The sequence below is a fragment of the Peromyscus leucopus genome, chromosome 8b, assembly GCF_004664715.2.
Source record: "Peromyscus leucopus breed LL Stock chromosome 8b, UCI_PerLeu_2.1, whole genome shotgun sequence".
NCBI lineage: Eukaryota > Metazoa > Chordata > Mammalia > Rodentia > Cricetidae > Peromyscus > Peromyscus leucopus.
The window spans coordinates 13,779,737-13,923,915 of record NC_051086.1 but is presented as its reverse complement, the minus strand read 5'-3'; positions in this window follow the sequence as shown (position 1 = coordinate 13,923,915).

The window sequence follows — 144,179 nt, the reverse complement described above, 5'->3', positions numbered from 1 at the left end:
GCAGACAGAGAGTACAATATATAAATGTAAGCCCCATCAGTGCAGGTCTGATGGTTTCTGATTTAAATAGTTTTTATTAAATATGAAATGTCCAAATTACCCAATCATTGTCTCCTGTAAGATAAACACAGCTTTCCCAGACCTTCCTTCAGAGCCTTATCTCAGCGCTGCAGGATGTCAGTTGATAATGTTGCCTTCATGTTAGACAAGCAGACAAAATAATTTGATTGTACTGCTTGCCATGTTGTTCTAAGCTGTTCTTTAAGAACTAAAAGCACTTTGTTTCTGGTGGCATGACAAAGCCCATTACTTTCATTTTTTTTTGAACTCCTTAAAAAGCTTCAACATCAATAAGATTGCTGTTGGAGCTCACTGGTATAATGTGTCTAGTATTGTCGTCTATCCAGCCAGCGGTAGACATGAAATAAAAGTTAAGATGGTAGGAAAAATGTTTACCATGCTGCAAAAACAGAGACAAATTACAACTAATTACTTTTTAGACTGACAATTACTGACATGAATGTTTAAAGTCAAGTTTTTAAATAAATTATTCACAATCCTATAACTCTATATTTAAACATGAGGTGATAACTTTTTTGCTGTCTGAATATATGTTTGCAGTGATCACACACAAAGGAGAAAGTAAAATGTATAATCTTTACTACTGTTGTCTGTGAATAATAGTCAAGTACTTTCATTTTAAGTAATGAATGATATGATATTTGTGAGAAAGGAACACATGACATGTAAATAGAGGCATTTTTGTCTGAAACAGGAGAATAAATTGAGTGAGTGGGTGTTTCAGAAAAAAGATAAGCAATAAAGAATAATAGACCATTGCATAAATTGATTTAGAATCAAAGTTTAGGAGCAGTGAGTTTCTGCTATGTGGCCATATGTAATTAATACTTTCTAATTTTCATTTTCTGATTGTTAAGATGAAAATACAATAATGGTTACAAGCAAGAAGATTTGAGGATACAATTACATCCTAAGTCAGCAACACAACACTGATACTTGAGCAGCCTTATCCTCAGTGATACTACAGTTCTATTGAGAGAGGAGAAAATGTAATAGAATCATAGCCCACAAAAATGTTAAGTTGTGACTCTGTGAAACTATGGAGCACCCCTGCCTAACTCTTGACACAGCTCATACTGGAGACACAGTGATGTTCTTTCAAAAATTAGGAAAGCTCTCTGTAGGGACAGGCTGCTGGGAAATTGTTGGACTGAATTAGTTAACAGGGAAAGAGGGAATGTTTCAGGTAGAGGAACTTGTTTCATGAAAATTCTTTTTTAGGAGATCCCAAGGGACTCATAGGAATAATAGAAAATTCACTGAAAGTAGAGATGGAGATAGCAAAGAAAGGTAGATCCCACACAAGTCTGGACAGCATCATGAGGACTTTTGTCTATAATGTCTAGACTCTACGTGCGTTAGGAAGTGTTTAGGAGACTCCACTCCGATGCACTATGATATATCCTGGATTGACACTGTAAAACTTCAAACACCACTGGTTCTAGATTTGGTGGTTTTTCTTACCAATGCCGTGCTGGTTTTTTGTCTTTACTTTTCCCTCTGTCCCTCCATATTTTGTTTTCCTTTTTCCCCCTGCCTATCATAATGTTCAGGCTGTTATAATGCATAACAATAAGTAACAATACAAACAATTTGTGCAATGATATTGCAGGACAGTTTTTAACCATAACTATATTAGGTCAGATTTTTTAAATAGGAATGCTCTTTCAGAAGAAAAACCCATCTCACACCTCAGCATGGTAGTAATATTTTAATTAAGTTTAGAAATGTGTTATAATAAGATCAACTACATAGCAATATGCTTACATTAACTATGTAGTTGAGGATATGAAACTATGTACATATGTGCACAAGACTGTTACTTATGTTGCTCAGGCAATATATAATGTTTGAATGAACATGGATTCATGATCCTCCTGAGTCACCCTAAACATGCATATATGAATGTAAATATACATGTGTGCGTGCAGCACACACACACACACACACACACACACACACACACACACACACACACCAGTTCTTCAGAACTCCATATTAGGAATCAATAGGAGACTTAGTGTGAAAAAATATCAGGAATCTCCTGTGAGGGATGTCATATTTTAGTCACTTAAAAATTATAAGTTGGTCATATTACCCAAACCCTCTGAGACACAAAATCTTCATTGGAAAAATGAAGCTACTTGTTGAAATTGGCCCTTCAGATCGTTCCATGATAGTGCTATTAGAGACCCTTTAACTTGTGATTATAAAAAGGACTCTCAATGAACTGCTGCTGGGAGACAACCATCAAAACCCCCTCCATCTGTTCATCTGAGCACCAGTATTGTAAAAAAGCTATTGGGAAAATTTCCAATAAATTGTGTCCTTATAAACATACCTTTCCCCTCATCAGGATCTAATATGTTTTATATTAAAAACTTTCCAAAGATTATCTTATGAAATTGCTTGCATTACTTAGTTGCAGGCACCAAGAGTAGATGACTAAGTGTCCTGTTATTCTCTTTCTGTGATTATACACTTCAGATTATACACACAGGCAGTTCTTTTTAAACATCTGAATTGGTGTGCACATCTGGGTAAAAGGTGTTTTGCTTCATCTCTAAGTACTTGACTAACTTCTTGATTTGGAGGGATCAACACTGATTTCCAGTGTTTACCAGCAATTGTAGATGACTAGCAGTTAAAAAGCCATCAGCCCCGTCACATTTTTCAAAAACAGAATCTCTTCCAGATGGCCCTTCATTTGGCTAATGGACAGCCTAAGGGGATAAAAATGGCACCTGTTGTAGGAAGTCAACAGTATTAATAACAACATGAAAATCAACCATTTCCTCGATGGCAAAAGTCCAAAAATGGATTTATGAATTTCTTTCAAGACTTAATTTACAACACCATTGCATCATTCTAAAGTGTTGAGTTCCTTCAAGTATTCTACACATTTTTGCAAAGAAACAAAAAAGCAATGATAGGCAGTAGATAGTAACTCCCCCAATCCTGTACCTAGTACTGTATATTTTAAAATTAAATATTTTGAAGAACAAGACATGTTTAATCATTTGTCCTTCATTAAATGAATAGTTTTAAAAGATACTTGTCATGTCAAATGAAATTGGATATTGTCTTGTACTTTTGAAACTCTGATAGATATTGGGGAGTGAAAAATCTTCCTTTATGGAGGATGTGGTCACTGGTAGGTTGCCATGGCCTAGTGGACAGCTTGACAACTATGCACACACTGTCAGCAGTACATTGACATTGGGTTATCAAAGAAAAGGGAAGACACCAAGCTGAGGTGCATATGAAGGAGTTGGAGTGGGGAAGTGGGGATACAGATATATATTATATTTCACTGAATATATGTACACTTTTTAAAGAATGAGAAGAACACTAAACTGATATGGCCACTCTACCTCTTTTGATTCATCGTATATTGCATTACATCTTACATAATGAACCAATACAACAAAACTGTTTGCTTTTTTTCCAAGCAGGCTCTTTTTTCCCCTAACTCTAGAAAAAAATGATTTGCCTATTCTGCTTTCATGGGGCTCCATCATTAGATGTTTGTTACCTATTTCCATAATTTTGGTGATTGGAAGATTGCAGGTAAAACATAAGGGTGAGTAATCCACTGCAAGGGGATTTTACTGAAATCGTTTTGTCCATCCATCTTCAGAGATGGTTATTTATTAGATACAGTGTCTTACCCATAGAGGACAATCTGTAACCTTGATTGTATATGTATTACATCTCTGCTAATAATTCTTTTGTCTTTGTGGCACATGTATATTTAAACTGTTACACAGAGAGATGAAGCAAGGTTTCCTATCACTAATAAATAAACCCAGACTTATTAGCTTCTTTGATGCTTTTCAGTTATTGTTGTTTATTCTAGTGAATCAGTATAAGCAAGACACACTCCAGAATTTCCATATTTGATAACAGACAGGTAGGTATACCTCAAAAGTGACATCCTACATATTTCAGAGAAAGAAGTTCTGATTTTCTAGTTTGCTACTTGTGGCATTATACTATTACTTCACATAATTCTATGCTAATGAAGAAGCAAGTGTCAACAGCATGCCTACAGATCATTATCTGTGTTGGAGCCCAAGGGGCATGGTGAAACTTCAGCAGTCTCCATAGCTCAGTGAGCAGTTCACTAACATGAAGTGATGCTGCATTTCTGGTACAGGCCTCATTATGATACTGACAGCCACTCCAGCACCTTTGGTGACAAAGAAGGGGAATAATTAGCAGAGGGAGATCTCACCAACTTTCACACATTAGGCAAACTCGTAAGATCAAAAACTACTTCACATAGTCACATTATTCAATTTACTGTGAAAGAAATTGAGGCTTTGTGAATGTAATGTTCTTGTTTTGATATTTGCTTAAAATACACAAGAAAGGCTTCAGAGTCAGTTTTTAAACATGATTTTATCAAGAATTTTGCAGAAAATACAAAATTATCTTAATGAAGTAAGAATCCAAATATAGTATTGCACAGGCAAGAATGTGTCCATTTGTTAAGTCAGAAGAAAATCTTGCGTTGGAGTTTTATTTTGTTAAACTTAAAAATAGTAAATTCCAAAGTAATTGACCAAGAGACTTTGCCAAATTCCATATTGCATTCTTAGCAAATTCATTAAAAATTTTAAATAGTGATATTTAGGCCATTTCCCAAAGATCCTCATTTCTTTTGGGTTTGCATTACATAAAAATGATAAAATGAGGCAGATCCAGTCCCCTCCTCCCTACACCAAGGCTGAGCAAAGTGTCTCAGCATAGGCCCTAGGTTCCAAAAAGCCAGCTCATGTACCAAGGACAGGTCCTGGTCCCACTGCCTGAGGCACTCCTAAATAGTTCAAGCTAATAAACTGTCTCACTTATCCAGAGGGCCTGGTCCAGTTCCATGGGGGCTCCTCAGCTATTGTTTCACAGTTCATGTGTTTGCACTAGTAGGCAGGTGGATTCAGGGGGGAAAGCTGGGGGTAGGAGGAGGGAGGACAGGGGAATCCATGGCTGATGTGTAAAATTAAATTAATTATAAAATAAAAATATTTTTAAAAAATGATAAAATGTCCTGAAGGGACCTGACCCACAGACTCAAAGCTGAATAATCTCCACAATAAAGAGCATCAGCAGGATGTCCAGGAGGAGTCCTAGTTGGGGGGACCCAGTATCAAATGTGTAGTGGAGACCAAGGACCTCAAACCAGACCAATGACTCTTTGCAATGAACATTTGCAAATAGAGATGTATGGACTAAGGAATATATGGGGTGAGGCCTTCAAATTTCTCACAGAAAGGGAGCTATATTTCTTTCTTTCTCTCTCTCTTTCTTTCTTTCTTTCTCTCTATCTCCCTCCCTCCCTCCCTCCCTCTCTCTCTCTCTCTCTCTTTCCTTCTTTCTCCCTATCTATCTAATCAAGACTAATTAATGGTTATTGGATGATATTTCTAAATTTAAAAGATTTTTTTAAAAATCTTTTAAATATAATCTTGTCAGTATCAATACATAAAATCATAAAATTTGGTCAAAGCCTAATTCTATTATTCTGTTCTGTAGTTTAAAATGTGTAAGAATCAAATAGCATATGATAGTAAACATTCTGAGTATGTTATAAAATATACAGCTTAATGAGATTTCTAATTCACATTCTATTGTAAGAATTGAGTGGGATAATCCAGTTAAAGGTTTTGTGTATCATTCTGTAAGCAATAAATTCTCAATGTGTGTTAGATAGCGATTTGCATAATACACAGACATAATCAGCTATGAAAAGTTTGCCTCCATATACTATGCTAGGGTCAAATAAGTATTTATAGTTTTATTTATTTGTGTGCATGTTTATTCAGATAGTTTGGCAGAAAAGCCTCCCTTTTTATATGATGTACAGTACTTAAAGAATGATAATATGAAATGATTTTCTTTACCAATTCTTTTTATAAAGGATGTGAAAGTTGTACATATGTATGCATTACTGCATGATGTCTTGTTATACCTGTACCTTGTTATTACTGATACTAAATCAGCTTACCTGCTCTTTCAAAATGAACCTTTTTTTTTTGTGCTGAAAACACAAGGACTTCTTTATTGTACTTCTTAGTTTAATTTATTCATTTATTTTACATTCTGACAGCAGTTTCTCCTCCCTCCTCTCTGCCCAGTACCCTCCCCTCCTCTCTGCCCAGTACCCGCCCCACCTCTCCCTTTCCCTCCTTCCCCAAACCAGTCCTTCTCTGTTTCTGTTCAGAAAGGGGCATGCCTCCCATGGGTTTCAACAGAGTATGGCATATCAAGTTGAGCTAGGAATAAGCTCCTCACCTAGTATCAAGGCTTGGTAAGGCAACTTAGTATGAGAAATAGGTTCCCCAATGCCTTCCAACGAGAATCAGGGACTGGATTCCAAAGAATCACTGCCAGGAGTCCCACAAGTAGACCAAGCTATACAACTGTCACACATATGTTGAGGACATAGGTCAGTTCCATTCGGTCTCCTTAGCTGTCGGCCCAGTTGTTTGTGAGCTCCTATGAGCCCAGGTTAGTTGTCTCTGTGGGTCCCTTGTGAAGACCTTGGCCCCTCCTGCCTTGGCTTGTACAATCACTCCTCCCTCTCTTAAACAGGATCCCCTGAGCTCCACCCAGTGCTTGGCTGTGGATCTCTGCATCTGCTTCCATCAGTTACTGGACAAAGGCTCTCTGATGACAACTAGGGTAGAAGACCCCTTCTTATAGCTTCTGTGTAATATACAGGACATCAACATAGGGGGTCATCACTGTGCAACAGAACACCAGTATGTCTTACTCTTATTTAACTTCAATATCAGTGCTAATCATTCCCCAGATTTCCCATTCTTCCATCTACTATCTTCAGTTTTGGGAAATCATTTTTATAGTCCCAAACTCTGTGAGGTAAACTTGATTAGTTCCCTCATATGAATGAAAACACACGATATATTCTTTCTATTCATGATTTATTATATTTAGCGTACTGACCCTCAGTTCCACACATATTGTGGAAAAACAAATGAAATCATGTTTTTATGTAGAACATGATTTCATTGTGTGTATGTTTCATGTTTTATTTATGGGTTCATCAGTTCTGGACTGTCCCATGGGTACTGCAAGGAGTGAAACAATAAATAAGCTCTTTACAAATAACACTTGGGGATGAGATCGAGTCATTTGGTGATTTTGTTTTTGGTATTTTGAGAAATAGCCATATTGTTTTTTATAATGGCTGTACTAATTCACGTTCCTAGGCTGGTGAGACGGTATAGCAGGTAAAGGTGCTCAATGCTAAGTCTACTGACCTGTGCTTGAGCTCTGCAACCAACATAGTCGAAGGAGAGCATTGACTCATACAAGTTCTGTACTCACTTCTACACACTCACCATGACACACACACACACACACACTCACACCACACAAAACAGAGAGAGATCAATAAATGCAACAACCCCCATTTCCATCAACAGTGTATTCTTAACATTTTTTTCCCTTTCTCTATACCCTCGCCTCTCCAAATATTAAACATATGGTAGGTGCCCACTAAATAGGATATTTTCTTTTCTCCTTTTGATAGTGACTATTCTAACTGCAATAATGGTTTTGATTTACATTTTGATGGGTGATTTTATATTCTCTTATTAAACTTGAATCAACAGTTTTTGCAGAGAAAACCAAACAAGGCATATGAGCAATACTTGCTTTACAAAATGAAAAATATTACTTTTATAAAGTCATTTAAAAGATAAAAGAAGCTAAAATAATTTCTCATTGCTTGCCCTGAAAGCAGGCCCTCCACCTTGCTTGGGCAACACAGTAGAGCTGACTTTGTTGGCGGTGGCATGGGTACGCTGGCCCCAAGGGCGTGAGAGCAGGAGAACTTGCTCTTCCCCCAGTATCTGCCATGTGATGGCATGGGTAAGGGAAAGGTCTCCCCAACCCTTGGCACCTACTGTAGGTGGGTGAGCTGGCCTTGGGGATATGAAAGCAGGAGAGCTGGCCTTGGCCCTCACCAACTGCAGCACTCAGGAGAGTGGGTCTCGCACCTCACCTCGGTAACATAGTAGAGCTTGTCCTGAATGGAAGACAACTGGACCTGTCCCTGAACTAGCCAGGACAGGGCTGGAAAGCTCACCCTAGTGGTGAGGATGTGGAACAGCTGGGAAGCTGACCAACTCAGCTGCCATCCAGGCCCAAATCCAGGGCAATGAGTTGGTCCACCCAACATCCACCACATCTATGAACTGCTGGAGCATGTAAAGGAAGGGGCTTTTCCTGCAGGCCCAAAGCTACAGGATCTCCATGACACAGAGCAGCAACAGGATATCCAAGAGGAGTACCAGTAAGGGCCCAATAGTGTAGCAGAAGCCATAGACCTCAAACCAAATGAGTGACTCATTGTAAGGAACATTTGCAAGTAAAGATGTATGGACTAAAGGGTATGCTGTGTGACACACTACAGCTTCCACAATGAGATTTTCTAAATTTGAATTTAATTTTTTGGGGGAAAGGGGGCTACAATGGCATATGGCTAATACAAAGGGAGAGGGAGATGAGTGGGATTGGTATGCATGATGTGAAATCAATAGAGATTCAATAAAAAGTTCAAATATAAAAAATAACTTCTTATGGTTTTATAAGTCTGCTGCAACTTGATTTGATGTACACAGTTTTTTTTTTCTTTCTTTTTGTGTAGATATGTATGTGATCAGGTGAACATGAACATGTTTGCACATGAGCACATATATGTTCATATGTGTGGAGACCTCATGTGGACTTATATATCTTCTTCAATTGCTGCCCACTTAGTTGATTAGGCAGGGTGTACTGCTGATCCCAGAGCTCATGGACTTCTGCTAATTTAGTTAGACAGTTTGCCCATGGAATTCCCTATCTCTGCCTCATGAGTGTTGGGATTTCATGCAGTCACCATGTTTAGGCATTAGTGTTTGTTCTGGGGAAATAAAATTCTGGTTATCACACTTGTACTGAAAAAGTCTTATCCACCAAGTTATCTCTCCAGCCCACAATTATATTTCTTTAAATAATTAGGAGCTAGTGAGAGAACATCTGTGTAACAATGAAATATAAATTCTCCTAAGTGAATTAAACAACACATTAAGTTCCATCAATATCCTAGGATAATCAGTTATGAAGACCATTATGTTCACTTAACAAGATCAAATAGGGACTTCCTGAAAATATCTTCCATGGTTGCTATGAATTGCAAGTAAAATTTGTTTGCATTGTGTGTCATAATTTATCCCACAAAGAATCAATTGATAAACTGAAAAAATGATATATTTAAATTGATGAGGATATATCAACCTTTTAATACATTCTGATTTTCAAAATATGTAGTCATACAATTGAACTTAACTTTTCAAACACCTCATTTTTTTTGTATTTTTCCTAATATTGTGCTAGCCAGGGTTCTAAAGTCATAATACTTTTATCCTGCTGTGTCTTCATTCCCAAGAATTGTTCAGCAGATAATCAGCAAATATCTGCTTAAAACAAACAAAAATATAAAAACTAATCATTTTATATCACTGAGGATTTAATATTTTGAAAGCATGCAAAAATCCTGAGAATTATCTATTGAACATGTGCAGAGGAAAATGTTTGCTAGCATAGGGAATATAGACTGTTAGCTGAAAATTATATTTTGGGCTTAGTAGTTTATAATTCAGTAGGCAAACTAAACAATGAGTAAGAGTAGGCCAGGAATACATTATAGGAAGCAAAACTGGCTATAAAAACCTGGGAATGAGGAAACTTGGGTTAGTTCTGTAACATCAAGTATTATTAAATGGATTTATCAGTGACCGTGGTGATCGAAAGAGGGTTGTACAAACAGATGTGTTCTAATCAAAATTCACATAGTAACTGACAGGATGGCAGGATGGAGAAACATAAAGAGACACAAAGAAATGAAAACACACACACACACACACACACACACAGAGAGAGAGAGAGAGAGAGAGAGAGAGAGAGAGAGAGAGAGAGAGATCTCACAATTACATATTTTTCTTTAGAAAGAAATGAAGACAGAATAGAGTGTAGCAGGAGAAACTGACATGTGGTTTGTATGTGTATTTCTATGATTCTAGTTCAGTTAAATGCCTTAGTGAACACTTTGACACTATAATAGGTAATGATGGAGAGGTAGCTGAGGAATGCAGAGGTGGAAGGCTAGGTAGTTAGGATCTATTTTAACAAAGAATGAATTTTCATATTAGCACATGGGATGCTGTTGTAAAGCTCATTACAATGTTGCCAATGAGCTGATAATTTGCTGGTAAATGTGATAATTTGACCTACATTTAATTGTGGGTGATAAATCTTAAGTAGGTGATAATTTTACTTTCTGACATCAATATTTGAATTTAACATGAACTATAATTATGTATATCATCATCTGTATCTTTTAGTTTTGACATATTGCAATGTAGCATGATCTTTCCTACTATGAGTTGGGCACCAAGTAGGGACTGTCAGATGTAGACACATTCAGGGAAAGATAATCTATTATTTTAAATGCTTCACTAGTTTAAAACAATTACAATGAAATGTCAGAAGAAAAAGATGGCATTATATTTTTCTTGATAGAAGAAAATTTCAAAGCCACTAGAAAACCTGGTTTGGCTAAAAAAGTGTAATGAATATTGACCCTGAAAGCAACATGTAGGTTAAAATGTAGAATATAGACAGAAGAAGGGCAAACATGAACAGACTATCAGATGACTTAATAGACACCATTTGTTTGATGAATGGAAAGTAAAAACAAGGAGCTTAAAACTTTATAGAAAGAAATACTTGGAAATAGTATACTTTGCTCTTTGTAAGTTATGTATGGTAGATTTAACAGTCTGGTGACCCTCAAAACTGAGTTGCCAAAAACACTGTTCATTACTCATAGATCCCAGAGAAAGGCCTCCTGGGACAGCACAGTCAACAAGCTGGTGGAAGTCTCCTCAACTCTTGCAAACCAGAGCAAAAGGGAGTGTTCAATGCCTAGTCCAATTCCTAGGATTTTCCCCATAACAATATTGCATGGGTTAATGTGAAGATGAAATGTCAGGCTTATCATGGAAACTAAGCACTTATGTTCATGTATTCTAAGGCTTAGCACTAAATTAAGATGGGGAAATATTTCAGGGTAGCTCCTTATGTAGTGAAGTTAGGAAAACAAGAGGCACACTAAAACATGGTATCTAAAGATGTCAAATGATACACAGCATGCCAATAATATTCTAAGGCAGGACTAACAATGAAAAATGGGTTTCAGCCAAGCTTAACAATAAGATTGTATTATACTAATATAGATACCTCACAGGTAAAAGTAAACTTTTAAGTGAAAAGTGATAAGGAGTAATATCATCATCTGGGTCTTGGGAAGTTACTAGAGCAATGCTCACCTCTTTGACCCTAAACTCTTGAGTTGTTTGTTTGTCAGTTTAAGGACACTAAGACAACCTTTGATTGATAATCATTTTAAGGAAATAAAGTGTACCTGATAGTACTGTGTACCCTGACACTAATATCTTAGTTGTTTTAGGTATGATTAGAAAGAAGAAAAAAAGATAAAAAAAATCAAGAAAATAAGATGAACAAACAAAAAACCTCGGGGCAAGACTAATTATTATTATTAGATTGACATCACATCACACACACACACACACACACACACACACACACACACACACACACACACACACACAGTAGGGGCCTAATAGGAGAATGTGTGTGCTTGTGTTGGGTGAGGTAGAATGATGATATGCAGGATGAATGCAGTAGAACCTGTTGGCCTGGATTCTGGGTTCCATTTTAGGTCTTTTGCTCAGTTTTCTGTAGAGTGCAGTTCAGTTACTCAATGACTGCTTACTTTATGCCCATGACCGAAGGCTCCCACTCTCCGATGCACTTGCCGACTTGTGCTCCCCTCTTCCCTTTTCTTTGCCTCTGTTTGGATCTTCAACTTCTCCCTGTCTTCTAAGTTTTAATACGTAAGAAAGACCTTCAAGAAGAATTTTGAACCACTTATAACTTCAACTTCTGAAGATATGACATGTTTTTCTGGCCTCAGTGGGCAACTGCACTCGTGTCCATATTTGCAAACAGATGTACAAATGTAATTTAATATTAACATTAAAACAAGATTCAAGAATGAATATAGGAAATAGAAAATATTTTTTGTATTCATACTAATTTAAAAGAAATTTTCACAATCTAATCATTGTGTGTATTTGTGTTATATTTCTGAGACATAATGTTCAACACATTAAAAAGGATTTAATTAGTAAATATCCTTAACTTAAAATTTATGAACTTAAAAATTCAAGAATGGTGGCTGAATAAATAGCTCGACAGTCAAGCCCTCAAATTGTTCTTACACAAGACTCAAGTTTGCTTCCCAGCACCCAAGTTGGGAAGGTCATACTACAACCTATAACCCCAACTTCAAAAGATCTAACATCCACTTCTGGCCTCAGTTGACAACTGCATTTCATATACCCATATTTGCACACAGACATACACATGGAATTTAAGATAAATCTTTTTAAAAGATTCAAGAATGACCATAGAATATTAATAAGACCTTTGTGTATCTAGTGAGATGATGGTACAGTATATCTTTTCTTCCTTAACAGAGTAAATTAATTCAGTTACTTAAGAGGCAAATGCTATATCATCCTTTAATTCCTGGATTAAATTATAATACATATTTGTGTTTTATTAATTTAATATTTGGTAATACAAACATATCTTGCTATGCATATCTAATTTATCTTTTCATGTTAGTGTTTGTGTACTCATAAGCATTATAAATATAATGAAGATGAAATTTTTATATTGTTTGATATTCCAACACATGAATTAAAATTTTTAGCTGTGACATAGCCAGATTTCATATTGTATTTGGGTAGTTACCAAACTTTGTAGTTCTTTTAAGTTCATTTATGTATTTATATATAATATATTTTTACATCGATTGTATATGTTATATACCAAAAAGCTTATAGTTCATGTCACTCATTTACTTTAATCTGGGTTATAAAATTTATTCATACATACTTAAATATTTATCTCAATTATTAATTTAGAAAGTCATAGTTTAGGCTGTATGATAGGAGGTTATATCATAAATTATTCCAGCCCATTGGCCTACAACGCTCAATATATACTTTTACTAATTGCCTATATGACATATTTATAATTTAAATTTTTCACTTTTATAAGAAAAGTAAATTCATAGTTCATGTGTTTCCATTCGTTTGGCTATTTGTACCTGTGCTTTATCCAACCTTGGTTTCAACAATTCTCGCTCATATAAATCCTCCTCTTTCTCACTAATTAGACTCCCAGCGCTCCACCGGGGGGCCTAGCTGTGGATGTCTGCATCCAGATTCCTCAGTCCTTGGATGGGGTTTCTGGCCTAACTATTAGGGTGTTTGGCCATCCCATCGCCAGAGTAGGTCAGTCCCAGCTGTCTCTCGGCCATTGCCAGCAGTTTTTTGTGGGGGTATCTTTGTGGATTTCTGTGGGCCTCTTTAGCACTTTGTTTCTTCCTTTTCGCATGTGGTCTTCATTTACCATGGTCTCCTATTCCTTGTTCTCCCTCTCTGTTCTTGATCCAGGTGGGATCTCCCGCTCTCTTTCCCTCTACCCTCACGGTTCATTGCTCCCACTCATGTCCAGGCTGTTCATGTAGATCTTATCCATTTCTCCATCATTGGGTGATCCCCGTGTCTTTCTTGGGGTCCTGTTTTATAGGTAGCCTCACTGATGATGTGAGTAGCAGTCCAGTCATCCTTGTTCCACATCTAGTATCCTCCTATGAGTGAGTACATACCATATTTGTCTTTCTGAGTCTGGGTTACCTCACTCAGGATGAATGGAAACACATGAACTATGAACCAAAGTCTGAGGGGCCCCCAACTGGATCAGGACCTCTGAATAGGTGAGACAGTCAATTGGCTTTATCTGTTTGGGAGGCATCTAGGTAGTGGTACCAGGTCCTGGGCTCGCTGCATGAGATAGCTGTTTGAAACCTGGGACTTATACAGGGACGGTTGGCTCAGTCTGGGAGGAGGGGACTGGACCTGCCTGGACTGAGTCTATCAGGTCGATCTCAGTCCTCGGGGGTGGCCTTGATCTGGAGGTGATGGGAATGGGGGGTGGGCTGGGGGGAAGGGGAGGGGGGCAGGAAGGGGGAGAACAAGGGAATCTGTGGCTGTTATGTAGAACTGAATAGTATTGTAAAATAAAAGGAAAAGAAAAAGAGGAAGGCCAAAAAAATAAATAAATAAATAATGTTCTGTGTCAAGCAGAGGCCAAACACCATCACACACACACACACACACACACACACACACACACACACACACACACACACACAAGAAAAGTAAATACAATATTTCAAACAAATATCCACACACTTCTCACTTCAGTGTAAATTTCATATATTTAAAAGACAGACATATATGTAGTAAATAAAGTTTGTAATTGAAATAGTAGAGTCATTCTCTAGTACCTTGTGGAATATTGACAGTGCATTTCAAATATAAAAGTATGAAAATCCAGCATTTTGAGTGGGTAGCAGTTTGAATGAATGGAAAATCATAAACTATACATCAAGTTTATTATCACTATTCCTTCCTTCAGTCATGGCCAGCATTATTAGTAATAGAACTCTTTAGATATGTAGATATTTCCAGTATTTCTTCTGGTCACTATTAGCAGAATAAATGGAATTTTTTTTGTTTTAATAGAAAGCCAGGAAGCTACTTTTGTGATTCAACCTACTTGTGACTACTACTTTCACCTTCTATAATGCAATCACAATTTCATCACCTCTAAGATGAGATTGGCAAGATTCCCCACTAGGACTGGGTATCAGGTGACTGTAGAAGAATAAAACAGCACAACAGATGTGTACTGTGCCGATATGTAGTCACCATGTCTAAAATTTGCACAGTCTCAGCAAGGAACACCTATCTTGAAATGCTACCAGCAAATCTTTAGTAGTTCTTTGCAGTTAATGCAGAAAAAGGAAATATACTCTGAAACATATATAAAAGAGAAGAGATTTAGATGACAAGAAGTCTCCTCTAAAATCAAATTCCGAGTCAAACAATGATGATAACACAAAACAAATAAGCAGTAAGATTAAATCACATGTGCAAAGCTATAACATTATTCTATCCCCAAATGTGATAATGTCATACCCACTGCCTTCTCCTCATCCCCATGTCTTATTCCCTGTAGCCTCCCTTGTAAGGTATTATTACTGCTTCCCCATGATAGTCATATCTAGAAATTCGCAGATATTGTAATGTTTACTTGGAGTTTTAATATCATTTTCCTTATGATTTACTTATCCTGGTACAATTTTTCTAAAGCTTTTACTTCAACTATATGCTCTTCTAAAACAACTATAACATTCAGGTTAATGTAACATATACAGTCTATATACTTCAACCTGAACTACTACTTTTAATAAAATTCCAGACAAAATAGACTCACTAAAATAAGGGAGATTTAAAATTATACTTTTCATTCTGTTAATTTATCATATGGAGTAAAAATAAACTATAAGTAGGAAGTGGTAATTCTAGAAAATACCTCTGTGTCACAGTAAACTTAATTATATAGCACACCATAAAATGACAGCAATATTGGAGAGGAAAAGTAGCAATTTCAGATATGCAATAACTTTTTTACAAGGATAGAAATTATATCAAGTACATATACCTATTCAATATAATACTGTTTTCCAGTAAGAGTCAGTGGGATTCACAGTCAAGGGGAGGGAAAGATTTAACTAAGCTTAAATCTACTCACTACAGAAAAGGCTGCCTAAGAAAATGATTTCATATAAGTGTATTCATTTCTGAATTCTTAATGAGTACCTAATGTACAAATTCACATTGAGACTTTAATGTGTATGTACACATGTGACATATAACTTCAATCAAAATCACGATTGATGGATAGGTTCTTGGTTTGCAAATGGGCTTAGAAATGCTCTTACCATACCTGAGATGTGTGTGGATCACATTGAATGGGTTTATAAGGAAGGTTAAAAAAAGCAAAACAAGAATTTAGTAGACTAGAATGTGTTCTTTCTGAAACAGGTTGTAACATTTCCTTTAAAAGCTCTGAAGATTACCATTAACTTAGAATTTTAGCTCAGAAAAACTATTACTGACTTCTTACCGTCTGTGATTATTTTCTTTAAGTTAAAACACTCTACATTTCTTAGTATGTTGGAAATGAATTTTTTGCTTATTTTATGATTGGTGCTCCAGTTTTGGCTCTCTATGTAGGCCATACATTTGTTTCTAAAGGTTCGATAGGTTTTTTTTCTTACAAAACTTGGGTAGAAAGATGGCAGTAACATTATCTTTGTAGGATGATAGGAATTTTCTAAAATTGAATCTTTTTCTTCATCAGTAAAATTGGTATATTGATGCCCACTCTTTTCTGAAAGCTATACAGGAGAGAAATAATGCATAAAAATTTCCTACTTCATTACTGAGCACACACCAAGTAGATAACATGCTGAGAGCTATTTTTTATTACCTTGTCATGTATATCGTGTGGTATTCATTAGACTGGAATTTTAATTTCAGTTATAAGTTTCCTATTAACCTTTGACATGTCAAACCCTTGGGAGCACTGGATGTTATTCCCTAATTTTATCAACCATAGTCTCCAAATTCTCTTAAAAAAAGATGTATGATTTAATAGAGCCAACTCAGAAACTCAGCTCATTTAACAAATAAACTGGAAGAAACATAGTTTTAGCTACTTGGAAGCCAGAGGAAGGAGGGTAGTTTGAGTTCAGGGCTGTAAGAGTAGCCAGAATCACATAATGAGACCCCATGTCAAAAACTAATTATGAAAAAAACAAATTAAAAGAGAATTAGAGTAGTGTTCCAGGATACAGAGGAATATAGTTATGGCCTGAAAATAATTTAATTTACCAAGTAAAGATTTTGCTAAACTGAAGACAAAAAAAATGATGCATCATATACTAAAGATTTTGAAGGGAAGGGGTGTTAAGAAATTCCTTTTCTTTTTAGTCAGACTAAAGAGTTGACTGAGTGGTTAAGACACTTGGTTTTTTTGCAGAGAACCTACATTTGATTCCTACAAATATGTGACTGCTCACTCACATTGTCTGGAGCTACAATCCCCAAGCTATTGGGTGTTCTCTCTTCTGACCTCCATAGGTACTAAGCACACATATAATACACAGACACACTCACACACACACACACACACACACACACACACACACACACACACTCACTCACATACACACATTCACACACACTCATAATTAAATCAAATGAATTCCGAAGAGAGAAAGGGTTAATAATTCCTTTTTATTACTGTTAAGATGTATTGATGATGGATCCAAAGGCTGCAGAGTCCATGCTTTACCATTGAGCTATATCCTCAGCCAAGTTTTTACTTTTAATTTTGAGACAAAATACTGTCATATTATCAAAGCAGGCCTTGAACTGTGATCCTTCTGCATCAGCCTACAAAGTATTTTAGGGATGCATACCTACAAGACAAAGCATGGTTTGACTGTAAGCTTTACTAGGACAGTAAACACACATAAAGAAGTGTGTAGTGGAAAGCTCTGATGACTATAGCATCATTGATACAATGTTCCAATCAGCTGAGGCAAAACTCATATGCATACTGTTTATTAACGATGAGCATTCTTACTTGTTGTACTTCAAAACTTTAAATAAATTACCAGATAAGTAAAAATAAAAAATTCCATACTTTTCCTTTGGAATGTATCAGAATGAAATGTGAAACAAGTTTATTGGTTCATCCCTCTCAGCAAATGTGTGACAAGATTTAAATTGACAATATTAGTATTCTGTTTTCTTTCTTTCTTTTCATCATGTTCAACTGCATACTACTGTGTCTACTTTTTTCTTTTCCTTGTTTCTACCTTCCTTCCTCCCTCCTTTGTAGATGGCCATGTGTGTTTCTACATATGTATTCCATGATGGATGTTTCTTTTTTCTATTTTTTTAAGAATTTTTTTTTCATATTACATACCATCCACAGTTCCTGCTCCCTCCCCTTCTCCTACTTCCTCGACCTTCTCCTCAACTCATCCCACCCCATCCATTCCTCATAGGGGTTAAGGACTCCTTTGAGGAGTCAACAAAGGCTGGCATACCAAGTTTGGGAAGGACCAAACAACTACCCCTTGCATCAAGGCTGAGCAAGGAATCTCACCATAGGGAATGGGCTCTAAAGAGCCAGTTCATGTACCCAGGATAAATCCTGGTCTCTCTGCCAGGGACCCCACAAACAGATCAAGTCACACAACTGCAGTCTACATTCAGAGGGTCTAGTTCAGTTCCATGCAGGTTCCTCAGCTGTCAGTCGAGAGTCCTTGAGCTCACACATGCTGGGGTCTGCAGTCTCTGTGGATTTCCCCATCATGATCTTAACCTCCACCCCCTGCTCCTATAATCCCTCCTCCCTCTCTTCAACTGAACTTCAGGAGCTTGCACAGTGCTTGACTGTGGGTCTCTGCATCTGCTTCCATCAGTTACTGGACATAGGTTCTATGATGACAATAAGTGTAGTCACCAATCTGATTACCAGGGAAGACTAGTTCCAGCACCCTCTCCACTATTGCTAAGAGTCTTAGCTGGGATCATCTGTGTTGTTTCCTGGAGATTTCCCTAATATCAGCATGCTCCTTAACCCCATAAGGGTTCCCTCTGTCAAGATATCTCTTACATTTCTCTCCCTCTCCCCACTTGGCCATCATGATCGCTTGATCACTCATGTTCCCATCCCACATCCCCTCTCCCCTTCTTTCCCCCTCACAGCTTACCCAGATATAGATATCTTAACTATTTCCTCTTTCTGGGGTGATCTATGTGTGTCCCTCTTAGAGTCCTCCTTTTTACCTAGCTTCTCTGGGGTTGTGGATTGTAGCATGACTTTCTTTTGCTTTGTCTTTAATTTCCACTTATGAGTGAGTACATATTGTGTATACATTTCTGGGTCTGGGTTATGTCATTCAGGATGATTTTTTTTTCTAGTTCCACCCATTTGCCTACAAATTTGATGATGCCATTGATTTTTGCCATTGAGTAATACTTCATTGAGTAAATGCACCACATTTTCTTTATCCATTCTTTGGTTGAAGGGCATCTAGGTTTTTTCCAAGTTCTGGCTATTACAAATAATGCTGCAATGACAAAGTTGAGCAAGTGTCCTTGTGGCATTATTGAGCATCTTTTGGGTATATGCCCAAGTGCTGGGTCTTGAGGTAGGTTGATTCCTAATTTTCTGAGAAACCTCCATGCTGATTTCCAGAGTGGCTGTACAAGATTACACACCTACCAGCACTGGAGAAGTGTTCCCCTTATTCCACATCTTCTCCAACACAACCTGTCATCAGTGTTTTTGATCTGAGCCATTCTGACAGGTGTAAGATGGTATCTCAGAGTCCTTTTGATTTGCATTTCCCTGATGGCTAAGGATGTTGAGCAGTTCCTTAAATGTCTTTCTGCCATTTGAGATTCTTCTCTTGAGAATTCTCTTTTTAGACTTGTACCCCATTTTTAAATCGGATTATTTGCTATTTTGAGGTCAAGTATCTTGAGTTCTTTATATATTTTGGAGATTAGTCCTCTGACAGATGTGGGATTGGTAAAGATCTTTTCCCATTCTGTAGGCTGCTGTTTTAACTTTTTGACTGTGTCCTTTGCCTTATAGAAGCTTCTCAGTTTTAGAAAGTCCCATTTATTAATTGTGGCTATCAGTGTCTGTGCTACTAGTGTTATATTTAGGAAGTGGTCTCCTGTGCTAATGCATTCAAGGTTACTTCCCACTTTCTTTTCTGTCAGGTTCAGTGTAACTGAATTTATATTGAAGTCTTTGGTCCACTTGGACTTGAGTTTTGTGCATGATGATAAATATGGATCTTTTTGTATTCTTCTACATGTGGACATCCAGTTATTCCCTCAGCATTTGTTGAAGATGCTTTCTTTTTTCCATTGTACAATTTTGGCTTCTTTGTCAAAAACCAGGTATTCATAGGTATGTGGATTAATGTCAGGGTCTTCAGTTTGATTCCATTGATCAACATGTCTCTTTTAATGCCAATACCAAGCTGTTTTTATTATTATAGCTCTATAGTAGAGCTTGAAGTCAGGGATGGTGATGTCTCTGGAAGTTCCTTTATTGTATAGGATTGTTTTGGCCATCATGTTTTTTTTTTTTTTTTTTTTTTTTCATATGAAATTGAGTACTGTTCTATCCAGGCTTGTGAAATATTGTGTTGGAATTTTGATGGGGATTGCATTGAATATGTAGATTGCTTTTGGTAAGATTACCATTTTTACTATGTTGATTGTACCTATCCAAGAGTATCTTTGCATTTTCTGATATCTTCTTCAATTTCTTTCTTCAAAGGCTTAAAGTTCTTATCATACAGGTCTTTCATTTGTTTGGTTAGAGTTACCCCAAGATGTTTTTCGTGGCTATTGTAAAGGGTGATATTTCTCTGATTTCCTTCTCAGCCCATTTATCATTAGTATATAAGAAGGCTACTGATTTTCTCGAGTTAATCTTGTATCTTGCAACGTTATTGAAGGTATTGAAGATATATCAGTTGTAGGAGTTCCCTAGTAGAATTTTTGTGGTCATTTATGTACACTATCATATCATCTGCAAATAGCTAAAGTTTGACTTCTTCCTTTTTAATTTGTATCCCCTTGATCTCCTTTTGTTGTCTTATTGCTGTAGCTTGGACTTCACTTCAAGTACTATACTGAATAGATATGAAAGAGAGTGTCCAGCCTTGTCTTGTTCCTGATTTTAGTGGAATCTCTTTGAGTTTCTCTCAATTTAGTTTGATGTTGGCTGTTGGCTTGCTATAAAATATTGCCTTTATTATGTTTAAGTATGTCCCTTGTATCCTTGATCTATGCAAGAACTTTATGATGAAGTGATGTTGGATTTTGTCTAAGGCTTTTTCAGCACCTAATGAGATTATCATGTGTTTTTTGTTTTGTTTTGTTTTTTATGTTGAACCATCCCTGCATCCCTGAAGCCTACTTGATCATAGTGGATGATTTTTTCTGATGTGTTCTTGGGTTTGGTATTCCAGTATTTTATTGAGTATTTTTGCATCAATGTTCATGAGGGAGACTGGTCTGTAATTCTTTCTCAGTTGCATCTTTGTGTGGTTTGGGTATTAGGGTAACTATAGCCTCATAAAAAGAGTTTGGCAGGCTAGGCGGTGGTGGCACACGCCTTTAATCCCAGTACTCGGAGCCAGGCGGATCTCTGTGAGTTCGAGGCCAGCCTGGACTACCAAGTGAGTCCCAGGAAAGGCGCAAAGCTACACAGAGAAACCCTGTCTTGGAAAAAAAAAAAAGAGTTTGGCAATGTTCCTCTGTTTCTATTGTGTGGAACAATTTGAGGAGTATTGGTATTAGCTCTTTGAAATTCTGCTAGAATTCTGTGCTGAAACCACCTGTCCCTGAGCTTTTTTTTTTTCTGTTTGTTTGTGAGACTTCTAATAACTGCTTCTGTTTCCTTAGGGGTTCTAGGTCTATTTAAATTGTTTATCTGTTCTTCATTTAATTTTAGTATATAATACCTATCCAGAAAATTGTCCATTTCTTTTACATTTTCCAATTTTTGTGGAGTATAGATTTTTGAAGTATGACACAATGATTCTCTGGATTTCCTCAGTGTCTGTTAAGTTCTCCTTTTCATTTATGATTTTTTTAATTTGGATATTCTCTCTCTCTGCCTTTTGTTTTGTTTGGATAAGGGTATGTCTATCTTGTTGATTTTCTTAAAGAACCAACTCTGTTTCATTGACTCTTTGTTTTGTTCTCATTGTTTCTATTTTATTGATTTCAGCCCTCAATTTGATTATTTCCTGTCATCTACTTGTCCTGAGTGAGTTTGCTTCTTTTTGTTCTAGAGCTTTCAGGAGTACTGTTAAGTTACTAGGGTGTGATTTCTCCACTTTCTTTATGTAGGCACTTAGTGCTCTGAACTTTCCTCTTAGCACTGCTTTCATGGTATCCCACAAGTTTAGGTACATTGCACATTCGTTTTCAATGAATTCTAAGAAGTCTTTAATTCCTTTCTTTATGTCTTCTTTTACCCTGTGATGATTCATTTGAGTGCTATTCAGTTTCCATGAGTTTGTAGGCTTTCTGTAATTTGTGCTGTTGTTGAATTCTAACTTTAAGCCTTCATGATCCAATAAGATACACAGGGTTATTCTATTTTTTTTTTTGTATCTGTTGAAGTGTGCTCTGTTAACGAGCTTGTGGTCAGTTTTAGAGAATGTTCCACGAGGTGCTGAGAAGGAGGTATAGTCTTTTGTGTTTGGGTGAAATGTTCTATAGATGTCCATAGGTCCATTTGAGTCATAGCAGCTGTTAGTTCCCTTATTTCTCTGTTAAGTTTCTGTCTGGCAGACCTGTCCAGTGGTGACAGAGGGGTGTTGAAGTCTTGCACTATTAGTGTGCAGGGTTTGATGTGTGATTAAAGCTTTAGTGATATTTCTTTTACAAATAAATGTGCCCTTGTATTTGGAGGATAGATGTTCAGAATTGAGACTTTGCCTTGATAGATTTTTCCTTTGATGAATATGAAATGTCCTCCATCTCTTTTGATTAATTTTGACTGAAAGTCTATTTCGTTAGGTATTAGGATAGCAATACCAGCTTGTTTCTTAGATCCATTTGATTAGAAAGTTTTTTTTCAATGCTTTACTTTGAGGTAATGTCTGTCTTTGAAGTTGAGGTGTGTTTCTTGTATGGAGTAGAAGGATGGATCCTGTTTTTGTACCCATACTGTTAGCCTGTGTCTTTTTTAGGCGAATTGAGTCTATATATATTAAGAGGTATTAATGACCATTGATTGCTAATTTCTATTATTTTGGGTTTTGTTGTTGTTGGTTGTGTGTGTGTGTGTGTGTGTGTGTGTGTGTGTCGCTTCTTTGGGATTTGTTGTGTTTTTGTGGGTGCAGCTACCTTCCTCAGGTTGGAGTTTTCCTTCTAATAATTTCTGTAGGGCTGGATTTGTGGATATGTGTTGTTTAATCTGGTTTTGTCATGGAACATATTGTGTTCTCTGTCTATGGTGACTGAAAGCTTTACTGGATATAGTTGTCTGGGCTGGCATCCATAGTCTCTTGATGTGTACATAAAATCTGTCCAGGACGTTCTGGCTTTCAGAGTTTTCATTGAGAAGTTGGGTGTAGTTCTGATAGGTCTGCCTTTATATGTTACTTGGCCTTTTTCCTTTGCTGCTCTTAATAATCTTTCTTTATTCTGTATGTTTAGTGTTTTGATTATTATGTGGCAAGGGGACTTTTTTGATCAAGTCTATTTGGTGTTCTATAAGCTTTTTGTACCTTTAAAGGCATGCCATTCTTTAGGTGGGGAAAGTTTTCTTCTATGATTTTGTTGAATATGTTTTCTGTGCCTTTGAGCTGGAGTTCTTTTTCTTCTATCTCTACTATTCTTAGGTTTGGCCTTTTCATGGTGTCCCAGATTTCCTGCATGTTTTGTGTTAAGAATTTGCTAGATTTAACATTTTCTTTGACCAATGAATCTATTCCTTCTATCATATCTTCAACACCTGAGATCCTCTCTTCCATCTAGTGTATTCTGTTGGTTATGCTTACATCTATAGGTCTAGTTTGTGTACTCAGATTTTCCTTTTCCAGAATTTCCTCAGTTTGTGTTTTCTTTATTGCCTCTATTTCATTTTTGAAGTCTTTAACTGTTTTCTTGACCTCTTTGATTGTTTTTTCTTGGCTTTCTTTAACAGATTTATTGATTCCTTCCAATTTTTATTTGTATTTTCCTCCATTTCTTTAAGGGAATTTTTCATTTCCTCTTTAAGGGCCTCTATCGTCTTCATAAAGTTATTTTTAAGGTTGTTTTCTTCTACTTCTTCTGTGTTGGGATGTTCAGGTCTTGCTGTTGCAGAACGACTACTTTCTGGTGTTGCCATATCACTCCTTATGTTGTTGAATGTATTCTACACTGCTGTCTACCCATTTCTTCTTCCAATTTGTATAGGTGGAGCCTGTGCCTCCTGGTGTTCCTCTTCTTCCAATAAGTGTATATGGGGCCTGTGGTTCAGATGGCCACTTGTGATGCAGGGGATGTTTGGGAGCAATGTTGCTGCTGTCTGGTATCTTGGAATGCAATGGGTGTGTTAGGGGCATGGGATGTATCTCAGAGGCCTAGGTTAAGAGCTAGAGAGCTGGGCTGTCCCACTCAGAGGTCAGAGACTCACTTCTTCTTCCAAAAGGTGCCACAGGGGCCTTTGGCTCATGTAATCCCTGGTGCCATGGAAAATGGTTGGTGAGGGTGTGGGGTAGAATGCTGCTGCCTGATCTCTGGGGCTGTGATGGGTAGGGTAGGGGCACAGTATGTACCTCAGCGACCTAGAAGCTAGAGAGCTGGGCTATTGGATTTCATTTTCTCTCTCAGCTATATTTATTTCACTATTTTGGAGTGAAAAATTTATTTCCCTGGCAATATTTCTCAGTAGATAAATAGCTTGTACCCAAGCCCAGGGCTCTCAGTTTAATCCCTGAGACACACAAGTTAGAAGGAGAGAACCAACTTTTATTACTTATACTCTGTCTTATACACATGTGCTGTGGCATGTGCATGTGAACACCTCTGTCTCTGTCTCTGTCTCTGTCTATCTCTCTCTCTGTCTCTCTCTCTCTCTCAAACACACACACAAATGATATGTTTTAATAAAATCAAAAACTATAATTCTAAGTGTCTTGATTTTTCTCTTGGTAGTACTTGGTATGACAATAAAATTATATCAAGCGCTGGGCGGTGGTGGCACACGCCTTTAATCCCAGCACTCGGGAGGCAGAGCCAGGTGGATCTCTGTGAGTTCGAGGCCAGCCTGGTCTCCAAAGTGAGTTCCAGGAAAGGCGCAAAGCTACACAGAGAAACCCAGTCTTGAAAAACATATATATATATCAAGCAATAATACACACACACACACACACACACACACACACACACACACACACATATATATATATCAAGCAATAACACACACACACACACATATATATATATATATATATATACATATATATATATCAAGCAATAACTCAATGGATAACTTGAAAGTAGAGTTACTTTTCTTCCATAGGAATATGTGTACCTTTAGAAATAATTTCAACTATTCATTCATTGGCTATTTATGGCAGATATGGGGAAGCTGACAGAGAAAAGATAGCATATTCTTTGACAGTTGAAAAATGTGACAGATTATATTAAGAATGACTTTAAAATTACAATTGTCTACATGCCTTTGTCAATATGTGATATTCTTCAGGTTCATTGACTTTGTTTAAAACAACTCTGAAAACAAAGATAGTGTGGTCCACCATATAAAAAAGTGAAAATCTAAATATCAAAAATAAAGTCTGTATTTAATAATAAATACACAAACAGTAAAACCAACATTAAAAGAATAAAAGTGACTGGGATACCTCTGGAGCCAGTGAGATCAGGTCTTACACCTACCTCTGCATCCAGCTTTTCCAGCATCAAATGAACACAGCCCCTGCTAACTATACCAGCAAGAGTTACAAGGTAAAGAAAGATAAAATCCCAGACCTAGTATTTTACACATAAGTTTATTCTTTATTTTATAAAATGGAAATCCAAGTTTCAACATATGTAAGATATAAAGTGATAGGAGAAGTCAGAGATATCCTAATGATGTATTCTAAAGCATATGTTTTGTTTTCCTATTAAAGGGAAATATATATTATCAGCTGCAAAAGCTGAGAGAGAAAAAAAACATTTTGCAAGAGTTCATTATTTTTCTCCATTTGCAACCACTGTCCCTGCTCAGGTATAGCAGCACAGATGGTGTTGTGGTAAAGACACATAACACTGTCAGGAGCTATAACATATGGCACAAATCTGGCATTCTGGGTTCCCATACAGTTCAAGGTTAATGCAGAAACTTGTTGCTTCTCTGCTATTCAATTAACTTCTCTCCTCTGACTGTACACTAAAATACTGATACTTTTAATGAGATATTTGTGACCATATCTGTTTGTTTTCCTTTTATCTGTTACCTTTGATCTATCAGAAATAAAGATATTCTGAAGTACTTTAGTGCATCCTGTTTTCACAAGTGTGTTCTTAAAAGTTATCCAATTAAGAACTGAATTATACTCAAGTGAATTAGGGAAGTTGGAAACAGGATAAAGAGATAATGTGCTTGCAAAATCAAAGCTAATCTACCTTCATTTTTATATGTATAGTTTCTTATATACACATCGCTTATTTAAAGCAGAAATATGAATATAATTATGTTATCAGTAAATTATAGGTTCACATATACACACATATACATACATATGTGCATTATAAATTCATATGTGTATGCAAATATTCACTTGTGGCATTTATAAATTAAAAGTTTCTTAGCAATATAATACTCTCAAAAATAACAAGATGAGAAAATATTTCATTATATCTATAAAAGCAGTATCAGGAAATATTTGACTTACCCTAGAGCAGGGAGAAATAAGAATAAAATTTGATTCCCTCAATTCCCTCCTTTGTCTTCAAGATCTTATACATTTTATCTCTGCCTTCACTTTCAATGAGATGTTTCTTCTATAAGATGAAAACAAAGAACCATGAGTGAAATCCAAGGCACAGAACCAATTAGAGAAATTTACAATATGGTTTTGAGCACAAAATGTATTTAACATACTGTCTAGAGAATATTGATTGGTTTATTTTGCATAGAAAAACCCAATGACTTTTCTCTTTTGGATGTATACAATATACCTAAATGAAAAGACTGACTCTGATTTTTAAAATAAATATCTCTTGGATAAAGACGTTAGTCACCTTCAATAAGGTATCTTTAGGTTAAAAATTATTTAAATAGAAAGATAAATGTTTATGGAAAACCCAGTGCCTTATTCTGTTTCTGTAAAACAACTTTTAAAATACCATGGGAATAAGATAGGCTACTGGACAAACACACTGTTTCTCAAATTCAGTTTCTCAAAGGAATCAACGAACTCACCTCTGATATTTCAATGAGAACATAGTGAATATGAAATTTGTAATGACAAAACAGTCTCCAGGGATACTCCAAATAACAAGAAAGATGTGAATAAATTTAATGATCTGAAATTGAGAAGTTTCCATCAATATACCAAACAAACTTTGTGGAAGTCCTAATGTTTTACAAAAATAGTTCTTTTATAGGACACAAAACTAAAATCAATAGTATTACAAATGTCTATGACTGCCAAAAAATTTACTTAACACTAGCAATCATTAGTGAGCTATTGTATTGACAAGCACAAAGCTTTCACAGGTGATGCATTACAACTTGGGCTTAATCACATATTCAAGATATGATGCAGTTAATTATTCTCTGTGGGAGCCACTCATTTTAGAATCCATTTTCTCAAAGGCAGTATGTTCTCTCAAGGGAAACTATTTCCTCCTCACATGGGTTTGCTCTTCCAGTTTCAACTTAGAAACCCTGATAGCAAAGCTAAGCAACTTGCCTTTGTGTGTTCAGGTATGGAATTTCAAATGTGCTACATGTGTCTACTGTTGCCTGCAGAGGTCAGAAGAGATAGAATAGGGACCCCGATCTAGGGTACTCCTGGACTGGAGTTCCACCATGCATGCCACATTTATTTATTAAGATCAATCTCTGGTCACATGACTTTGCAGTTGTAGACTAGCTTGATTGATTTCTCCAATTAGATGTTAAGCTCCATGATCAAGTGAATTCTTTTTTGTGGTCGTGGCTACATTTTCTATGCTTAAAATGGTGTCCAGAACACAAATGTTGAGTAAAATATTTAAATAAGAATAGAGATCTTTTGTGCCTAAGTAGAAAGTGCTCCCTCTGGACTCTTCCATGTTATGTAACTTTCTTGTTGAAAAAACTAAACCTGAAGAAACAGTTATGAATGGGGAGGAAACACAGTTTGAAGACAGACAGAATGCTAATGTTCAATATAAGAGGCACAGTACTTTTTCTCTTAGGTGGTTTTGATGTGGTACTATAGAAGAACGGATAATTTATCTGTAGTATCAGAGGATATAACTAATTTTAATGCATATATGTAACAGAGACATGCATTCTACTCTGGTGTAAAGAAATATTGAATGATTGCATTGTCAAAAAGGAATGAAATCTTTTGGCCCATAAAGCTATTGTCATTGGTTATACAGCTTTTGAGGAATATAAAATAAAGAACTTCTGGATTGGGAAAACTGGACAATTACTTTAAGTAATTGAGTATATAATATGGTACATATATAGATTATATGGGAATAAATAAAGTATCTGAGATATGTATTTAAGATTACTGGGGTAACTGGAGTAAAGGAAACAGTGTAAATAAATTTTAGTGATTAATTGAGTTTGGGACTCTTGTTGCCCTTTGAGAAGGTATTAGACAAGATATGTAGTTATTGCAGAAAGATGCCACATTAAACGATTTTTATGAAGCCATCAGTATTTCCTAACATGAAAATTTAATTTCTGACAACCTCGAATTGTTTATATTTCAGGTTGCTGTATGGCTATCAATTTCTATTTATATGTTTAATCTGAATATATCTTAGTGAAGTTCATCTATTTGATGAGTACTTAAGTAATAATATATTAAGATATTTCTAACATTTTATGAATGTGAAATCACTTTACACAATAGTTTTTTTTTTTTATTTTGCAACGCAGGAATATTTATAAATACCCATTCCCTAAGGCCTTTGCTATTTAAACATGTAATGTAAAACATAAGACATCAGCTTAACTTTAATATGTTTGCCAAGTTAAAAGACCACATAAATATTACTAAACCATAAAGTGCAGACAAAATTCCCTATGTAGTTTACAATTATCTTTCTCATCTAATGTTTCTCTTTACATCTTCTATTCCAGCTTGCCTGAAAAGTTACCTATAGTGTCAGTGGGTTTGTTGATTATCTTCCTTTCATTTGGAATCACCTTAACTTTTGTCCTAGTCAGGTATGCCATGTTCCTTTATGTTAATCACCTACCACTGATGATGCTTCTTGTAAATTTCCATTAATAGTGATAGTCATCATTTGTCAGATCTAAATATGCCAGGTATATTTTGTACCCACTAGTTGCTAAGATCCTTGTGACATTTTTCCTAATGCTGGCACTGAGTCTTTGGGAGGTCTGTCTGCAAGGTTACTTCCACTAAAGTAAGAAAGCAGCCTTGATGATGAAATGAATGAACAAGGACTGCCTACCTGAGTACTTCTGACTTTTTCCATGTCAACCATTTTGTGATTTTTTTTTATTTTTTTTGTCTTTCACTATATACAATTTCTACTAAGCATTTTAGGGCCTGTGAGCTACGCTTTGTTGATGTGACTGGTCCAGTTTGTAATAGGATAAAGTTGTACTTTATTGTAATTCCCTCTTCAATGACTCATTCCTATGAAAAGTTACATGTGTCACTGAATCAGGTGTTAAAGATCATAATCTCCTTCTGTAACACTATACAGAGTAATCATGCTACATCAACAAAGGTTGTACAACTTTGAAAATACATAATCACACCCTATAGTTGTAGAGGGGTACCCATATTTTATCTAGTAAAATGCTTCACTTGTTTAGACAGCTGTAGTTGAAGTTTTTCTGTGTCCTGCCCAGTCCACTCCATAGCCACTCAGACCCAAGTTAAAACACAGAGGCTTATATGAATTAAAACTGCTCGGCCATTAGCTTACTACTAACTAGCTCTTACACTTAAACTCCGCCCATCTCTGTTAATCTACATGTTGCCACATTTTCCATGGCTTTACCTGTGTGCCATTACATGCTGCTCCCTTGGACAGTGGGCTGGTGTCTCCTAACTCAGCTTTTCTCTTCCCAGAATTCTCCTTGTCTGTTTATCCCACCTATACTTCTGCCAGGCTACTGGCCAATTGGTGTTTTATTAAACCAGTGTACAAAAGCATTATTCCACAGCAGACAGCCTAGGCTGCTTTTATGATAATGTCATTTCTGAATTCTCTGGGTTTGTTCTGTAATTTATATTTTTCTTTATATTGATTTTATTTAGATAGATATTTACTTCATTTATTTAGATAGATATTTACTTCATGCAACAGTAGACTTGAACATTTGTATCACTGAACGTAAGCATACTAAAAGTATGTACCACAGAAAAGAAGGCTTTATTAAAACCTGCTAAACATTATCACCAGGTATGTGTAAGGTTGCTTCATTCACTCTGTTAAAGAGGAAAAGAGCCACCAATCAGAGGTGAGTTAAAGACAGACTATCACCAAACTGGTACTTTGTCTTGATCAACATTGAAATAGCTCTGGAAACGGACTCACCTTTCTCTTGATTCCATTTATGGTGTAAGACCATTGTTCTGTACATTTTAAATTTATTTTTGGTACAATACTAATTAGGCTTTTAAAATCTGGAGTCCATGGCTGCCCTATCTCATGCATTCAAGAAATACTATTTTTATTTTTAAATGTTCTACATGTTGTGAACAATCAGCACTAAATAACAGACCATGATCAAATGAGACTGAAGTCCTTAGAGTTGCAGTTCAGTTAGAATGCCAAACCCTTAAAAGTGTTTCTTGCCTACCACTGAGCCTGTTAATATTTATAAGATTCCTGCCAAAGAAAATCACTGGAAATTTTTGGAGAGTGTTAAAGTAAATTGATAAGAAAAAGTGTAGGGGTGGGGTTATACCAAGTTTTATTCTCTAAGAAGGCAGAAGATTCTGGATCAATGACCACCTTCAGCAGAGCCAGAGCTCAGCTCAGCTCAAGATGTCACACCATTAAGCAAAGATCAGCAGTGTGTAACAATTTCTAGAAACTGAAAGGAGAGAAAGGAAATTGGACTTTTGGCAACTGGCTCACAGTAATTCAAGAAGTGGACATTCTTAAGATTTTAAGGAGAACATTGGTTAGAAATCTACTGCCGATCTATTTAATGTCAATCATATTTAATATTCATGATGAATATATTCATTAAAGTAAAATCTTTTTCCCCAGTGTAATAATTAAATATGCATATACATATCTGCATTTCAAATATATACACACATATGTGTATATTTTTATATCATTAAAAATCCTATATCCAAAACCAAATGTCAGCAAGTATCACAAGTTCCTTAAGCACTCTAATGTATGTGAATTTAATGGCAATACAAGGATATAATTAAGCATAAATCTTGGTGCATCCATAAAATCTTTCATTCTAACAAAAATATGACTTTGTCACCTTAGTTTGGTTAAAATGTTCTAAAGCATGCTGTTTAAGCTGACATATGCAAAATAAATAGGGTAATTATATTTTCTTAATTAAAATGAAGTAAGAACAATTAGAAATTCACAAGTTGCCAGAAAAAAAGAGAATTTATAGTCCTGTTTGTGAATTGTGACTTTCTTACAGAATGCAGTCCAGGGCTTCTTCTCCATGATAAACGTGTCATAGTCTTGTTTCAGGTCAATGGGAAGCCTACATAATTTGTCCTAAAGTAAAACTGCAAAATTGTCAATTTTGGAGAGGGCTAATTTGAGGAATACATCTACACACACACACACACACACACACACACACACACACACACGTTTGCATTTGAAATACATGCATATATTGCATCAATAATGAAAATTTGGTTTATTTACACCCCTTATTGTAAATAAAATTGCTATGGACATTGATATAGAAATATCTATTCAAGTCTCTCCTGTTATGTATGGATATGTATGTTTCTGTGTTTGTATATAACCTAAATATTTATAGAAAAAGTGTAATTATTGTGTCATATTGTGGTTCGGTTTAGTTTTGTGAGGCCACTATAGTCAGTTTACATTTATCCAAAGTAATCCATAGTCTTTTCCTGTATGTTTTTTTCACCCTTTAATGTTTTCTACAAGCACACACACATGCTGTCTCACACACACACATACACATGCATGCTTCCATTCCTCTTTATTCAGATTGCCTTTAGCAGGGGAGAGTCATTATGAAGCCCATTAATCTTCATTTTTCACAGCAAGATTCATTTTCTAGGAATGGAAGATGCAGAAATGGAAGCACACAGCACTTCGTCAGCAGCCAGGATTTCTGAATGTGATGCAGGGTGAAAATTAAACACCAGAGACCAGACAGCAGCTCTAATAACTCAGTAATTTCTAAATAAATAGACTGAGATTGATGGGACTGAAAACAGTTTTCTCTAACAAGGCAAAGCGTGCAGGGCAGTAATATTTGCCTCAGATACGCTCTGCATTAGGGATTAGAATTCCTGCAACTTTCTCATTTTCCCATCAGAGAATTGGCTTCTTCTATCAGTCAAATGGTAGTTAATTATAATATTTCAAGGAGCAGCTCATTAATCCATTAACTAAAAATAACCAGATATTTATGTAGGAAGATAACACATAATAAAGGATAACTCAAACAGTTCTGCCAGTGTAAACTGTCTTCTGATCTCATGAAAGTTTTAAGAGACGCTTTTATTTTAAGAATTCATACTAGTTGTTAATTTCTACCCCAAGAACTAAAGAAAAGGAGAATTTTGCAAGGCAACAATGTCAAATTACAGCCATAGGAAAAGGCTTCCTCTCTGTGTGTGTTGAATTTTGTTGGGCAGCTATGTTGACAAACAAAGGTATAATCATGGGGAAGAGAAGCTGGTGAATAAAGAGAGAAAGAATTAAAAAGCAAGACAGGATGAGAACTCCCAGAAAGCAAGTAGTAAGAAAGAAAGGAAAAACACTGAAAGAAGTGGTGATTTTATCTTTCCTATTATCAGAGCCAAAATATGCCCCTAATTTAATATTTAAAAGGATAGATAAATATGAAATGAATACAAATAAAAATGAGTATAAATATATATTTTTTCATTAAAATGTTACTATGTACAGTTAAATATTGTAGATAAAAGCCAGATGATTGAAAGGTTACTTTGTTTCTAAATATTTTGATGTTGACTAAAACATAAATGTGGTATATTTATGATGACTTAGAAAGAATGATTACATCAAACACAGCCTAAATGAAATTTTGATATGTAGAAAACTTGATTTATTCTCCTAAATACTTAATGATATGTTTATTCTTTCATGACATGCTTATTTAATGTAGATACAATTTCAATTAATTTATTTTATTTACATTTATAGAACAGTTTGTATATGTTTATAAGGAGAGATTACTTCTAAAGAAGGGACTAAACATTACCGCATAGTGATTTATAAAATTCCAAAATGGTGCCTATTTTGTCAGTGCACATTAAGGATTGGGTAGGCCATGCATTATCCTTGTTTGATGACATGATAATCTGAACTAGACATTAAGTACCACACAGTTTCTTTGGGTAGACTTTCATATACATCAGATAATGTACACTTTGTTCTGTTAGAAATACATAAAATTGGGGTTAAATTAAAGTAGAAAACATCTGACCAATAGACTAGCAAGATACAGAGCAAAATCCATAAGGAGATATTGAAACTGAATGTTCTAGAGTGAAAAGTATGTTACTCAGTGTTCCTTTCCATTTGCACAAAGAGACAAAGAAATATTCTAGAATAGGGCCCATATGCTGTTCTATTACCTCACATGCTGCAGGGAAATTGGTATTACTAAAAAAGTGAGACAACTTTTGTGACTGTAGTGTGAGCACATGAGAAGAACAGATAGGGAAGAGACTGAATGATTGGAGTGAGTAGAATACATAGAACAGAGAAGGAATGTGGACAGGCGTTCAGTTGGGATCAAAAGTAACACACTTGGTTTTTATTTGTTGTCTGAAAGAAGGGTGTTTTCATACAGAATGGTGATTCTGGGGTAATATCATCAAATTTGTTTGCAAAATAATACTAATATTGAAAACAGAAAACACAGAAAAGAAAAATGAAATGTGATATATCATTTTAGAATTGAGCTTTTCATAATCTATATAAAATTTTTTTCAGAGGGAGGAAACAAGAAAGATAGAGAGGTGAATGTTATTATCTTAAGGATACAAAGATTTGGATTAAAATCTTTTCTGAGATGCAGTCAGATCAACTCACATCATGAAATCATGCTAAGTATTTACATTGTTCTTTTAAATTATATCACAATATTATATAATATATTATATATATTATAAAAAATAATATAAATGGGGAACACATAAACATGTGCCATTGTGATATAATTTGCATAAACTATTATTTTTTCTTTTTGTTTTTTATTGAAAATAGAATATTCTTTTCACACAATATATCCAGATTATAGTTTCTATCTCTGCTCCTCCCAATTCCCCTCCACCTTCCCTCTCCTCCAAACTCACTCCCTTTCTGTCTCTCATTAGAAAAGAACAGGCTTCTAAAAGAGAAAAAACAAACATGACAAAATAAAATATAGGAAGATGAAGCAAAAAAATACATATGGAAGATGGATACCACAATCCTATAGGAGGAAAAGAGTCCCAAGAGCAGGCACAAGAGTAGAGACTCATTTGTTCTCACAGGAGTCCCATAAAAACACTAGGCTAATAAATAAAATATATGCACAGAGAACCTAGTGCAGACCTGTCTAAGCACTGCACTTGCTCTGTGAGCTCATATATACCTACTTTAGTTGATTCAGAGGGTCTTATTCTGGTGTCCTCCGTCCTCTCTGCCTCCTCTTTCAGGGAATTCTGTGAGCTCTCAGGGGAAGGATTTAATGGAGGCCTCTAATTTAGAATCTCTCTCTCTCTCTCTCTCTCTCTCTCTCTCTCTCTCTCTCTCTCTCTCTCTCTCTCTGTCTCTCTCTCTGTCTCTCTCTCTCTCTCTCTCTCTCTCTCTCTCTCTCTCTCTCTCTCTCTCTCTCTCTCTCTCTCTCCATAATGTCTGGTCATCTGCGGCCAGAAGAAGCCTCTTGGATGATGCCTGGATAAGGCTCTGATCTACAAGTATAGCAGAATAGTGTCAGGATTAATTTAATGGTTTTATTTTTCTAGACAATTAGTGTTTGGTTTTACCTCAGATGTTGCTGGAGGGCTTTTCTCCAGGTTCCCCAAGCCCCTCAGTCCCACAATCCACTTATAAAATAATCACTCAGACGCTTATATCACTTATAAACTGTATGGCCGTGGCAGGCTTCTTGCTAACTGCTCTTTTATCTTAAATTAACCCATTTCTATAAATCTATACCTTGCCACGTGGCTGGTGGCTTACCAGAGTCTCTACATGCTGCTTCTCCTGGCGGTGGCTGCAGTCTCTCTCTTCCTTCTTCCTGTTTCCCCAATTCTCTTCTCTCTTTGTCCCGCCTATACTTCCTGCCTGGTCACTTGCCATCAGTGTTTTATTTATATAGAGTGATATCCACAGCACTCAGATCCCTGGGTTATATAGTCTCTGGTTTTCATTTACCCAACCAGTGTCAGGTGTGAGTTCCTTTACATAAAGTAGACCTTAGATCTAGACATTGATTGGCTACTCCCATACTTCTGAGCCACCATTGTCTTAGCATATTTTGTAGGCAGAACAGAATGTAGATCAAAGGTTTTGTGGCTGGGTTGGTATCCAAGTCTATCTTTCAGTAGCTTACAGAGTACCCTCCCACATCAAAGGGACTAGAACATAGGGGTGAGGGCTCTGAATAGGCACCAGCTTGACTTTTCTCCATGTTTGATGAGTTGTACAGGTATTGTCCTCAGCAATGGGGTCCCTCTGTCAGTTTACAGAGACAGCCTTTGTCTTACCATTATCTTAGGTTGTTTGGGGATTCCATAGGACAACTTTGGTCAACGAACCAATTGAATATACTCTAATCCCACCACTGGAAGCCTAGCCTGGCTATAAGAGTTGTCCAGTTGAGACTGTATCTCCTTTGCTAGGACTCCTCATTAGGATCAGTTTTTTAGATTCCTGGAAGTTTTGGCTGAACTAGATTTCCACATCATCTCCCAAATCCCTCTCATTCCATCCATATCTCCCCACACTCTCTCTCCCTAACCCATCACCCTCACTATTTGATCCCTCCTTCCACTCCAATCCCTACCTCTTCCTAGCCTTCCCTTCTAGTAAGATGGAGTATCTTTTGGGTGTATGTTAAAGAATAGTATAGCTTGGTCTTGAAGTAGATACATTCTCAACATTCTGAGGAACCATATTGATTTCCATAGTGGCTATACAAGTTTGTACTCCCACCAGGAATGGAGGAACGTTCTGCTTGCTCCACATCCTCAACAACATGAGCTGTCACTTGTATTTTTGATCTTAGCCATTCTGACATTGTAAAGTGAAATATCAATGTAGTTTTGATTTTCATTTCCTTGATGGTTAAGGATTTTGAACACTTTTTTAAGTGGTTCTCAGCCATTTGAAATTTCTCTATTAAAAATTCTCTGTTCAGATCCATTCCCCATTTTTTAAAAAGAGCTATTTGATGTTTTCATATCTAGTTTCTTGAGTTCTTTACATATTTAGGATACTAGACCTCTATTAGAGTTGATAAAAAAAATCTTTTCCCTTTCTCTAGGCTGGGACTTTATCTGATTGATAGTGTCTTTTGGCTTTCAGACGCTTTTCAGTTTCATGAGGTCCCATTTAATAATTGTAGATCTTAGTACCTGCATTATCAGTGATCTATTTAAAAAATTGTCTCTTGTGCCAATGTGTTCAAGACTAATCCAGACTTTGTGTTTTATTGGGTTTAGTATATCTAGTTTTATGTTAAGGTCTTTGACTTGAGTTTTGTGCAGGGTGATTGTGTGTGTGTGTGTGTGTGTGTGTGTGTGTGTGTGTGTGTGTGTACATTATATATATATCCTTCTGCATGCCAACATCCAGGATATATATATATATATATATATATATATATATATATATATATATATGCTTAGATATTTACCCTAAGATATTATAGATCTTTTGAGGATATTGTGAAAAGCATTATTTTCCTGAATTCTTTCTCAGTCCTTTTGTCCTTTGTACATAAGAGGGCTACTTATTTTTATGTTTTGAGTTAATCTTGTATCCAGCCACATTGCTTAAAGTGTTTATCAGCTACAGGAGTTCCTTAGTGGAATTTTAAGATCACTTAATATACTATCATATTATCTATAAATATTGATACTTCAACTTCTTCCTTCCCAAACTATATCCCTTAATCTCCTTCAGTTTTCTTATTGCTATCGCTAAAACTTCAAGCATTATATAAAACAAATATGGAATTGTGTTTGCAACTTTAGTGGAAATGCTTTGAGTTTCTCTCCATTTAATTTGATGTTGGCTATAGGCTTGCTGTAAATTGCCTTTATTATGTATATCCCTTGTATCTCTCCCTAGTTTCTCCAGTTTTTTTTTTTTTTTTTTTTTTTTTGTCTTTTCGAGACAGGGTTTCTCTGTGTAGCTTTGCGCCTTTCCTGGAACTCACTTGGTAGCCCAGGATGGCCTCGAACTCACAAAGATCCGCCTGCCTCTGCCTCCCGAGTGCTGGGATTAAAGGCGTGCGCCACCACCGCCCGGCTCTCCAGTATTTTTTAATCATAAAGGAGTGTCAGATTTTGTCAAAGTTTTTCAGTATAGAGATAGTCATATTTTTTTCCTTTTGTTTATGTGGTGGATTATGTTTACTAAATTTTGTGTACCATCCCTGGACCCATGGAATGAAGCATACTTAATCATGTTAGATGATCTTTTTGATGTGATCTTGGTTTCTGTTTGCAAGTATTTCATTGAGTATTTTTTACATCTATACCCATAAGGGAAATTGGTCTGTCATTCTATTTCTTATTGAGACTTTATATGTTGAGACTTTATAAGTGAAATGGGTTAGGGGAAGGAATGTTAGAGAAGTTCTTGGTGATCCATTGGGGTTGGGGCCAGAGAATAAAGGGAGACCACAGAAGGTTTTCAGCTGTAGAGGTCAGAAGTAATTTGATCTTAGAAGCTGTAGTAAGGTGTGGATCTGCCTTCAGCTAACTTGTTGCACTGGGGAGAGATGCCCTTGAGTTATCAGGGTACTTGATGGAGTTGGGGACTCAAATACTGAAAGAGTTTGGATAGGGAGGCTAGGAGGAGATGGTCCATGGGATACCCAGGAGATGTGGGGAAGGGTGAGGGAAGGCTGCCGCTGGTATTCTGTTGCAGTGCTAGGGATGAGACCAGGAGATTGGGTTTGGGGAAAGAGAAAGTTTGGAGAAGCTCTGTGGGTGGTCTATCTGGTTCTATGGCAGGCCTAACATAAGCCTTTTTAAAGAAACCCGATATATTGTGACGATTATAGATGGTAACAAGGGTTGAATAACATTTATGTTTGGTTTGAGATTTTTTTGTTTACTTCAGATTATTTTTGCAGAAAACAATAGGATTGACTAGGCACACAGAAAATTGAAGACAATAATTATTTTTAATATTCTCAAATAAAAGCAATAATAGCATAGGAGTAAAAATACATCATGGAAGCACATTATTTCACTATTCTGGGTTATATCCTGCTTCCACTCATCTGCCAATCAATATTTCCTAACATATGCCAACTTGTGATATAGAAAAGGCAAAATATTTCTGGCATTGTGATTAGCTTTCATATAGCATCACAATCAAGTTGAACTCAAGGAAAAACTACAACAGATGGTGGTTTTTCATTAAGTTTCACTAGATATAAAGTTTGATGTATGATTGAAGGCTGTGCTTCACAGTTTGGCCTTAACTTTCTGCTATAAGAAAAGGACAGCTGAGCATTTTTATAGCATCTTAATGTGTGTGTATATATATATATATATATATATATATATATATATATATATATATATCACAGATTCCTCTGTCCTCCCACCACCAGCCCTCCCCCCCAACACACACCCAATCCCACCCTCTCCAAGGCAAGGTCTCCCATGGGGAGTCAGCAGAGCCTGGTACATTAAGTTGAGGCAGGTCCAAGCCCCTCCTCCCTGCACTAAGGCTGCACAAAGTGTCCCACCATTGGCACTAGACACCCAAAAGCCAGCTCATGCACTAGGGATAGGTCCTGGCCCCACTGTCTGGGGGCTCCCTAAACAGTTCAAGCCAAACAACTGTCTCGCTTATCCAGAGGGGCTCCTCAGCTATTGGTCCACAGTTCATGCTTTTCCACTAGTTTGTCTAGTTTCCTTTGCACTCCTTCCAAACCTGATCTTGAGGTCTGAAATCAATGAAATAGAAACAAAGAGAACAATACAAAGAATCAATAAAACAAAGAGTTGGTTCTTTGAGAAAATCATCAAGATAGACAAGCCATTATCCAAATTAACCAAAAGGCAGAGAGAAAACATCCAAATCAACAAAATCAGAAAAGAAGGGAGACAGACTATGAGGAAATCCAGAGAATCACCAGGTCATACTTCAAAAACCTTTACTCCACAAATTGGAAAATCTGAAAGAAATGAACAATTTTCTGGATAGGTACCACATACCAAAGTTAAATAAAGACCAGACAAACTATTTAAATAGACCAATAACCCCTAAGGAAATAGAAACAGTCATTAAAAGTCTCTCAACCAAAAAAAGTCCAGCACCAGATGGCTTCAGTGCAGAATTCTACCAGAATTTCAAAGAACTAATTCCAATACTCTTCAAATTGTTCCACACAATAGAAACAGAAGGAACATTACCAAATTCTTTTTATGAGGCTACCGTGACCCTGATACCCAACCCACACAAAGATGCAACAAAGAAAGAGAATTACAGACCAATCTCCCTCATGAACATTGATGCAAAAACACTCAACAAAATATTGGCAAACTGAATCCAAGAACACATTAAAAAATTATCCACCATGTTCAAGTAGGCTTCATCCCAGGGATGCAAAGATGGTTCAACATAAGAAAATCTGTCAATACAATACACCATATAAACAAACTGAAAGAAAAAAAAAACACATGATCATTTCATTAGATGCTGAAAATGCCTTTGACAAAATCCAACACCCCTTCATGATAAAAGTTCTAAAGAGATCAGGAATAAAAGAAATATATGTAAACATAATAAAGGCAATTTACAGCAAGCTGACAGCCAACATTAAATTAAAAGGAGAGAAACTCAAAGTGATTCCACTAAAATCAGAAACAAGACAAGGCTGTCCACTCTCCCCATATTTATTCGATATAGTACTTGAGGTTCTAGCTAGAGAAATTAGACAACAAAAGTAGGTCAGGGGGATACAAATTGGAAAGGAAGAAGTCAAACTTTCAATATTTGCAGATGATATGATAGTGTACATAAGCGACCCCAAAAATTCTACCAGGGAACTTCTACAGCTGATAAACTCCTTCAATAATGTGGCAGGACACAAGATTAACTGCATTTTTATATATGGAACAAAAAGGAACACTTCATCTACTTCCCCATTTTCAAAATTGTCTTCCTAAAATTTACTAGCATATACACATGTAGATAGATATATGTGTCTATAGTTACAGATCTTTTTCCTCTAGGTAAGTATTATATATTATATGATTATTTTTATCATGGGCAATAGCATTTTATTAGGAGATGTGCACCTGGAATATTTTTAGAGCTTAAACCTTAAATAAAACACCCAAATTGTTGATAGTAGCATTCACTTCACAATAAATTCATGTTTCATGATTTCTGCTCTCATAGTCAGTGAATTTCACAGTAGGAAATGTTATGATTTCTGATACCCTTCATAAATAACTTTACATTTTTCACCTAAGAAAAGTTCATGAAAACTTTACTGTAGATTATTTTGTTTTAGAATATTAATATAGTTCAGATGATCATGCATACTCATTTAAAGCAAAGATTTGCTTTAAAAATGTTATTCCTAAACTTTGCCTAATATAGTGTTATGTTTGCCATGTTATTTATTGGTCTTCTCAATTTTAATCAAAGGAATTATTGAAGAGACCCCATGAAATAATAATATATTGACTTAAAATTGTAATTATATATGACATTTTATTAGAATTCTTGCTCATCTCTTGCCTTGAATCTTTAATATACTTTTTTTAAATTAAATACTTCAAAATTTTGTGTTATTAGCTGAAGAGTCACAAGTAATTCTTATAACAGTTGTCATTGCCATTTTATTTTACATTTGTTTGTGTAAAATACATTTATTGACATTTATGTATTTATTTATTTCATGTGTATGTATGTGTGTATTCTCAAATACCACTTTTACTCATATGGACATCAGAGGACAGCTTGAAGAAGTCAGGTCTCTCCTTCCCGAATGTGGGTCCCCAGGATAAAAAACAAGTTGTTTGGTTAGGTAGCAAGCAGTACCACCCACTAAACCATCTCCTTGGCCCCGTGAAGTACTTATTATTAATAGCAGGTGGCCACTCGGAAACATGTCTTACACTCCAGACATATTTAGCACACTTATTGAGATTATTTTTAAGCTACTAAAAGCATATGTTCCCAAGAAGAAAAATCTCTATTTAATACATTCTCATTTTTATTGAAAAAAAAGCCATATATGTCTGCTAAAACCTCTGAATTTTTTATTGTTGTCAAAACCTATAGCATCTCAATTTACAAAAAATGATGGATATATGCTATCCAAAGGTAAACTATCCAGTGCTGCTGACAGCAGGAGTGATATGTATTTTTAAAGGTGCTTTTGGCAGCATGCTGGTGTGACACTCTGCTTCTGCTGTTTTCTCCCTTATGAGAAAACATTAGACTTAAAATACAAAAGCCATTGTGTTTTCTCTATAGCCAGTACCTTGATTCTGTTGTGTTGGTATAAAGAGTGTCTTTGGTTAGACAGGGTGACTTAGAGATCTCTAATAAGCAAACTTTTTATGATTCAAGGCTACAACTATCCAGTTCTTTGTATCTTCTCACCACTAAGAATAACGGTGAGTTTTTTAATTTATATAATAAAATCTTTAAAATGGATGACTACAGTCCTAGTTTATTTCTTCTGAGAAATACAAGCTGATTACCAACATCAAATCTAATCATATTATCTCATAAAGCATTGCTTGAATTTCTTGATGCGGAGGCAGATTATCGTACTTTGTCCTCTTATGTACATTACAGAGGACACAAACAACCTCACCATTATTTCTGACAGAGAGCAGAATATTAAAATGAGCCTCGATGATAGCCCAGCTTGGGTTTACAAAATTAATGAAGAACAAATGTTTGAGGTGACGTGTAAGCATGACATTCTCTCTGTGGGATGACCTTCGTTCCCCCTCAGTTAGCTAATGAGGATTTCTTTGCTCTCTTTCATGCTGAAGGACCTCAGGGCCTTGTATCCTTATTGAGTGAACACAATGTCACTTCAGCTGGCAGAAATGTTTCGTTTCTTGTCAGGAAGAAAAGTTTCCTTATGCTATGTAGAGCAAGCACAAAAGATGGGGCTGGCAATTGAGGCCAGACATTTCAATCAGCAGCTCAGCCCAGTAGAGATGTTTCACGTGCTAGAGTGGTTTAGATTACAATATTTAAACCCTGCTTTGCCTGCCTTGGAGTTTAAGATGCCTGTTATTGTAAAAGAAGGCACACTAATCTGTACTCAGAATGCTTCTCATCTGCTAAACAGTGCTGTTTACATGGGAAAAGATTTGATTTTCTGTCACAGAGTATCCAGACACAGCATAGGCATACATCTGATCCCCCAAATGCATTGACACAACCTCTGTTAAGTTAATATTCTGTAAGAATTCTTTGATCCGTACTTTTAAAAAAGGAAGAAAGAATAAGGTATGTGTATAACTTTATTAAGTGAAATACCAGAGTGTTGTTTCTGTCTCAACATTTATTTTGCAGCAAAATACTGGAGCATACGACTGTATGAGAATAGAGAATGTCAGGTCGCCAGAGAACCACTTGAATATGTTTTGGAAGATGAAATTTGCAAAAGCTGCCACTTTGACCTGTAGTAGAAATTCGTTCCACCAATTAACTTTGAGGTATAAGCCTTAGGGCGTGGTTTCTGATCACATGCATGATCGCTTAAAAGGAGGGTGGGGGCTCGCGGCCCTTTGTCTTCTTCTTGGGGTGGATTCAGAGATCTGGATCCATTCGCTCCCAGGCAGAATGGACGGTGGTTGTTCACTTGGTTCACATGGATTTCTCATAATACTGACCTTTTGCACTGAGACACACTTCAGTAGGAAATGTAACTCTTCCTTTGTGAATTTTTCATTCACCTATTAGACCTCCGCCAGAAATCGGTTTTTGCCCTGAGTTTTTCCGTCTCTCTTCATCTCAGTGGTGACCTTCATACTTCTGCCTTCAGTTTATCTATCACATAGCTCGGGGTCTACTCTTGAGACGTGAGCAATAATTTATCTTCATAGCAACAATTGTCTCCTGATCTGTTAGCTTTAGTATATTTCAGATTCTACCATTGTATTTTAAACCACTACCTATTGTTATAAATAGGGATGAGGAAAATTAATTGAATTTGTTAAAACATACACTGTAAACTATGTCTATATCTAGCCTTTACCATAGCTAGGGAGTCTAACAAAAGAAACGGAAGGTGTGCTTTCATAAAGATGTTCACAAACATTTTTAAATTTTGGTTATATTATTAAAATTATTACTTATGTTCTGTTTGAAACATGTACAAAATATATTTGCTAATGTATTTGCAGCAAGAAATTCCTATTCTCTTCATTTACTAAACTTTCATCCAACACACCCTTGTATCACATAATTGTTCTCAGCATTGAGTTCTAATAATAATTAAACAGAGCTTACATTCTAGTGTGGAGACTAGACCATGGGAAAATAAAAATTCTGCATTTTTTATGAAATGGAAATTTTTGCTAAAATAAATTTGACATAAAAATGGATGTGTCTTGTGAGAAATTATGGGATAAGAAAGATAGAGTAGATAGCTACTAAGGGAATGCTATTTTTGAGAGAAGTCTGAGGACAAGCTTTAAGGATACCTTGGGTCAAAGTACATTATCCAGATAAACAACAAGTATAGAAACCATGAACAAGAAGCCGTGAACTTTTGGGGTGTGGAGCAAGAGGCATGGGTTGGCGAGGAGAATATTGTTAAGTGTGAAAATAGCAAGGGAAAGCGGGAGATGAGAAACAGAAGGGAAATGGACAGGGAAAGGGGATCCATGGGACTGGGAGGAAGCACATGGAGACAGGAACCCTCTAGAGGGATAGCTGGATGAGTTTTGTGCATCACTCAATAGTCTCTTGCTCATACAGTGCAGATGCTTAAAGGTGAGAATAGAAAAGCCAACTAGATAACCCAAGCCATCTCTGTAGTGGGCAGCTGGGTAGACAAGGGGATAGTAAGCACTCCAATTATTTAGAAGGCAAAAGGAAAGGAACTATGTCCAGTTGTATTTATTACCCAATGTCATGATATAAATTATACACAGTGAACATCATGTGATGTTTCCATAACTGTTTATACAAGGAAATCTTTATTCAAACAAAAGTGAAAATTAGAATTTTATAAATCAAATATTTACAAGTCCCATATGGTGTCCATCTTTCTATGACTGATTTATTTGCTTTAAAATCATACCCTCTAATTTGTTTTTGTTGTTATAAATATCTTGGTTTTCGCTTTTATTCTTTTTTTCATTGTTTAATAGTATTATATATTTATAACATATTTTCCTCCATTTTCAAGAAAATGTTGACTCAGTATTTTGATTCTCTCTCTGTCTCTTTCTCTGTCTCTCTCTCTGTGTCTCTGTCTCTCTCTTCCTCTCTGTGTCTCTCTGTGTCTCTCTCTTTTCCTCTGTCTCTCTCTCTCTGCTTCTCTCTCTCTCTCTCTCTCTCTCTCTCTCTCTCTCTCTCTCTCTCTCTCTCTCTGGTGTGTGTGTGTGTGTGTGTGTGTGTGTGTACTAGTGTTTGTAAGGGATGTGTATGTTTGTTCATATGCATGTGCATTTAGGGTACAAACCTGTTCTCAGACACACATTCATTAGTGTCAGTGCAGAGCCTGGAGTTCATCTGTAGCTGTCTTTCATTCCTAAAGACCCATATACCTCGTTTTTGGAGACTGTACTCACATTGGGGACTTGTTCCTCACTGATTAGATTTTGCTGGCTTGTCTGTGAGCTTGAGATCTGCCCATTTCTGCCTCTCCAGCACTGAGATTACAAGTATGTGCTGCCAAACCAAGCTATTGATTGAACTGAAGTCTTGCTGAGGACTGAACTGAAGTCCTAGGGTGTACTAGTGTAATAAAAACCATGATTCTATTTTTGCATATGCAGTTTGGTATTGAAAACTGGATAAATCCAAAATGGTTTAATAATTAAACCATTAACACCCCCTATTTTGGTTCTTTTTATAGTATGGTCACAAATTTATTTATTTATTTTAATTTTCTTAGGATTAGATGTTTAAAATAAATTGCATGTAAAGCATGAGAAAATAGCACTGAAAATTTAAACCTGGAAGAATAGCTTTACTGTTCATTAGAATAATAATATTGTGGAGAGGAGATGGCTGTATGAAGCATAGTATTGATTGTATCCAGTTTGAAATACCAAACTGGATGTGCAAAAATAGAATTATGGTTTTTATTGCACTGGTACACCAAAAAGAGCTGATATACTTCATAAGTTGACCGAGGAGAACCATCAGAGTACATGTAATGCTTAAAGAACAGTTACACACAGTTGAGATTAGCACATGATAGAAGTGAACACTATGCAGCTACGGTCCATGTCGTGACAGCACACAGGAACTATGGAGTAGCTCATAAGCACAGCCATTCTTTGTGTGTATCCACCAGCTGTCCACTCAACTTTAGAAAACAGACTGCCAAAGGCTCAAATGAGTGCTTTACTGTCACCACGTATCAGCAGCACATATGTACACATTCCAGTACACAGATCTCAAAGAATCGGGGATTACTATAGTATTGTGGCCTGTAAAGCTAAGCATTGACTTAGGGACTAGTCTCTGCTCTTTTCAGACCATAAGATGACTGTGTGATTTCCACAAACATTCCCTGAAGTGAAAGAAAAGGGAAAATTTAAAGAATCATTTTAATTCAATATACACTTATGGTGTGTAACTCACTAATGTAACATAGTGCCCAATGCTTTCCCTTAACACTGATTAAAATCTTAGCAGTTGAAGAGTAAGAGGACACCTAGAAATGATTAAGGGACCTGTAATATTGTGGATCCACTCCCACCCAGTCTCCTAGGGAACCTACGCATTTTCCATTGTGCATTTTTCTTCATCTGATAAAAGTGATGGAAGCCAGGTTTTAACTTTGACACCAGGAAGAAACCTGACAATTTTTACTTTTCCCATACCATAATTTCATTTACCCCTAGTAACAGGATGAGTCACAGTTGGGTTTGTGATTTCTTAACAATGCGATTTACCTACTGGTCTTATGGAACAATGTGCCTTCACTTGCAATTGAGTGAATGTATGATATGAATTCTATAATTATGTTGCTATCCTATGGCCTTATAGTATACTCATTTCATTCTAAGTTTAAAAATTATTCTATGTACATTGATGCCTAGCCTGCATATATGTTTTCCATCATGTATATACCTAGTACCTGTGGAAGTCAGAACAGTGTGACAGATACCCTAAAACTGTAGTTACAGATGGTTGTGATGTGCCACGTGGGTACTGGAAATTGAAGTCTAGTTCTATGGAAGAATAGCAAATGCTCTTAATCATGATTTTTTTTTTATCTTTTACATGAGATAATTATTCTCTGTATATATGCTGAGTAATATGGAGGTACATACTAAAGAAAATAGCAATATATGATGAAATATTATTAATATAATAAATAATTTTCAAATGTAATTTACTTTAGAATTTGTGTATATGTGTTTGTGTATGCACATATGTGTGTTTGGGTCTGCATATACCCATATTGGTGCACATTAAGATCAAGTAGTTTCCCAGTTACTCTCCATCTTACATGCTGACACAGGGCCTCCCTGAGTTAGAGCACCACATTTCACCTAGGCGAGCTGATGCAACTTCCACAGCTCTGGTGTTGGAGACAGGTGCTACTGAGCACAATATTCTTTTAATGTTGGTGCTCATGATCCACACTCAGTACATAAGCTTAAAGAGAACTTTACCAATTGGGCTATCGTCACCGATCCTATTTACATTTATTATTTAATTATTTTTAAAACCAACAAAATGCTCAGAAATCAAACTGACAGAATTTCCATATCTGTTTCTGAAAAAAATCACAAAATGACATAATACATTGTAAGCTGTGTGTGAATTTTTGTGGGCAGTGTAGTGAACAGAGACTAACAGAGAATGCAGGACCTGATCATTTCTTTTACTGAGCAACTGCAATGATAGATAAATTAATAACCTGCAACTGAATAATAATAGGAATTTTAGATGTTTTGTATTAAACATACCTTGTAATTTGTATTATCCTTTGAATCAAAATATCCATTAGGAAAAACCTTTTGGATTAATTCATTGCTTAGTGTCTGACAGCATTATTAGCCAACACACATTCAAATTATCATGTGAAATTTTGCATGGTTTACTTTGTTTTTGTCTTAGCTATGATTGAGGCCCGTTGTGTTACTCCCATATGTCCCTTAAATAAGATTTAAAAAGAGAAGATTTCAATTCAAGCAGGAACCATTGAAGGAAAGTGTTGCTGGTTTTAGGTGCAATGAAAAGAATGAAGCACAAAAGGATAAGGAGAAGAATATGTAAAAGCCAAACATAAAATATATTGAGGCCATCTGGTACATAAGTGGCATAATAATAGTAAATTAAGTGCTAATTAATCTCCAGAACAGTTCATTGAGTCTAGAGTCATTCTTCAGTCATCTGAAAGTCAAATTTGAAAGTCTAAATTAAAGCTGGCTCTGCAAACAGTCGTAGAAATGCTGTGCCTTTTACTTTCCTGCTTGAAAAATTGGTAGATTGTAATCAATTCAGAAACCTATGCAAGAGCAGGCACACTGGTGTAAAGATGTCTGCTGGGTGAGGCTAAAGAAAGAGTGTTACTAAGGCTTTATTCTTCTGATATTCTCCTGTTAAAAAAAAAATCTGATTAGACAGTTGAACAACAACAACAAAAAAAACATGGTTATTTGTAAATTACCTTTACAAGAGTAGTTTTCTAAACATAATAAAATTACTAGACTACTCTTTAATATGCCATGATTTTAAATTCATATTTGATTCTTTTGTATGTAATAATTTTGTGTACTTTAGAACATATTATCACTTATATTATTTTTATTAATTAATTATTTTCCCTCAAAAATAAGTCAAGAATATATGTTACCTACCAGATACTAGGATGCATATGTCTGCTATATGTTAATATTTAGAGTCCTTTAGGGTATATATTAATACAATAAGCAACAGATGAGTGAACATATGGTTTGTTAGATTATGTTTATATTAATTATATTCAGATCACATTTAAATAAGGGGTCAGTGGCATATAGATTGGAAATTCCAAATTAACACATTTAGTAGTGAAGGGTGAGAGGTATTATTACCAATGTGAATAGCAATGTGACATGGCATGAAACAAACAAAGATAATTATCAAAATGTAAAATCACAACACTGCAGAGAGAAGCAGCACTCTTTGAAAACATGGTTCAGGCTCACATGAAACCTTTAACAGATGCTCACAATTGTGTCAAGGCCATGAAAGAACTGAAGGAATTTCTCAGCTTATAATACACAAGAGCACTGAAAATATGTGGATGCCAGCAAGTGCAGACTCAATTAGAGTATAGAAGCACAATTCTGCATCTCATGCTATTTGAAAGTGTTAAACATTTGGCTTTCTAAATAGTAAATCAAGGAAAAATAATTTAATATTTTACAGAACATTTTTGCATATGTCCTTCAGAAACAAAAGCCTCGGCTCATTGTAAATACACTAAATTGGCCAATCATACCTTTCTGAACATTGTAATGCTTAAATTTGAAGGTAAGCCTGTCAAAAGTAGAAGTTACAACTTTTATTGGATGTTTTAACATCATTCAAATAAAACAGTTAAGTAATAAATTAATTTCCATCACTTACAATTTTAAATGTACAATACTTTCTAAAACCTGAAAACATAGTGTAAAATCTTCTGTGTCATGTTTCCTATCAAGTATATAATTTATAGTGTTTACCATAAGTGCCACAACCTTTGCATACTTCGTGATAATAATACAAAGTATCTGGAATGCTTAGTATATATTATAAACAACAATATTTGCTTCTCAAATATCCTTTGCAGAAGTTGAAGGTAAGTAACATACCCAAAAACACACAGATAATCTTTTTTTTGTATGCAGATAATCTTAAGTAGAACAGCTTTATAACATACTTGCATCATACTTCTTTAGCATATAACCTATACTCAATGCTTTTTTTTCGGGACAGTCTATTGGAAATATATTAGTCTCTAATACATTTTCCTACTGATGTTTTTTCCATTTCATGCTGCTAACACATTCTGATATTCTACTGTAATATGAAGCATGGTTGAAGGAACTTGCACTTGAACCCATTCTTAGAAATAGGTTTAAATCCTTATCATAGTAATGGCACCATATTGTAGAAAACTCTCAGCATGGTTTTATGCTCTAATTCAGTTCTAGTGGGTTCCAGATATGGAAGTAGGAGCTGCTAAGAAATCCATTATCAAGTGGAAGTTTACTTTCAAATCAGAGATAATTGCAGTGGGGACATGGGGCAGCAGTATGTATTTTGAAGTATTTCACAAGGGAAAGTATTCAATATGGTGAACTGTGATCATCTGCTAAGTTTGGAGCAACAAAGCAAACAATACATCAGTTTAGAAATAATAAAACGAAGAAAAAAGAATGGTTGAACAAATCCATTATGCTAAAGATTCCATGATAATTAGACATTATTGTCAACTTAGCTTGGCTTAGAGTTACTTAGGAAACATATATCTGGCTATGTCTTTGAGCATATTTTCAGAGAGGGAAGACTCAACTTGTGGACATCTCTATTCCAAGGGTTGACATGCCAGATCAACAAGTGAGAAAAAAATGGGAAAGCAAACTGAATATCAACATTTTTCTGCTTCCTGACTATTATGCCATGTGACCAAATGCCTAATGCTCCCAATAACAAAGTTAGACGCTCTTACAATTATGCCTCATTTGACATGATGGCCTCAAATGGTGACACAATCCTTTCCTTTCAACATTTCTCTTTTATGTGGTATTTTGTGACAGAATGAGTAATGGAACTAACACAGCCCCATAGAAAAAATGAGTGTAGGATTTGTATTAGTTGACCTAATGACCTAATGAAAGGTAGAAGAGAAGATCACTGGAGATTAAGACCACCATAGAAAATGTCTAAGAAATGTATCTTGGATGTATGATGGAGACTGTGAGATATCCCCTAAAAGGGGATTCTGAGACCCTCTGGCCATCCTATGCTCTCTGCTTTCTGGTTGATGAGGTGAGTTATTTCGTGCTCCCCTGTGCTCCTCTATAACGGACTTCCTGGCCACAGAGTCAAGACAACTAGGCTAGACAAACTTGGAAACCAGTACATGAAGTTCTAGCTTTTTTTTCACTGTCAGTATTGACATGCTTTTCTAAAATCTTTCTGGGGAAGGGAAAATTTAACTCAGAGCTTTGTACAAGATAGGCAAAAATACAACCACTGAATCATGAACCCAGACCCATTGAGGAGAATTAGAGAAATGGATTATTGGTTCAAGATTCTTATGCAAAGTATATTTAATAATATTCCTTGAATAAAAAGATGCCATAAGCCCTACAATTTTCAGGTTCAGTTATTGCAGATTTTGGATTCTGGTATGAAATGTTGGTGTTATACATAACAGCCCACAGAATCAACTAAATACAGCTTATAGGGGCTCATAGATATCAAAGTGACAATCAAGGAGCCTGTATGGGTCTGAGCTAGGTCTTCTGCATGAATGCTATGGTTATGTAGCTTGGGGTCTTGTGGGACTCGTTACAGTGGGAGTGGGTTTGTCTCTGACTCTTTTGCCTGCTCTTGAGACCCTTTTCTTCCTATTGGGTTTCCTCATCTAGCCTTGATATGAGGGTTTACATATTATGCCATGTTTGGCTGAGGGAGATGGGAGATGTGGGGGACAACTTGGAGGAGTGGAAGAAGGGGAAACTGTGGTGAGGATGTAATGTATGAGAGAAGAATAAATTTAAAAAAAAAAAACACATTCATGACCTACACTATTAGACTTTACAAAAAGAAGTCAGTTAGAATTAAGAACTTCTAGTTGGTATTTATTTATTTATTTATTTATTTATTTAAGTACAAGGAATTGATGCTATCCTACTTTGAAAAATAAGCATAGGGAACTGGTGTGTGTATTAGTTGCTAGATATATTAACCAGATGGGATATGGGAATAACATCTTTTGATTTCTGTCTTTTCTGGTGTGTCCAATTTTGAGATTGGGACATGATATTGCTATATTCAAAATTCATGCTGGAGAATTATAAAATTAATTTTTTTCTTGCATAAAAACTTCAAAAAGAAAAATCGCATTAAAAATTCTGTCTAGCTGGGTGGTGGTAGTGCATGCCTTTAATTCCAGCACTCGGGAGGCAGAGGCCGGCAGATCTTTGTGAGTTTGAGGCCAGTCTGGTCTACAGAGCGAGATCCAGGACAGGTACCAAAACTAAACAGAGAAACCCTGACTCAAAAAACAAAAACAAACAAGCAAACAAAAATTCTGTTTCTGTGTTGGTCAGCATTCACTGGTATTCTGGGATCAGTGGCCCTTGGAAAGGGGGTGAAAGATATGAATGGTTTGGCATTGTCATTGGGAATAACCCTCACTTTTTATAAATAAAATGCTAATCAATGAGTTGTAATTGAATGAAATGACCTAAACAATGTAACTTACTTGCTGTAATTAGGACATTCTCCCTCTGATTAAAACTGACAGACATTCCTTTAGACCTAGTTACAGAGAAGTGTGACAACTCCTAATGCTTGGGGTGGCACAGCACTCCAAGTTGTATTTTGCTTTGTTTGGGTATTGTTTTTTGATGGAACAATCACAATTTTTTTAAAATTAAGCTCAGCCTGTGTTTTCAAAGAAAAACTTTTAAAAAGTAAAACTGCAAAAAAATTAAGGTATATTTAAAACATCAAGTGGATTTTGTTTAGCCCTGAAAAATTTGCTAGTAGTACAAAATTTTAAAATAATTTTGTTTGATCTTGCCTTTTGAGAATCTTTTTCCAGAAATTTAATCAGATTGCAGCACCTTGGTACTAATGTGACTTAACTGAAATAAAAAAGATACTTGTGATATTTTTCAAATGTCATATGTCATTTTAAAACTTATCCGAGTAATTATACAGTTTTATATACATTATCCCTTTCTCATTATTGTCAGTAAAAAGATGGTTTTACCCTAAGGCTGGAAAACAAAGCAGGGTCAACAATTTTTTTTCACTTCCTTAAAAAAAAAAAAAAAAACAACAAAAAAAAAAACTAATGACATAACATTGTGGCTAAAATTGGGCATACTAAAAAAATCTTTTTGCTATCATAAAAAACTTCTATGTTGCTTTTCTTATCTTTTAAAAATTCATATCTTTTAGTCATAGAGCATTACATGAGTAGAAGCTTATAAAATACCATTCAAAGATGTATATTTAAATGGCATATAAGTATAATAAAACTGCAGAGAGGTTAGAATTCATATTATTGTGTATAGCAAATCACATCTACACTTTGGAAACATCTTAGCAGTCTATGGGTTATATAATTTTGTTAGTAATACTTAATTTTAGTATTTTTTTATTCTGCCTTTCATCTTGCCTTTTGAGATCATGTCTTTCAGAGGTACTCATGAAGTTTTTATCCCTCAGGCTAAGATGCTAATTTTCTTCATTTTTACTTTTAAAAATGTTTTGTTTTGTTTTTTGCTCATTGTATATGATTATGTGTGTTTGTCAGAGTATGGGTAGATGCAGAGCTTTGCACAAGTGTGGAAGTCAGAGGATAATTTATGGAAGGCAGTTCTCCCCTTCCACTATGTAGGTCTCAAGAACTGAACTCAGGTTGTCATGCAGAGCAGCAAGAGCATTTACCAGCTGATTCAAGTTGCTGACCCAAGATGATGATTTTAGAAATCAATTTTGTAGATCAATCATCATATATAACATTCTAAACAAGTAGTATTTCTATAACAAGAACCTGAAGTATTATCAAAGTTTTGCAGAAAAAACAGTAACTACTGAGTCTATTCCCAGTATTCTTATGAATCTAGAAGTAGCTTTCTGATAATGTCAACTACCAGAACATAGTGACAACCTAGGGACCAATATATTTGTAAGTTGTTTTCGATTACAGTAAAAATAATTGCCCCAAAAGGAAGAGAAAGCTAAGTAGGATTTCTCCAAGTGTAGTGTTTTTTGATTTTTTTTTTTTTTTTTTTTTTTTTTTTTTTTTTTTTTTTTTGTTGTTGTTGTTCATTTTTGCTGGGTGCCCGAGTTGCATGTATTATCTTATTCTAAAAGAGGGTAGTCTTCAAATATGGGAAATACACACAACTGTAATCATTGCTAGTGTTGATTTTTGTTTTCCTTGAAATGTACCAATGTAATATGACACAATGAGAGTTATTTATTTAAGACTATTTCAAAATGAAAGTGAAAATATAACTAAATCAAAGCAGTTAAAATTAATTAAATGTGGTTTAAAAAAAAGTACATGAAAACTGGCATAATGCTGAACACTACCAAGAACACTTACCTACAAATACATTTCTCCTCTGTAAGTGTCTCTTAATTGTATCGTTTTAAAATTTTAAAGTCTTTAAATCTCCTTGACATTTGATAGTCTAGTTATATGATATAACTAGAATTTTGAATATCCCAAGGCATATATGAAAACACTTTGTTTGATGTAAAGATATTACTTGGAATACTTGCATTCTTTACACTGGAGAGCTCTAGGCTAGGTGGGATGCTGAAAAAGTAGAGAATGAGACTTATTAGCTGTTCAAAGCTCCTTGTCTTGAATAAGCACTTTGCTGTATCATATGCTCATTCTTTAATGGACTGTCTTGACACAGAACCAAGGCAACTGGACTAGTTAATTGTGGATTGGAACCTTTAAAACTCTAAGCCAAAATAAATCTTTATCTTTGTATATTGATTGTATCAGATAGTTTGTTGTAACCCACAACTAAGGCTAAATGTCTGGTAAATAACTACTGATGCTATCTCGTAGGAAAGCTCTTGAGCTTAGAAAATCTTTGGAGCATAACCTGGTAAAATTATTATAATATATATAGTTAAAATAATGTGATAATAATAATAATAATAATAATAATAATAATAATAATAATACTAAAGCATGTAAGTTTGGTGGAGGAGATACCTTAGTAAGTTAGGTATGCACTACAAGCATGAGGTCCTGAATCTCATCCACAGAATACATGTTAAAAAAAATTCCAGCATTGGGGAATCAGAAATATGTAGATTCTTGGAGTTCACTGGCCAGGCAATCCTCCCTAATTGGTGAAACCAAAGTACCAATGTGAGAGCTAGCCTGTCTCAGTTTTCTCTCTATTGCTGTGATAAAATATTGGGCCAAAAGCAACTTAGAGAATGAATAGTTCATTCCAGCTTAAGTTTCATCATTGAGGGAAGTAAGGACATGAATTAAGTACAGAAATCATGGAGAATTGCTGCTTGTTGGCTGTTTTAGTCTCATGATCAGCTAGCTTCCTCATACAGGTCAGGACCATGTACCAAGGGATTGGCATCACTCCTTTTGGGCTTGGCTCCCCTCCATCAATTAACAATCAATACTTCCTCATAGACCTGATGTCAAAGCAACCTGATAAAGAGAATTGCTCAACTGAGATTGTCTTTTTATTAAGGTGATTCTAGGCTCTGTTGACAGGTCATATTAACTAGGCCTCTATCTGATAAATAACGGTGGACAGCACCTAAAAATGACAACTGATGTTGTTCCCTGGCCTCTCCATGCAAATGTACACTGTGCATGTGGACTCACACACAAACTTGCACTTATATACACTCATACATATCCACACATACCAAATTCATATCAAAGTAAAAATATATAGTATATAGATTGCAAAATGCTACATGTAAATGCTATGCAATTTTTTAGGGGTGGCAACTCAATATGCAGGAATCAGTGGAAGAACAATGCCTTCTGAGTGTTTGAAGGGAGGCTGCAAGCATTTTGGTCATCTGTATTTCACTATCATCTTTGTTCTTAACCTGAACTCTAAAGACAGACTTCCAAGTACCTATAAACTCCTAAAAGTTTTTATGACCATGGTTGAGCTTTTTTCTATTTTTCACTTGAAGATTTTTAAATGAAATATAATTACTTCAATTCCCTTCCCTTTCTTGCCTCCTAATAGTCTAATCACTTTTCCCTTAGCGACCTACCATATCCTTTTCCTGCAACCCTTCCCATATTTCCCACTCACTCCCTCACAAATACACGACCCCTTTGTTATTGTTGTTACACACATGCATACACACACACACACACACAGACACACACACACACACACACACACACACACACACACACACATATATATATATATATATATATATATGAATAAATATATAAATACAACATGTTGAATCCATTACTGTGGCTTGTGTGTGTATGATTTCAAGGCTGACAACTTTATATTGGATAGCGATTTAAGGAGCTCAGCCCTGTAAGAGGTTTAATTCTCCCTCTGTCAGAGCCATTGCCTGTAGTTCTTTGTCTATGGTTGGGACATTATAAAATCTCCCACCTTTAGGACCAATGGATATTATCACTGTTCAGACCTTGTTAAGCAGCAGTCATATCGTTGAGGTGTCATGGGTATATCTCCTCTGTCATTCCTAGAAAAAAAAATTCACAGCAGATTTTCTCATCTTCTCACTCATGCAAATCTTCAGCCTCCAATTCCAATTATAAAATTTTGAAAATTTGCAGTGTGGCCACAGATTCCTAATTGTCTTCCTTTTTATATAATGATATATGGAAACTAGGTAATATAATAGCTATGATTATATTGAAGAGTAAATGTTCGGTAACTTTATTTCAATGAATTTAAGACATTGATTGTTACATTAATTGTATACTCATTAAAACAACTGTGAAGGGTTAACTATAAAAAGAAAAGTTAAGTTTAGTATTTTTTAGTGAAGAAAAGTTTTATTTGACTTTAAGTCCTGGATAGAGTACTTTATTCTGGGAAAGTGAAACCAGGAAAATATAAGATGTTGAAAGAATTATTATCCTTTATTTTATAAAAATTCCTGAACAAAACATTAAGAAATGCAATAGAACTTTTATTGTTATAAAAATTGAAATTAAAAAGATCAAATAAAAATATAAAATATCAATTTAGCAAAGGGTAAAAATCAATAGGTAAATATCAATTTAGCAATATATCTGCTTCATACATTTGATATTCCTAATATCAAAAGTAATCTAAAAAGAGTGTTTCTGTTTCATATACTTGGTATTCCTTAAGAACTCAAGATATGAAAATCAAGTTCTTTTAGTCATCATAGAACTTGGGATTAACAGCTGTCAAGTGAGCTTAAATATGGGGGGAAAGGAAACAAAACAAAAACCAATTTGAGAAAATACAACATAGCATTCTTTCCAGACATCTGCCTTCCTAATGAGTTGTTTCTCTGGGCCTCCAAAGATCATGTGGTGAACTCAATGGAAAACAAGGTGAGTAGATATGTGAAATAAAGATTTATTTAACTCAAAACTAAGCTCACAATAGTCTAAAGAGGAATGTGAAGGGGCTCCAAGTTCTACTGATTACAAGCTGTCCAGATGATGAAAATTTCATCCAGGTATGAGCAAATCTATTTGCAATTGACAAAATTCCATATAAATTACAATGTCAAAATTTTATATATACATATATGTGTACAATTAAATATGTATTAATTTTAAAATCCCTATAGGGGACAGCCTTGTTATTAATACAGTAAGGAGCAGATGCTGCAGCATATGGCATACTAACTCATATTTATGTTAATTTTATGTAAATAGGATTTTAATACAGTAACATTAATCTGGAGTTTCATTGGTTTTCTGATATATCACTTTACCCTCTTTTTAGATGAGATTAATGTAAGTAGTTTAGAGTGCTCAAAAAGTCCTTTTTAGGAGGATAAAAAGCAATGAGTCACTTAAATTTTTATCACATATATTTAAATAGAATGTCAGTTCTATTAAGAAACTAAGAATTTATCTAGACTGGATCTTTTTAAATTTAAGCAGATATTTAAGTATAAGCAGTATGGTAGCATAGAAAAGATACCTTAAGCTTTATTTCAGTTAAATAAATTTCAATTGGATAAATAAATCAAGATATATACTTCATTTTCCTTTTGTAGCTTGATCAACTCAAAGAAAACCAAGTTAGATCTTAACAAAACACAGTTCTATGCTATGATAAGGTAAATCTGGGGAAAAGACCTTGTCTGTGTATACAGAAAGTCTTTAGAGATATGCATATGAATTGTATATTGTGGTAGGGATCCAAAACTTACGTAAAAGAATGACATTGAGGTCCCACTAACCTAAATTTAGGGATGCATCAGAATTTTAATGAGTATGCTTTAATTTGGGGGACTATGGTGAGATTCATTTAGAATGAATTTATGTGGAGATATACTTAAAATTAAATGCTTAACAATAAATCCTTTGGTATCTGAAAATAAAGGAAATTATACCACAGAACTCTCCTATATTAATGCAGAAAAATATCAGTTTTCTACTTAGTAAGTATGCCTGTGTTGATATATATTGGTGTGTCAGATTACCCCTTTATTTTATTTGAGCGGAATTTTACACTTTTAGGGAAATATCAGGACTCAGGACAATTGAAAGAAAGAATACACATTCCAAATAACTTCATACTGTCTTTTAGAAAATTATTTTTTCTGTGCTAATCAAGTGATCACTGAAAATATAACCATAGATAATTTATAAATATAGATTTAGAGTGCTGTCATAGCACAGAAAACACAGTGAAATCATAATAATCTTTATCTAAATATATGAGCAAGGATCTATGATGTTCTAGGTGGAATCCTGTTTTTTTTTTTCAGAGATATGATATTCTTTCCCATTATAGTACACGCACAATTTATTTTAAAGGAATATAATGTTCTTAATGTATGTGAAAAGATTCAGGGCCATATCAATCCTATCTTAAGCCATTAAGTGTTTCCTAACGTGGATAAATGGCACATCATACAAAGAGCAATGAACTGGTTCCAGGTGTTTAAAGCTACATATTGCCTCCCATACTTTGCAATATCTTGTCACTGTAGCTTGTCAATTACATGTGTCTTTTTCTAATGTTAACGAAACCAGAAAAGTACTAAAGAGAATCTAGAAGATTTTCTCCAATTAAAATATTACAGGCACCTAAAATAGAAAATAATTCCATCGGTGGTACACTGTCAGTATTTTACTTTGAAAAAATTTGTAGGCAGTCAAGAATTAACATGTACAATCCATGTTATGTAATAAATGTTTTATTGATATACAATTGACATACAAAGTATCATAGAAGTAAGAATCACATTACCAAAATGTTTAGGTATTTTATTCAGGGAAGAGCCATCATGTTGAAAGGTCAATACATTCTTTTTTTCGTTACAAAATCTGTCATTATTGGGATGTCCCAGGAATTTACAATCTAGCTGTAGTGAAAGCACAGACATGTCATCATCAGGGGAATAGGATTAGACTGTGTATCGGTATCTGACAACAGCTGTCAATTTAATCTGACGAGATTCCTGCCAATGAGGACCACTCTGAAAGTTCAACTGCTTGGGTAAAGACTTGACATGTCACTGAGGGACATTGGGTTGGAGTCTGACAATAAACCAGGAGTTGCTAATGCAGTTTAGAATTGCTGTAAAAATTTATTAGAAACCAGAGACTGTAAAATTACTATACTTCTTTAGAAGTGTTTTTCTTTCCCTTGCTGAATATTTATGCGGTGTTTAATGCACGGCACATGTTTTAAACTTGTTTCCTGATGGTGTAAAAGAAGTCTATTATAATGCACATGAAATTGCATGGAATTCAATTAAATGCTTGAGAGAGTAAGTAGAATGTCCACCTGTAAGCCATTTTGACAAGTTTTTTTTTTTTTTTCATTGATGGTTTTGGTGTCTGTAAATTTAAGGGGCTTCAATGAAGGCTCTAGGTGGTAAGAAACAATGGATATTTACATTCAATTGAGGACTAATTGAGCCACACCAAAAAAAACTGTACAATTCCTGTGAAGGAGCAGCATTCTAGATATAATATTAAGAAATGATAAGAGGTGTAAAGCTAAAGTGTCTATTAAATGGCAATGAAATTGTGGATGCAAAGGATTCTATCTTGCCCACTTGTAGTTAGCAAAGGGCAACAGAAAGGTGACAGGTAAACACATTGTGTTTCTATAGTGGTTTTCGGATCATGTCATCTCTTTAAGTGGTATTGACACATAAAGGTATGGATCTACTAACTCCTATATGTAGAAGAGAAAATTAAGATAGATTTTAAAAGCTCCAAATCAGTCCAAGCCACCACTTATGAGGAAACACTGACAACCTATCAACAACTAATACTAAATTTGCTCATTTAACCTTCACTTTCCTGTCTCTCAGGGTCATATTTTTGTCAGAGTTGTGAGTGTAGCAGCAGAGACCCAGTCAAAATCATGTAGCAGGGAAAATAAATGTATGTTAATTGAAAGTGATACACTGTGAGAGCAGACCTTCAAAGTTTCTGGTTAACATGGCTTTCACAATTAAAAAAAAAAATCACTGACTTGAAATTTGGGGAGTCTACCTTCCAGCCATGCTTTAAGTTCTTAAACTATCCTCTCACTAGATAATTCCACCCTGAGTGTGGTAATACTATGTTTCCCAAAATATTGTACACCCTAATAAATTAATCTGGGGTCAGAGAACAGAACAGCCACTAGATACAGAGGCCAGAAAATGGTGGCACAGACACCTTTAATCATAGCATTCCAGAGGCAGAGATGCACCTGGATCTCTGTGAGTTCTAAGCCACACTGGAAACAACCAGGTATGGCGACTCATGCCTTTAATCCCAGGAAGTGATAGCAGGGAGCAGAAAGGTATATAAGGCCTGAAAACCAGGAACTAGAGCTGGTTAAGCTTTTAGGCTTTGAGAAGCAGTTCAGCTGAGATCCATTTGCATGAGGATCCATGTCTGAGGAAACAGGATCAGCTGAAGCATTGGTGAGGTGGGGAAGCTGTGTCTTGTTCTGCTCTCTGGTCTTCCAGCATTCACCCCAATACTAGGCCCCAGGTTTGTTTTTATTAATAAGAACTTTTAAGATTCATGCTACATATGAATTTACTCAAATAGCCCTGACCATACTAGTCTTGGTTTCTGCATTGATTCCACATTTTCCTGTTCATTTAAACAGAAGGTAAACCCTATTCCAGTTAGCATCAACAGAAGTCTTTAACTTTGGGGAAAGGCACACGGAACTGTTCAGAAGGAAAGACTCACATCTGGAACACTCTGAAAGGGTTGCAAGAATGACAGAATTATCAGGCATACCTATAGAGAGAATCTGGTTTGGCAGCCAATCTATCATTGCCCCCCTTTCCTTTCAGGAATAAAGCAATGTCTGCCTTGAGGACGGAGACTGCTCACTGATCTGCACTTCAGACTCCCCTTTAGCTCCTCTGCATTCGTTTTTGCAGACTTGGCACTCTTACCCACTTCACACTAATTGTGATTGCTGAGTCGTGCCTGGATGGGAGGCTGCCAAAAGGGCAGGTATCCCAGGGAGACATCATTACCCAGGTTGGCAAATACCTGAGAGCCCTGACTGAATGATACAATCTTATTTTTACAGCATGGGGCAGGCTGCCAGTCTCTCAGCATCAGTGCCTGGCTGTAATATTGTTTGGCAACAGCCTTTCATATTCTTCTGCAGAATGAAAAGGAATAAGCCATGGAGATATAGATCAATGGTAGGTGATCGGATACCTGAGAAGAGGAAGGAACACATGAATAGCTCTAGGCACACATATTTGTCTAATTACTGAAAATGAAAAAAAAAATGACTTGCCTAGTATAACTTTAAAAATTAAGCATGAGAAGTATGTATGTTACAGAAACAATACACTTAAAAAAACAGTTATGCTGTAATATTCTTCCTGGAACTCAGGTCACTGCTATGTCCTTGAAATCTTGATGAAACTTGTATGACAGGGAACAGAAGGTTTGTAGTCCTCAGAAGGGGATGCTGGGCCAGTCTTCAAATTCACTGTTAAAGTTTCAATTCGCCTTCTCAAAAAATATAAAAAAGAATTGTCCCTTTCTGATTTACATGATGATTTTTTTATGAAAAAATAAAACATAAGGTGCTTAAAAATGCTAACTACTATGTTTTTCCTAAATCCTGGATTTCCATTGCCAGTGACAACCATCGTGAGGAACTACAATTAGATATTTCAGAATTATGTACTTGAGAAAGCATAGAAGTATGTAAATGTACACATGTACACAAAAGCACCGTAGAGCACATAGATGGAAGCAGAATGTGTGCCCTGCTTGTTTTAATTTACTTTTTTTTTGTTTTTTTTTTTTTTGTTGTTGTTGTTTTGTTTTTGTTTTTCGAGACAGGGTTTCTCTGTGCAGCTTTGTGCCTTTCCTGGAACTCGCTTTGGAGACCAGGTTGGCCTCGAACTCACAGAGATCCACCTGCCTCTGCCTCCAAAGTGCTGGGATCAAAGGTGTGCGCCACCACCGCCCGGCTTAATTTACTTTTGTGGAAGGTTCCTATATCACCACTTGTGGTAGCCTGGTTGTATTTTCCATACTTATAAATCAGGATTGCTGCAATTTCACAGACACTGTAAGGACACCTATTATTCACACTACAAAAAAACTAGTCCTTTATACACTTCTGAACATTTAAAGTGAAAAATCTGTTGCATGAATACCCGGAAGTAAAACTACCAGTCAATGACTTGATTCATTATTTTTTTTTTAAATAACCATTTAATTACCTTCAGTTCCTTCTCTCATGGTCACTGTCGTGTATATGAAAGATCCTGACTTTTTACACATTCACTAACACTGCATTTGCAAACTTTTGGAACTTCATCTTTTTCTAACCAATAGGTGAAAAGTGAAATCTCCATTGTTTTTGTTTGTTTTTGTTCTGTTCTGTTCTGTTTGTTGTTGTTGTTTCCCCCCAAGGGCTAGGCTTATGTGTAAATACGAGAACTTGGCAACATTTTAATGTATGTGATTGAAGTGCACTGCACAGCTGTAAAAGTTATGTGATAACCATTTCAAATTTACGAAATTGCTCACCGTGTTAGCAGCTATGCACATGAATCTTTTCTAATCAGATTACATTAACCAGCATATAGATTTCATTTTAATAGACACTAGTTCAGGACCATCAACTAAACTTATTGTAAGTAATTATGGCTTTGAAAATGAATGGTTAAATAAGGGTAAAACTTTTTAGATTTCAGGCCTATAATTATACTCAATTTAAATCAATCTCTGGTGTGATAACTTAAGTATCTAGCTTCAGGCAAGCATTGGCAACAGGATTTTTATAGTACCAGTCTTCAACTGAGGAAAAGTTACAAACTAGTTAAAAGAGCTGAAATAAAACCAACAACAATTTAAAAAATCTTATTAAAAATTCTCCCTCTTTTTAAAATTTTTTCTTGTAATGAACAAAGTGAATTCTATCAATAATGGCATTATCTGAGGTATATGTGAATCTTTAAGGACTCAAGGTAAGTGAACACTACACATGGTAAACAGATACATTGGGCAATTTTGTTGCTGTGATCTCCACGTAAACTATGTCGATCAGGTGAAATTTTTTAATCCTACAGCATAACTCAAAGTTTGACCCTGTTCTTTTCGGGTTTGACCCCTGGTAGATCAACTGGGTCGCAGTAGATTCTCCATACCCAGAAGTATACCCCAGCACACACTGGGGTCAACAGGGTTTGAAATCATAAAAGATAAAGTTGGAGGGCTGAGGGCTGAGGATGGATTTTGGACGAGTAGAAGGATGTTCTAGCAGTGAATATGGTGAAAATACAGTGTATAAAATGCTCACAAAATTAATAAAGTATTTTTAAACACCAAACAAAAGAAAGCATAGAGTTCTTCAGGTAAAGAGGAAATTGTACCCATTAAAGAGCATAAAAGGAAATGTCAAGCATGGCAGGAGACCTGAGTTTGATGACTAAAACCCGAGTCAATGACCCAAGTGTGATGGAGCCCATTTGTAGTCACATGAGAGGCAGAGATAAGTTGATCCCTGAGATTTTCTGGCCAGCTAGCCTAGCTTACTCAGTGAGTTATATATAGATCTCTAAGAGACATGTCTCAAGAACAAAGTCGAGGTAGGAGAGATGGTTTGGCAATGATGAATACTGTCTGCTCTTCCAGAAGACCCAGATCTATTTCCAACATCTGCATGGCAATGCAGAACTATCTGGAACTACAGTTCCAGGGGATGAGATGCCCTCTTTTGCCTTCTCTTGGTACCACACAAATGTGATGTACAGACATAAATAAAGGCAAAACAGTCATACACATAAATAATTGTTTCTAAAATTCTAAAGAAGATAAAAAAATAAAAGAACAAGGTAGATGGTGCTAAATAGATAATATCCAGAGTTGACTCCTGACTTCCATACCCTTATGTGAGCACAGACACATATATACACATAAACGTACACCCATTACCAAATTTCATAGAATAACTGGTAATGTTTACACTAATTTGTGATTATAGGCTCTTAAAAATTAATAAGATTCAAACTAACACATAATTTTAAGAAAACATTCCTGTAGGTGGAATAGGAACTCTGATGTATTTTTGTTTAAAAGATAGCTTTATAGATGGTTGTGAGCCACCATGTGGTTGTTGGGAATTGAACCTCAGGGCCTCTGGAAGAGCAACAAATACTCTTAACCTCTAAGCCATCTCTCCAGACAGACCAGGGCAGATCTCACCAGAGAACAGCACCCCTCCAGAATCTTGCAACAAATTTCTCTATTTTGTCTTGTGTGAGTTTTTTTTCCCAAAATAAATTGTTTTGTCCACTTAAAAATAAATAAATAAAAGATAGCTTTAAAAGCTCAGACACAAATGAGCCAGTCAGAGCACAGCAGTATAAAATGTCCAATAGAATTCTGTAAAGTGAAGATTGTCAAATTTCATTTTCTTAAAAGACCTGTCTCCCTAAGGTCACACTAGTGTAATATTGATCAAATATTTCAGAATTTAAGCATATGAGTTCAAACCTTGACTTCAAGCCCTACCAAAATATATCTGAAATTTTTTTTAATTTTATTTCTTTCTAATACTGGAATAGCAATATTGAGGACACTGTACAGCATCTAGTTTGGGGAAAGCCTACAAGTCTTTTCCCCTTTAAGAATTTCAGAAAAGCATATTTACAGAATTCCTGACTATAGAGTTGTAACTATAAAGAGGGATTGGATATCATTTTCCCAGTATAGCTTTCTAGATCTTGGCAATATTCTGTGCTGCAGAAAAAGAAGCATGAAGATGGACATGCTCACTCTTTTCAGATTTATTAGACATTCTTTTGTAGGACCATTATAAACCAGAGTCATCTGAGATACTTATGGAAGCTCAAGGAGATGAAAATTACATGAAACAAACCACACAGGAATTGAAAAGAACTTTCCAATGAAGTGACTATCTAAATGAATTGTGATTTACAGTATAGAAACAGTTAAAATGGAATAAAAATAATTAAAAAGGGATTTAACTATGAAAAAATAAGTTACTCTTAATATCCTCTTTCAATTGAATCTGTAACACAAGAAAATGAAGATATAAACATTGACAGAACATCTTTCCTTCGAATATTTAGTCTTCCTATGTGTTTCTATATGTGACTTTGATTGTCTGTATAGTGCATGTGTGTGCCAGGAGCATCACACCTACACATGCACCTGTGATGGCCAGAAGTCTATTTCCTACGTCTTTATCTATTGGTCTTCATCTTTCTTTTTGAGAGAGAGGTCTAAGTAAATCTGTAGGCAATTGTTTTCACTACTGGATAGCTAGCTAGATGTTAGCATCTGACTCATTTCACCCCTTTCCACACCAACCACATCAATGGGTTTAAAAATACACATACCTAGATTTTACATAGTTACTGGGGAACTGAAGACTTGGGTCTTCACCCTCTATGTACTCACTGCACCATCTAGCCAAACCAAATACTTAGCATTGCCTATCCTGTATTTGTTTCCTAAGTTTTTTTTACAAGATAAAACCGAAGATTTTGGAACTTAGAAATTAATTTCCTCCTTGAAATCCCTTAAACACATATAAAAAGGAAATTTCACAAGGTTAGCATCAAGGTGTCGGTCATGGCACACCCCAGGAACCCCAAGGGGATTATCAGACTTCCTTGTCTTAGCTTCTGGTGGCTGCACATATACCATGGCTCTGATCTCCACAACTTGGTCATGTTATATGCCCTTTTAGTGTGTTGAAAATCACATCTGGATGACCCATGAAAAAACATACATGAGGGGTTGGGGATTTAGCTCAGTGGTAGAGTACTTGCCTAGCAAGCGCAAGGCCTTGGGTTTGGTCCTCAGCTAAAAAACAAACAAACAAACAAACAAAATATACATGAAGGATTTGGGGGTTCAAGAAACTAATCCAGGAAAATCCAGTAAAGATTTTCTTCTACAAAATGCTCCTTTTTTTTTTTTCATGTGCAGTATCATTCATGCACAAATTCTGTGTCTCAGGGTGTGTTACAGTGCTGAGGAGGAAAAAGATTCCATCATAGCACAGGTGCCATCCCTTCCACAGAGTCAATTTGAACGTAGCTGTTTTAACAAATCCAGCCAACATTTTACAAAGCAAATCTATTTTTAGATTTGTTAACATGCCTGCATAATTATGGCATATGCTTGAGAAAAGTTTTATGGAAGTTCATGCTTCACATTTAAGTCAAAACACATAGTAATTAACATAATCAAGCTTACCTATATTTGACTTTAAAAACTATAGTGTATTGCTTTACCTAATTAACATAAGCTTTAAAGTTCCTGATCTTTTTCATGTAGGTCCTAGCTTAGTCCAGATACATACAAGAGAAAACTGACTCATTCTTTCACAACTCTACTGATTTTTTGCAGGTTTGTCTAAACAACTATGGTGGGTACCTTTTTTTTTTTTTACATTTTACTGATATTTTATAGTTAGTAAATCTTTCAGAATACTCTTAGATCACATATATATTTAAAATGTGCTATTCTAGCCCAAGCTAGAGGTGAGTGGGTCAACATCTGAGTCTTCTGCTTCTACAGTCATCATATAACTGTACTTAATTCTCCTCAAGCTTCACAAGGATGGCCTCATCACGTGAGCTTCTATGCCTAGGGTCTGTGCACTCTCTACAGAGTCTTCATTCTATACTTCTTGTTTCAGTCATCACACCTTTAACCTCTCCTGAGTATTTTGAAGTGCTTTTTATTGTAGTTATAATAATCAAAGTAATGGGTTGCTGCTGTGGGATGTTCTGTATGTCCTGTGGGAGCCCTTCTTGGGTTCTTTGTGGCGTTACCCAACAGGTCCGCATAGAGGATGATTAGGACCATGGGCCTGAGTGCAGGTATCTGAGATGGTCTGCACTTGGCTGTGCTGGGGGATGGTCTGTATGTCAAGTTGTTCTGATTGATCAATAAATAAAACCTGATCGGCTGTGGCTAGGCAGGAAGGATAGGCGGGACTAACAGAGAGGAGAAATAAAAGGACAGGAAGGCAGAAGGACTGACAGCCAGATGCCGCCAGCACAAGAAGCATGTGAAGATGCTGGTAAGCCACGAGCCACGTGGCAAGATATAGATTTCTAGAAATGGGTTACTTTAAGATATAAGAACAGTTAGCAAGAAGCCTGCCACGGCCATATAGTTTGTATGCAATATAAGTCTCTGTGTTTACTTGGTTGGGTCTGAGCGGCTGTGGGACTGGCGGGTGACAAAGATTTGTCCTGACTGTGGGCAAGGCAGGAAAACTCTAGCTACAGGTTGCCCTGAAGACTGGGGTTTTTCATTGTATGTTCTGAGCCTTTATCATATATTATGTATATGGTATGAAACTGTATAACATGCTATCCTTCATGCTTTCAGTCTACACACATTTATTGAAGTTTCTCCACTGTAGCAGGAATCTTAAAAGTTCTAATTAATAAAATCAAACCTGAGGTGAGTTATTGGGGTCCATGCTGGTAGATCAGAGAGACAGAACAAGCCACAGCTATCTCACCTTGCCGGATCCTCATTTTATCTTGTCTCCTCAGACTGGAGGCCTCTGAGTCCTCATCCGGAATGGGTCTCAGCTGAATTACTGCTCAAAAGCTTGAATGCTTAACCAGCCAAAAGCTTCTAGTTTCTGGTCCTCACGCCTTATTTACCTTTCTGCTTTCTACCATCACTCCCTAGGATTAATGGCTTGCTTCCTGGGATTAAAGGTGTGAGTCACCAATCCTGGCTGTTGCCTATGTGGCCTTGAACTCAGAGATCCTAGATGGATTTCTGCCTCTGGAATGCTAGGATTAAAGGTGTGTGCTATCACTGACTAACTAGTGGTTTTTCTGTTCTCTGACCCCAGATAAGTTTATTAAGGTACACAATATTTTGGGGAACACAATACCACCACACTCCACTATCTTTTCCCTGAAGCCAACATCCTTACACTTTGGAGTTCACCTAGAGAGGTGTTGTGCTAACTTGGGGAAAACAGCAATGCCAGCATTATTTCTGTCATCCTCTCAATCTCATGATCTACAGCATAGGCTAAAGCTCAGCAAACGATAGACTAAGGACTAAATCCAGCCCATTTGTTCTTGCAGGGTTCTTGTTTTTAAGAGGCTGGAGAGATGTTTCAGTGTTTAAGAGCACTTGTTTGTCTTCCAGAGGACTGGGATTCAGTTCCCAACATCCACATGGTGGCTCATAACCATTCATAATTCCAATGCCTGGTGATAAAGCCCCCTTTCAGCCTCCATAGGCACCAGGCACACAAGCAGTGCATATATATTCCTGCAGGCAGAACACTCATGCATAAAACATAAGAAGTAATTTTTTTAATTAAGAGCATAAGAAAGGAAAATAATTTTCATGGCATGAAAAAAGCCTGTATCTTTCAAATTTCAGTGTTTGTAAATGAAGTTCTATTGGTATTGATGTTTCTTAGCTGATTTCAGCTGTAATGGGAATCCAATAGTGTGGCAGCTTCTAGATGGATTTTATCCTCCATTCATTTCCAGAGCTAGTTGATGGGTCCCTGTTGTAAACGGTTTCCTCTGAGTCCTCAAAACATTTGCTCTTTTATGTAGGCATGGATTGCTTGAACTTGTGAAATAGACATTTTCTATTAAATATCTGGCTACTACTATCAAAAGTCTTGTTTTTAAGACTATTATCTCTTATCTTACCATCAGGAGCAACAACAGCAACCACTTAAGGCCTTAACTAGACAAAAGTGCATCCCTGTTCTCCTCATTAATGGCCCTGAGGGGAGAAAATAAACTCCTCCTCTTCACGAATGAGAAAGTTTATAAGTGAAGTAAATGAAGTGATGGTGTACAATGAAACTTATTTCCACTGTACTTCAGAAGCACGACATTGATCATGTTAAGAATAAATGATTTACAACTAAGTAAATGATTAGCTTTCTTTTTCTAATCTATCATAACCACTTAGTTGTTTTTTAATATAATGTCATAGCAAATGAACATATTGAAAGGATAAACAAGATTTAATATTACATTGCATTCAGTATGAGGATGACTAGGTAGTTCTAATTGAAGCAATTTATTTGAAGTGTGATGAAAAATTAACCTTGTGAACACAGTGGGACAAATTTTAGTTTTACATAGTCATACCTGAATGAAAAGATAAAAATTATACTATACATGATAACATTATTGCTCACACTTCACTGACATGACTGACTTTTTATTAGCAATTATGAAGATCTTACCAAGCTGAGTAAAACTATCAACCAATTAAACCCTCAAACCAAGACTATAAAATGCCCAAACCTAGCGGGGCGGTGGTGGCGCACACCTTTAGTCCCAGCACTCGGGAGGCAGAGCCAGGTGGATCTCTGTGAGTTCAAGGCCAGCCTGGGCTACAAAGCGAGTCCCAGGAAAGGCGCAAAGCTACACAGAGAAACCCTGTCTCGAAAAAAAAAATGCCCAAATCTTTGAGTTTATTCATCAAGATTTCTACCATAATTCAAATTGACTGTCTCTTCCTATATGAATTTATTATATACATATGGATACATGTAAATCTCTGTAGGTATGTGTGTGTGTAAAGCATGGGTTAATGATGGGGATACATTCTGAGTAGTGTGTTTTTAGATGATTTCACAACAGTGTGACTATCAGAGAATGTGCTTACACAGCCCTAAATGTCATAGTGTATTATACAACTAAGCTGTGTTTTATGGCTGACTATTTCTAGACTACAAAACAATATAACATGATTCCTCACTGAATTCTCAGGAATTAGAAAATAATGGTAAGTATTTACTATATAAATATAACTAAACATAGAAAAGATATAACAAAACAGTAAGCAGTAGGAAATATTCTGCTCCATTACACATTTGTAGGACCATGACTATTGTATATGCAGTCTGTTGGAATTTTTTTTAAAGATTTATTTTTTATTCACATGTATTTGTGATTCTGTGTGTGGATAAGTTCACATGAGTGTGTGTGCCTGGGGAGGCTGGAAGAGAGCATCAGATACTTAAAGCTGAACTTACAGGCCATTATGAACCACCTGATATGGATGCTAAGAACTGAACTTAGGTGATCTTCTGGAGAATCAGGTGCTGTTCTCCACTGAGCCACCTTTAAAACCTGTAGTCAGGTTTTAAATGAAATATCAGGTAATTCATAGATTACACATTTGTCTAGGTATATGCATGTATTCATTTATTCATTTATAATGAAGTGTTCATATATGTAGAAAGTATGCATATATACACATTTGTATATATACACATACAAACACACACACTACATATATATGCATAGTACATATATATATACATAGTAGTTGTGTTTTATTAATATAAACATATAATATCTCAATCTGAAGATAGATAGTAAAGAAGCCTATTTATTTATCACAATCCATAAAGACAAAGGCAAGAAAACCCAATAATTAGGCAACATTTGGTCAAAATTATGATTTTAGTTACTAAATGCTTGATTATCAAGTCTGATTTAAAAAAAAAAAACCTATTTGAATTTCATGGGCAATATTGCTCCGTGAATACAAACATGTCTTCTCTGTTAATACTTAGTGTCTAAATCTCATTCATCAAGCTGGAAATAATTATTTGCATAAACACTGAACTTTTGCTTCCTAAGTGCACCAGTATTGATATGACTTTGGGTTTAGATTTCCATGGATGAATTAGTGCTGCTTTTCAACTCCTAGTTGACAATAAAACAATCTAGTAGAAGTAGTTCTCTAACTGTAGCTGTCAGTCACAACCCCACTTTAATAGATTTCTTTATTGAATCTATATCACACCTTCTTTTCCGTCAACAAAACCATTTCAGAGAAATTTCAAAAAAATGTTTATTTTGGCAGAGAGAGAGTAAGAGAGGTAATAGAAAATAAAATTGAATTTGTGCACTTATGTATTTTTTTCACATAAAATGTATCAATATGCTTAGAGTTTCTTCCAACTCATATTCTAAGATGTGGTTGCTTCCAGTTGTAGTTTTTTGATAAATTTGACATAAATATCAATATCTCTAGTTGTCCTATGTATGAAAGAAAACCAAATTTCTTACAACATTAAGTTATTCTGGAATAAGCATGTACAAAATAATTATATGCCATTCAAAAATCAGTGTTTGAATGTTTGAATCAGATGTAGTCCTATTATTTTATAAGTTTCTGTAAATTGTCATATTTAGTTTTAAAGAAAGGTATTTTGAATAATGAATAGATTCCATTTCACATTTAATTGTGATATATAGTAAATGATATATTATTAAAATTCTATATGAGTAATTTTTAGCCTTCAAAACTAATGCTACTATATTACATATTACGAACTTAGTGGTGTATGTTCATGTACATTGTGCACAGTAGCAGAGAGAAACCAATACTTTGTGGAGATCTGGGACTACTTCCTAACTCATTGCCCTTAGACAAATAAATCTTTTCAAATTCAATTTCACAATTTAAAATTTATCACCTAAGATTTTGATAATCACTTAATATGATGATTCAACTATGTCAAATATGTATCAGGTATATAATGTTCAAAATTAAGTTTCTGTGAATTGCTCCTCAATTCTCTTTAGTATGGGTTTAAATTCTCTGCAAACTGAAAAGGAAATCTTGTGCAAAATAAAAATAAAATGTAATAGGAAAGACCATCCATTGTCTTATAGTTGAGTCTCTTTCATGATCTTTTATTTTGTTTCTGATTTGGACCAGTCATCAACAAGCACCTCTTCAAGTCAGAGACAAGCCCTGCAATTTTAGCCCAGTCTAATTATTCCATACTTTTATCTAAGGAAAGCCAAAGCACAGTTGTATACTTTCTTCATCCCATTATTCCTGTAAGTATGAAACTGTTCTTCCTCTAGTCATCTCATCTGTGAGCAGAACATAGGCCCCTTTTCTGCCCTTAATTCAGTGTCCATTTTTGAGGTTCTTATAACTATTACAGAGCCAATAGCTATAAAAGCACCCAGTCTCTTAATGTGCATGACAAACCTGTAAGTTTGGTGACATTGTCACCTCTTATATACACTATTTCAGATAAAAGGTAGGGAATCAAAACAAACAGGAGTTATTAAGTTGTGTTATTTGGCCAGCATGAGGTAAAAACTCACAACTAATTCTACATATTAAACTCTTAGACAATACAATGTGAGTGTGCACATTTTTATAAATGACCTTTGTTGAGTGTAGCTAAATAAAACTTTTACTCTAGATATGTTATTACCAATAAAAGTAACCTTGTTGGTTTTACATGAAGGCTTTAGTAGATATTAGGAAATAATAAAATTTTGTTGTTGTTGTTGTTGTTAATTATAAAGTCAGTCAAGGAAAAACTCATAGTTCTTGTAAAGACCTGAATGGTTTTCTAAACATCCTTCGAATCTGACAGGTTTCAAGCTGGGCGGTGGTGGCGCACGCCTTTAATCCCAGAACTTGGGAGGCAGAGGCAGGTGGATCTCTGTGAGTTCGAGGCCAGCCTGGACTACCAAGTGAGTTTCAGGAAAGGCACAAAGCTACACAGAGAAATCCTGTCTCAAAAAACCAAAAAACAAACAAACAAACAAAATCTGACAGGTTTATCATTTCTGAGAAAAGTAGGTGAAAATAGGGAATAGAGAATAAAAATCTTTCTCTTTTTTTGAGAGGAAGAATTTTTATTGGCATGATATGTGTTTTTCTGTGTTCTTTCTTCTATGTGAGATATGTATCTACCCCCAGGCATGGTAATTATGGACAGTTATAGAAAATGTGACAAAGATGTCAAATGTGGATTTAACAACTACACCAATTTGACCCTGGAAACAATCCCCTTGGAAACAAGCATTCAGAAGGGCGACTGAGTCTGGTTTCTGGCAGGAAAAAACTATGACCAGTCATATGCCTGCCCTTACATCCACAGAGGGAAGAGTCACCGTGATGCCCTTGTGTGACATTGCTCAACTGAAGACTGTATAAGGTCATGTCACTTAGTTTTCTGTGAGATCCAAGATGCTTCTGGTTTCAGACCAATCACAGTCTCATTGCAAAATCCAACTATGAAAATGCTTTGGAGTTTGTGCTTGTTTGATGATAAGACACACAGGTTGTAAATCTTTTCTAAAAGATTTTCCTCTGTACTTTTACTTTCATTTTCACTATTCCACAACTCTTTGGAGGTACCCAACCTTTTTTTTTTCCTTTCTGCATTCATTCCACACAAGCATCCTTTCGATTATGTATGGTACTAATGTTTCCAGTAGAAATACTCTGTGAACCCAGAGTCCATATGCTCCTTAATTTACTTGAATCATGATTTGTTTCAGATTCTTAGTATCCTTTATAATCACGTGCAAACATGCAAAGAGAGGGGGAGATACAGATAGACAGTGAGAAAGATGATAGATAGATAGATAGATAGATAGATAGATAGATAGATAGATAGATAGATAGGTAGATAGGTAGATAGGTAGATAGGTAGATAGGTAGATAGGTAGATAGATAGATAGATAGATAGATAGATAGATAGATAGATAGATAGATAGATAGATAGATAGATAGTTGAGACTATAGACTAGGTTTCTTATGAGCAAGAACATTCAGATATTGTCCGAATTTGAGTCACTTTACTTAGTATACTTTTCAGATCCATCTGTATTCTTGCAAGTTTAATGATTTACTTTTCTTTTCAACTGAAGAAACTTGCACTGTTTGTTGGTCCACATTTCAAAATTCATTGACTTGTTGGTGAACATACAGTCTGGTTCTGTTCCCTAGCTGTGATGAGTATATTAGCAACAAACATGGATGTATAAGTTTTGTTGCTGGTGGTGGTGGTGCACGCCGTTAGGATTTGCTGAAGGAGGCAGAGGCAGGAGGATCACGAGTTCGAGGCCAGCCTGGGCTAGACATTTTACCGAAAAAAAAAAAAAAAAAAAAAAAAAAAAAAAGCCGGGCAGTGGTGGCACATGCCTTTAATCCCAGCACTCGGGAGGTAGAGCCAGGCAGATCTCTGTGAGTTCAAGGCCAGCCTGAGCTACCAAGTGAGTTCCAAGTAAGGCGCAACGCTACACAGGGAAAACCTGTCTTGAAAAACCAAAAAAAAAAAAAAAAAAAAAAAAAAAAAGGAAAGAAATGAAAAGAAAAAAAAAGTTTTTTGTGGTAGAATATGAACAACTTCGAGCATATTCCCCAGGTTAATAATACTGGGATTATTTCCATGGATGAATAAATATTGTAGTTCTATTTTTTAATACTTTGAGAAACCTTTATATTTATTTCCACAATGGCTGTACTAATGTACAATTCCACCAGCAGTGGATGGCGTTTCCTCTGTCCCTGCACTCGTTCTCTAACACTTATTGTCAGAATTCTTTATGATAGCCATTCTAACTTGGATGAGGTTTTATCTCAAGGTAGTTTAAATTGTCATTTTCCTGATAACTATGGATATTAAACACTTTAAAAATACTCAGAGACAATTTGTAGCTGTCTTCTGTTGGGAACTGTCCTTTCATTTCATTGACCCATTTATTGATTGGCAGTGTGTGTGTGTGTGTGTGTGTGTGTGTGTGTGTGTGTGTGTTTGTAGTATTTGCAGTGCTTTGTAAATTCTTTTTAACAGCCCCCTGTCTGAAATAGAAGTGCAAAAGATCTTTCTCCCATGCTGTGGGCCATCCAACATTTTGCCTATAGTTTTACTGTGCAGAAACTTACATGTGGATCCAACTGCTCATTTGGGGGACTAATTCTTGGACTAGAGAAACTAACTATTCAGATATTGCCTATATATTGAATTCATTCCATATTTCTTTCTATTACTTTCAATATTTTCAAGTTTTAAAGTATTTGATATATCTTGAATAGATTTTTTTTTTTATTTATTAAAAAAATTCTTTTGGGGCTGGAGAGATGGTTCAGAGGTTAAGAGCACTGACTGCTCTTCCAGAGATCCTGAGTTCAATTCCCAGCACCCACATGGTGGCTCACAACCGTCTGTAATAAGATCTGGCACCCTCTTCTATATACATAATAAATAAATAAATCTTAAAAAAATTCTTTATTCATTTTACATACCAACCACAGATTCCCCCTCTCATCCCTCCTCTCGCTGCCCCCTCAGCCTCCCCACCCCTGACCTACCTCCATCCCCTCCTCCAAAAGGGTAAGGCCTCCCATATATAGGGAGAAAGCTATGGGTCTCATTTCATTCTTCTACCAAAGAATAACCTTTTGGCTTTGTTGTTGTTATTTTGTTTTGTTTTGTTTTTGTTTTTAACCAGCACCATTTGTTGAATAGGCTTTTTCCCCCACTGTAAGTATTTGACTGCCAGTTTGGTTGAATGTAGTTGGCCACAGCTTTGCTGGTTTATTTCTGGGTCTTCTATTCAGTTACATTGGCCTGAGTGTTTTTTTTGTCAGGTGAAGGCTGTTTTTACCACTGTAGCTATGTAGTGTAATTTGATGTCTGGTTTTGTGTTACTTCCAGATTTTTTCCTTTCTTAGGATTGCCTTAGCCATTCTTGGTCATTTGTAATTTCATATGGATTCTTGGGTTGTCTTTTGCTCCCCTCCATGTCTGTAAAGAACAACATGGAGATTTTAATGGTAATTGAATTGAATATGTTTCTTGGTTTTGGTGATACAGTTAGTTTCAAAATATTAACCTGCTAGTCTAACAGCATGGGGAATCTTTTCATATATATTCTAGTATCTTTTCTAATTCTTTTATGAGTGTTTTGAATTATATAGGTCTTTTATTTCCTTGGTTTTGTTTGTTCCTACATGTTTTATTTATTTATTAATTTTGTAGTGAGCTATGTCAAATGTAGTGTTTTTCCTAACTTCTTTTTCCTTGAATCCATTGTTAGTATATATTTAATCACTCCAATACTCTGTAATGAATATTCAGTGTAGACTACAGGAAATCTATTTAATATGTTACCATTTGATATTATGTTATGTGACCACTATTTTAATAGTTTCCTATCACAATGTCTCACAGTGAATTTTATTTCTATTCATTTTTTAAAAATATCTGCAGGCTCTAAATCTAGTTCTGTGATGATAAATACCACATTAATTGTTATTCTTTTATATTTTTCCTTTTTAATTATGTCATAATCAATCTACATCAACAACAATATCAGAATCTTCTCTATTCCTCTTACCCTTTTCTTTCTTTCCTAAGTAGCATAATCAAGAATATTCATGTTTGAGGATATTCTTGACTCATGTATTAAACTAATTTTTTTCATTTTACCATCTTGAAAAACAAATGAAAACTTGGACAAGTTCAGATATTTTCCTTGCCTTCAATGCATATCAACTAGACATTCATTATCCCTTAGAGTGTCAGGCTTGCATGTGTACATGCACACATGAATGCAGACATACAAAATTTTGGTAGTTCAGATTTATTTTCCTGTTTTCTAAGGGGTTAGAAATACTGTAAAGCTGTCATATAATTTCATTTTTTTGCAGAATGAAACAGCTGGCATAAGTACACATACAAACTACACCATATCATATCAAGCTTATCATCTTCTTTATTATATATCTTCTGTCCTTTTTCAGTGAGGTGGATGATCACCCCTCCTTTCTTTCAACCTCTCTTCCCTGGCTCCAGGCCATCTATTTAGTCCCCTACAGGACTTAACAATGATAATGTTCACTTTTTTTCTCAGTATTTTCCTCAGACCTCCCCATTTCTCTTCTATTGTCCTTTTCTCATATGTATGCAAATTGCCTCACAGTGCCAAGTCTCAGCTGCACTTTGTGACCCCTTCATGTCTTCAAATTCAGTACCACCCAGATGACTCACACTATCAAATTTGGCTGGGAAAGTGAGAAACATCATGGTTGCCTCTGGAACATAGCCTCTGTGTCCTGACTTTCAGGAAATACTTCCCAAAGATTGTGCCTCAGTGATGCTGGTCTCCGCTTTATCACTGCTAAGTTCTCAGCTCCAAGTAACCAACATTAACTGTCTAGTGAGTGCAAAGGTTTCACTTCAGTGATGCCTCCCTCTTACTAACCACAACTTACTCTTGTACTCCAACCAAGCAGACACCACAGCTTCTTCACAGAAATAGTACCAACTACATATGCATCAATATTTAGTCTTCAAGTACTCTCCAATGTAGAACTACCCCCCCCTTCTGCCCTTGATCTATATGTTGGGGTTAAGGATATTTTTTTGTCGGTTTAACTCAAGATTTTCTTCTTACACTCACCGGTCTGTCTGTTCTTGATATCATATTATCTTAATATCATGATTACTGTAGCTTCATTTTTTGTCCTAAATTAAATAGCATCAGTCATTTAACTGTTGGTAATTAAAAAAAATTGTTTTGATTGCTCATCTTCTGTGTGTTGGTAGATATGACTAAGATTCAACTTGTGGTACTTTAATTGAACTTCTGAGTAGATATGTACTCTAGCCACAAAACAGTATATATTTCTCTTTTTTTGTGTGATACTGATTTTTAGCAGGTTTTTAAGTATCCTTTTCTATTTGAGGGACACATTTTTATTTAATATTTATTATTATTTTCTCCCTTACAATTACAAGTAATAGTTTTTCAGTTAACCAAGAGTTATGTTATAAAGATTAATTTTGTAAATTTTCCAGGCATGGTATTATTAATAGTCAAAAAATTATAAAGAAACTTTATTTCTTCTCAGGCTACCAGTTCTATTTATTTGTGGATTCTTAGGAATTTTAAATTTCTGCAGCCACAATATTTTCAATACCTCAGACTTAAATTTTTTGCTAGTTGTAAGAGTCAGTGAAAATAGAGATGAAGGGGGAATTTCATAAAATAGGAAGCTCTTTGCAAAATACTTTGCCTATCATTGTCATTTATGGTTAAAAAATATTTTATTTATTGCCCATAACTTAAATTTCTATAAAGCAAAGAAAGTAAAACGTGTCTACTACAATTAAAAATTTTTTATACTGATTGCGTCATAATCCTTGTAACTATAGGAATGCTTCATCACTGAAAATTGCATGGGTGTCATACAATGAATAATCTTTGAAAAAATTTCATCAGGACATAGTTTTATGTTACAGAGAGCATGCCTATGCTCATATAATAATGCAGTAGGATTCCTCATTCACTAAAAGATCTTTTTGATTAATATATTGGTATTAAGGTACTATGTTTCTGCTATCATAGCTAATAAACTTCATTTTTGTTGTTGTTGTTTTGTTTTCGAGACAGGGTTTCTCTGTGTAGCTTTGCGCCCTTCCTGGAACTCACTTGGTAGCCCAGGCTGGCCTCGAACTCACAGAGATCTGCCTGGCTCTGCCTCCCGAGAGCTGGGATTAAAGGCATGCGCCACCACCGCCCAGCTAATAAACTTCATTTTTAATAATTTTAAATAAGAAATAGATGGTAACAATGATTCAAATAATTCAGCACAAACAAGAATATTTTCATAAGATCTTTAAATATTTTGAACAAAATCTCTATAAATCAACATGTTCTGGTGCCCTCCATGAAAAATGACTTTCTCCATTTGATGATTATTGCTTTAAGTAATTAGAGGCAATTCTCACACCTTGTGACTAGATCAAACAGTTCTGGTGCCTCCCCAGTCAGTTGAGAATTACAGTGTATAATCTGAGTACATGGGAACAGTAAGAGACAGAATGTTTACTGTTCATTTTACTTAAAACATGAATGCCATCATAACAGTTAACACAACAGGAGCTTTATTTTATTAAGCATTTTTTCAGTGTAAATTAAAAAACTTCAATATCACCCATTTCCTGCATTAATTTTATCATTTTGATTTATCATTTACTAATGAGCCTAATTAGAAGGTATTGGATGAATATTTGTTATTTGACTAAACAAAATAAATTACTAGAAACTTATAAATTTTAGAAGTTTCAATGATATGTAATAGAATAAGTATCTACTTTCTGAATCTTCTTTTCTTTAAACACACTTTTTAAAAATCAGGGTAAATTTTTAGATCATCAACAATCGGGGATTCTTTTTTTAATTCTTTCTTTCTCTCTTTTACCCTAATGCATATATTTATAAGCTCTTCTCTCTCAAAGACTCAAATTACATAATTGCTTTAAAGTGTGATCACCTGACCAGATGCTTGAAAATTACCTGATATGTTTAATATAACTTGTTTAGCTGAATCAATTTAATTTACAGACCATATGTTCCCACAATTATTTCACTTAATCCATTTCAAGGTGGCTTCCTCTTTTGCGCCTTGCTGATTCACCTCCCTCTGATTGATCCAACTCTAGAATAAGTAATGATCTACATGAAAATCTTAGAACTGCACTGCTAGAAAATCAAAGGACACATTACATTTGTCTTCTCAGGCCATGCATTCCAGGAATATTAAGTCATATTTAACTTCTATATCTTGTCATTTTTTTCACTGAAAATAAAAGACTTAAAGGTATGTTCTGATCAAACCTATAAATTAAAGCTTGAATATTGGATTAGCGTTGAAGGTGCAATAAATTCCAATTAAATAAGAATATGTTTAACTGCATGCTGTCATGTAATTCATCAAAACTTCTTCATGACTAATACATGTATAGAGCCAAATTGAATATTTAATGAATATAATGGTAGTCAGAGATGCAATTAACGATGTCCAGGTGGCAACTCAAACAGTTCTATTTTCTCACCTTTACCCATTAGTTAATTTTTAACTCATCTTTTGTTAGTTGTTTGTTTCAGTGTATCTGATTTTAGTAGATATCTCCAGGTCGTCAAATTTTGTTCTAATTTTTTTTCTGGGAAAATAATGGGGGTTTTGAAATTATGTCACTCCACTTTTTGTCTATCAAGTCCAAGTTTCCTTCTGTGTGTCTCATTTCAAGCTAGGTATCATACATGAAAAGAATTAGAAAAGCATGGAGGGATGCTGGTTCCCTCTTTTAATTTCGTTCTCGCCTCTCTTAAGTGAGGTTGCTGTAAAGACAGATTTTTTTAATCTGTTTGTCTCTCCTTTCATTTGTTTATTACAACCATGTGATTAATGAGGTGATGGTTATTTCTTTAATTGGCATATGTTATTTCTACCAAATAATGAATTTCATTATGGCATCTTCATCCTTGTCTACATGTACTTTCATCATACTGTCCATTACCCCTTTGATGCTTCCTCCTTTGTACTGGCCCCTCCTCCTCACAAATAATATATATTCTATTTTCATGTCAATTAAAAATGTTCATATTAGTGCACAGGAACTGAATATAATAATAGGGTTCACAATGTAATTTTCACTCAAGTATATTAAGGGCTATATACAGAGTATATTTCCTATTACTGTCTCTTGAACTTGTCTTTTTTTTAACTAGCACACATTCTACTTTCACAGTATGCACACACACACACAAACACATATACATTACACATGCACACACGTGTATACACATACACACACATGCATGCACGTCCCCACATGAGGTAAAATATAGGATGTTTGTTTTGCTACGTCTCTCTTATTTTGCCAACTTGATCCACAGTTTCATTCATTTTCCTGCTACTAGTTCTTCCTCATAGTTGAATAATAACCCATTCTTTTAAATATCACAATTACCTTATTTTCAAGTACCTTTTGATAGACCAGTCTTATTCCACCACCTGGCTACTATGAATAGTTCTGCTTTGAGCATGAATTCACAGATACCTCTGTTCTCTTGTGACTGATTTCTTGGTGTGTGTGTGTGTGTGTGTGTGTGTGTGTGTGTGTGTGTGTGTGTGTGTGTGTGTGTAGCAGTGATTTAGCTGGGTCCTATAGCAGTTTTACTTACTGGGTCCTTTATACTCATCTCCATTTTTTGCCTCCCTCCGTTTACCTTCCACCCACCACTGTATAAGTGTGTCTACTTCATACAGCCTCAGATAGTGATAAGATCAAGTTTCAATATAGAATTTAAATTTCTTTATGCATAAGGGTGTCTAGGCTCTTCCCATATATTTATTACCACTTGCAATTCTTTTGAGAACTATTTCATTTCCTTAACTGTTTATAAATTAGATTCTTCTTTTAGTTTTCAACTTTCTCTGAGTTCTTTATATAATTTGGATGTTAATACTTTGTGAGAAAAATATCTGTCAAAGCCATTACTTCCATTTGGTAGGGTGTCTGTTCAGTCTGAGAATTACCTATTTTCAATAGAGAAGCTTTATAATTTAGTAAGAATCAGGACCAAATTTGGTTATTATGCTTTGAACAACTAGAATCTTATTCTTAAACACTATGCCTATGATTGTACCTTGAAGGGCTTTCTCTGGATTTTCCACTGGTAGTTTCAAAGTCTCTGTTATTATCTTAAAGTCTTTGATCCAGAAAATGATGGTTTTTGGGGGCCCTCAGTTTTCCCCTTGAGATATTCTGGCCTACTTTTTTACATCAAATTTTCTTTAGTAATAAACTCAGAGAATATAACATTAGATTTGGATTATTATTTTAGGGCTTAATACCAAAACAAATGTATTGAACTTTTCAAATAAGTACATTAATTTTAAAATATTGTTTACCAAATTCTATTCATAACCAATGTTGTTTCATTTATATAATTTATCTCAAAATGAACTTGACTTATACAGACTGACCTTGTATGAGAAATACCTGCTCTAGAATGTTCTAACATTGCAATGTCTCTAACCAAGTCCAGCTAACACATGTGTTCAGATTCATACATTTTCACAAAGAGAAGTTGATCATGTGGCTCTGCAGATGTGAGGGTGTGAGCTTGGCCAACATATGTTCATTTACTTACATCCTCATGAATACTCAAAATGCTCATTGCTAGTGCAAAGAACATTCCTCTGGTTTATTCTCTGTGATATTGAGTAGTGAGAAATTATTTGTTGGTGCACTGAAATTTGCAGAATGCAATCATGCATTGTAAGATGACATTCCAGTCAGTGGCATACTATATATGATAGTCCTTTCATAAGATTATAATGGAGCTAAAAAATTCTACCATTTAGTGGCATTATAGACATCATGAGGAATATAACATTATTTTGTTTTTGTTGTGATACAGGTGTGAAATCTGTCTTTCTTACCAGTTGCATAAGTAAATATGACAGTATTCATTCCATTTAATATTTTGCAATAAGTGACCATGTTAATGTACAGTGCATTTAATGTACAATGCATTGAACTATTATTTTAGAGTAAATTCCTTCTATGTATAAAAACAAGGCATGTGACCTTGCTAGTGCTAAGTGATTGGCAGAATATCTAGGGTTATAAAATGACACTCAGTAATTCTCAAACAAGAAAACTGCTTAATGACTTACTTTTCATTAACAAATATGCAACTAGATTAGAAAATGCCACATTATCTAAAAAAGTGAACATATGTTAAATTGAATTAAAATTAAATCTTGACAAAATTTCTGATATCAAAGTCTATTATTCATTAAACAAGCTTAAGTAGAACATTTATTAACTAAGTGTTTATTAATATATAATATGAACAGTATCAGACACACTGAATGTTGTAGACAAATTTCTAAGCAGTCTTATTAAATAAAAACCACAGAGGCAAATATGGGGTGAAAGCCTTACAGATCAGGGAAATAGGAATAATCAGCAGCTAACTTTACCTTACCACGCCACAACTTCCAAAGTGCCAGTACTTCCTGGCTTTTATTGTTTTGCTGTTCTGCCCTCTCATTGGCTCTTAGCCCAGCTACCTCACTTCCTTGTCATTGTCTGTCTGTACAGACCACTAGGTCTCTATGGTTGGTACTGGGATTAAAGGAATGTGTCACCATGCTTGACACTGTTTCCTAGTGTGGCCTTGCATACACAGAGACCCTGCCTGTCAAATGATTGGGTTAAGGGTGTGTGCTACCACTGTTTAACTTTTGTGTTTACTTAAAATGGCTTGCTGTTTCCCCTGATCTCCAGGCAAACGTTATTCATTAACATACAAATAAAATATCATCACATTTCAGCACAAATAAAATATCACCTCAGAACATATGTTATTGGGGGGGTGTCTACCAGAATTCTTTCACCTTAAGCATTATAGTGCATATATGACAGCCATCAACATTCCATACATTAATTATTTACCTTGAATACATCACTGGCCACTTGGCTACTTTACTTGTGGGGTAAGCCCTATGAGCACAAAATGTCTCTAGAAGCACATTAGAACCACAACCAATGGAGATGGATTTGTAAATACCTATATGCCCACAGTGATAAGTAGGGTCCCAGATTTCTCTGGCAATATTCCATTCCTATTATTTACACCATAACTTGCTTGAGAATCAGTTCCTTCCTGGATTCCTCTCTTGTCTTGCTTCTACTTCTCTAGTGTATTTACGAAGATGACATTCCAAAATAATTATTTGCAATTAAATCGTTGCCTCAGGGTTTGCTTCTCAGGAAACCAAATGAAGACGGGGAGATATATAGAGATAGATGGAAAACTGCACATTTAATTTTAATTGCCACTTTCACCATCTTAATAATCATCCTCATTGGAAACATTATTCACCAACCCCACCACCAAAAAAAGTGTCCTGCCATTGAAATCTGGCAGAAGTTTCTGTGCATCAAATTGTTTGATGGGCTTGAGGACTTCTGTTCTTTTACGGCTACAAAAACTGAGAAGCAGTGAGATTAAAAAAAAAAATCAGATGTCCATCAACTGATGAATGGATGAAGAAAATGTGGTACATGTACACAATGGAATATATTCAGCTATTTATTTACCTATTTATGATGACATCATCAACCAAATCTTAGAAATCGTTAATGTAGGTATTACATCTCCATTGTTTTCAGATTGACAGTGTTAGGTTAGTGGAATAATCATGCATGAAACCTTTTGATACTGGAATTTTGCCATTCAGCTTTTGAAATTGGACCACATTTTTCAAGCATCAGTCATTTATTAGAGTGCTGAGTAGTGTCTTTTTATATGAAGGTGTCATGGTTGTTTATCCATTTAATGTTAAGGGACATTTATGTATAGATTATTTTTGGACGTAAGTATTCATTTCTCTAGGATGTGCACTAGGTGTGTGTATACTCAGTGTCTTTATTAGCATTTAAACAGCTAATCTTTTTTTTCAGGTTTGCTGGACTTTTACAACTCTTACAGACAATGTATACAGTACACAACAGTTTTGTTGTTGTTTTTTTTTTTTTTTTTTGTATCTTTCTGGAGAAACTGAGCTAAGTGCCTTTCTCACCAACATCAAAATCACATGCACACTCTTGAACATTGATCCTCCAATAACTTTAGCATTCACAAAATCATTCCTGGAGTCTAAGATGCAGATGCCCTGATTATTATTAATCATAATAGCTATAGTTTATTGTGTCTTTAATTGTCCAGGTTGGCTGTAGGCTATTTAGTTCCCATGGCAACTCTTTGAGGTAGGATATTATTAACATTTTAATGATAAAAAACATTTAAGCCTCAGAGTGATTTAATAATTTTCTGATGACCATATACATAATTATCACTGTTTCAACTGCAGTTTGAATTCAAAACCAGAGTATTTTGTTGAGTCACAGAAAAGATAAGAGAGAGATTAAATGCTTCTCTTCCATGACTATGAGTTAGTGATTATGCACCGTCAGGAACTGACATAGACGGATAATAGAAACTGATTTGTTAAGATGACATTTCTCTACTAAGATTCATATTTTAAATGATGACAGCTAATTTGGAAGGCAATTAAAATACTAAATCCTTTTAAACAATTTTGCCATGTGGGGGTTGGGATGTAATTTATAAAGCTTTATGCATTTTTGGAGAAAAGAATGGTTATTTTAAAGATGATTCCTAATATAAACAAGCTATGTTAGTTTTGATATCAGAAACTTACAAAAGGATCCTAGTAAAGATACTTAAAAAGAACCTTACAACTCTGGGAAGATGGCCCACTGGGTAAAGGTGCTTGGCAGGCAAGCATAAAACCTGAGTCTGAATCCTCCCAAACCGTATAAAAGCCAGACATGCATTCAGGGTGTCTGTAATCCCAGTGCTCCTAAGGGACATAGGTCACTCTGACAGGAGGGCCAGGCAGCCCGGATTATGCAGCATAGTGGCAGACTACAATTTGACTCTGGCCCGTCCAAGAAGGAAGAAACATACTGTTATTTGGAATTGTCTTCTGTTATTCACATGTGGGTAATGGTGTCCACACACACACATACACACACACACACACACACACACACACACACCTCATTTACACATCATACATGTGTATGCACACATGTATTATATACAGAAAAATTAAGGGAAAATGCAACTTGCACATATTTCTCTCTACTTCAAACTTGAACATTTTGCCTTACATAAAGTAACATGACTTTACAAGTAAGTATTTCTGTGAGCCTCAAATAATCAAAAGGGCATAAACTCATTCAGCATAAACATTTCCACAGAAAATAATTGAGTTTTCCATTGATTCCCATAGACCGAGAAACAATGTTACATATTCACTCAGGATAACAAGCTTACCACTTAAACATCCATGTAAACATTTGATGTAGAGAATGATGTTGAATTTGTACTCAGTATTCTCTGACAAATGAGCATCTGTCTTCAATCTGCTGAGAAGAATGAGCTCAGGTTGTTGTTTATTTATGATATTGCAACATTTTTCCATGGCAACTGGAGACTTATTTTTAAAAATGCTCTCTTCTAACCTTAAGAACTATAGTGAAAAATACCATATAGGCTCAATATTTAATGAAGTTACCTAGGCTGTAGCATCGGGGTCACATGTCTTCAGACAAATATAGAAATTATTGTTCGAAATATTATTACTCAGAAAATACACAACAAGTAACAAATCTCTTCCCCTATCACCCCACACCTAGATATAACACTAGGAATATATCAAGTCTATCTGAAGTGCTAATAGTTGAATAGATTTTATAAGCTCTAGTTCACTATCTTTTATGTAAGATTTTAGAATTTATATTTCCTTCTTTGTTGGATCCAGGAAAGATGCTAATACTTGCTAATTTAGTTTGCTAAGGAAGTTGTATGGACTATAACCCAGACCCATTGTGTCTGGTCTTAGCTGTGAGAAACTGGCTCATAGCCCCAAGAAGAAAGGTTTGGTCACACCAGGCATGCTGTGGCTTCTACACACTAACCCCCATCCCCATTTTATAGATTATCCTTTTCTGTTGGATTTTCCATAGGTCTTAACTTTTTCTTGTCTCATAAAAATCATTCACAATATTTATTCTTTGTGCTTAAAATGCTCTTGGTTAAACCCCAATGGCTCACAGTCAATATGTGACTTAGGTTTCAGCCCCAATGTAGTTCCTCAGACTACAATTCCACATAGACATCCTCTTACACTTGCACAGATACTCTTAGGTTTTGCTCATAGATATAGTCACAAAACTTGGTGTGAATTTGCATGACTATGTGTACACGTTGACATCCAAATTCAGCTGGAATCCCTGTAAGGGAGCGCTCTTTCCTACTCTCTGTTCAGTGGCTTGTCTCTTGCCAGTCAGAGGCTTTAATACATTTGTATTATGTGACTCATCTGCTTTATAAATACCTGCTCTGCTGGATCACTGGAACATTGTGAAAAGGTCACTGCTAAGCAAACCTTTTGGTATAAGGTAGAATTAAGGTCAGAGCCAGTCAGGTATAAAAATGTGGCTGGATGAATTAACTTGGAATAAGATAGTTCTATGGATCTTTATAGTTCAGAAATATTGGTTATAAATCTTATTTACATTTAGATTAGGTCAATGTTATAATTATTAGTATAATTATTAGGTTAAAATTTCAAACATAATGCTCAACAGAGATAATCTATGAGCAAGTGCACATGTGGTCCAGCCAAGATTCATTACAAAACTTGCTAGAAAAAAAAATGTCAGTCCAACTGGGAATTAACTGCCACTGTTGAATACTAGCAGGGTGCATGGGAGTTGAAACTCCATTACAATAAAAACAATGGCACTTCCAATCTGGAAATGATGGAATGATTTATTGAGAAAAAGTTAAATCACATTAAATTTTGTAAGATAGTGTAATGCCAAAAAAAGTCTTCAAATCTAAGTGAAAACAAAATTTGAAGATGTGAATGATAGTTTGTGGATTCTGACATCTGAAGGAGCATAGAGAAGCTTGGAGGACAACAGGATATGTGACAGAAACCAGTTGTAGAAATGCAGATATTAATCACACAAGCTCTAACATAAGGCACCCATAAAAATTGAGTTTAAGAACTCAAGAATAGTATCTACCCAGAGTTTGGGATGGTTAGCAAGTGGTAAAATACTCATTACAGGCCACAAATTCTCTTTATGTAGAGTGAGTTGGAGAGATCAACTCTAGAACAACCAGGTTGTAGCTGATAATGTTAAGTACTGGGAATTTGCTAAGTAGAGGTAGATTGTGAGTGTTCTCAAAGCATAAAGGAAAAAATGGTAGTGAGATATGACAATGAATATATATGAATATATATATATATACATATATATATATATTCAGATTCTGCATGTTAAAGTTATTTAATCACTAATTATCAACTCTAATTTAATGAAATGGGCAAGAGCTAAACATAGTAAAGTAAAAAAATACAGTCATTGCAGTTTTATTTGGTTGATGAAGTATTTTCAATATGTATAAAATTTCAACATTCCTCAGATTTGGTACAGAAGACAGGATGTGATAATAATATATTTGGCTCTTTTAAAAGTACTCTGTGTTTAAAATGCTTTGGTTTGCTATTATTCACATCATTCCTCAAATAAAAATCAATTTGTATAGTGAATATTTTATTTAGAACTTAATCTAAATACCTAAACTTAAGTTTTATCTTTGGATATTATTCTGTCTCATACTCAGCCATTCAAAACACATATCTCTTCATAGATATCACTAGAAATTCTAAATTTCAACTTAGAAAAATGAAAATCTTGGAATTTAAAAGTTTATTTGAAGTAGTTATAACCACTTGATGTCATAAACAAAATAGGTTTTCAAATAATATAAATATAAATTTTTGAGGTCACATCTTCAAAATACTAAGACACCACAGACCCAGGGGAGTTAAGGTTACAAGGAGGTTTCCACCAGGACATGCAATGAACATTCCCAAAAGCACACTGTTCTCTACAAACTCATTTTACCTTTAATATATTTATGTTCCCAGTGAGTACTCTAGATTCATTACTATCTGAGAACATCTAAAATTATTAGGGTATGACAACTTTCAAAAATATTTAGTTATGTCATGTCATTATTACTTAGTTCAAAATCTGTTACAATTTCGCTCCCTGGCCTGCAAAATGGCTCAGCAGGGAAAGGTACCTGTCACAAAGCCCAATGATCTAAGTTAGATGTCTAGGACATACATGATGGAAAGAGAGAACCAGTTCCTACAGGTTGCTCTCTGATCTCCTCATACCCATAGATGGCACATGTGTACCTGCACGCACATGCATGTGCATACAAAAGTAAAATGTCATTTAAATTAAAAAGAAAACTAGTCTTTCCCAACACAAACAACAATATCAATGTCATTAGAATACAAGGTAATCCAATATAGTTGCATTTCTATGTTTTACAAGACGTGAATAAAATACCCTTGTGTTTATTTGTGTTATATTGAGACGGAGTCCTACTATGTGGCTCAAGCTTGCTTGAAATTTGCTATATAGTCCACAGTGACTTCAGACTCATGATCTTCTTCCTTGGGCCTCTCAAGTGCTAAGATTAACAGAATGAACCAGGCTCATGCTCACTCTTATGTGGCCATAAGCTAGACAAATACCAAACAACTGATCAAACACTTGAATAGGTATTTGTCATCTATGCTAATTTCTATAAATCTACATAATCAACAAAATAAAATGATTTCCTTATAAAAAATGGCATTCAGACTCTTTGATGTAAGTAGACACAGTCAAAGTGACATACCTATAAACCATACTATGAGATCACAGAGGAGCAGCTCTCAGAGAAGCCACCTCTGAAATCATTGGCTAGAACATTTCACTGCAAAACTATCCCATTCTCAAGTGAACAACTGTAGGGTTTATGGCAGTTGTAAAACTCACTAGTTATTTTGTGAAATTGTCTCATATTCTAAAGTACTGGTTCTCAACCTTCCTAATGCTGTGAGCCTTTAATATTATCACTCATATTGTGGTGAGCCCACAAAGTTATTTTCACTACTACTTCATAAATGTAATTTGATACTATTATGAACTACAATGTAAATATCTATTTTCCAATGGTCTTAGTCTACCCTTGTGAAGGGTTTTTTTGACCCCCTGAAGGGGTTGCAAGCCACAGGTTGAGAATTGCTGCTCTAAAGGGAACTGCTCAGGGACATTTCTAACATCCTTATGAACATTTCAGTGATGTTCAAGAGAGAGAAAAGGTCTATGTTTCCCTCACTCTCCAACCAAATTGGAGTATGCCCATTCCCCAGTCACCCAAGTCTGGCTAGACCAGCTTGAGATAAGCAGTCAGAGAAACATCAATTCACTTGTGGTTTTTGTTGCTTTTTGCTTAACATGTTTCTGTTGCTCCAAATTTATTGAAGGTTACTTGAAGAGGAAAGCCTGGTATTTTTACCTGTAGAAACTGAGGGAGAAGAAAAAGCTTAAGAAAAACCAAGTGAGACTAGGTTTTACATTCAACATATGCCCTAACAGATATTAAGAAAAGGGGATGTTTACAAAGAAGCTAAGTGGAGGTTTTATGAAATTTGAATTGACTCCATACAGTCATAGGGCAGATGGCAGTGGCTCAGGAATTCAACTTTCAAGTTGACAATGGCTGAGCCATGCTCATTTCAACAACCATGTCCCAAGAATTGACTGGTTCTGTTTGTCTGAGGAAGAATTCCTGTGTGTTATCCAAGTTAAGCTGGATAGCTTGTTAACAAAGTGTTCCTGCCCAGGGGCTCCTCAGAGACATTTCACACTATACTGAACAGCAACGTAAAAGCTGTACGCTTAGACAGAAAACAGTCCTTTTATCAAACCTTCCCGAGTTAGCCACCTTCACTTATATTTGCAAAGCAAATTTAAGAGGTGGAATGTGTCTTGTTCAGGACAATTCAGTCACTGAGAGTCAGATAACAGAAGGAATGATCTTTACCTGTAAGGGTAATTTTGTGTAATTAGCCTGAACTCTGGGAACATTCCTGGCACTGTTTCAATAGGCTGATATTTAACAATTAGCATATAATACTGTACAGGAAGAATGCTGGAAGAGGTTTCCAGGAAATGACTTTTGTGAAAAACAAATCTTACATGTTCACCCTAGTTTAGAAAACAAAATGTTTCCAAGTTTTCAATGTTTGTTTTACTTTTCAAACTTGTTAAATCACAGCATGTAGCTGGAATATCTCTCCAGGTCCCGCCAAGCCCCCACCATCTTGCAGCCCACTTATAAAATAATCACTCAGAAGCTTATATTACCTATAAACTGTATGGCCGTGGCAGGCTTCTAGCTATCTAGTTATTAGATCTTAAATTAACCCATTTCTTAATCTATATGTTACCACGTGGCTCGTGGCTTACTTTACTGGTACTTTACATCTCACTTTTCATGGAAGCTGGCAATGTCTCCTGACTCAGCCTTCCACCTCCCAGAATTCTCCTCTCCCCTTATCCTGCCTACACTATACTTCCTGCCTGGCTACTGGCCAATCAGTGTTTTATTTATCAGTCAATCAGAGCAACACATTCACAGCATTCACAGCACTTCCACTCTTCTTTTTTTTTTTTAAAAAAAGGGAAGGTTTTAACTTTAACATAGCAAAACTACATACAACAGAACAATTATCAAGCAAGAATTACAGTCACAATATCTAGTCTATTTATATCTAGTCTTCAACTACATTAAAGACCTCAGAAGGATTTACTATTACCTGAGAAATGGGAGAAGGATGCAAGCAACTTTTGGGAGTCTTGCGAGAGTAGACAGAGACAGCTGGCAGCCTGGACAGTCATCCAAAGTTCCTTTGTAAAGTTGGGGTATCTGTCTTCAGCCTATAGGTCTACAGTCTCTCAGTCACTTCTGTCTGTGTCTTGTAGAATGTCTGGCAGTTTCCTCTGTGAAGCAGGAACCTGAAGGACCATTTCGCCAAGCAAAATTCAGTGGTCACCTTCCTATGGGTCCTGTATGTCTAGTCAATCACGCAGTCCAGGCAAGAACAGTTTCTTGCCCAAATGACTATTTTTGCAAAGAAGAAGATAAACTCCATATAGAGTGTCTTCAGTGCCTATCTCCTCTCTGAAGTAAATCGGTGCTGCCAGGAGCAGACATGTCTCATTGTCCAGAGAGTCTAGATTTTAAAAACATTTTAAATGCCATATTCTGTAGGTTTTTGAAGTGTTTGAAGATTACCTACCTAATTGAATTATATCTATGTATACCTAGAAAACTTAATATGACTGTAAGTTTGACCATTATAGAAGACTAATTATTAATCTGCATTTTTTAATTATCCATTACAATCTAAATGAGTTACATAATACTTCAAATGAGTGTAGAAATATATGCAGGATAACAAAATTAACTTCAAATTTGTATCAATAAACTAAAATCCATGGCAATGTAAAACATTTTTAAACAAGTTGTTGTACTTTAAAAGTGGGTTCATTAATCTATCCTTTCATCCCATCATATCTAAACTATCTCCTTTTCTTTATAAAGAGATTGCATTTATAATCAACGTGCTTTAAATAAAAATATTGTTTTTTTTTCTTTGTCCCATACCACAGGGCTCTTCTGATATAGGATAGAAATATCTCTCAACCTTTTTTTTTTTTTTTTCAGCAATATGTTTGGGTTTAGAGAAGGAGTGAGCCGATTCCATCTCCAAAGCCAACTTGGTATATTTGGGAATTTGGGCATAGCTTCTCATACTACTTCCTGTTGGATGAAGACAATGTATCTTATGGGGACACAAAGAAATTTTTAGGATTATAGAATAGTCCATGAGGCTGTATTGTCTGAGCCAGTTGCCTTGAAACCATTCTGGATGGTGGATCATGTAGGCCATGTTGTCATCGGAGACCTTTCAGGGGTCTTGGTTGGTCAAACCTGATGTATCTTAATCTGGAACAAATCCGTATCCTCTTGCTTTCTGTGGAAATAAACATAGAGTCTCCTTTCCAAAGCAACATATCATTAGATCCAAATTTTGAAGTCAAGATACCTTTAAAATATGCACATTGGTTCAACTGAGCAGTCTTTATGATCAAATGTCTTTCTGTAGTTAAAAATCCCAAAGACAACACAATCCAGATTCTCTGTGTGATATCCATCTTTACATGGCTTATTTTTTATGTTACTTTTACTTTCCCTTTAAAGATTTTATTTTTCTAAAACTGTCTATTTCTTTATGTAACTGCATATATTCTTTTTTCTCTCTCTTCCAAGCCTATGTACATTTTTACACACATTGTAAACTATTCCATCTGAATCTCCCTTATTGTGAACCTATTGTATTCTCCACCCACCTCAGCTTTCCAACATGGTGGTAGTAAGTTTACCACCAGCTCTGGTAACTATGTTCCCACAGACTCTGGGAAGCAGTGTGTCTATGCTTCTATCATCCAACAGCGTGTAGCCCAGAAACCTCTTTCTTTTTTTGTCTGTATTAGCAAAGGCTAAATCCACCACGAAGCAGCATAATGTGTGGCTTGGAGACAGCTCATTCCCGCCATACTTCATGTTAAACTCGCATGTCAGGAATCCGCCATATAGTAGCTCAAGCATGTAGGCTGCACCTAACTTGAGAGAGACAACTATGAAGCTGTTTTAGCTCCTTTTTTAAAAGCTTTCTCTGGTTTTAGGTGGAAATTCTTGCTCGACATTCTGGTGCCAACAGCATACATGGCAGACCTGGTTTATCATTTTCATTGATATTAAACTAAATTTTTAATGTTTTGTTGCAGATGCCTAGTAACAGATTAGTTAATGGATGTATACCCAGACTCTAAGAGTTAATGTTCAGTGAACTACTAGTGCATCCTTCAAAAGCAATTCCTAAAGCAATGCTAGTCAAGAGGCCTGAATGGAGCTTTGTGATACTGAAGAGAACAGAGGATTTAGCAACAAAACTACCAATTAGTTGAGTCAGAAACAGAGTCTGTAAATGAGCAGAAATTAGATTAATTTCATAGACAAAATATTTTAAGGTCAACAACAAAACTAAAAACTCACATGTACTACTTTAAAAACCACAAAGCATTTCTCATTGAAGGAAAAGCATGAAGCAAATATCAAAGTAAATGAATACACTTAAACAAATACCTCAACATGATAACATCATCTTAGATAGTAGTCACATCTTAGCCATGTAAAGGAAACATTTTAATTTGTAAAATTAAACTTATATCACTTAACCTGAACACCATGTGTTTACTATCACCATAGTCATCATAACCCCCATGATTACAACCTGTGTCTCTAAGATAGGAAGCAAGTCATGTATGAAATGCTTTGGTAGGATGATGTATCATTGTAAAGTGACTCAACTACACCTCTTTCTTTCTTGCTAGTTCATGGGCCAACCCATCAAAAATCATGCTGCCCCTATTGCAAACATACTAAAATAATTTTAAAATACTTATATATTTGTATGTAGTAGACAAAAAGTGTGCCATGAGTCTTATGCATTTGGTGTATAGCAGTGCTTTCTTTTTATGTATAACTACACAACAGAAGAGGGCATCAGATCATTACAGATGGTTTTGAGCCACCATGTGGTTTCTGGGAACTGAACTCAGGACCTGTAAAAAAAAAAAAAAAAAAAAAAAAGCAGCAAGTGATCTTAAACCCTGAGACATCTCTCCAGCCCTGCATTTTGAATCTTACCTAAATGTATTAAATTGATTTATTTGTTTGTTTATTTATTGTTTATTTTATTTCAGTACTGAATTTTGAATCTAGGGCTTGATCTGAAAGACCTATTTTTATTGAACTTTTAATTTTGGAACCACTGTATATTTACATGCTTTTGTAAAAAATGTAAACAAGAGTTGCTTTGAAATCTTCACCCAATTAACTTTCTAATGATTGTAGTTAATGTCACAGGCAGGATGCTGGTGCTGAGAACATGACTTAGCTTGCTATAGAAGAGTTTCATTCCAGTCCCCTGAATCTGTCTTGGACTTTCATGATTCTTAGTATTTGTCCAAGCAACTTTGCCTCAATTCTAACTTCTGACAACCATTAATTTGTTCTCTATTTCTCAAACTCTTTGTGCTAGTTCTCTGCTGGATGAATCATGTTCAAATATTTTCTCCCCTGCTGATTTAATAATGATGTAAGTCTGAAATTATAAAGTCAACAACCTTTGTGTTGGGCTTGTTGTTATGTTCTATTTTCCTGGATAATCCAAGTTGTTTTATGCATCAACAGTTGATTTGTTATTCATGAGTTGTAGCAAATGATACATACATATCAACACTTACCAATTTTTTTCATTAAAAACACGTAGTTAATTCCCATGCAGGGCTACTATGAATGAAATGAGACTAGTGCGAACATATAAGTTCTTGTGTAAAATTTATATTTATTTCTTTAAGATAAATCCCTGACATAAAAATGCTAGACCAACAAAGATGACTAGACTGCTACTCACAACTCCAGGGAGGCTACCTAGAAAACAGGACCCTAAGAATGACACAGGGATCACCCCATGACAGAGAAATGGATGAGATCTACATAAACAACCTGTACGTGAGTGGGGGTAATGAAGGGCAAGGGTTGAGGGAAAGAGAGCTTAGGGGAGCAGGAGATGCCAGCTAGATCAAGGACAGAGAGGGAAAACAAGGTATAAGAGACCATGATAAATGAAGACTACATGAGAATAGGAAGACGCAAAGTGCTAGAGAGGTCCACAGAAATCCACAAAGATACCTCCACAATAGACTACTGGCAATGGGTGAGTGACAGCCTGAACTGACCTACTCTGGTGATAGGATGGCCAAACACCCTAATTGTCAGGTTAAAAATCTCATCCAATGACTGAGGGAAGTGGATGCAGAGATCCACAGCCAGGCCCCAGGTGGAGCTCCAGGAGTCCAATTGGCAAGAAAGAGGAGGGTTTGTATGAGCCAGAATTGTTGAGATCAAGATTGGACAAAGCACAGGGACAAATAGCCAAACGAATGGAAACACATGAACTATGAACCAATAGCTGAGGAGCCCCCAACTGGATCAGGCCCTCTGGTAAGTGAGGCAGTTGATTAGCTTGATCTGTTTGGGAGGCATCCAGTCAGTGGGACCAGGTCCTATCCTCAGTGCATGAGCTGGCTGTTTGAAACCTGGGGCTTATGCAGGGACACTTGGCTCAGCCTGGCAGGAGGGGACTGTGCCTGCCTGGACTGAATCTACCAGGTTGAACTCAATCTCCAGGGGAGTCTTTGCCCTGGAGGAGATGGGAATGGGGGGTAGACTGGGGGAAGGCGGGGATGGGAGGGTGGGAGGACAAGGGAATCCATGGCTGATATGTAAAATTAAATTAAATTATAAAATAAAATTTAAAAAAATGCTAGTCCATTCTGTTCTTAAAGACATCATTTTGAATTTTACTATTTGCTCAAATAGTTGTAGAATTTTGTTTTCATAAGCAACATACGAACACCACTCTTACTTGCAATTTTCTAGTGTGTAACATCTTGTTTTAGTTTTAATGTATCCTTCTGAAGTGTAGCATCTAGGGCCACTATAGATATTTTACATGTTCATTTGCTATTATCCCGTTATGTTTGTGATAGTCCCTAAACTAAATTTTTGACTATTGTTTTAAGATTGATTAATTGATTTTTTAGAGTTTCTTACTATGCAGCCCTGTCTGTCCCAGAACTTTCTATGTGGGTCAGGTTGGCTTACAACTCCTAGATATCCTTCTGCCTTTGACTCCAGAGATCCAGGCTGCCACCATATCCCACCCTATCTATACATTCTTGCCAGTAGTTCTTTGTTGGATGAATCAAGTTCAAGTACTTTTTTATTCACTGATGGTGATACCTCTCCTGTCTTCTGTGAGGAGAAAGGAGGTGCAAGCTTTTGTAACCTTTTAATGACATGTATTGTAAAGCAAATAATTTGATTTTTAAGAAATCTATTTTCTTGCTTTTTCTAGATTATCCTCTTGAATTCAAATAAGAAGTCTTTTATTACACATGGATCCATAAATTTTTTTTAACAATTTTATACTTACTGTTATATTTTAGATCAGAGATCCTTCCTGAGTTAAGTTTTATTTAAGATTTGAGAGTGCTATCAAGGTTAAATGGGTTGCCATTGCCTATATTTGCCCATTTGTTCCTGTACTAACCAGCAAAGCACTTTCCTCCCCTCTAACTGTTGAACTGCTTTGTCCAAAATTAGTTTAGCTTATTTATTTTTATTCCTTTTTTGTTTTCTACTCTCTTGCATTAAATCCTGTTTCCATGGCTCTAATAATCTCATAACTATTGATTCATGTAAGAATATAGTAGGACTAAATATTGGATATATTTATTTTCCCCTCTTTCTTGTTACTTCTCCAAGTTTATTTATCTATTATAGGTGCTATGTTTTTTGGGATAAATTTTAGGATTGGTTTCTAACCTATAAAACAAACCTAAAGTTGTGAAAAGAAAACACAATCACAAGTGAATCTACGATCTTTTTATGTGAACTTTTTAAGTGAGTGCCTTGTTTTTTATATGAATCCACTTTCCTCCTTGAAATTCCCCTCACAACAAAGACACCATCAAGAGAGTTAAAGATGAAAAGCAAGCTAATCTTCCAAAAATAGTGTGCAGAGGCTTCACATCTTTAGAAACCATTAAATTACAGTGTTCTTCATCTAAGGTACTAATTGACTATTGTGTGCCTGCTGTCAATTAAGTTTTTAAACTTTTCAGGGAATTCTTCTGAAGGCATACCAAATTATATCAACACAAAGTATGTCAAGCTGATCACAGTTTTCTGGCTTCTATTCCTCATACTGACCATTCTAACGTGGTTAAGTAGAATGTCGTCAAGGCACTTACTCTGGAGTGAGACATTACTTTGAGTGTCAACTTTATTCTGGCAATTAAATGACTGACCTTGACCCACTTATCTTCTTTGTTCAGTTCATTCCCTACCATTCTCATGGGAATAGTTGAAAAGGAAGATCTTAATCACATGAATTAAATGTGAAGTTTGGCTAAAAGAATTCAGTTGTTGATGTGGATCTCATGAACTTGGACAAAGTGAAGTGATTTCCATATAATAAAAGTCAGTTATCAAACAATACAAAACATCGTGTGACCATCATGGATAGTCATCAGAATGGCATGATTCTAGGAAAATCTTCCAGTTAAGGTACCTGTCACAGCCTCTGGTGGATGTAAAATCCTCTGTTAAGTTGGAAAAGATGGAAGTCTATTTCTAGATGTTTTCTCTTGCTGCATGTATATATGTATGTGAACACAGATGCCAGTGGAGGTGAGAGGAACTGGCCTCTCCTGGCACTGGACTTAGCAGCAGTTGTGAGCTGTCTGACATAGGTACTTGTCACTGAACTTTGGTCTTCTGTGATAGTACACACTCTTAACTGCTGATTCATCACTCCAGCTCACTATTTTATTTTATTGTTCATCTATTTATTTTACATCCCAGCCACAGGCTACCCTCTCATTCTCCCCTCCCAGTCCTTCTCCCCGTTTACCCCCTGTGGCCCTTCAATCCCCTCCTCTTACTTCTCCATCCAGAAAAGGCCAGGTCTCCTATGAGTATCAATACAACATGGCATATCAAGTTGCAGTAAGACTAATCACCTCCCCATATATGAAGGCTGGGCAAGGGGACCCAGTAAGAGGAGTAGGGTCCCAAAAGACAGTAAAAGAGTCAGAAACAGCCTCTGTTCCAGCTGTTAGGAGTCCCACAAGAGGGCCACTCTACACAACCATAAAATATACCCACTGTTCCTAGGTCAGTCTCATGCAGGCTCAACGGTTATTGGTTCAGTCGCTACAAGACCCTATGAGTGCTGTGGGATGTTCTGTATGTTAAATGTGTTGCGCTGATTGGTTAATAAATAAAACACTGATTATCCAGGAGCCAGGTAGGAAGTATAGGCAGGACAAGGAGAGAAGACAATTGTGGGAACAGGAAGGCTGAGGCAGGGAGATGCTGCCAGCCACCACCATGACAAGTGAGATGTAATGTACCAGTAAGCCACGAGCCATGTGGCAACTTATAGACTAATAGATATGGGTTAATTTAAAATATAAGAACTAGATAACAAGAAGCCTGCTTCAGCCATAGAGTTTACAAAAAATATAAGTCTCTGTGTTTTTACTTGGTTGGATCTAAACAGCTGTGGGACTGGCGGGTGAGAGAGATTTGTCCTGACCATGGGCCAGGCAGGACTGGAGAAAACTTCAGCCACATATGAGTACCATTTAGTTGATTGTATGAGACTTCCCATGGTATTCTTAACCCCTCTGGGTCCTACTCTCCTTTTCTTCCTCCCTGGAAGGATTCCCAAACTCTAATGTTTTGCTGTTTGTCTCTGCATCTGCCTCCAGTAGTTGCTGGATGATACCTCTTTGATGACAATTGGGCCAGGCACCAATCTGGTCACACTTTAGGCTACTTATTCACTATTGCTAGGAGCCTAAGCTGGGGTCCTCCTCATAGACTCCTAGGAGATTACCCTGTGCCAGGCTTTTGCTCAACCCTGAAATGCCCCACAACAGTCCCCATGAGCACTGTCCCACTCTGCCTTGCCACAACCTTATCATACATGTTCCCATCCCCACCTGCCCTCAGTACACTCATGAAAACTTTTCTATTCTCCCTTCCCAGGGAGATCTGGGTGTCCCCCAACCCATGAAATCTCCTTGTTACCTGCATCAGTGGATTGCAGCATAGTTATCCTTTATTTTACAGCTAATACCCACTTATGAGTTATTACATGCCATGTTTGTCTTTATAGGTTTGAGTTACCTCACTCAGGATGATTTTTTTTTCTAGTTCCATCCATTTGCCTTAAAATTTCCTGGTGTCCTTGTTTTTGACATTATGCTAATGTACCACATTTTCTTTACCTATTCCTCAGTAGAGGGGCATCTAGGTTGTTTCCAGTTTCTGGTTAACAAGTAAAACTGCTTTGAACATTGTTGAGCAAGTTTTCTTGTGGTATGACTGAGCATCCTTTGGGTATATGCTCGAGAGTGATATAATTGGGTCTTGTGGTAGATTGATTCCCAGTTTTCTGAGAAACTGCAACACTGACTTTTAAAGTAGCTATACAAGTTGGCATTGCCACTAGCAATAGAGGAGTGTTCCCCTTGCTCCATATCCTCTCCAGCATGAGCTTTGGCTTGTTTTTCATCTTAACCATTCTGACAGGTGCAAATCAGAGTGTTTTGATTTGCATTTCCCGGATGGCTAAGGATATTGAACATCTCCTTAAGTGTTTCTCAGTCATTTGAGATTCTCCTGGTGAGAATTCTCTGCTTAGACCTGCACCCCCTTTATAATTGGATTATTTGTTTTGTTGATATCTACTTTCTTGAGTTCTTTATATAGTTTGGAAATCAGCCATCTATTGGATGTCAGGTTGGTGAAGATCTTTTCCCATTCTGTAGGCTGCCATTTTGTCTTATTGAAAGTGACCTTTGCCTTACAGAATCTTTTCAATTTTGTGAAGTCCCATTTATTAATTGTTGGCCTTTGTGCCTGTGCTATTGGTGTTCTGTTCAGGAAGTTGTCTCCTGTGCCAATTTGTTCGAGATGTTTTCTCACTTTCTCTTCTATCAGCTTCAGTATATCTGAATTTATGTTGAAATATTTGCTCCATTCGGATTTGAGTTTTGTGCAGGGTGATAAATATTCCCAGAATTCAAGGAAAATGAATGCACAACATACCCATATTTACAGGACACAAGGAAAGTGATGCTAAAGACGAAAGTTCATAGCACTAAGTTCCCTCATGAAGAATTTGGAAAGATCCCACACTAGCAACTTAACAAAACACCTGAAAGCTCTGGAACAAAAAGAAGCAGACACATCTAAGAGGAGTAGACAGTGGGAAATAATCAAATGGCAGACTGAAATCAATAAAATAGAAACAAAAAGAACAATACAATGAATCAATGAAACAAAGAGTTCGAGAAAATAAACAAAATAGATAAACCTTCATCCAAACTAACTAAAAGGCAGAGAGAGAATAACCAAATCAACAAAAATCATAAAAGAAAAGGGGACATAACAATAAGCTCTGAGGGAATACAGAGAATTATTAGGTCATACTTTAAAAACCTATACTCTACAGTTTGAAAATCTAAAATAAATGGACAAATTTCTTGGTAGCTATCACTTACCTAAGTTAAATCAAGATCAGATCAACAATTTAAATAGACTGATAACCCCTAAGTAAATAGAATTCATAAAAATCTCTCAACCAAAAAGAGCCCAGGACAGAGGCTCAACAGAACTGGGTTCTCATTCTAAACTGTATGAAACTGACTTTTCCACATTTTCTCCTTTAAATGTGAAGAATAAGCATGCTAGAATTAACACCCTTTTTGTTCTCAAGCAGCATAGATCTGAATTCCAAAGCTGTTTTGAATTTCTCCTCCCTTAGGCTACTTGAATCAACATTTGCACATAGACTTAATATGACAGAATCCCCCCTAAAGGAGGATTAGATTAATGGACGGTTAGAGATAGTTTATATATCCCACCCCCAAAGTAAAGCTTTATCAGGCATCCTGAAAGGGACCTGGGTGCATGAGGGAAAATCACATTTCCATTCCAGATTCAATACTGATCCATCAAATCTGTTCGCCTGCTGTCAGCACAAGTCAACACCAGATGCTTGAGGAGCAGGCTGGAACATTCCTGAATGCCACCAGCTAACTGTGCAAGGCTCAGCTGTGGAGAACAATTCTCTTTTCTTTCTCCAGACACTGATCAAACACTAGGCACTATTAGCTTTAACTACACTTTTAGCAGGCATGGGTAGTAAAGCAGGGATCAGCTGTTCTCAAACCCCCCACTAGTAAGCTGCAAAGACAGAGTGCACCCTTGTTTTGTCTGTTTCAGTAACAGACTTGTCTTACAGAGTGTTCTAAGTAATTTGGGGTATTTATCCTAGAAACCATTTCCTGTTGCTGTAACTGTACTGCTTTGGGGGAATTTCAACTTTTCAAAAGGAGATATTATAATGTAGCTTCAAGTGCACAGGAATGAATAAATGCAGCATTCTTAAAGAAAAAAAAGTTAGAAATGCTCTTTGAATTTAACAATAGAAAAAGCAGGGCTTTCGCAGAAATGATGGCAGGAGACACTGTGCCCCCTGCCAAGGGTGTCTGTTTTGGCTTCTCTGAGGTTGAAAGCCACTCAAAGGATGAACAGGCAACTTCATGGGAGATGGAGTGCCAAGTGCTGCAAGGCCTAAATCAAATGAAGATCTAGTTAAGTGCCTAATGAAGCTCTCAAGCAGATGCGAACAGCTTCAATATGCTAACCACAGTATAAGATTATTAGGTGCAGAGTACAACATAAAATCATATTAAGACATAATACCAGAAATGGAAAATGGACAAAAGTAAAATAAAGGTTTTTACAAATGCTTTTGGACTGGAATTCAGTTCAGACATCAGCATACGCATATTGTGAATGGCTTCGTTCAAAAATTATTTTCAAAGGTCATCTACACTGAAATTGAATTAAAAACATCCCTCTTTGAAGTCTTATTATTGTAACTCGGGGGGAAAAGAAAGATTTAAATACCTCACAATGTACATTTGTTAGACAGCGTTAAATCTGATTCTGTAAAGAAAGAAGCAGTGATCATCTTTTAAAGGTTTCCACCTAGTGGCAAAGTTACCCTGAGCAGGAGCTAAGATATTTGTGATTATAGCACATCCAGACACTGAGGCTGGGCAAATGTCTCAATCCCAGTCTCCTGTCAGGCCGAGGACTGCATTAAGTACTTGGGGAGGCTGATATGTGTAACCCTCTAATGTCTCAAAGTGTAGCATTATTTAGGCTAACTGAGATCACTGCCTCATCCCTATCATTTAGGGGTAAAACCTAGATGCAGATTTTAACAGCTTTTGAACAGTGTGACAATGAGGAAAGGGAGGTTAGCTCAAAGAAGGTAACTCTCTGTGTGGTCACATGAAACAAATCACTCACATGACTAACCTCGATGTAAATAAAGGAGCTAGTGCATACCAGACATGGGGTGTCTGTTATGTCCCTCAATGTGCCTGGCACTGATCACTCAACTATAAAGTCATATAAAGAGCAATGACTATAAGTTGTACATTGTTTTAACAATCACATTTGGTTACGTAGCTTTCATTAAAAACGCTGCTGAAATTTACCATGAACAGCCAATGAGATTCTGAGCATGTTCGCACCACAGCACTCATCATGAATTTGAAATGGTTCTGTGCTCTGTTTTGAACAAACTGGCCACTGGATTTAGTAGCCATCAATCCAGGACTTTCTGACCTATTGGAAATTTAGATCTTAGCATACTTTGTACTACAGGTATTTTGTTCTGGCTTTCCAAAGGTGTGCCGTAAGCTGAAGAGAGCAATTACCTGATCTGGAAGAAATGGAGTCAGAGAGAAAAAGAATTGGCTTGCTAAAACTTTCTCTTTATTTCTTTTTATCATTAGTATTTCTTCTCTAATGAGGTAATGGAGTGAAATGGAGAAAAGCCTGTTGTTTGAGAAGTTGAATCTGTCTTTCACCTTGATAGGTGATAGCCTTGCCACTTCTCATAGAAGGTTGACTTACATTTATTACTTTGGAAATGAATGAGAGAGAATAGAAATACCTGTAAAAGAACACCACCCCCATATGTACTTGTGGAAACAAACAAACTGCAGTGCCATCTCGTGCTTAATTTTCATGCACAGTGGGGAGGGCACTAGCCATCTGCAAAGGGATGGTGAGGTGGTGCACACCTTTAATCTCAGGACTCTGGAGGCAGAGACAGGCCAGGCAGATCTCTGTGACTTTGAGGCCAGCCTGAGCTACAGAGTGAGTTCCAGGAAAGGCTCCAAAGCTCCACAGAGACATCCTGTTTCAAAAACCAAACAAATAGACAATACTGACTTTAAATGTAATAGCAGGGGCAGATTTATGTAGTAATGAATTGCAGCTTCCACCAGAAATGGAAGTCATCAACACCTTCTACATGGAGTCCAATAATATGTTTCCTGAAACCTAGCCAATCAACAAAATGCCTTAAATGATGGTTTGACCAAGTCTGAGGTTGTACTAGTGTGGAAAGGTGTGTGGTGGCATCAGTTGGACACAAAATCCTTGCTTTTGCAATGATGAACTGAGATGCCTGCTTCAAACAAATTTCCCACAGCAAATTCAGTCTTTTCCTTTTACATAGGTAACACTGTTGCACTCACCCTATGAGAAGAAGTCGCTAGAGGAGTAAATTCACTCCTCAGGTGGTCCCAAAAAATGCAAAAAAAAAAAAATGCCACCCACTTACTTCATTAGAGAAAGTAAACCCCAAAAAGTGACCTTTTGCTCTAAACCAACTGTTCTTTCCCAGTGTATTTATGGGAATTATGATGAGCCCTAATTAAAAAGAATGCAACATTTTATTCACAAAACACAGCTTATCATTGAGGATTCTAGTCTTTATTTATATTTAAACCAGAAAGTAAAGCAAACTACTTCTCTTCTATTCTATTACATCTCACTCCACTTGCCATTATTACTTCTCTCTTTACTTGTAATTATACTTTTTATTTACCTTCTTAAAAATCTATTGTTTGGTTGTTTATTGATGGTACTGTCATTGGAATATTAGCATTCAGGAGGTAAGGAATTCTGTGTGGCATAGCTGTAGTATCCAGTATGCAACAGAAAACAATCAGTTGAAAGAATAAGCATATTCTAGATATACATGCTTAATTTCACGTATGTATTGTATCAATATTGGCACACCAATTGACATAGGTCAATCTAGAGTTAGGATGTCTCAGGGATTAAGAGAAATTTGCACTACTACATTTTACAAAATAAAATGAAGGATGTTCAAAGTCAAACTGTAAAAACATTTGAAAGCAAAGGAATACTTTAGACCAAAGAAGAATACTAAAGACTGTCCAAGACTCTAGTTCTCCTGGTGGTCCCATGCTTTTTAAGCCTTTATTGAAAGTTTGTGATGGATAGTTTCTGGGGACTGAAAATTTGAAGTAGGTACCAACGTCTGCGATGAGGGTACTGACAGGGTCGTCCTCCCTTTAGATGCTCCAGCAGAGACGCTTTTCTCTCTTCACATTTTGAGGATTGACACATTGTTTTGTGTCTGGTCATAGTCTTTTGGTCTCTGCCCAGTGCTCACCATCTTCTCACACTTGGCCTCAAATTTCTCTATGCATCTGCTTCCTACAAACGGTTGTGATGGCGGTTTAGTCCCACTGGGCTGTCTGGAGTGATCTTCCATGGAGCTTAACACAAGGTTTGTAACAGAATCACACTGGAAACATTCATTTTTGCTGTGGAAGGTAAATTGCACAGACACTGTGGATTATTAGTACAGGAACAGAATTTGGGAGAAGAAACTCTATTTACCACAGACTAGGGCTTCTAATCTTTTCCTACCTAGAACCCCTTTATCTTTATTTTTTAAGAAATTTTTACATGACAAGGTAAAATGTATATAAAATAAGGATTCAAAGTAAACACATACTGGTAATAAATCATTAAATATTTTAAAGCAATTATGTGGTATACATGTCATTTTCCCACTTGTTGAAGAGGGAAGCAGGTTTACATACTGCTAATGAGATGGGTATGTGTCCTTATTTTTATAAAAACAATTAAATCTTGGCTGAATGCTTGAAACTGTGTGATAGAGATCATCTTCGGTGTTTTTTAGAATTGATCAATATTTTGATTTTGTAATTGACAATGCTGACAACACCACTTTTCATAAATACCAAAACTGCAGAAGCATCTTTAGGGACATTTCAGAAATTGTTGGAAAGTTCATTCTGATTCCAAGCCAAATTCATTTAACAAATTTTTATGAAATTCAAGTTCACAACTCAAGTAGCAATTTTTAAACTCAGACATTCTAGCCAAATGCAATCCAAAAATATACAAATGTGATTTTTATATACAGACGAATAATAGGAAGACAATATTAACTTTTTCCTGCTAAGACAGATATTTTGTGTAGCCAGGTGGCTCATTCTGCCAAGGCCGATGCCCTTAGCTCCATCCCAGAAACTGCATGTTAGAAGGAGAAATGTCATTCTTTCAAGTTGTCCTCTGACATCAACAAAGACTTTATACACCCCCACACATACTAAATAAATAAATGATGAATAAATCTAAAAGAATAAAATCTTTGTATTCTCAATAAAGTAATACTGCAATTTTTAACATTCTATAATATCAAGTCTGAACCACGAACTTTCAGAAAGTGTTCTTTGTTTTGTGGATAATGGTTGCCTCGCATATGCAATGCCAAGTTTGCATCTGTATACATCCAGACCCACGGTTGCTGTGAAGTAACACACTGCATCACAGGCGAGCAGCATAAGAAGTACCAGTATTTCATTAGTATTTGATTTTGAATCGCTGTTTGGTTGTTGTGTATATGGAAACCACAGGCTACGATCAATATTTTTCCTGAGTTATTTTTTAAGAGTCATCCCTGAAGATGCTTTAAATATCTATGTGGGAAAAGGAAGTTTCTGTAACAAAGACAACTAGTTTCCAAGTTGGAGAGTCCTGAAAGTATTATATCTAATCATGTGCTTGGGGAAACATCTGCATTGGATTTTTCTTATTTTATCGATGTGTGTGTGTGTGTGTGTGTGTGTGTGTGTGTGTGTGTGTGTGTGTGTGTAGACCAGAGAACAGCTTCCAGTGTCATCCTTTGGAAAGCAGTCAACCTTCTTTGAGGTAAGGTCTATAAGGTCTTCACTGGCCTGAAGCTCTGGTGCTAGTTGATAGGTATTAGACTAGACTGCCCGGTAAGCTCCAGGGATCCACTTGTCTCTACCTTCCCAAAACTGGGGCATACTACAGCTGTGTGCCTCCATACAGTACTTGTTCATGCAGGTTCTTAGAGTCCAAATTCAGGACTTTGAACTTGTAGGGAAGTGATCTACAAAATAAGCCATTCTGCTGGGGGCATGTATTGTACTACTAGGTGCCTACTTAGAACTATAAACATATTTTGATCATTAACCCTTAATTATTTAAAATATATCCACATATGTGTGGCAAAGATTACAGGGGTGTTTTAAATTTAGAACTGAGTATTCTGTTTTTATTCATATGGTAAATCGTGTGCCTGTGTGTGTGTTGTATACTTTTCCTTGTGTCACAGCACATCAGAACTACATTTTAACTTCAACACTAAGGTTAAAAACAAATAAGCCAAAATGAAATTATTCTGCATACTTTTTTGGCATAAGTACATTTGGAACATGAGGGATATGCTTTAAAAATTCCAATCACTTTCCTAAATAACATGGTGCTGTGGTGTATGAGTATATAGTAATCCCTAGTAATCCCTCTTGCAATCTAACCCAGGGAAATATCTTATGGACTCTGTCATAGGCTTTTTAGTAGAAGACTAAAAATAATATGAATTAAAAAGTGTCTGTCTACTAATTTTGGTAAATTGTGGCTAGTACACCAGTCAGAACTTGTGTTCATTTTCACTGGGACTCTACCTTGGGGATTCCATGATGGCATCTAATAATCCATGAAATGTTTTTAGAAATTCCTCTCCAACATTAACTTGAAGCATAACCCTCAATTAATGTCCATCATCAAATTAAGAAGCAATGCTAGTTTTCACACTTCAGTTCTCAGCTCACTGCTTTAACTATGCCTTATTAGGAGTACTTAGCACATCAGAAAACACATGATTAGTTCTCGGGTCAATTTGCTAGGCTCTAGAGTTAGTTTGATTTGTTTGCAATGAGCATGTAATAGATGTAGGTTATATTCATTTAAGGAATATTATTTAAGTCTAAAGAAAACTGTGAAACTAGGTTAGAAGTATTACAATTTGCTATCACATAGTCTGTATTCATATTAGTACCTATATGTGTGTGTGGATTTACATTTTATTCTAACCTACATAAAACTGTGGACATGATTATTTCGTAATTCAGGCTAAATTATCAAATTTTGTACTTAAAGTTTTTTAAATGTTTATTACAAACTTTTATCTCTCTACCAAAGTCACGATAGCACCCTTAAAATGAAATCAACAAAATCTTACATTTTTAATTATTTAAAGATTTACTTTACTATTTTTAAATATTGTTATTATGTGTAGGTGTGTGTGTGTTTGTTGAAAGTATGTGCACTTGAGTACACGAAAATTTATTCTTTTGATTTCATTTTTTCTTATAAAATAAAGGATATTTTTAAATGTTTATTGATTACATATATTTACAATAACCTACAAGTCTGTAAGTGATAGCAAATAACTTTTTTCTTTTAAGATGGCATGTGCCATGGTTAACCAGCAGAAATTTCATCCATCTACATATTAGAGATGTCTGACTTCTACTACTCATTTTTAGTCAATAAATTGTACATAGCATTATATGATGATTTCTTTTCCAAATGATTTATCTATAATGATCAGTTTCATAGAGAAACAACTCATTGGACAGAAAAAACAGATGCTTGGAATGTCTTTAGGGAAATGACCATTTCATCACAGTTAAAAAGTGTATTCTTTGGAGGTGTAAATGGGTATATGATCTCCCTTTATGTTTTGGACCTTGGTACTATGTTGTAGTAGGCCACCCTCCCACTGTTAGCCTTAATAGGATTAGTTTGGATATTATCAAAAGAACAATTAACGCCTGCTGATATAATCACAGATGGTATCAAAGAGTACAAGGAACTCAATTTGAAGGGGCACTCATCTACAGATTTATATTGAGTGTGCTGGTACATAAATGGCCACAAAATTCATAGGCAATTTTCTATGTAAGTATTCCTCTACACTATAAAAAGTGATAAAAAAATCACTAGCTTGCCTGAGGGATTGCCTCCTGTTTTGTCCTCTAGTCTTACTAATTTTGTGTCTTTGGATATATCTTTAATTTCTTTAAGCACTAGTTTCATTTCCTAACAAACTGACACCAATAATAACATCAGTTTCTCAAATGGGTACTAGGATTATATAGATAGTTTAGGCAAGTTCATTAGTCCTGCTCTTACATATAAATGTAACTCTTGTTTTGATTTCTAGAGTGTTCTCCTTAATAATTATGGTTCTACAAGGAAGTTTAATCAATTGACTGGGGAAATACTTTTCATCTGAAAAAAGAAATAATGTACAAATATTTAAAATAGACTCACTGGAAAAAACACCTAGTTAAAAACTGGCAAAACATATTAATAAAGGTTTCTTAGAAAATAAGAGAGAGATGACCAACGTGTATGAGAAAATGTCCCAGTGCTAATCATTAAGAAATGCCAATCAAAACCACAGTGGTGGACCACCTCATGCCTGTTTGGATAAATATACTAAAAATAATAATGGCTCACATTGAAATGAATGTAGAGAAAAAAGAAACAAAGACAGGATTAGTCTGGATATAAACTGAATAATCTAAATGCCGAGTTACTAGTAACTCTTAAATTCATTGAGTAGATACTGAAATACATGTTCTACATATGATCAATGGATGAGTTGAGGGAATCTTTCTGGAATGGTCACTTTGACAACAGTGTGAGTGAAAAAGAAGAAATGCATTTACTGGTGGACCACAGCAAGGGTACTTCCTGAATGGCCTTGGTATTAAGTCCAGTTTGGATTCTCATTTTATATTCTAAAGGTGGGATTAGCAAATAAGTGAGATTTTACAGAAGCATCTGTGGCAATGAGTTCTTTTTTTTTTTTTTTTTTTTTTTTTTTTTTTTAAGGCATATGTCATAGTTGACAGCTGTAAGGTTTTGTGACCAGGCTGTTTAGGACAATGAACTATTGTGTTTTCACTAATTCTGCAGAGTGACATCATTCTTGGAAATGAGAAGTAAATCCAATAATTTGACTTATCTACCTCATTCAACTCAAATATTCAAATTACATATATATTATAATATACATATGTATGTATATATAATGAGTGTATATTTTATAGACTATGCCCTTTAATGCTGTTTTGAGAGATAGAGGGCATTATGCTGCCTATAAAAAGATCAGCAGTAAAAGCGCAGTACTGTATAAATTCACTGGAAGCATATCTCATAGAAACAGATAATAAAAAGATAGTAAGTATTAGGAGGAATAACCTAGGAGGAGGAAGAGTGAAGTAAAAGGAAATGCTGCTCCAATGAGGGTAAAGTTCCAATTAGACAGGATAACTACAGTCATCTGTTGTATTGACTGAAGACCATCATTGATAATTATCTATCACATACTTCAAAACTGTTAAAATAGAATTTTAACATTCATATCACACACACATGCACATATCTGCATACAGACACACAGATGTAAAAACATACACACTGACACATACACACACAAGCACACAAAGACAAGCATACACAGACACACACACGTAAAGACATACAGACATACACACACACACACACAAAGACACACACAGACATACAAACACACAAAAGACATACATACACAAAAGAAGACAAACACACATATGTGGACACACACCTGTATGCACATAGAAACACATATACTCATGTGTTAAGTTGGCAGGATGGTGGCATGCATTGTTTAAAACTTCATGTAGCTCTCCACAAATCCATACACTTATTTGTCATTTTGATCAGATGTTCAAAAAAAGATGTTTTTTTCTTGATGGATCCAATTGGTACAAGTTTTAAATAACAATTTTTAGGTAGTGTAATTGCATAATTTATCATGTCTTTCAGTTTAGAGTGAAAATTTTCTTTTATAAGTTACCCTTCATTTAATATTAGAGTTCAAATATTTAATACTAAATTGCTGTCTTAACACATTGCTAATTAATTTTGTTAATTCAGTAGTTTGCATGATTCAGTTTCTAATGTTATAACAACAGTGTTTTGATTGATTATATTACTTCTGTCTAATTTATGTTTAGGGTCATGTGAATCTTAAGCAATAAATTGGAAATATTGAGATTTTTTTCAGGGTTCTGAAATATTAAATAACATAGATATTATTTGTTTCTTAATGTTTATATAATTTAACAACATCAAGTTAGGGAATAGAATGGAAAAATAGATTGAAATTTTTCTACTTTAATTTTATTATATATCTTTTTAATGACCAATTTTGGAAATGTAGTTTGTCTTGGAAAACCCAGAAGTACCAGTTATAGAAATACCAAGCAGGCATCTAAAAGAAATTCATTTCAGTAACTTGGCATCAGTAAAATTGTATACATTCTCAACAGTAATCACTCAGTGTATACCTAGATTAATGTTAAAAATAAACATCTGGCAGAGGCGGCTGTACCTTTGCATATTACAGTTAATATGATAACATTTTCCAAACTGACAAAATTTAACATAAAAAAAATTAACAAATCCCATGAGGGGCAGAATGATTCTTTTGTTAAAACAACTATTGAAGACAGAAAACAGTCCATATAATTCAAGTGATTTTTTTTCAGTTCTAAAATGCAATTTCAGATACATTTACTAGTATTACATTGATTTGGTTTTGTCAAAAGTTCATAAGGATTAAACAATAAATAGAAGTGCAGCCAGGCGGTGGTGGCGCACGCCTTTAATCCCAGCACTCGGGAGGCAGAGGCAGGTGGATCTTCGAGGCCAGCCTGGTCTCTAAAGCGAGTTCCAGAAAAGGCGCAAAGCTACACAGAGAAACCCTGTCTCGAAAAAACCAAAAAAAAAAAAAAAAAGAAGTGCAGATCAATGTAATGGTATGTGAAAAGTTCAATGATCTGTACTAACTCACTCTCATTAGCAATGATGTAACATCTCCAAAACAAAATAAAGTCACCAAAGACAAAGGAAAGTAAATATTAAAAATGCAGAAAAGGAGAGTTATGAATGAAGATGTCGAGTAAGCAGAGGCTTTGTGCACTATTTGTGTAAATATTTAAAATATAGTCTCATTGTGGGATCAATAGAATACTTCTTAAACAATGTCGAATAGAGTTTGCTCATAATGTAGTTCCTTACTTCTAGGTGTAGATACAAGGTAGCTAAGAAGATGGCCACGAGGAAATGCTGTATAGCCATGGTAAAAGCAGCATGATTCGTAATAGTCAATATATAAAAGAAACCTTAGCATCATCAATGATGAATGGATATGCAGAGCTCCTATTAAAGCCAGAGGAAAATTATTCAGTCTTAAATTTTAAAAAAATCTGAATCCTGGTGCAGCACAGATGAAATTGGTAAAGAGTATTCTACTAAAATAAGCCTGGCATAAAACAACAAATATATGGTTTAATCTGCATATGCTAGCTAGAATACTCATATTCATAAAACAAAAGCAATACAGCATTTGGCAAAGGCTGAGGAGGGGAAGAAATGAAGAATTGTGGTTTAATGGAGATGGAGATTTAGTTTTGTAAACCTGAAAGAGTTCTGAAGATAGATGGTGACCATGCTTCCATAGACATATGGTATCTTTAATATTACTGACCTATATACCTAAAATGATTTAGAGTAATTGTTTTCTTTTGATATAAGCTTAGTGTAAAGTAACCATCACATGACCATAAAGTGAAAGCATTGACAAATACTGCCTCTTGAGCTAGAAACATTGAATTATTCTTGACATTATTAAGCCCCAGGGCACACCTCCTAGTCTCTAGAAGAACTTGGCAGGGCCTATTTTCTATGATTAAGTGCATTTGATTAGAAAAGACTTTATGACAGACCCCAATGCAGCATCTTGTATGGTTCTCTTCAGATAGACTTGCACACCGTGAGAACATCCTTTCAGGCAAGCTAGGCCTGACTTTCCCAGTGGGTCACTAGGCACACTTTTCCCCCTTCAGAACACCCACCACACTCTTCATATCTCCATCCTTACATACTCTAAATATCTACTTGTTTTCCTTTCCCTTAGAATAGAAACCTTTGGAAGATAGGCAGCAAGTGCTAATGCTAATGCTGACAACTTTTGGGGAAAGTTGGGAAAGGGAAGGACAATAGGTGAACATTCTGTCACTCATCACTGGCTCTTTAGCACTGCAAAGTGATATCTAATTTGAAGAGGCAGATTTCCTAATCAGCTACGATAAAATATGTTAGAACTTCGGCTTTCACAATTAACCATGGTGTGTGACTTTCCTTGATTTTCAATTTGAAATTTGCTCCTGCAAATTATAATCAGTATAAATGGCAAGAACCTTGCCAGAAAAGATATATTTAAATTACTATCTCTCTAAAATTCCAATAAACTAAACTTTCAGTGGCATGCACATAGAACTGTCTCTGAATTCTGAAAAGTAATGTCAAATTTAATCAACCAATTGTTCAGACTACTATTCAATTTATTAAGACATGGAAGCTGTATGGGTAGCATTTAGCTTATAGTTAGGAAGGATCAGAACCAGACAGAAAGTATTCCATGTCTGCTTGAATAGAGTTAAACAGAAATGTTGTGTGGTAGTGTATGCTTATAATCTCAATGCTTGGAAAGTTGAGACAGGAGGAATTCGAATTTAAGTTAGCCTGGGAAACACAGTGAGGTTTTCTCAAAATAAACAGAAGGAAGTCTAGGAGGAAGAGGAGGAAAAAGGTAGTCTAGGCTTCAGAAGGGATCACAAGAAATAGAAAATTCATAAGAATTTTTAACAATATTTTTCCAAATCTTTGAAAAAAGACTTCAAACTGAACAGTGCTATATTTAGCTACTATTTAGTCCAATCATTCTGCAAGTTTCCATGCCATATTAATTTATGGAATTAAGAAAATAGTTTTAAAAACAACATTCAACACCTGTGAACTAAGAGATTTTAAGACACACAAAAACAAAATATAATCTATTATGTAACAAATACACCAATAAATTTCACCCATCCTGGAACTGAAAAACAATTGTGATGAACAGGTACAATCATTACAATAGTCTTTGTAACTGAATGCTATATGACAGAAATGTGAAGAGTATTTAAAAAATGTAGACAATTAAAACTTCTAGGGATGAAGACTAAAGCATTTGATTGAAGTACTTGAATGGGCTAGGCCTAGTGATTAGCAATGAAAGAAGAACTAGAAGAAAATATCCTGGTACTTGAAGACATCAGTAGAGGCTATGCCAAATAAATAGCAAAATGGTTTTTAATTAGGTGACAGAACATTACAGAACTATGTGGAAATTCCAGTGGTATAGCTACATACATGAAATATGAAGAAAACTGTATGAACAATTATATCATCATATTGATTAAAGGAAGAAAATCATATTAGAAGATGGACTTGAGAAGGAGGATATGTTACAGAGAGAAAAATTTGTGGGTGACATTGATGTCTTTAAATCATAAATTAAAAAAAAGATATTTGTAGATCTGGGATCCCATACTTAGCAAAACTATCTTTTTAAAAATTCTGGTTAATTGAGTAAAGAGATTTTTAAGAAATTCAAAATCTGAAAAAATTTATCATCAATACTCTACTAATTGCTAAACGGGGTTGTACAAGGTGGTAGCCCCCACCCCACAGTATTAGTTCTTGGAAAGGTGTGCTACACAGCCTGACTGAGTACAGTGAATAGTTGTATAAGGAAACTGCAGTGAGGAAAATGATTCAAATCATTTTCTACATGGTACTTGCATGAACATTAGATTCTCGGACATCTTTGCAGAGGTTTCTATGTTTTCTATAACTAAATTATGAAGATTTGAGTCTACACTATAGCTTAAAGTAAGATAGCTGCAACTGAAGAGAAAGTAAGAGTTAGAGCTAGTATTTATTTACCAACGATAAACTGAAGTTCATGGAATGATTATATTGTTTTTCTAAGCATTATAAAACAATCCTGCAAAAACAAAAGTAGTATGGTACCAGGCAGCATATGAAATGGTGTGCCTATCATATGCCGAACATCAACTTTAGTTTTATCTAAAGTTATGTTGGTAGAAGGGGGGTAATGAGAAGGAATCTTTTGAAAAAAAAAATCAAAACAAAAAAGTTGGAAAAATGTCTACTTTTAATCTCTTTCAACAACTAACAACATCACAGTTACAAAGACTGTAGTGAAAACAGAACAACCAAACCCACAATTTTCCTTTAATGGTAAATTAACATTTGATAAATGAAGGAAATAGTTTCATCAGTTGAAAAATAAGATCCAGAAAATATATTATGTCATACTGGATAATATTAAAATATATAACATTATTTATTTAATGAATGTGTTAAAATAAAAATTCAAACCAATAAACTGTTTGTAAAGATAATTTAAGGGTGTATTTGTGTGTGTGCCTGCATCAGTCAGTGCACCATGTGCATGCAGGGGCTAGCTCCACCCAAAGAGAGTTTCATATCCCATGTAGATGGAATTACAGAAAGCTGTCTGCCACCCAGTATTAGAAACTGAACCCAAGTCCTCTGTAAGACTCTCAAACAGCTCAATTCAGGGTAAGTAGAAGTAAAATGAAGAAAAAAATTATATGCTTCCTGATCTTTCAGTTTATTGAAAGGAATATCATAAGAAAATCCCATCCTAGATTGTTCTTTACATATACTCCAGTGTAACTATAATAATAGGAAAAATATAATGTTCACAGAAGTGTTCTCCAGTGTAGTCACTGTGAAGCATTTCATTGTTCAAAATGCTGAATCCTGACTGAGCTGAGAGAATATCCATGTCTGTTTATATCTGAAGCAAAAACCACTGAGAAAATAACCTTAGGTGTATCATAACTGTCACAAAGTATGCTAAGTTATCTTCAGTTTTTATACTTAGGGAGAATTACTAGTGATTCTTAAAAAAGGATTAAACATCATGCCAGCTGAAAATTTACAGTGATAGAAATAGAATTCAGACAAATAGAATTCAGAGAGTTAGTGGATACCTTCTGGAATGGTTATTTCAAAACCATAGATTAATCCCACTTACTAATGTCCTTAGTGTTACAGAGGAAGGGTCAGATGAATTATAGTCCTTTTAGAAGATGAATACTCTCTCCAAAGTAATATGTAAGTAGTGGGGATGTAGCTTAGTGGTAAATAACTTGCATAGTACCTGGATGGGCCTGGGCTCTACTCTGAGCATCTCAAAAAAAAAAAAAAATACGTAGACTTAAGTTTAATTGTAATGTTGTGCCCAGATCGGGACCCCAGAGAGACCACCAAAGACGAGCATACCGGAATGCAAAAGCAAGGCTTTATTGGGGAGCAATTCAAGTCTAGGCAGGGACCTCGTCAAGCACATCCAATGCAGTGGAGGCTGGAGGAGGTGCTCAGCCTGAATTGAACACAGCTTTTAAAGGCAAAAACTGCAAGATTACAATAGCTGGGAGTTTCAGCACGGGTGCATTTCTGATTGGCTTTCTTTCAGGGACTTTCCAGAAATCTTATCTTTATCTTACTGCTAGGGGGTTAGTTGTTTGTCACCATTTTCCATTGGCTGCCTGCAGGTTGGAGTATTCTGTGGTTAAACAGTCACCATGGAGACCAGGGTTGGGACATTACATGGTCACACAGTCACCATCACATGGTTAATTTGTGATTCTGTACTTTGTACTTTCAGCTTCCTGGAACTTGAGTCAACTGTGGGAAATCAAAACTTAAACCTAGAATAGAGATTCTTACAAACTGGAGGCCTTATTTTAAAACTGGAGAAGCTTTGGTCTCACAGTAATTTCCTTGATACTTAAGCCACACTCTATAGATTTTTTTTATTGCTACTTATAATCTAACAATATGCTTTACTAGAATAAGAACAGATATAGCAAAAACAGTATCAGTTATAAAGGAATCATAAACTTCTGTATTCTCAACTGTCATGCTCTTCCTTTAGCTGATTAGAATGTTTTAAAAAGTTCTTGGAAACCTCTAACGCAATTGCCTAAACCTAGACTCCAAGAATCAGTCCCCTTTTGTGAGGAGACAGAACAGAAGACACTTCTGTCTCTAAGGGACAAGACTCCAACAACTGCTGCAAAAAAGGATATTGTGCTGTTCTGAACAGGAGGTGGGAAAACTTGAATAATCACAGCTTTGAAGTGATTGTTCTCCAAGTGAAAGCTGATGAAGGATGCAGATCACCCCCCACACCACCATTTAGCTCTGAGACATTGTCCTCATTGTGTTATAAACTGCTGAAATTCTGGGCCTATTGCTCCTCCCTCAGTCTTCTGACACACTGGGATTTCTGAACTAGCCATTAGCCACACAAACTCTGGATCAGATTCAACAGCTGCAGAATTACAACCCTTCAGTTGATTCCGATGCACACAGACACAACTTTGAGAACTGCTGCTTCAAGGCAGGGAAGAGAAGAGGCTAAAGTGAGTCAGATTCCAGATCAAGAATTTCAGTATTATGAAGATTACCTCAGAACCCTTAAAAGAGTGGGAGGGTGATGCCTAGTCAGTAAAGCTGTTGACCTTCAAGCCTTCTTGTGGGGAGAGGAGAAACTGGGTTAGAGAGGGGAGGCTGTGGGTGCAGGAGGAGGGAAGAGGGGGGATCTTTGGTGTGTAAAATGAATAAAAAAGTTTTCTTAATAAAAAATATGAAAAAAAGAAGGCAGGCAATGGTAGCACATGCCTGAAATCCTAGCATTTGGGAGGCAAAGATTCATCTAGATCTCTTGTGAATTTAAGACCACACTGGCAACAGAGCCAGGTGTGGTGGCCTATCCCTTTAATCCCAGCACTAACCATGGAGGTCTGGAGGTTTGTACAAACAGGAAGTGATAGATCTGGGTAGAAATAAGTAAATAAGCAAATAAATAAACAAGCAAATAAATAAATAAATAAATAAATAAATAAATAAATAAATAAATAAATAAAAGAAAGCTAGGCATGAAGGTTTGCTTGAATTCCCAGTACAAGTGAGGTAAAGACAGGTGAATCCCTGATGCTTCATAGACAGTCAGCTTAGGATTCCTGGTGAGTTGAGGATAGTGAGAGACCATATCTCATAATAAAAAAGCTGGCAGCATCTCTAGAAAAAGACCCAAGGTTGACTTCTGGCTCCACAGGAGTGTACTCACACATAGGAATCTGTGTATGCATCCAGACAAACTCCTGCCCATAAAAGAACTCTTGAGGAAGTATAAAAGTAGATATGATCTTACTTTTCCTTTTCTTATTTATAAAACATGGTTATGGTGCATGTATTGTTGAAGCTATTTGGGGTATACAAATAATAATGAGGTTATGTTAGTATCATACTCCAATAAGTACAAAATTGTGGCTGTCAATTGTCAGTTGTTACGAACAGCAATAACTGGAGCCAGCAGTGTTCTTAAACAAGAAAATGATTGTGTTGCATAAACAGTTAACCTTCCCTATGGATTCAGTCAAGTGCTCTATCTCCAGCTTTTTGTATATTCATGTATCCATGTTCAAAAGACAAACATCTGGAAAGTGGCTAACAAATCAATAGGATGACAGATAGTTTAATCTTTTGTTTAATTTCTCCTTGTTAGAAATGTTAACCACAACTAAGTGAGCTTATCACAAACATTTCATGCAAGAGTTTCTAAGACTCCACCTGAAATGATGAAAATAATAGCAAGAAAATCTCCACAAAGTGAGTTTAGGCCAAAGCAGCTTAGCGTGTATGCATTGCATCCCAGAAAATGAGATGAGGGATGTTTGAAATTCTAAGCATTTAGAAGAAAACTGACTCCTGAAGGTAACTTATTTATTACGGACACACATTTATGTTTAAGACTATCCTAAAATGTTTTTCTAAATAGACTTTTGTTCCCCAGGAGCCCATATTTAAAGTGTCTGCGCACTCTCTTAGATGCTCTATTATTTGGAACTAGCTGAAACACATCCTTTTTTCCTCTTGACTTTCTTTAAGTCACACTGCGGGCTGTTAAAGCCTCTGTGTAACTCCCTGGGCAGAAAGTGGGGATGTGGAGCTAGAGTTTTCCAAAGGAGCTGTCATGATCTGTTGACTCAATGATCCGTTAATGACACCTGAAGGCACACAGCAGAGGCTACCCAGCTTGGAGCTGCTCAGGGACGGCCGCCAAGGATTCAGGTGCACGGCAAGGAGCACCCAAATCATCCATTAAGGTTGCTTTTATTAGTGGCTTCTGCTTACCAAACAGGGCTCTGGGGGAGCATGATTCAGTATAGCAAAACCCAACAGCTCAGAAGAGTCACACTGTTAAGGACCAGCTGAATCTGGTTATTATAAAGAAAAGAAAGGAAAGAATATCGCTTTTTTGACTTTCACAGGTTCATATATCTTGTTACAGGAAACTTTTAAGAACAATACCTTCTACCATCCACCCTCACTCTTTATTATGACAATAAAACCTGTTAAAGAAAATCACTTCTCAGTCTCTTCTTACAATAAACTAAGATCAATTTTGGTTTGCTGAAAAAGTCATTGATGCAGAGGCATAACTCTAAAAAGATTAACAAGCTCTTAATGCAAGCAATGGTAATAGATAAAATGAGAGATAAAATTTAAAAACATCTTTATATTCAATTTATAGAATTATTCTATTCAGCTTACAAGGGACATGGTGCTTATGTACACTTCCACCTTACCTTTTTAAGAGGTTAAACAAAACAAAATGCCTTTGTCAGTCATGTAAGAACTTAAAAAAATCTTTCACTGATATTTTAGTTGAAGAGTAATGGTAGCACATGCTTAACTGTTCTGATTCAACCTAGGATTGTGTTTATGGAATTGATCAGCCTGTAACTGTAGATTGCTCAGTTTTGCTGTGGGAGAGCATTCTTTGTTTCCTCCTAGGGAAAACTCTGATCAAAGTTCACTGAACTAAAGCAGCATCCACTGTTATTTCTTATAAACACCTGTTTTGCATTTTACCATCCAATATCCCCTTCCTGAACTGCTTCTGCTCATTTAAAATTACATGTACTGTCGATGTAATTTTATTAAGTTGTGTGTGTGAACCTCATATCAATCTAAAGTCAATTTATACCATAGATTTAATTTAGCTTATTAAAGAGAGACCAACTAAGATGGTGAAACGTAATTGACCTGGTATTTATAGAACCAAAATATGTATAGGAATTGCTACAGTGGTGTTAGAATGATGAATGTAATGCAAATCAAGAACTACCAGATAAAGCATTCTACAAGTTAACATGTAACATTTGACCTTAGTGTATAAATAAAAGTACACAGCATCTCAAGAGAAGTTGCTTCCTCCCAGAGAATTAAATAATGAACAATTTGCAGGGATCCACTGCTGATTTTGCAGAATAACACTGATGGGACACACAGATGTCATTTTGCTTATTTCTTATCCATCTGTCAAGGTCAATTTCCATGCACCCTCCACTGAAGTCTTTATATCCCCCCAGCTGGAAGTCATTTCTTCAGCCAAGGAGTGCTGGTAGCACATGTAATATGTTCAATATGAAGTTGGTGAGTGAATAATTGTATTCTGCCACTCTGGGGGCATATCACTCGTTGAGCAGAAATGGCTAATTAGGAACATAATTAAATTTTAAATTATAGCTGGAGAAATTACACTGCATAAGAGAGATAAATTAAGATACATAATGGTACAGTTACCAGGTATATGTTCTTAAAATAAGTAAATGTGCTGTGAGAAATAATCGATTTACAAAGTACTCTTCCTTTTGACTTCATATTCCTTATTTCATCTTTATTCTCTTTCTCTGGCCTCCGTATAGTGCAACATTCCCTCTGCAATCATCCTTTCATTCTGAGGTTGTTCAGCCAAACTGAAAGATCATCTCTAAAATTGACAATTGGTCACTACCCTCTTGAAAGCACAGGCCTTTATGGATCCTAAGTAACTATTTTATGACCTTTTGTGCAATTATTCCTATGTATAAAAATGTAATGTCACTTTCAAATTGGCTGATAACATTGTATGTTTTTATCTTGTAAAACATGATGCTTTGAACTGCATATACATTACAGAATAGCTACATCTAGCTAACTAATGAACACATTAACTCACTGTTACAAGTTTTATGACAAGAGGACCTAATGTTCACTCTGATTTTCCAAAAATACACTGTGTCATCATTAGCTCAGTCACCTTTCTGCATAATAAATGTCTTGAACTCTATTCCTCTTAACATAGAATGATGCTGAATTTTCTATAAGGCATTTTTCTGTGTCTATTGAGATGGCTATATGATTCTTACCCTTTATCTGTTGATGTGATGTACCTTAAGAATTGACTTGCCTATGTTGAAGTCTGCTGGGATTCTTGAAACCTACTTGATAATGGTAAATAACTTATGTGATATGTTTGACTTTCTTCCATGTTGTCAAGAATTTTTAAATCAGTTCACCCATATGTTGGTTTATAGCTTATTTATTTGTTAAGTCTTTGTCTTATTTTGGTAACAAAGTATACTGGCCTCACAGAATAAGTCTTTCTCACTCCTTCAACCAGAACCTGTCCTTTTTGTTTTTTGGAAGTTTGAGAATTGTCATTATAAGTTTGCTTTAAAAAAAAAAAAAGGCTGAAGAGATGGCTTAGTATTAAAAACATTTGCTGCTCTTCCAGGAGATCTGGGTTGAATTCCCAGTACACATGTGTCAGGTTACTATGGTATGTTACTCCAGTCCCAGTGAATCTAATACACTCTTTGGGGCTTTTGGGGCACTGAACATATGTGGTGCCCAAACATACATGCCGCCAAAACACCCATACACATAAAATGAAGTGAATGAAAAGTTTGTCAAATCAGCATACAGCCATTCAGGTGGGGCTTTTCTTCATTGGACAATGTTCTATTGTGGACTCAATCTCATTGTTATAGGTCTGTTTTGCTTGGTATGCGTTTTCACAGTTCAATTTTGGCAGTCATATCTCTTCATATCTGAAAAGTTATTCATTTCACCTAGATCTTTCAATTTGTTTAACTGTGATAATACAGTTTTTCATAATGCAAATACATAGAAGCCATTTATTTTCAGTCACAGGAATCAAACACAATACCTTGTGCATGTTAAATAATCTACTGCTGAGCTGGACCCCTAAACCTTCTACTCATCTTTTATAATTCTGTTGATTGGTTATGAGATTTTTATTTTTCTTTGATTTTTATTTATTTTAGTAGTGTCTATTTGTTATCAATCTAATATTTAATCTTATCATTTCACTCATTGGTTGCATTGATTGTTCAATATTTCATTTATTTTTACTCTAATGTCTGTCATTTCTTTCAGTTTAGACATTTGAGTTTGATTTCTTCTTATTTTCTAAGCCCTAGAAATGAAAAACTAGGTCATTTGAGATCTATCATATTCTTTCTTTTTTTGTAGGCATTTCTGCTGCTAGGTTTTAGTCAACAGGACACAAACTACAGTTGCCTGGAGGCAAGGTACATAAATGGAGTAATTGCCTTCATCAGATTGGCCTGTGATCATATCTGTGTGGCTCTTTATCTATTAATAGTTAATGTGGAAGGGCACTAACTGTTGTGGGTGGTGCTACCTGTGGGTAGTGATCCTGGATTGGGTAAGGAAACAAACTAAACCAAAAGCAGTCCTCTTCCATGGTTTCCATTTCAGCTCTTGCCTCTAGGTTCCTGCCTTGAATTCCTTGACTTCCTTTCATGAAAGTCTATAATCTAAAATCTGAGTTAACCATTTTCTTCCCAGTTGGTTTTAGTCAGTGTTTTATCACAGGAACAGAAAGCAAACTAAGACTATACTCACTGCTATAAATATTCATCTTAATATTTCTGCTTTTTCGGCTTCTAATAATTTTCTTTGGGTTTCTATTTCTAAAATGTTTTAGTTTTTCAGTTCTAGTTTTACTCATTGTAAGCAGAAAAGTAAAGTTGATGATCCAGACTTTTTGTGAATTTATTAAGATGCTTTATACATTGTAGTTTAAGATATATCCTGCTTTCACGTTAGGTACTTAATTTTATGAACCTGTGTTCTGTGACCAGCAAGATTGGTAAGAGGGTACTGCAAAAAGAGAGAATTGCTTCTCAGAAATTGTCCTCTAACCTCCACACACTTTTATGGTACCTGTACACATATACCCCTTTTAAAATTCATAGTATATTGCTACTGGATAGAATGTTCTGTGAATAACTACATTTTATCTACAGTTATAAATTCTATAGGTCTATGTGATGGAATATCCAAGACTCATTTATGCTCTTTTTCTTGAAATATCCATTTTTACCATTTTATGTTAAGGTTTTGCATTCCTTACTAAGGAATTGAGTTTCTTGTAGGTAGCTTATTGTTGAGTAATTTTGCCATCCATTTGATCAGCCTGTATCTTTGAATTACAGAGTTATATTTCTATATTCAGGTTTATATAACTTGATTGACATTTTTACAGTGGTTTTGAATATTGCTTATATTTGTCTTCTCTTTTTCATCTCTGTGGTTTGATTGTTAACCTATTAATGATGTACATTCTACTTTTTCTTTTACATATTCATTCATCTAGTGTGATTTTGGCTTTTATGTACCTTCATGATGGTGATTCTTTTTTTTTTTTTTAACCTTTCAGTCTGATTTAAGGGTTCTTTTAACTATCTTTCTGTAAGGTTAGACTGATGGTTTTAATTTATTTACTTTTTTGCTTGACTTTGAAAGTTTTTATTTTTACTTTACATGTGAAGAATAACCTTGCTTTGTATAGTAAATTTTGTTTACAATTATTTTCTTTCAGAACTTAGAAATGTCATGCTATTCTATGATTACACAAGTTCTGTTCAAAAAACCTTCTAGAAATGTGGTGATAATATCCTTAAATCTTATTAGAAGAGCTTCATTTTTTATTTTGGATTCTTTCATTATAGTATGCTGGCCTAAATATGTTTCTACTATAGTATTATGCTGTTGTCATTATAAATGCATTTCATATTTTAAAATCACTTAATGGGATGTCTGCTATTTTTCTTCTTTTATTTAAAATTATTTTTGTTTATTTGAGAGTCATATAAATTTCTGATTTAGGTCTGTTTTTTTTTTTCCCCCGAGATAGGCCTTCTCTGTGTAGTTTTGGTGCCTGTCAAGATTCTCACTCTGTAGAACAGGCTGGCCTACGAACTCACAGAAGTCTGCCAGACTTAGCCTCCCAAGTGCTGGGATTAAAGGCATGTGCCACCACTGCCTGGCTGATATAGGTTTTTATATTTTTATTAACAATGCCACAGAGATTTTTCAGAGGCCTAATATTGAAGTTTTTACATATATTTAACAATAATAATTTAGATAATCTATAAATGTGATTTCTATTTTAGTTATATATTTGTACAGATGTGTAGTAATTGTAAATTTGATTTTCTTTAAGTTTTTACATACAGTTTGTCACTGACATTTACAGAATTTACTGGTGGCCTTTTCTATGTTTGTTATGTATCCCACAAGGATATTGAAGTTTCTGATTTGTTGTAATAATTATTTAGTGGCATCATCTTTCATGTTTCATGTATATGAGTTTGTGTCATCTTTTCTATGTTGGATGTTGATGAGTACTTGTTACTTACCTCGTGGAACTTACTGGGCCTTCATTGGTTATTCTCTCCATTCATATCTTTTTTTTTTTTTTTCATTTTCGAGGTTATAATTTCATCATTTCCCCTTCCCTCCCCTTCCCTTCATCCAACCTCCTCCCCTTATTCCTTTTTTGATCTCCTTCAAATTTGTGACCTCTTTTTTCCTAACTTGTTAATGCATACTTATATGTACACAAATTCATAAAGGCATCCGTTTCAGTCTTTATAATGTTACCTATATGCATGTTTTGGGGCTGACCATTTGGTTTTGGATAGTCAATTGGTGTGCTCTTCCCTGGGGAAGACTAGTTCTCTTGCTGTCAGCATTCCTTAATTATCCATGGTTTTTTTGTGTATGGTTGAAGCCTCATGAGCTTTCCCCCATGCAGTCCAGGTGTCATATCTATTATTGTCATCTGCAGGAGGCCATGAAAGTATACAGCAGGTGACAACTAGTATTGAACAAGTAGACCCACTAGACCCACCTGATGGGAAGCCCCACCTGGCAAGGCTGTGGAGTCACTGACTATAAATAACTGTTGTTTCTGTCTGTAATTTTTCTTATGTGACACTTCATTTCTTCCCTAATAATAGCTATGGGCATTTTCCCCACTGCTTGTGTGTTTATCTTGAGATAATATTCCATCTTTGGGCACATATATACAGCTGTGGATGATCAGGAAGATGATTTCTGTTTAAGCTGTTTAATTCTGATGATTAGAACTAATACAGGATAGTAACAGCATTCTCAGTTACAAAGACAGCCATTTACACATTTAGATAAGACATTAGAGCAAATTAAAAACAGGCTAACTCCCCCTGCAAAGAATACACAAAAGTAAGTTCCCAGGTTTTTTTTTGTTGTTGTTGTTTTTCTAAATCAAGGTCAGAACTGAAGCAACTTTGGTAGACAGAACTCGCTGCAATAACTGACATTTTGCACATAGTCCCAGCCTCAGTTTATGTACAGCCAACTGTTTACTTTCTGTTTGGGAACCCTCACAGGCTTCGGTTACGTGCTTAGCCAAGCATTACTCACTGGCCAGTAAGCACAACCTTCCTAGCCTGAGAAAAACTGTATGACTTATCCTGTGTTTAGAGAATGGGTCAGCTCCTGAAAATGTAACATATAATTGTGCAGGGTTGGGCTATGAGAGAAGGGGGAATGAGAGAGTGTATGAGTGAGTGTGTGTGTGCTGTAAGAGAGATGTAGCCAAATATGAAGAAGAGAGAATAAGGTGAGAGAGTGAATGAGAAGAGTGAATGAACGATGAGGAAGAAGAGGTGTGAGAGAGTGCGTGTTTGAAGATGAGGGAGCTGCTGTGAAAAGAGCTGTAGAGTGTGAGTGTGTGTAAGGGCACAGAAGGAGTATATGCGAGAGTGAATGAATAAGAGAGTGAGTGAGTAAAGAGTGAATAAATGATATAATACTATGTGAAGGAATGTAGCAGAGTAGAGAGAAGAAATGTGTAGAGAAGAGAGATGTGGAGTACTGTAAAAAAAAAAAAAAGAAAAAAAGAAAATGTAGCTGTGTGGTGACTGTGACTGTATGAAAGAAGAATGTAATATTAAAAAAAAAAAAAGATGAAGTGAAAAAAGAAAGCATCAGAAAGCATGTGCTTTTACCTCAAAAGAAAAAGTGTGCCATCTTCATGGATTTTTCTGTGTACCCTGATGGTGACCAGAGGCTGGCCCCCTCTTTCCACATCTGTTTCCACACCGATCCCTGAGTCCTATGTACAGGAGTTGCATTGTAGATATATTAGTTGGGACTGGGCTCTAAAACTCTGTCTTTGGTTTTGGCTTTCTATAATGGTCTCCATCTCTTGAGAAAAGAAGTTTCCTTGATGAAGGGTGAGGACTACAATTATCTATGGGTATATTCATTTTAATCTCCATTTTTAAAACATCTATCCTTCAATGCTTTGCTAAGCATTAATCTCTCATTGTTTTCTAGATAATTTCAATTAAGTGGAAATGCATATGTTACATTAATAAGTTTGGTTTGATCTGATTGAATTTTGCTTGTGTTCTTAACCCCTATCAAGTAACAGCATTGTTTTAATATCTTTGGAGATTCATAGTCCCAATTTTCAGTCTTTCATTTCGGTTCATGACAAAAGTTAAGAAGTTGAAAATAGGGCTGGAGAGATGGTTCAGCTGTTAAGAGCACTGGCTGCTCTTCTACAGGACCTGGGTTCAATTTCCAGCAACCACATGCTCACAACCATCTATAATGGAATCTTATTCCCTATTCTGATGTCCCTGAAGACAGGTAACTCATACACATTAAGTAAGTAAGTAAATAAATAAATAAATATTTAAGAACAAAAAGAAGTTGAATATAGTTTAACATTTATGTCTTTGTCTTTGAAACTTGAGATGAAAGTGTTTGACAAGCATCTCTTGATATTATTTCATAAGCATCAGGAACACTGTTTGTATATATCTCTCCAGCCAGTATGCCATAACTGCATGTGATGATTTCTACTTAGAGAAAATTCAAAGTTCAGTTCATCAATAACCTTACTGATAATGAGCTCTGAGTCCCATATGACTGTCAGATTGAAGGATGTAAATATTGAACACTTCTATCCTTAAGGAAAGTTCTGTTGGAGACTACTGTCCTGGAGTCTGTGGTAGCTATTCAATGCAAATGTGCAAGCCAGTGACCTTACTTCCATTTTAGATATAATGCTTCTTGCTTTTTACAGGCTTTCACTTACCTGAGTCCACTAGGGACTGGTACCATCTAATGGGCTTATAAATGAGTTGGCAGAGAAAGAGACCCAGTAAAATCTTCAAGTGTGTAGATGAAACTAGGCTCTTCTGGGAGTGAAAATGCCAAATTGAAAAACTATGCCTGAAGGCTTTGTGAGTGGCTGTCATGCATTAGATGAGCTTTGCTGTGAGCAAGTATAGTGTGGCAAAGTTGGGCAGAAATGAGCCTATTCTTACATCACAGTGCATTGTGTTTTAGTCTTTAACAACTGGTAAAAGAAATATTAGTTCATGTGTAATTGTTCTCACAAAGTAAGATTTTGAAATGGTTTCAAGACTAAAAGTGAGTTCTGTAGATAAATTAGAAAGAAAATAATTCCTAGGGTTGTGTGTGTGTGTGCGTGCGTGTGTGTGTGTGTGTGTGTGTGTGCGCGCGCGCGCGCGTGCGTACGTACGTACGTGCGTGCGTGCATGCGTGCGTGCGTTGTGGTTTTCATATATTATGTAAATGTGGGAGCAGAACTTACAGAAGTAGTAATTTAACTTATTTTAGTAGGAGAGTTCCAATTTTCTTAAGTAGAGGAAAGGGTGATATTTATGAAGGGATTAAGATATGAAAACATAAATCCCAAAGGAATGAATGTTTCCAGTTCCATCCATTTGCCTACAAATTTCATGATGACAATGTTTTTTACTGCTGCACAATACTCAATTGTGTGAATGTACAACATTTTATTTATCTATTCTTTGGTTGAAGGGCATCTAAGTAGTTTCCAGGTTTTAGCCATTATGAATAATGCTGCTATGAACATAGTTGAGCAAATGTCCTTGTGGTGTGGTTGAACATCTTTTGGGTAAATGCCAGGAGTGGTATTTCTAGGTCTTGAGGTAGGTTAATTCCAAATTGTCTAAGATACCACCATACTGATTTCCAGAGTGGCTGTACAAGATTTCACTCTCACGAACAGTGGAGGAGTGTTCCCTTTCTTCACATCCTCTCCAACCTAAGCAGTCATCAGTGTTTTTCATCTTAGCCATTCTGACAGGTGTAGTAAGATGGTATCTCAGAGTCCTTTTAATTTGCATTTTCCTGATGGCTAAGGAGGTTGAACATTTCCTTAAAAGTCTTTTGGCCATTTGAGATTCTTCTGTTGAGAAAGCTCTGTAGCCCCTTTTTTAAAAATTGGATTATTTGATATTTTGCTATCTAATTTCTTGAGTTCTTTATATGTTTTGGAGATCAGCCCTCTGTCAGATGTGGTGTTGGTAAAGATCTTTTCTCATTCTGTAGGCTGCCTTTTTGAAAAAATCTTGAGTGAGGTAACCAAGACTCAGAAAGACAAACATGGTATGTACTTACTCATAAGTAAATATTAGACGAAAAGCAAAGGATAATCAGGGTACAATCCACAACCCCAGAGAAGCTAGGTAAAGAGGAGAATACTAAGGGGGACACACATGGATTGCCCCAAGAAGAGGAAAGGGTTAAGATCTCCTGGGCAAACTGGGAATGGAGAATAAAGGGGAGGGAACGGATGGTGGGAACATGAGGGCTTGAGATGACCGAGTTGGGGGAGAGATGGGGAGAGATAGCAATGAAAGAGATATCTTGACAGAAAGTACCATTAAGGGGATGGGGAGAAATCTGCAGCCAAGGAAAACCCCAGATACAGGAACTGGCTTTTCAGAGTCCATTCCTTACTCAGCCTTGATGCAGGGGGCTGGGGGCACTAGGTCTTGCCCCAACTTAGTATGCTAGCCTGTGTTGACTACCCAAGAGAGGCCTTATCCTCTATGAGGGGGAGATGGAGGTAGGATGGGGAGAGGTTCAGGAAGAGCAGAAGAATGGCAGGGAAGGAGTACAGGGGTTGGTATATAAAAGGAAAAAGAAAATTTAAAGAAAAAATTATTTAAAAATTTTAAATAAAAATATACCACAATGAAAAACAAAACAACAACAACAAAAAAAAAGGAAAATAGATGTGTGCTAGGCTCAGGGACATCTGAAGATCTTATCTAATCTTATCTAATGGTTGGAATGTTTGGGATGTCAGGTCAGGTACTTCCCCTTAGATGCTGGCCCATTCCTAGGTGGATCCCTGGGTGGCTTTACCTTATGGCTTCCCCTGGATCTGGGTGCTGCCTGTCAGTAAGCCTGTCACAGCAGCTGTGTCTGGGCCCCTAAGCCTGTCATGGCAGCTGTGTGGTCAAGCTATTTTGGGGGCCTCACAAATTTTATGTAATCCAAAATCCACAAATGAGAGAAAACATGACAGTATTTACCTTTCTGATACTTATATAATTAATTTAATATGGCTAGAGCGGTGTGGCAGCTTTAATCAGCACTCGGAGCAGAGCAGCGATCTCTTGATTCAGGCCAGCCTGGTACCAATGATTCCAGAAAGCGCAAAGCTACACAAAAACCTGTCTCAAAAAAAAAAAAAAAAAAAAAAAAAAAAAAAAAAAAAAAAAAAAAAAAAAAAAAACAAAAAAATTTAATATGGCTAGTCTCAGTCTTATCCACTGTTTTTTAAAAATAATAGCAGCGCTGTTACCGGGTGAAAAGGTCATGAGACAGGACAAAAACCCAGTATCAGAGCTTTATTGGAGGGGGGAACGGAAGAGAGTAACCAGGCCTTGGGGAGACACACATGCAGAAAGAGAGAGAGAGAGAGAAGAGAAGAGCGGGGAGGAGACTGTGTCTAGCTTTTTAAGGATTCTCCTGCACATGAACAGGTGGGCTTATGGAGCTTTGCCATGCATGCGCTGATTGTGTCATGATGCTAGAATTTGCGCCATCATGCAGCACACTGATGACACAGGATGTAAGACCCCTTGCTTAGCTACTGAACTGTGCATGTGTGGTCATGCAGCTGGAGTGGCAGAATCTTAACATCCACTTCCTTGAAAATGTTAGAACTTCACTTTTGTTTATGAGTAAAGAAAGTTTCATTGTTCCATTTAAAGAAATGAAGTCTTTTTAATAGAAAATATTTATTTGTAATAGAAGTAAAAGGGCTTGATATGATGATAAAACTTTAGAAATGAATGTCAAGACTTACTACAGAAATCCTTTATAAGAATCATGTCTGAGATGTGAGTGAACCATTAAAAGGATATATTTACACCAATAAATAAGCCATTCAGATGTAGGTCAGTGGTAGAGTACTTTTCTGGCACATACAAAGCCCTTTGTTTTATGTCTAGAAATGAAAAAGAAAACCCACTCTCATATCTTAGAATATAGTTAGTCTAAGAAGGATTTAAGAAAGACACCTAATGTGAGAACATTTAGTGGTTCTTAAAGAAATGATGTTGGATCACTGAAGGTGATTGACAGCATAGAGAAAGACTTCGGGATATCATAAAGGCTTAGAGGCCTGTAAATATCTGAGCTTTATAATACTGTAACAAAATACTTGATATACTTAATGTATAAAGCTAACCATTCTCTTGGATAACAATTTTGGAGGTTTTAACATAGGACATAGTGGCTCTGTTACTTTAGGGTCTTTGGTGAAGTAGCACAACATGGTAATTGAGAACCATGGAGTAAAACTGCTCACACAACAAACCAGGAAACAGAGGAATTGTGTGTCGGGGATGTCATTATCAATTTAAGGACATCCTACAATGTTTCACTTCTCCAAGGTTTCAAAACTTCTTGATAGTACCCCATCCCCCATGGAAAAAGCATGTGATTCACAGTACTTTGGGGGAGCATTGGGTATAAATCATGAGACTATTGTCATCTAGTCAGTAGACCTTAAGGATGCTTCTCAACATCTTAGAAGACACAAGATCACTCTCAAAACAAAACAATGGTTAGCTCAAGGATGGATGGATGGTACCTGAGGAGAAAAATAATAGTGAATTGGAAAAGGAACATTCTAGAAGGAGCAAAGCTACTCTGAATACTGATACAGAAGAACATTTGAGAGATAATGAAAAAAAATTTAAATGTAATAAATTTGCTTATTAAATTGGTAAGATGAACACTGACAATCTCAGTACAGTTGGTATAGGTTTCCAAGTAAACCTAAACTAAGCCTATAGTTCAGACTGACTCACTCATAAATTAATTAGTATTAACTGTTAAGAAATTTCAAGAATATATACTTTTATGTAAATAAAGTCAAGGAAAAAAAAACATCTGGAGCATAGTCAACTTCCTAGGGATGGCACCTCTCAATAAATCCTGACTTTTCCTCTTCTAGCAGCCATTGATCTTCAATAAGGTAGTATATTGGGGGGAGTAATTTGGGAAAATCTTTAGTTTTCTAAAATATTCCATGTGAAACAGTGTCTGAGGTTAAAATAATGTTGAGGAATGTTATAACCACTTATCTCCTTAGTAATTGCAATAACCCACAGAGTGTTCAATACTCTGAAGTTTCAATGATGTCATTATGCAAGTAATTTAGCTTCAATACTAAATTATGGAGCATTTTGCATGTTTATCTCCAAAGTCCTTTTAAAGTATTATATGAATATGCTAGAACTTATGCTTACATGGAACTAATTTTGTAATATACTTTAATTATAATAGTACCTAACAATTAATAATTCATTGCAAATATCAGTGCATGAAACCTTGTATGCAGGTGCTGTGGAAACATCCACTAATCCCGTTTTGATCAGAATGACTCCCAGCCTAAGAGATCCTCAGGAGTAATGGAGAAAGTGGGAAGGAAAAGAGGCTTGATGCTGGATATTTAACACAAACTTATTTTGTGTTTCAGACAAAGGTCATGGAAACATGAATTTTAGGTCTAGAAAGCAATTGTAGTGACCCTTTAAACCAGCAGCATTTTCTAAAATGTTGTAACTAGGGGTTGTATCTCAGTGGGGGAGACTATGGCTCTAGGATACCAGAGGATACAGGTTCAATTCTCCAGCACACCATAAAAAGGGGTGGTGGAGACACACAGGCCTAATAGTGTCTAATAGGGACCAGCTAGCCTCTGTTTGAATGACTTTAGTCCCTGTAAAGTATTTTATCATGCTTGACTCTTATATTGAAATGAAATCAAGCTTCCTATAACTTTCAGCTGCCCCAGTCTGCATTGAGCTCTGGACTTTATTACTTCGGGAGAACTGGAGTAATTTTCTATTGGTGATGGAATTTAAAATCAGATCTATTTAATGGAGTTTTCAGTTGCTCTGCTCATTCATTTTCATGCCAGACATTTCACTACTTCGAACATGAAATATATCTGCATGTCTTAAAGTTTTCGTAAGACTACAGTATAAATATTGAGTCTTATAGAACCTTTTATTTATCAAGGGAATATTTGGAGGATTTGGTTTGGGCATCTTTCTGTAAAACTCTTTGATATTAGTAACATTCTCATAATTTCAGTGGGATGTGCAGTGTTAATGGACTCGTGCAGCAGGCTCCTTGGACCACATACTATAAATACTCATCAGAGTGCTTGTGATTTCCATTCTGGAGCCTCACGCTGGCTGTCATTCATTTGGTTTTCTTTTCTTTTTCAAAAATGACTCACAGCAGCCCTCTGATTTGGGAAATCTTTTACTTTTTCAATTGTAATTTTATAGTCTAAACTTAAAGTGGGGAACTGGAAAAGCAGTAATGATGAAAAAACTAATTGTGGAGAAATATTTTCTACAAGCACATGGTTCTTTTGGAGACATTGAAATCTCAGTGGGACAAATTAGTCTTCCTTTTTCTGTTCTATCCTCAGTTGTTTGTGCTAAGAATGCTGAAATGTAAGGAAAACGTATTCTTTTCCAGATTGAAATTAAACACTTGCAAATTGCTTAATAGCATCAAATTCTAATGTACAGAGAAACTACACCAGACAGAACTTGACACTTTGTGATTATGTGTTTAGTTGACATGGGGGGAAATAGCATAATTTATTTTTAAAGTGGCAAAAATCACATTTTCTTTGCCTTAAACAGAGAAAAAAATTTAGTGCCACTGAATCAATTTCTCTGATTTTTATAAATGAAGAAACTGAGACTAATAAAACTGAAGAATTTTCATTAGGGTTGAAAGTTGAGAATCCCCAGAAAATTTCCCCTCTGCCTAAGTGATACTCTCCCACCTCTTTTAAATTTTTAAAACAGGTCATTTGTGTTACATTATGTGTGTTGTATTGTAGTATTGTGTACATTATACATGCATTTTGACTATTTAGAGACTAGTGGTAATACTTTTATTAACAAAAATATGTTTATTCAGAGGGAAAAAGAATTGCATATTGAAAATCAGTAAGTGATAGAATATTCATTGCCTCTCTTTTTTTCTTCTTCTAATTCTCTAGGGAGCTCAGCTTTGGGAGATATTATCCAATGAAGACATTCTTGTGGTAAGCATATTGATTAATTCAAACTTTTTTGATTAAAGAAAGTTTCATTCATTCTGTTTATTGGTGAGGAATTTATCTTTCAACAGCACAAGTTACATAAAACAGGCTATATATTAAACAATTTGTTGGGAAACTATTATTTCTACAGAATAAAAAAATTCTTATCCAACAATTTTCAAATGCAGTCCTTGCATTTTTTTTAAATTTTTCCATATCTGTGTGTACTGTCTAAAACATGCTCTTTATAGCATTAAAGCCTAGCCTGTACTGGACTTAACTGAGTTTACGACTCTGTTGTCACCACAGTCTGCTTGTCACTGCCCAGCTGTGTTTCCTTCTGGTAGCTCAAACCTCTTTTCATGGTCATCATAGTCTATGTGGCTGCTCGAACTGCCATAGCCATCTTGGACAAAATACTGGTCTCTATAGGGGCTGAAGTTTCTACCTTCACTTTGGGGTCCCAAATTAAAAATTGTTGTCATCATCAAAATTTATATAACTTCTAGCACTTCCAAAGTTGCTTCCATAATTACCAAATTCAGTATAGCCATCCCCGCAAATGCCAGATCCACCACCAGCACATGTCACCAATCCCCCTATGACAAATTCTCTTTCCCATCAAACCCTCCTCCACAACCACTACCTCAGTTTCCAGAATCACTTTGACATCTTTAGCTAAAGAAAGTGCTGACCAGCTCTTGCTTGGATGTGCCTTCCTGTTGCTTGAGTTTTTCTGCCTTGCCCACAGTCAGGACAAATCCTTGACCTGCAGTCCACAGCGCTCAGACCAACCAAGCAAACACAGAGACTTATATAGCTTACAAACTGTATGCGTGCAGCTCTTCTAACTGTGCTTATAGCTTAAATTAATCCATTTTCATAATCTATACTTGCACGTGCTTGATACGCATTTCACATGCTGCTGGTCACGGCGCTGCTGTGTCTCTGGTCTGGCGCTGCAGCGTCTCTTCTGCTTTCTGTCTTTTATTTCTCTCTCTGTTAGTCCGCCTATCTTTCCTGCCTAGCACGCGATCAGGTTTATTTATTAACCAATCAGAACAACTGACATACAGACCATCCCCAGCACAGCCAATGCAACCATCTCAAACACCTGCACTCAGCCCATGTCCTAATCATCCTCTATACGACCTGCTGGTAACCCACAAAAACCCAAGAAGGCTCCCACAGGACATACAAATCATCCCACAGCACCTTCCTTTCATTCTGTCTGTTATTTCTGAATGACAACCCTCAAAGGTGAGCAAAGCAGGTCTCTTCACTCCACTGCTTCAATCATAAGGATTTCAGTCCCCTAACTTTACCCCTACTTCTTCCAATAATCACATAGCTTTCTTCTTCAATGTTCAACTTAATGCAAAATATTTTTCACAGTTTAATTTGAACTGGGCACCTGATCTTTAAGGAATTTTTTTTTCTCTTGACACTACTCTTTTTGAAGGTACAATTCTTCCATTCATCCCAAATGAAACTTTGGTATAAATGATTAAAACATGATGTATTGGCCAGCTTTTGTCACCTTGACACACAAATTAAAGTTATCTGAAAGAAGGGACCTTAACTGAGAAAATGACTCTATAAGATCTAGCTGTAAGGCATTTTCTTAACTAGTGGTTGATTAGAGAGGACCCAGCTCTTTGCGGGTGGTGCCATCCCTGGGCGGTGGTCTTGGGTTTTATATGAAAGCAGGCTGAGGAAGCCATGGGAAGCAAGCCAGTAAGTAGCATTTCTCCATTGCCTTTGAATCAGATGCTATCTCCAGGTTCCTGCTGTATTTGAGTTCTTGTCATGACTTCTTTCAATGATCAACAGTGCTATGGAAGTGTTAGGTGAATAAAACGAGAAAAGCCTCACCCAACTTGCTTTTTGGTCATGGTGCTTCATCACAGCAAAAGAAACTCGAAGATACATGATTTTGTATGACATTGGGTAATCAACATGAATTGCAAGATACAAAGAGCTAAAGGAGATATATATTGCCTTATAAATATGCAACAAATTTGATATTATGCCGGAGTCTTCTTTTGCTGTTTATTGTCACTGAACTGTAGATTCACAGCAATAGATTGAACTGCTTCTTCGTGAACAATGAATGATAACAAAGCTTCTTAATTGATGGAAAAATGAAGGGAAAGGAAGGAAAAGAAAAGAACGGAATACTGAACCCCCAAAAGTTCCCTGAGTTTCCTATCAATTAAGAATGCACAGCTTCTGCCGGGCATTGGTGGCACATGCCTTTAATCCTAGCACTCAGGAGGCAGAGGCAGGCAGATCTTTATGAGTTTGAGGCCAGTCTGGTCTACAGAGCAAGATCCAGGAAAGGCACAAAGCTATACAGAGAAACCCTGTCTCAAAAAACAAAACAAACAAAACAAAACAAAACAAAAATGCACAGCTTCTGTAGGCACCATCTATCTCAAGATAACAACTTTTAGATTTCATAAAATGTTACCAATATCTGACAATCACTTATTTACATATCTCTATCATTTGTCTTTCTCAGTAGAATATAACTTCCAGGGATCTACTGAACTCAATATTGACAACTTAGTTGTTTCATAGGCATGTAGAATGCATTTAGTAACAATTAAGAAAGATTACCTTGCAATTGATGTAGATTGTTGTCCTGGCAGGATTTTATGCATGCTCATGGTAAACCTAGGAGTTGTAAATCAGCTGAATTTTATAAACAACAAACAAACAAACAAACCAAAAGCTGAGGCCAATAGACTCACTTGTGGATTATGTCATTATTGAGGGGCTGGTACTTGAGCTGTCACTGAACAATTTCAAATACGAAGTTCTTTCTTGGAATTTATGTTCTGAAATCAACCTATTACAATGAAATGAAAATAAAATGCACAAGAAATTAATCACAAAATGCCTGTGAACACAACATATCAGGATTTGAAATCCATGCTTCTCAGATATCTCTGCATATGAGCCAGAGTAAATTATTTTCTAATTCTAGCTTGTATGTGTATAAATAAAAGACTTTTGTTACTTATAAGATTGCTAAAATTGCACAAGTTAATTATGCTTTTCAAAAATAAGTTTTGAACACACACACACATATATACATTTGTGTGTGTGTGTGTGTGTGTGTGTATAACACTGTAGTAGATGAAAGTTATATATTTCTTTCTTTATTGAATATAAACATTTTGACAAAATTCAGAAATTTCTAATTTTATTAATTCCTTTCTTCCCTTTAGAATCAAGATAAACAAAAATGTTCATTCTTACATTTAGAAATATTTATCAATCACATTCTTTGTGAAGTCTCTGCGTTAAATGGTAGGAAGTCAAAATGAATATAGTTTGTGGGGAGATAATCAATGTAAGTGTAAGTAAATGAATGAGAAATCTATAGACACTTCGTTGTAAAAAAACAAAAACAGGATGTTCAGATAGAGTAGTTCGTGAGAGAGCAATGATACTTTTGTGGGCCACAGTAGTCACAGATTCCTTCTTGGGGAGGAAGTGCATGAGAGATGAATGTTAACCTATTGTCAGTTATACAAAAAACAGAAGTCTACCATTCTAGGCAAGTGGAATAATAAGTGTAAAGGCCATACAATGGACATGGCCAATGAATTGAGTGTTTGAAAAGAATACAGATTTAACTTCAACTTGGAAATGAATTGTGGACTTTTTTATTTTTGCTGCAAAAAAGGTGATAAACAAGAACTCATCAGGTGCCTGTTGCCACTTTAATATCATGTACTAAATAGACAATGAAAAAAGATGCCATGACAGGGTTACGCAGCAAGGCTTTGTTTCAAAACAAAGCAAAACAAAATAAAACACAGAAAAAAAATAACTGGACCACTGTACACTTAAGGTGAGAAAAATGTTTAAGGGAAGAGGCAAGGGGACTGAATTTAGAAAGAATTGCAAACAGTTGAGGAACTAAGATGTTGACATAGAAAGAGAGCAAGTAAAAAGAAAGCAGAATGGTTGCCATGTGGAAGAGTTTCTTTATGTGTATGACCAAGAAGACTGTGGCTGAGATAGGATGGCTAACATGTCTGTTAGAGGAGAGAACTTCAAAGTACTGGGAAGGCTACATTTTAGAGTTATCTCCATATAATTTGATGACACCAAGATTTCAATGTTGTTGGTTGGTCTTTGGTCTTTTTAGTGGGCCTGCCACCTAGCTCCCAAATAAATCACACTCACACGGAGGCTTACTCTCAATTAAGAGTGCCCGGCCTTAGCTTGGCTTAGTTTCTAACCAGCTCTTCTTAACTTTAAATTATCCCCTCTACCTTTTGCTTCTGGGCATTTCCCATTCTCTTACTTCTGTAAATCTTACTCTTACTCTGTGGTTTGCTGTGTAGCTGGCTCCTAGGGTCCACTTCCTTCTCTGGCTACTTCTCTCCTCCCTTCTCCCAAATTTCTCCTTCTATTTATCCTCTCTGCTAGCCTGCCCATCTATCCTTTTTCCTGCCTTGCCATTGGCCGTTCAGTTCTTTATTAGACCATCAGGGGTTTTAGACAGACACAGTAACAAAGTCTCACAGAGTTAAACAAATGCAACACAAACAAAAGCAACACACCTTAAAATAATATTCTATAACATTTAAGATTGCCTTAGTCCAGAAGAAAGAGGCAGTAAGGTAAGGATAAATTTTAGAAATGGTATGGGATATTTTGACATTGCGTACTAAAGGCAAGGAGAACTGGATTGTGGTTCTGTTAACATTAGAATACATCAAGAAGAGAGGAGTATTTGGAACTGATGAGGCATAAAGAGGACACCAGTTTCACCACTGGGGCTGGAGATGAGAGAAAGAGAATCAAGATGCTATGTTGAAACAAGACAGTTTCTTCAAACAAGGCTTTCTTTACAATATGACAAAGAGAAAATTAGTGTACAGATTGAGACCACCATGCTTCCTTCCACAGAGGGAACATTTCAACAACAGATGGGTAGAAGATGGGGCTAAATTAATGACATTCTTCTAATGCAATGTCGTGCAAATGTGGAAGATGACAAATGAGGCCAACAACTTGTTTTAGTGATCTGGAATAAGAACATCAGGTGTTGGCACAGTGATGTGGAGGAAGTTAGGAGGACATGGACTGTGGGTGTTCATGGGCTCTACATCTCTGTGGAAGGTGTAAAAGACTGACATAGATTACTTTTGCACCCACAAGATCACTCTCTTACTCGCTGATGCTTAAATTTTCAGCACCCACTTGAGGAATATCATGTTTTGAAGTTTGCAATGAACTATATATAGATGAGACAATGTTGAATATTTTGAATTGAAATCAAATCAAATGCTACCTATGATCAGTCCCGCCTGAGTTCTAATGACTCATAGACTCTGAAAGGAGAGAGCAGATTTTATCCCAGGATTTCAACCCAGTGTCCCACTAAATGGCAGTCTTATTTAAGTGTCTTTTACATTGTTTTTCCTCTTTGTTTTAAACAAACAATGGGTGGCTGTGCTGCAAGCCCTTCTTTTGTACTTAATTTCTCTGTTGACTTGATTAAAGCAACAGTTTTCCACTCTGAGATTCCTCTCACCAGGAGGTATTTCACAGCTCTTCTTTTTATCCTTTCTCCTGCTTATCCAGACAATAAAATCATAATCCTATCTTTTACAACATCACAGGCTGATAACAGCGTGAGCTCACTCAGAGGATTCTTGCTCTCATTAAGCTTTTAATTTCTTTATTGACTTTAATTAAATTTGAGAGGCATTTTCAATAACAAGAAAGAAACAAGTTTGTATACTGGATTAATAGCAGTGTATTAGCCCCACTATAGATGCTATTTGGGGGAAAGAATAAGCTTTTCTCTTATCCTAGTTTCACAAATGTGAAATTCCCTGTCTCAGGGTTGCTGCATGTTTAAGAGGTGAATAGTCTACAGAAACCACCATTTGAGTTGAGGCACTCCAATGACAAGTTCTGTAAAGACAATGATTCTTATGTGAAACATTTTTTTTAATGCATTAATGTATTTTTATTTTGGTGTGTGTGTGTGTGTGTGTGTGTGTGTGTGTGTGTGTTTTCAAACACATTTGTGCCAGAGTTTACATGTGGAGTATAGATTGAACTTTTTGAGAGTTGGTACTATCCTTTTACCTTGTTTTTGAGCCAGGGTCTCTCTCTCCCTCTCTCTTCCTGTCACTGTGTTAATTACATTACTACTTTCTGCTGCTTAAGTGAGCTTCAAGCTGATTCTCCTGCACCCATCTTTTATCTTTCTGTAGAAGCCCTGGAATTACAAGCACAATACACTATATCGAACTTTTTTTTTTCTTTAAATATGGGTTTTGTGGATCTATGTCACCTTGTCAGTGTTTTTTTTTTTTTTTTTTTTTTTTTTTTTTTTTTTTTTGGTTTTTTTGAGACAGGGTTTCTCTGTGTAGCTTTGCGCCTTTCCTGGAGCTCACTTGGTAGCCCAGGCTGGCCTCGAACTCACAGAGATCCGCCTGCCTCTGCCTCCCGAGTGCTGGGATTATAGGCGTGCGCCACCACGCCCGGCTCAGTGTTTTTTTTTTTTTGCAAGCCCTACATATTGAACTACCTCCCTGCCCCTGAGTGAAAACATTTGAAATAATATTTCCCTTAATGCAAATTACACAGAGAAATACCTGTGTGTTTAAAGTTCAAGGAAGACATTTCTTACTTCAATGAACTAGAATTTTTTGAGCCCATCCAACATGCTGTGTATGCTTCCATTCAGTAAACATTGATGGTGTTTGGTGGGTAAAGTATGCCTGTACTCAAGAAGCCTATGTTATAGTAGCATACATAAACAATCAAAATACACATGAACTTAAATAAAAATGCATTTTCACATATCTACATGAAGCATGTCTGAAATTAAACCAAGTTATATGGTAGACTGACAGGAGAGATGAAGCATAGAGATTATGGAAGAAATTGTCAGAGGTCACTTTAAATGATGGATGCTCAAGTAATGTTTTAACTTAGTTCTTGTTTTCTAAAATTTTAATAAATCTGCATACTAATTTTAAATAGCTGATAGACATTTGGAATTAAAGATGATGGTAAGAAATACAAGTTTATTTCAAATAATAAATATTTCCTTCATTTTCATAAAACACCCACTATGTTTATTAATCAAAATAATTGAAGTAATTAAATAAAATAAATAAAGTTGTGTGCTACATGTAAAGCTGTATTATCTACCTTCAACACAGGGACCCTCATATCACATGGCATTTGGGTGCTTGAAAAAAACACTAGCTCCAAGCAAAAGATGCTATACATATAAGAGAAATAACCTACATGTTTCAAAGGCTTAGTAAACTAATAAAGTCATATACGCATTTATTGTGTGTGAATATAGAGTGTGTGTGTGTGTGTGTGTGTGTGTGTGTGTGTGTGTGTGAATGAACTTATTTGTGGCTGTGCAGACATGCTGAAGTCAGAGTAGGATGCTGAGTGGTATCACTTTATTGTTCTCTGAATTATTTCTTTGAGGCAGGATTTCTAACTGTATTTGGAGTTATAATGGCAGCCAGCAAGTCCATTGGCAGCCAATGATTTCTGTTCCCCTCAGAACTGGGGGCTACAGGTATGCTCATAGCCATGCCCAGTGTTTTACATGGATTCTTGAGTCCTTAACTCAGGTCCTCATGCTTGAGCTGCGAGCGTTCTTGTCTACTGAGCCACCTCATTTGCCCTCCAATACTCTTTTTGTATGAACTATATATTAAAATAATAACATTTGACATGCATTTGGTTAAGCTCAATGCATTTTAAAATTAATTCCACTAATTTCTCTTGATAGTGTATCCATTGGAAAATTTACATTTGCATATGTCCTTATCTGAAGCTCTGCTTGTACTTTTGATGATCAGCATGCATCTCTGGAGTTGCCAATGTTCTTTCTAACACACTGCCTAGAATTTCCAACTCAGTAGGAATTAAATACTTATGAAAGATGGTGTGTTTGAAATGGAGATGACAAAATCCAAATACAATTTAATCAAAATAACAGTGAAGTTACATTTTAACTATCATCTATTCATGTTGAAGAATGACATGCTAACACAAAATAATCTTTGAAATCTGGCAAATTTTGTACCCTGTCAAGGAAAAGAGCATTTTGATTTGTGGGGAGACATGGAATATCATCTAGTGTCACTCACTATTGTAAATCAGTTGAGTGAGTAATTTTTTATTCTTCCCTACCATGTTTAAACTTCCCTACAACTTAATTGTATTTTCAGAGAATACTTTTCAGCAAAAAAGTTTTTTTTTTCTTTCGTGAACAAACTTAATATATCCAGAAATTGCAGTGGTATTTTAATTGTGATCCCAAAACCTTGGCACAAAGAGCTTTATCTAGTCAATTTAACTAGCCATCTATATTATCAGAGAAACATTTTGTCCGTGGAGAAGCTGAGATAGGCAGGAAATCATCTCCTATTTTCTAATTTTGTTTGTTTGTTTGTTTTAGAAATCTCTCTACTATAACTATAGGTGTTAGATTTTTTTCTTTTCTTTTCCTTTCTTTTCTTTACTTTTGGAGCTGGAAATTGAAACCAAGGCTGTGTACGGACTATGCATGTACTTTGCCACTGAGCTACATTCCCAGTCCTTAGTATATTTGAAAGATAGAAATTCTGGAAAGTAAAATATTAAATGCATGACAAGGATGCCAGGTTATAATAACAGCCTCTCCAGGTAAAGTGAAATCTGGTTTTAAGATATAGAACACTTAGGATCATAACAAAACTTGTCTTGACACAACAATAAAACACTCACCCAGGCAAATATTATTTTGAAATTTCAATGAGGCCTGAGTGCATAGCTCAATGATAAAAAACTTTCCTAAAATGCATGAGGCACTGATTTCCAGCCCAGAACTCACAGAAATAATACAACTGAAGTTTCTTTTAGGCGTATGTATCCCAAAGACAGAATTTTAGAGCATACTATACTTCAACTTTTACATTCTTTTCACCTCCTTTGCTGCTGTTGCCTGAGCCTCGGGGGGAGGGTTGAGGTTGATATAAATATACTATAAAGAACTCTTAGTAATTTATTCTTGGTATTTTGACCACTTGTTATTCTGTGCATTAACTGCTGCCAACTTCAGTAAGAAGCTACTCTGACCATGGTTGAATGTAATTCAAATGACCAGGTAATTTGACCGTATGGCTCTTCAGCAAAACAGAAGTAGAAGTAACCATGGGCTTTTGACCAAGTTGATGGTACCACTTATGAATTCCTGCTGTGGAGCAGGTCTCAGATCCAATTAGCAATAAATTGGTGACATTATAACAGTCGTGCCACTATTCCACTATACCTTGTCTATCAGGTTAGTATTGTTAGCAAACAAGATCCAGAACTGGTATGGGCCATGGATGTGTTTTCTCTTCCAGTGACCTGCAGCAACACTTCTGGCACCATGAAAGCTAGGTAACAGGAAGGGAGAGTGCTGGTCAATCCAAGATTGATTTCTTTATGTCCTTCAAACGAAGTGTATGTGGTTTTCTATAATAGGCTCTTCTGGGTTTGTGGGCAACCAAGAACAATGTAAAAGTCTGTGTTGTTTTCCAGAACTCTGGGGCCTCCCTGATCAATAACAGGTGTTGTGGAGTATGCCTAAACCTGCACTTTTTAACAACACTCTTGTTTTAAAATTCAGTTCTGTTCTGCTTTGATATTTCAGATATCCCTAGTTCTAATAATACCTAAAGCCTCTTTGAAGTCAATAGGTTTTACACAAAGGCAAAGTCTGAATAAATTAATCTGGGATTAGATACTCTACTCTAATCCTGTATTCCACGCAGAACCTGCAGACTCAAGAGTAGTTCTCTGAGAGGTTGTTAATAACACAATGAAGATGCTAACATGATTCTTGTTGAATTGATGACCTTCTTAATTAGGTGTTGACACATGTATTCAATTGAATTTAATAATTTACTGAATTACTGATCATCAACCTTGAAACTCTTATTTTAGCTAACAGATTTAAACAGCCCACTTCCCATAATAGAACTGTGTTGAATACCCCAATTTTCATACATAACCAAGAAGAGAATATGAGTGTGTCTCTTCTCTTTATCTTAGACAACATATAATCACTGACCTCATTGAAAGGAAAGATTCTGTGTGAAAAAGATCTTATGCCATTTAGATAAAAATAAAGCACTCCTAAATTTCACCCAGGATAAATGGCACTGTATAATTAATAAATATAATGTGAAATACATTTTTTAAAATTAAAATGAGATCTGCACTTATGGAGGAGGAAAGAGCTTTACTAATTAGCGTAAAGTCACACCACTGAAAGTAGAAGAATATGTTTGCAATTAGGAAAGACAGAGAAAGAGAGACAGAGGGAGAAAGACAGAGAGAGAAAGAGAGACAGAGAGACAGAGAGAGTAGCTTATAGCAACTTAGCCATACCACAAATAGGGGAAAAAGTAATTGCATATGATGACAATTAACAGATAGGAATCATTTAAAATATCTTAAAATATTTGATAAACACTATACTTAAAATGCTATTCAGTGTTTTAAGTATATAGTGGTATGTATGAAATTAACAGCATAGATTTTAATCCTGTAAGATAGACCTCAGCATAGACTGACATAGATAATTATAATACCCAGAGATCATAGTACAGCTTGATATGAATGATTGAAAGAGCAATTATTGTCCCCACACAATCCTTAGAAAGACTTGCATAAGTATTTCTAATGCTTAAGGTCCTGAAAAGTTACTTCAGAACCTTAATATTTATCATGATTTTATTAATAATTATATTTAAGTTAATTACATGATAAACAACATGCCAGTTAGTTCTGTCATTCTAGGGTAACAGTGCTTACTTATAAAATAACTCTTATGAGAAATCTTTTACCCAATAAGGGAAAATGAAGTAAAATTAATTTCTAAATAATTCATCCAATAATTAAACAAAAGAGATGTCTGAACATCTTGAAGTGTCTCCTCTTCTGCTACTGTTACAGCTCATGTCAGAAAAGGAGGTGATAAATATCTTTAACAGAGTTTTGTTTTAGTAAGGCAACATCTTTGTTCTTATCCAGTATAGTTATCTGTGATCTTTTGAGGAATATGACAAGAGAATGGTGTAGCCGAAAATATCACCACAGAATGGAGTTACTTAGAACACACAGTTTTCTTCATGAAAAATTAAGTATTTTTAAGCAGGAGAAATATTTTTAAATGATCTACTACCATAGAAGTTTCCTAAAATATATCCATATATTAAAGGAATCTAACTGAGCCACTAAATAATAGGAGAGACAATGCCCCAACTAGATACCTTATGTTACCAAGTAAAACCTCCTTTGCCAGAAATGGGTTACATCTTGTTGAACTGTTAGCCAAAGGATTCCAGTCAAACTCCCTAAACACCACATCACAGGCTATTGCCAAGGCCTTTAGTTGCTTTTTACAACATCATGGTAAGGCCCAATCTTTGTAGACAACACTTATGTCATGAAACACAGAAAAGCTGAGCTGGTGCCTA